We start from the raw sequence: 144179 nt of genomic DNA on the forward strand, positions 1-144179 counted from the left end.
TGGAGAAATGCTTGAGAGATCTGATTCTCTGTACTTCCTGCTCCTGGGCTGTTCTCTTTCCCATGGCCCAGTGTTTACCCAGGTAGAGACGCACTTCTGATTCATCGGTACTTACTCGGTACTTACCTAATGGAGATTGGCTGATAATAATATGTGACTTCAGTGTACGACTGCATGTAATTAGTTAGATGGAGGAGAGTGAGTGGGGGAAGGAATATGGGGGTGCAGGGGTTGGGGGTTCATTAGTGGCATCTCATTACTGTCCCACTGCCTCTAATCTGCTGTGACACTTACAGGAAAGCAATAATGAAATGGAACGGTCTCATTATCCTGTCATTGCTCAGTCTTGTTGCCATGGCAGCATTCCCTCCCACTAAGATGATTGACAGGCCCTGTGGTTTAATGGCTGCATCCTTTTATGTTTACCAGCGCTTGTTATTTCATTAAGCGTCACCACATGCATGTCAGCTCACGTTCCCTACAATAATATATATTATATATTTGCCCTGCTCCTGCTGAGCTTTCATATCTCTGAATCAATCACAGGCGTTTGCAGTCAGCAGTGGTGTAACTTTGTCTTTTTAGTGTGAATCTCAAATCCCTGCTGGAAAGCAAGGCACAAAGGAGGCACTTCGGGGGTTAATGTAGTGCTCTGAATCTGTTTCTACAGTGATGGCATTTCTGCTTTGCTCTTGTATGTTTGTCTGGGGCTAATTTAATGCTTAATCTATATAGTATGCTGTGATCTAACTGGCATGTTTGAGGTTAATGCAAGGCTCATTAGAAGTTTTCTGCAGTGATCTTACTGGCATGTTTGGGGTTAATGCAAGGCTCATTAAAAGTTTTCTGCAGTTATCTTTCTGGCATGTTTGGGGTTAATGCAAGGCTCATTAAAAGTTTTCTGCAGTTATCTTACTGGCATGTTTGGGGTTAAAGCAAGGCTCATTAAACATTTTCTGCAGTGATCTTACTGGCATGTTTGGGGTTAATGCAAGGATCATTAAGTTTTCTGCAGTGATCTTACTGGCATGTTTGGGGTTAATGCAAGGCTCATTAAAGGTTTTCTGCGGTGATCTTACTGGCATGTCTGGGGTTAAGGTAATACTCTGAAGTCACTTTCTGTAGTGTCCTTACAGGCATGACTGAGGTTGATTCTCATTAACAATTGTCTGCAGTGATCTTACTGGCATGTCCTTGGCTAACAATACAACTCTTTTCTGCAGTGATCTTACTGGCATGTTTGGGGTTAAAGCAATGCTCTGAATCCATTTTCTGCAGTGATTGGCACGTCCCTATTATTTGGCCCTTGATTGGTTGGATACGGGGCAGTGCCCCAATTCCTCAGAGAAGAGTCTGTAGTTACAATGAACACAAGGGAACACAGTATCAATACAGTTTATTGACCAGCAAGCAAAATATAAAGTTGTATGTGGGGTTAAGTGTTCCAGAAGCAAAAGAGCAGGAATCACATGACTATGCGAGTATTTACATCACCGTGTGTATACAAGCCCCTCCCACTCATGGGCTGTTTCATTGATTGTGATTGTGGATACTTGAAACCTGGACCCCCAATTCCCATACGGAACCTCTCGCTGTTAAATAAATCCAGTCTCCCCCACTATTTGCCCAAATACATTGATCTTATTGTACTTCCTACTTCTGGGCTGTTCTCTTTATCATGGCCAGGAAGCAACCACCCATTGGATAATTTAATCCAAACCCCTCCTCCCCTTTCTTCCCAGAAACTGAGACTTGAAACCTTTACACTCTCAACAGAAAATCAATATAATGGTAAAGTCCCACTCTGGCACCTCAGTTTCCCCCATGCTTAGCCATGGGAGGAGCACAGCCCACAAGCAGGAAGTACAGAGAATCCAAGCTCTGTATCTGGGTAAGTACTGGCCTGGGTCAATGAATTCATTGACCCAGGGGGAGGTTCCTGTCTGACCATGGGAAAGAGAACAGCCCAGGAGCAGGAAGTACAGAGAATCAGAGCTCTGTACCTGGGTAAGTACTGGGGGAGATTGGATTCACTTACCCAGGGGGAGGTTCCTGTCTGACCATGGGAAAGAGAACAGCCCAGGAGCAGGAAGTACAGAGAATCAGAGCTCTGTACCTGGGTAAGTACTGGGGGAGATTGGATTCACTTACCCAGGGGGAGGTTCCTGTCTGACCATGGGAAAGAGAACAGCCCAGGAGCAGGAAGTACAGAGAATCAGAGCTCTGTATCTGTGCAAGTACTGGGGGGACTGGATTCACTTACCCAGGGGGAGGTTCCTGTCTGACCATGGGAAAGAGAACAGCCCAGGAGCAGGAAGTAGAGAGAATCAGAGCACTGTACCTGGGTAAGTACTGGGGGAGATTGGATTCACTTACCCAGGGGGAGGTTCCTGTCTGACCATGGGAAAGAGAACAGCCCAGGAGCAGGAAGTAGAGAGAATCAGAGCTCTATACCTGGGTAAGTACTGGGGGAGATTGGATTCACTTACCATGGGGGAGGTTCCTGTCTGACCATGGGAAAGAGAACAGCCCAGGAGCAGGAAGTACAGAGAATCAGAGCTCTGTACCTGGGTAAGTACTGGGGGAGATTGGATTCACTTACCCAGGGGGAGGTTCCTGTCTGACCATGGGAAAGAGAACAGCCCAGGAGCAGGAAGTACAGAGAATCAGAGCTCTGTACCTGGGTAAGTACTGGGGGAGATTGGATTCACTTACCCAGGGGGAGGTTCCTGTCTGACCATGGGAAAGAGAACAGCCCAGGAGCAGGAAGTACAGAGAATCAGAGCTCTGTACCTGGGTAAGTACTGGGGGAGATTGGATTCACTTACCCAGGGGGAGGTTCCTGTCTGACCATGGGAAAGAGAACAGCCCAGGAGCAGGAAGTACAGAGAATCAGAGTTCTGTACCTGGGTAAGTACTGGGGGAGATTGGATTCACTTACCCAGGGGGAGGTTCCTGTCTGACCATGGGAAAGAGAACAGCCCAGGAGCAGGAAGTACAGAGAATCAGAGCTCTGTATTTGGGTAAGTACTGGGGGAGATTGGATTCACTTACACAGGGGGATCAATGTATCTAGGCAAATACTGGGGGGCACTTACCCCCTTAGAAGTGGGTTTGCATGCAATGCATGGTGGGTAAATGGTTCACACAAATAAGATCCAGATGAATGGAAACAAGGCAATAATAATAATAAAAATATACACTTATCCAACAGAAGTCACTGCTCCAGATTATGTATTTACAGAAGATACGTCCGTACAAAATACAATGCAGAGATATTGGGGGGTTAGTGTACAGCAGCCTTGCAAGGAGAACGGAATGATGAGCTTGAACTACAACTCCCAGCATCCTTCATGGCATCACTTGTGTTATGTGGCTGTACTTTCCATATAATGTAAACAGCGACACCCAGTGGCCAAAACCTGATGGTACAGAACATGCGCCTGGATTTGGGGAGACAGAGGTGAAGCCAATGCAAAGTACTGGGCACATCATAAGCTACTGAGAGCTCCCCCTGCTGGTGCCATTTTGCCTTAGCAGCTTTGTGAATGAGCACGTTCAACTAGTTCTCCCCCCTCTATCATCTCATACGGATTAACCCCAAAGAGCCTGCAGCTGGACGATGCAGAGAAGCACAAGCAGGGATGGAGGGTGGGAAGTGGAAAAGCTTTTTTTAAAAGAGAAAAAATATATATATAACTTAAAAATGTTACTTTTTAATTAAAAGGATAAATAAATAAGGAGGATGCGGGGCAGGAGGGACGCAGATTTGTGAGGCCTGAATCTAAACCGTATCCGTAGCGTTCCCTGCACCCGCGGATGGGAAATGAGCCGCCATATTGATTTCAGCTGCTGAGAGGTACAAATCAATCCCCAATTCAATGGAACACTGCGGCCGTATAAATTGTAGTGATACTGTGATTAGAAACGTCTTCTTATATCAAGGTTTGGAAAAAAAAACAAAAAAAAAAGTCATTCAATAAAAAAGTCTTTTTTTTAACCCTCTATCGGCCAGATCTGCCTGCTCCGGCCTTGTCAAGAGTGTGGAATAGTTGGATCGGTGCCAAACTCCGCCCCACTGACTGGACCAGTTCATTTGTAGCGGGTGCACCTCTGGGTCGCTGCCGCAGGCCACACTGGTGGGGAACAGGTCGTGACTAGTAATGGCCTCCCCCCTCTCACTGCTCCCGGAGTGTCTCGTAGAGCAGCGCGTCCGTCTCACGTCTGTAGTGGGGAGCCCGGTCCTGTCCCACTGCCGGATCTTTAACTTTTGGAGGATCCCTGGTCCACGTCTTTCAGCTCCTGAACACTCTCTGCTTCTTCTGGAATGTCCTGCATTCTCTGGAATTCTGCAAGGACCAAGAGTCAAGGGTTAATAAGGTTCAAGGAGTCTCCCCATTAACGTTCAGACCGAGGGACATCATCACAATGGGGCTGATAATGCTCAGAAGAGCTGACAATCTAGCCTTAGCCCTGTGCTTAGTCATGTTGGGCTTGCCGTTCTTCCATTAACCCACCTCGTGTGCTGGAGGGAGAAGCTGGGGGCCCCCCGCCCTCCTCCTCTGTCCATTCTGTGTCCGCCGGTAGTTTCTCAAGCTCCGTCAGATCACTGAAGTCGTCTTTAAGATCAGAGTCGTCGTGTAGAGTGATGATGGGGACGTGACCATCTAGAGCCAGAGGGACCCTTCTCTCCATGGGAATCTGAATGAGAGACACAGAGAAGGATTCTGGGTGAGAAACATGGCTCAGCAATGATACAGGTGTGGAAAGGAAAAGGATGGGTAATTACCTGGGGAGGAGTGAATGTCTGATAGAGGGCGTCTCCCGCTGGCAAGCTCCGCCTACGAGGATCCAACACTTTGGGGTTCCTGGTGAGCTCCACTCCTGCATCACTTCTCTCTCTCAGGAAGGACAGCTGCCTCTTTCCATCCTCTAAATCCCGCTCCAGCTTTGCCCTGTTCTGCTCGCTCTCCCTCAACCGAGTCTCCAGTAACCCCGCCTCCTGCGCCCTATCCTCGCACTGCCGCCGGCACCTGCGCAGCTCCTCCTGCAACAGCGTGTGCTGGCGCTGCAACAGAGTCAGCTCCGTCTGTTTGTCCGCCGTCTTGGATAAGGGCTCTACCAGAATTGGATCACGGGAGTTGCTCCGGCACAGACGTTCCTTTTTGTCGCCGACGTCCTGGAGTGGCGTGTCTTGTAGCGTGTCCTGTTGTATAACCAGCACCTGGGGAAGAGCCGTTATATAAACAACCAGGACTAGTCTAAAGTAGCCCTATAGTGGCCACTCTCCAACTACTCTTGCACATTCTCACCTGCAGCCCGTGTAGAAAACTGTAGATATTGACAATCCTCTGTAGGGCGTCCTAGGGAGAGACAGAGAGAGAGAGAGAGAGAGAGAGAGAGAGACAGGTTTCAGTGCAGGTAAAAAGAGAGACAAAGTGAACCAATCACCATTGATCCATGTTCTGTTATATTTTTATATCATCTGGTGGGAAGTGGAGCAGTGCACCCAAAAGCAGAGTGACTGAAATACTGAATACACCCAGGTAAATTGAGTATTGTTCAAGGGTCAGACTAACTGGGCTGTAATCACAATAACAATCCCAGTGTACAACTAGATTTTTTTAAAATTCACGACTCGTGTAAAATCGGAGTGTAAAAGGGTTGTGTGGAGTTCGAACGTAAAAAAAAAAGCCAACTTATACATAGGGATGAGTGTGCGCGGAGCAGGGCAATAAAGAAATTCTTACCTCACGAGGGCTTTTGTTTTGGAGCTGATTCCCATTCCGGTCCTACAAGAGAAAAGATTGCATCAGTAAGCAGCTACATAGTGCTATGGGGGATGGGTTTAGATGCTCAAGAAAGATGGTCAGTTCTATTGCTCGCCATGTCTTCTATGTAAGGGCAGGGACACACGGGCAGATTAGGGGAGATTAGTCGCCCCATCGACAAATCTCCTCTTCTTCGGGGCAACAATCTCCCCAAACTGCCTTCCCCCTGCTAAAATGAAAAATCGCCTGTGGCAATTCACTTGCGGCACCTCAATTTACAAAGTCGCCCAAAGTTTCCTCATGAGGCAACTTTGCACGAATTCGGAAATCGAAGCGCCGCGAGTGCCATTACACTGGCAGTTATAGCAGGCCCTAAGGCAGCAGCAGATAAACTCTCAGGGGTTCAGGATAATTGCTGCAGCTTTAAATCTTACTGTTACTAACTTATAAGTAGGGATGCATCCAATCCAGGATTCAGTTTGGGATTCAGCCAGGATTCGGTCGAATTCTTGTGCCTGGCCGAACTGAATCCGAATCCTAATCGGCATATGTAAATTAGGGGCATTAGGATCCAGAAGAGTTTTCAAGGGTTCAGATATCTTTCTTTGTAACCCGGGTCTCCTGTGTGTCTGTACTAGATCTAGATTGCTAGCTCTGAGGGTCCCTGCAAGGACACAAGTCCACTCATTTGCATTCAGTGAATTAAAAATAATTATTGGGTAGATTTCTCACCTTTGGATCATCATCTTTGCTGAGATCACAGGAGCCATTAATGGTGTGTGTGTCCCTGTCTGTAATTCAATGAAAAAGAGAGCGGTGAATGGGAATTCTGAGAGCGCAAAAAATGAAAAAAAAATACTGTCATTGGAATACATTTGTATTTGATTGTATTTTTTTTTATTATTAGCCTTAATAAAGATTTCATGGCGTTCACTGCAACTTTTTAAAAATATTTGGCCAATTCCCATAGCAACCAGTTAGATCAGGTCAACAACATCCACATACAGGTCTGCAATCTGTTATCCAGAATCCTTTTATCCAGAAAGCTCCGAATTACAGAAAGGCCGTCTCCCAATGACTTAATTTTAGTCAAATAATCCAGATTTTTTAAATGTATTTCCCTTTTCTGTGTAATAATAAAACAGTCGCTTGTACTTGATCCCAACTAAGATATAATTAATCCTTATTGGAAGCAAAACCAGCCTATTGGGTTTATTTAATGTTTATATGATTTTCTAGTAGACTTAAGGTATGAAGATCCACATTACAGAAAGATCCTTTATCCGGAAAACCCCAGGTCCTGTGCATTCTGGATAACAGGTCCCATACCTGTACCTTGTACTTGATCCCAACTAAGATATAATTAATCCTTATTGGAGGCAAAACCAGCCTATTGGCTTTATTTAATGTTTATATGATTTTCTAGTAGACTTTATATTAGGTATGGAGATCCAAATTACGGGAAGATCCGCTATCCAATATTTGTACATATTACAGCAGGCACATGAACCAATCAGGGGCTTCAGGGATAGACTTGACCAACATCTGCCGTCATCCTCTTCTCTACTAACTGTACCTTTATACGATGCCCTATGCCAGGAGTATATCGATACGAGTTTCCAGAAATGTTATTTTTTTCCCATGAAGCATTGTGTGCTATGAGACAATATGTGGGAGAGGTATAAGAGCCCCCTCGTGTGGCGCAATGGGCAGTACTCACGTGTGGAATCTCTGGATTGGCTGTTGGACCTGTCCAACGTGTGGTTCTGTTCCGCCCTTAGAAGAGGCTGTTCGGTCCCGGTCCCAAAGATCACGTCTTTCAGCGCTTCCACTAATGATGAATAATAAGAAATGCGTTCGAGTCAGCTGATTGGATAATTAAATAGGCTGGTGGGTAACACTCCTGACAAGTCTTTTCCGTTCCACCCCATAAACATCTCTCAAATCCCCACCATATTGTTTCCTTTCTAACCTGCCTGTTGCACTAACAGCTCCACCTCCCCAGGACCTTTACCTTCTCTGATGGCCTCGCTGATCAGCTTCTCCCCTCTGTAACTGTCCGTAGAGTCGGTTCGGAAGAGGCACCGAGTGCCGACACCCGTCAGTGGGGATTTTTCGCCTGCCTGCAGTTGCACCACTTTGGAAAAGAGGGTCACCTTCTCGTCCAGGAGTTCAGCCACTTCTCTGTCCTTCTCCTGGATGACCTCTGTAGGTGGACAGAAGACAAGCTGATGGCAACCCAATAAAAGCTAACGTTCCCCTGTGTGTTTCTACATGAAACCCTATATTCTGAATGTTTATATTCCTCAGCAACAAAGTAATGATGCCGATACCTCTCAGCTTCCTCAGTTTTGCCTCTACTTCTGTCTCGATCAAAGGAAATTCCTCACGTTTTGGGCACCTGAAAGAGAACAAGACATAGTGATATTCTGTACAGGAGGAGAAGAGACTTGTCCATTTTGGCACCAAACAGTGTGTGTGTCCCACTAATATGCTCCCCAATAACCATGTTACTATAAGAGAAAGTCTTACACTTTGACTGTTTGGCTGATGTGCTTCATCCATGTGTTGCGCTCCTCCCGGGAGGCGGCATGAACCTCATACATCTCAGGGGGCTTGGCGCTTATTAGGAACATGCCTTTCTCTTGGTTGGCAATGTCTCGCACAATCAGGTTTTGCAGACTGATGACAGGAGACTTATCCTAGGGGGGAGCAAACATGGAGCAGAATGAAGCCACAGACACAAGGGTAAGGGCATCACAAGAGGCACAACGTGACTTTTTGCCCCAGTCTTACCAGTGTTGGGAAATAATATTTCTGGTCTTTCTCTTGAAGGAGAATCATAGTGTCAGTCATTAGCAGCATGATGACATCTAGGGGAGAGAAGAGTTCGTTACTAGGGCGGAACTGGTGGAACGAGAGGTGGGGTGTGTCTAAATGTAGGGGGTCAGTGAAAGGAAAAGGACTTAAAGGGATTGGGTCATGATTTTTATGATGTTTTTTTTATTTCTAAATTACACTGCAAATAATTCACTGTACAATATAAAATGTCATTCCTGAAGCAGCAAGTGTATTTAGTTGTAATATTGGTGTGTAGGTGCATCTCAGGTCATTTTGCCTGGTCATGTGATTTCAGAAAGAGCCAGCACTTTAGGATGGAACTGCTTTCTGGCAGGCTGTTGTTTCTCCTACTCAATGTAACTGAATGTGTCTCAGTGGGACCTGGATTTTACTATTGAGTGTTGTTCTTAGATCTACCAGGCAGCTGTTATCTTGTGTTAGGGAGCTGCTATCTGGTTACCTTCCCATTGTTCTGTTTGGCTGCTGGGGGGGAAGGGAGGGGGTGATATCACTTTAACTTGCAGTACAGCAGTAAGGTCAGAGGCACACAGTCAGATTCGGGGAGATTAGTCACCTGGCGACAAATCTCTTCTTCGGGGTGACTAATCTCCCCAAACTGCCTTCCTGCCGGCTACAAAGTAAATCAACGGCGAGATGGCACCCGGATCACTTCATCTTCCGAAGTTGCCCGAAGTTGTCTCGTGAGTTCGATTTACATTCTAGCCGGCGGGAAGGTAGGGGAAGGCAGTTTGGGGAGATTAGCCGCCCCGAAGAAGAGGAGATTTGTCTCCCTGAATCTGACTGTGCGTCTCTGCCCTAAAGAGTGACTGAAGTTTATCAGAGCACAAGTCACATGACAGGGGGCAGCTGGGAAACTGACAATATGTCTAGCCCCATGATTTCAAAATTAAATATAAAAAAAATCTGTTTGCTCTTTTGAGAAATGGATTTCAGTGCAGAATTCTACTGGAGCAGCACTATTAACTGATGTGTTTTGAAAAAAACATTTTTTTCCCATGACAGTATCCCTTTAAATAAAACTTTAGGACAATGCGGGGAATATACAGCTTATGTTCTGCTGCCTGGCAGGCCTATTCTCCTCACTCCAGATGGTTTTATATTTCCTCCTTATTAACCATTTTCCCCAGGGTATTACCTTTGAAGCGCCCGGCAGCCGTTTTCCATAGCAACGATCCCTCGTGGATGAGTTTCCTTCGCAGCAGCTCCTCTTTGCTAAAGTTGTGGTCTCCGTCGACCAGAGCCACAGACTTGCTGTCGATCTTCTGGTAGATCTCCTGCAGGCGCAGGTTCTTTTCCAGGTTGTGCACCTCTTGGTCTATTGTTGAAATCAGTTCCTTCAACAGCCGCAGGGATTCTGCCAAGTCTTGGTGCTCCTCCTCATCACCTGACGGCAGAAACATCACAACAGGGTCTTAAACAGTAACACCAATGAATTAAAGTATTTTAAAGTAATGAAAATATCATGTACTGCTGCCCTGTACTGGTAAAACTGATCTGTTTCCTTCAGAAACACTACTATAGTTTATATAAACAAGCTGCTGTGTAGCCATGGGGGCAGCCATTCAAGCACAGGATACACAGTAGATAACAGATAAGTACTACTATAGTTTATATAAACAAGCTGCTGTGTAGCCATGGGGGCAGCCATTCAAGCACAGGATACACAGTAGATAACAGATAAGTACTACTATAGTTTATATAAACAAGCTGCTGTGTAGCCATGGGGGCAGCCATTCAAGCACAGGATACACAGTAGATAACAGATAAGTACTACTATAGTTTATATAAACAAGCTGCTGTGTAGCCATGGGGGCAGCCATTCAAGCACAGGATACACAGTAGATAACAGATAAGTACTACTATAGTTTATATAAACAAGCTGCTGTGTAGCCATGGGGGCAGCCATTCAAGCACAGGATACACAGTAGATAACAGATAAGTACTACTATAGTTTATATAAACAAGCTGCTGTGTAGCCATGGGGGCAGCCATTCAAGCACAGGATACACAGTAGATAAGAGATAAGTACTACTATAGTTTATATAAACAAGCTGCTAAGTAGCCATGGTGGAAATTGAAGAAAAGGCCATATGGCACAGGTTAAATAGTGGATAACAAATAACCTGAGCCTTTTCACCTTTGAATGGCTGCCTCCATTGCTACACAGCAGCTTATTTATATAAACAATAGTAGTGTTTCTGAAGTACAGGGCAAAACTGCATTATAATTTTATTTCTTTAAAAAATTTTTTTTTGATGTTACTGGTCCTTTAAAGGAGAAGGAAAGCTACCGAAACAATTTATTGCCAATAAATTAGCCAAAAAAGTACAAGCTATAACACTATTTATTCTGCAGAATGCTTAGCTCTCATAGCTCTGGGCTCAGATTACAGCAGGAGGGAGAGAGGAGCAAACTGAGCATGCTCAAGCCCTAGCCCTGGAGGTTTAAGCTGAAAACAGTTAGTCTGATACAGAAGCCCATGAGTACACAATAGAAGAAAAGAAATGTGCTGTTCCTTTTGACAGAGGAGTCAGAGCAGCATTACTTTGAGGGGTTACTGGTGTATTTATATAGACCTTTCTGATTACTTAATTTTAGCCTTTCCTTCTCCTTTAAGGAGGATGAAAAACATCAGATCTTTGACCCCATCTCCATTTTACAGCTAAGGGCACAACGGGGCGTCTCATATCCGTTGAGTCTTATTGAGCGGCAGCATAATTCGCTAGTGTGTAGAAAGCAGAGCCTTACCTTTAGAGTTCTGCAGAATGCGGTCAATGAGGACGGGGTACTTGGTGATCCTTTGCGTCACCAGCAGGATACACTCCTGGACCCCGTGTCTGCGCAGCAATGGGGAGCGGGTCATTTTCTGAGAACAAGAATAGTTCTTAATAAGGTAAAACAATGTTCTTGTCAAGTCAGTTATTAGATTAGGGACTCACCCGTATCATCTGCTGGAACTTCTTATCCCTAGAGAAGAGTTCCTTGTAGAGCTTCATGGCCTTATGATGTTGGCTTGCGAATTCAGTGTAGGTTTTCTTCATGCGCTCTGCATTGGGGCCTGAAAACTGAATCACACACACTTGTGTTACCATCGCTGGGATAAACGCCACAACTGTATCACAAAAGAGGACCTTCACATATCAGCCATGGCTTAAAGGAAAACTAAACCACAAAAATGAATATGGCTGCCATATTTTATACAGTGAACTTATTGCACGAGGCTAAAGTTTGAGCTTGTCAATAGCAGCAATGATCCAGGACTTCAAACTTGTCACAGGGGGTCACCATCTTGGAAAGTGTCTGTGACACTCACATGCTCAGTGGGCTCTGATTGGCTGTTGAGAAGCTAAGCTTAGGGCTCGTCACTAATTATCCAGCAGAAAATGAGCTTCCCTGGCTGTAATATAAGCTGATGCTACAGGTTTGCTGATTATTACATTCTGATGCTAATTGCACTGGTTTCTGTGCTGCCATGTAGTAATTATGTGTATTAATTACTAATCAGCCTTATATTGTGACATTTCTATTCTATGTGTACTGTATATTGTGAGTGGCTCCCTAAGCTCAGTAAGTGACAGCAGCACAGAGCATGTGAATCAGTGAATCAGCAGAAAAGAAGATGGGGAGCTACTGGGGCATCTTTGGAGACACAGATCTTTACTGCTAAAGGGCTGTGGTTGCCTTGGGCTGGTACAGAAGCACAAAACATCATGTACAACATTTCTACCTACTTCTTTAGTTTAACTTTCCTTTTCCTTTAAAGGGGTTGTTGACCTTTAAATTAACTGTTAGTATAATATAGAAAGTGATATTCTGAGACAATTTGCAATTGGTTTTCTTTTTTCATTATTTATGTTTTTTGAGTTATTTAGCTTTTATTCAGCAGCTCTCCAGTTTGTCATTTCAGCGGTCTGGTTGCTAGGGTCCAAATTCCCCTAGCAACCATGCACTGATTTGAATAAGAGACTGGAATATGAATAGGAGAGGCCTGAATAGAAAAGATGAGGAATAAAAAGTAGCAATAACAATACATGTGGAGCCGTACAGAGCATTTGCTTTTAAGATGGGGTCAGTGACCCCCCATTTGAAAGCTGGAAAGAGTCCGAAGGAAATGGCAAACAATTAAAAAACTATAAAGTGGCTTAGAATTGGCCATTGTATAACAGACTAAAAGGTAACATAAAGGTGAAGCAATGTGCAAGAATGTTTATGAAAGTGCTCATTCGTCCAGGTCATGGTATATCTATAGAAGTCCAGCAAGTCCTAAAGTTGATTTGACTTATTTCTATAGATAATGTGCAAGAATCCAAATGGAGGGAGGTCCATTTCCAAGTAAAGCAGTAGCTCAAGTCGTTGATAAGTTAAAAAGGCCTAACGCATTTCGTGCCTATGAATAAGTGCCACACAGGCATGGAGCCATTCACCAGTATTTGTGAGTTCAGTAAAGGTGAACCACAACCTTTTAATGCAGCCCTTGGCCAATGGGAAATGAAAGATATGTGAATAAAGCTTCCATACAATGGATGGTCAATAAAAGGTCAAATCAGCAGGCCCGTGTGGGCACCTAGTGATGGACATAAACCCACAGCAGTCCCAGGATTTCAGAGTTGAGAGAATCCAACTGACAACTGTTTGTGTCTATCTATATCCCACAGCCGTCGCCAGATTATATCCTCATATTTTCTCATCTACAATTCCAGGGACAGGTGGTCGGAACAGTTGTGCTTTTAGATGCAATGGATTCCGCGCATGAAACGCTCCCACCCTAAAGCCTGACCAGATATTGGGGTTACCTGGTTAATGAGGATATCCCCCAACTTGTTGATGACAAAGTTCTTGTTGCTGTCGGACGCCAGCGAGTCCTTGCGCCTCTCCAGGAGCTGAATGAGGAAGCGAATGTGAATGTCGCTAAGTTCATCCACGCAAGGGAACATCTTATTGACCAGCGCCGGGTCCATCTGCAGATCCTCCAGCATTCCCTTCTGGAATATGTTGGTCATGATCTTCAGGGTGCGCACGTGGTGGACCTCCGTCTGGATCAGCTCTGAGGAGACAACAAGGAGTAAGTATCAGCCCCTGTAGAGAAGAAGCCTCCTCTGTACAATCATAGCACGATGTTATGGTCACCTCTTCCTATATGATTTATATAGTCAATACAGTACCCCCTCTTGTAAATGATAAGGATAGTATAAGTTACTGAGGAGTTTCATGAAATCACTACTCACCGTTTATAACTGATGACATCATCATCATCATTTATTTATATAGCGCTGTCAAGATACGCATCAGAACTCACCGTTTATAAGGATATAATTTACAAGATCTTCCTGGCTTTTGTGTATTTTATATAGTGGATAATGTACCCCCTACTGTAATTTATAAAGATATTATGTCACCGAGGAGTTATGTGACCATATAAATGCACGAGGCCGCAGGCCTTCTGATATCTTTATAAATTTCAGTAGGGGTTACATTATAATCTACATTTTGTGTGAAATGTCGGGAGGGGAGTGTGGGGGGGGGCGGAGTCCAAATCTGGTCGTCAGCGTCCAATTTGGGTGCACCGGCATTCAATTCGAATGCGGCGGCGTCCAATTCGGACGCGCGGCGTCAAATTCGACGGCCGGGGACCCCTGTTATAAACGGCGCATTCGGACGTCAGAACGAGCTGTTTATATAGTGAATAAAGTACCCCCTCTTGTAAAATATAAGGATATTATAAGTTACCGAGGAGTTTCATGACCATATAAAAGTACGATGCCGAAGGCCGAGTGTTTTTATACTGGTCATGAGGTTACTTAGAATATCCTCATATTTTGCAACTTTATTTATTTATTATAATACACACGTTTCAGTGAGTCATGTGACAGAAATGACATCAGAACCCACCGTTTATAACTGATGACATCAGAACTCACCGTTTATAAGGATATAATTTACAGGATATTCATGGCTTTTGTGTATTATAAGGATATAATCTACAGTCTGGTCATTTCCCTCTGGGACCAGACTGTAAATTATATCCTCATAAACGGCTCGTTCCAATGTCAGAACGCGTCGTTTATAACAGGGGCCCCCAGGCCGCGAATTTGAGGCAGCACGTCGGAATTTGACGCCGCGCGCCCAAAACGGACACCGGCACACCCGAATTGGACGCCGGCGGCCAAAATTTTATGACGGCGACCAAAATTTTGACACCGACCCCTCCGACAAAACCCCCTCCCGACCCCCCCACAAAATGTAGATTATAATTCATAATGTAACCCCTACTAGAAATTTATAAAGATATCAGAAGTCACCTCGGAGTTATGTGGCCTGTGGCCTCGTGCTTTTATATGTCCACATAACTCCTCGGTGACTTAGAATATCTTTATAAGTTACAGTAGGGGGTACATTATCCACTATATATATAGTGAATAAAGTAGCCCCTCTTGTAAAATATAAGGATATTATAAGTTACCGAGGAGTTTCATGACCTTATAAAAACACGAGGCCGAAGGCCGAGTGTTTTTATACAGGTCATGGAACTCCGAGGTAACTTATAATATCCTCATATTTTACAACTGGGGGTACTTTATTTATTATAATACACAAATTTTAATGAGTCATGTGACAGAAATTACATCACTACTCACCGTTTATAACTGATGACATCACTACTCACCGTTTATAAGGATATAATTTACAAGATATTCATGGCTTTTGTGTATTATATATATATATAATACACAAAAGCCATGAATATCTTGTAAATTATATAAACGGTGAGTTCTGATGTCATCAGTTATAAACGGTGAGTTCTGATGTCATTTCTGTCACATGACTCACTGAAACTTGTGTATTATAATAAATAAAGTACCCCCAGTTGCAAAATATGAGGATATTAGAAGTTACCTCGGAGTTCCATGACCTGTATAAAAACACTCGGCCTTCGGTAACTTATAATATCCTTATAATTTACAAGAGGGGGTAAATAAATAGGCTGTGCAAAATAAAAAATGTTACTAATATAGTTAGTTAGGCAAAAATGTAATAAGTAAAGGCTGGAGTGACTGGATGTGTAACATAATAGCCAGAACACTACTTCCTGCTTTTCAGCTCTCTAACTCTGAGTTAGTGCGACTTTAAAGGGGAACTATCGCAAAAATGAAAATTTAATACAAGCTTCCTCATTCTGAAATAAGACACTTATAAATACAATTAAAAATTCTGAATTGTTCCTGAAATAATCAAGTTTATCTTCACTATTCCTCTCTCAGCATCTGTTTCTCTTCATTCTGTCTTCATGCAGCAGTTGGGTGTTAGATATTCACTGACAGTTAGATCCAATATATCTTATAGGGGGGCTCCTTTCCTAGCAGATGTATTAGAGCTAGATACATATTTTTCTATTGCACAACCTATTTACCCAGTTTTTATTTTTATACTGAACAAGTACTTTAAAGGATAAGGGCAAGTCCTCCCTCCAATTGCTGCCCTGATGATGAGGATCACAGATTATGGGCCTACCCAACAAGATTTATAACATGGGGGAGTAATATACTCAGTGTATGTTATTATTAAATCTCAATATACCGTATATAACGTCCTGCCGCTTCATGACGTCCTTCTTGTGCTGCTGGAGGTAGTTATTATCCACCGCCAGACTCCAGGAATCCGCCTCAAATTCCCTCTCCTCGGTGGCAAAGTCGCTCATAAGTTGGCTGTACACAACCTCGGCGCCTGGAAGGGAGGTCCAGTTATACACAAGTGTAATAGAGCTCACACCATATATACTCATCTGTATTATCCCTCAGCCCCTATACATTAGCCTGATAACTAAATCACCTGAATGCAGAAGGGTTTCAGAGGGTGATGGGAGTTGCAATTCTGCTAACTAAGACATAACTGGTTAAAAGGAGAACTAAAACCTATAAACGAATGTGGCTAAAAATGTCCTATTTTATATAGAGAACTTATTGCACGAGGCTAAAGTTTGAGCTTGTCAATAGCAGCAATGATCCAGGACTTCAAACTTGTCACAGGGGGTCACCATCTTGGAAAGTGTCTGTGACACTCACATGCTCAGTGGGCTCTGATTGGCTGTTGAGAAGCTAAGCTTAGGGCTCGTCACTAATTATCCAGCAGAAAATGAGCTTCCCTGGCTGTAATATAAGCTGATGCTACAGGTTTGTGATTATTCAATTCTGATGCTAATTGCACTGGTTTCTGTGCTGCCATGTAGTAATTATCTGTATTAATTACTTATCAGCCTTATATTGTGACATTTCTATTCTATGTGTACTGTATATTGTGAGTGGCTCCCTAAGCTCAGTAAGTGACAGCAGCACAGAGCATGTGCAGTGAATCAGCAGAAAAGAAGATGGGGAGCTACTGGGGCATCTTTGGAGACACAGATCTTTACTGCTAAAGGGCTGTGGTTGCCTTGGGCTGGTACAGAAACACAAAACATCATGTACAACATTTCTACCTACTTCTTTAGTTTAACTTTAGATCTCCTTTAAAGGGGTGGTTGACCTTTAAGATAACTTTGAGTATGCTATAGTTATCTGATAATTTTTCAGTCAGTCTACATTATTTTTTTATTAGTTATTAATTATTATTTGCCCTTTTCTTCAGACTCCTTCCAGTATTTAAGTGGGGGTCGCTGACCCCATCTAAAAAAAGGCTACAAATGTATTGTTATTGCTACTTTTTATTAATCATCTTTCAATTCAAGCCTCTCTCCTATTCATATTTCAGTCTCTTACTCAAATCAATGAATGGTCGCTAGGGGAATTTGGACCCTAGTAACCAGATAGCAGAAATTAGAAACTGGAGAGCTGCTGAATAAAAAGCTAAATAAGTCAAAAACCACAAATAATAAAAAATGAAAACCAATTGCAAATGGTCTCAGAATATCCCTCTCTACATCATACTAACAGGAAAAACCTGTTTAGGGCCCCCTTTGTCCCCCTGATTCCATATATATAACTAACCATACCTTCATCAATGAGCGACTCCACGGAGAGTGTCCTGTTCCGCATATTAAGCGAGTCAGTGGATTGGGAGAGGATTCTGCGGATTCCCAGCGGACTCTCATCATTGAGATTCCTGCAGGACAGCACACAGGTCAGAAGGATATGATTGGGTCAGACCCCAAAGTACTTTCCCTTTAAATATATTACCCCTATAATATCCAACCCAGGCAGAGTATAAAAGGCAGCGGCTCACCCTGCGATGTTGGTGGTGGAGACACTTTTAGACAGAGATAAAGAAGCTCGGCCCCTGCGGGAGCCCAGGATGGAGTGGCGAAGGCTGTCGGAGGGGTAAATGGCTGAATTGGGACGTTCTCGAAGTGTTGTGGCTGCAGGAGGAGATACAGAAGCATTATTATTATTCTACAGTCTGACCTGCTGCATAAACACTTATAATATATAGACTCAGTGGCTATTTAGCATTTTATTTTATGAACAACCCAGAAATAATGTTATTTACATCCCCCTATAAAACAATGCAGGGTGCAGTTCCTTATACGTCCTGCCGGTGGAGCTGCAGAGTAACAGACCCCATAGTTAACTCTCCCTCTGCAGTTTGTGTGGGATCAGCAGATTTAATGCTAATTGGTGCTAACGAGAAGCGCCCATCAAATGTCACTCACTTTTGTTTCGCAGGGAGACGTTCTGCAGGGCGGAATTGTTCTTCAGAAAAGCGGCTTTCTGTTGCTGGAGAGACACGGGAGGGTTAGATATAAATATTATGCACAAATACGATGGATTCACCGCAGCCCTAGTTTCATCCAGTGCATTTATCATTGAATTTGATGCTGCTACATTGTTTCAGGAGTCAGAAGCAGCAGTGCTTATTAATAATATCGGTATTAAATTGCATGGGTGATACAAGGTCGGTACTTACTTTCTGTTTGACCTTGGTGCAGCTGGGCAGCGCATCTTTGCAGCGGTTGTGGATGGTAACGCTACAGGCTGCGGGATAAACCGAAAACAGGATTAGTGCTCCGCCACCCTTTATATAAACACACACATCCTATTAAACAGTTTGATGATTCTCGTTGCCTAATCCAAACGCCATTACAGAAAAGGATGTATTTCAGCCCAGTGATGTCAGAGAATGACATCATAGGCCATGAATGATAAAAAAAAATCGGCATGGCCCCTAGTGATAACGTGGTGGATTCCTTATTCTCCATTAAAAATATTGGCTTGGGTTATTTAGCACAGTCAGTGCATATTTTTATCCAATCACATTGCTGGGAGCAGCCATGATTGCTCAGACGAGCTTAGCTCCACAGCACCCTCTGGTGGTCGGAAAAAATATTAACATATTGGTTGACAGCCTGTGGGGTGGTGGTGGCCATGGCCAAGAGTGTGAGCCCCCTATCACCCCTGCCAGAGTCCATGTTTTTTTTTTGCGGGGGGCTAATTATCTTTAAACCACAGCTGGGAACAAAGAGGACGGTCTGCAGACACATATATATACACACACACACACACACACACACACACACACACACACACACACACACACACACACACACACACACACACACACACACACACACACACACACACACACACACACACACACACACACAGGGTGGAAAAGGAATGCTGGGTCAACTTGTTTTTGCATTGAAATCAGGTTGCTATGGTCCTCCTTACCTTAGCAACCAGGTGCTGTGAATAACAGAAATGGATATTTTAAACATGAATCTGCTTTATTGGTGCCAATAACATTTCGTTATAAAGTCCCCTATTAGCAGGGTCCCCATTAAGGGTCAGGGCACACAGGCAGTATCTGCAAATTCATATACAATAGACACTTACCTACACATTTTCCTACCTGAGTGTGACTTTCCCTTTAATGCAAAAACCCCTAGTCTCACAGAGAGGCACCAGCTCAGACACTGAATGCAGCACGATGGGGCAAGTGAGTCAGATACAGTCATAGGGTGAATGGGAGTGGGGTTGTTAGGTTGGCTGGGAGTTGCGAGACAGTCTCGGTTGTATAAGATGGGGGTGGCTGGAAACAAAGTCCTTGCTGTTCAGTATGGCACCTCCCACCCACAGGTACCATTACATGCAGTTTGGCTTCTAAGAGTAAGGACTCAGTTCACTCGGGCCCCCGAGCACCAGTGAGACAGACACGAGACATCCCACAAGAGACTCATTGTGTTGCATCTGGCAGACGCTCTCAAGTCTCAGAGTCACGGGTTCTCAGAAGCAACTCCATAGGGTTCAGAAGACACAGCACATGGACCCCAATGTATTAACCCCTAATCTCTGGTTACAACTCCCAGCGTCCACTGACAGCTAGGGGTAATTACTATTAATAAACTGCCCTAATAACAGTTGTGTCTAGTACACTTTGGGCCTAGGAGGTACCGACCCATAAACATGTCACTGCCGTTAGTAAAATTTGGGCCTAGTATTTGGAAGTGGCAGTTGGTACTGGGTAGATGTTACATGGCTGGTGCCCATCTACCTGTAATTACTAGGGATGCACTAAATCCACTATTTTGGATTTGGCCGAATCCCGAACCGAATCCTAATTTGCATATGCTGGAATTAAAGGAAATTAACAAATTAGGGGTGGGAAAACATTTTTTACTTCCCAAAAAGTCACGCATTTCCCTCCCCGCCACTAATTTGCATCTGCAAATTAGGATTTTGGCTCTGCCGGGCAGAAGGATTTGGCTGTATCCGAATCCTGCTGAAAAAGTCAGAATTCTGGCCAAATCCTGAACCAAATCCTGAATTTTGGCGTTATAAACCGTTGGTGACGAAGAGGTTAAGGGAGCACGTCCCCACCGCCCAGCAGAGGAGGCAAAACTGGTGATCCCTGCAGACCCGTCTCTGGTTGCTGTAATTTAATCTGTCGTTTTTGCTCGTTGTATGAGCAGTAACAAAGGAAACGGGGAGAGGAAAGTGGGGCGACTGCTGCAAGGGATGTATAACATGGGGGAACACTGATGCTCATACTAAGAACAGGCACTAGGGGCGCTTCAAATACCAGGACAGAAAGTCGCTAATCAAACATGAGTACACGTGGACGGAGGCCATCCCTTCAGTGTGTTACACGTGTGTGTGAGCCGGTGTGTAAGGGAGGGGCAGTGCCACTAACAGCTGTTGTTGCCGCTGATGTGGAGTCAGTAACACAAGGATCCCCCCCCCCCGTGCAGCTGTCCGACCCTGATACACAATACAGGTGGGAACAGCTGGGAAAGAGGATCCGCCAGTTAGGGGCCCACTCATAGCCACAGCATCGCTCCCAGGGAGACACAATGTAACTGCAAAGCTTACACTATACACAGCGAGTGCCAACCAACAATCCATTTCACTGGCCCAAGTACTGCCCCAATAGCCAGGCCAAAGCTTGTGGGTTCAAATCTGGGGATCAGGTCTGTAGAATTGAACCCAGAGCTCTAGGTGAGACCTTACCAGGGATCTATAAAGTGGTATCACTGTCTCTGTCCCCTGAGGATCGGGTCTGTAGAACTGAACCCAGAGCTCTAGATGAGACCTTACCAGGGATCTATAAATTGGTATCACTGTCTCTCGCTTTCCCCTGGGGATCGGGTCTGTAGAACTGAACCCAGAGCTCTAGGTGAGACCTTACCAGGGATCTATAAAGTGGTATCACTGTCTCTCTCTGTCCCCTGGGGATCGGGTCTGTAGAACTGAACCCAGAGCTCTAGGTGAGACCTTACCAGGGATCTATAAAGTGGTATCACTGTCTCTCTCTGTCCCCTGGGGATCGGGTCTGTAGAACTGAACCCAGAGCTCTAGGTGAGACCTTATCAGGGATCTATAAAGTGGTATCACTGTCTCTGTCTGTCCCCTGGGGATCGGGTCTGTAGAACTGAACCCAAAGCTCTAGGTGAGACCTTACCAGGGATCTATAAAGTGGTATCACTGTCTCTCTCTGTCCCCTGGGGATCGGGTCTGTAGTACTGAACCCAGAGCTCTAGGTGAGACCTTACCAGGGATCTATAAAGTGGTATCACTGTCTCTCTCTGTCCCCTGGGGATCGGGTCTGTAGAACTGAACCCAGAGCTCTAGGTGAGACTTTACCAGGGATCTATAAAGTGGTATCACTGTCTCTCTCTGTCCCCTGGGGATCGGGTCTGTAGAACTGAACCCAGAGCTCTAGGTGAGACCTTACCAGGGATCTATAAAGTGGTATCACTGTCTCTCTCTGTCCCCTGGGGATCGGGTCTGTAGAACTGAACCCAGAGCTCTAGGTGAGACCTTACCAGGGATCTATAAAGTGGTATCACTGTCTCTCTCTGTCCCCTGGGGATCGGGTCTGTAGAACTGAACCCAGAGCTCTAGGTGAGACCTTATCAGGGATCTATAAAGTGGTATCACTGTCTCTGTCTGTCCCCTGGGGATCGGGTCTGTAGAACTGAACCCAAAGCTCTAGGTGAGACCTTACCAGGGATCTATAAAGTGGTATCACTGTCTCTCTCTGTCCCCTGGGGATCGGGTCTGTAGAACTGAACCCAGAGCTCTAGATGAGACCTTACCAGGGATCTATAAAGTGGTATCACTGTCTCTCTCTGTCCCCTGGGGATCGGGTCTGTAGAACTGAACCCAAAGCTCTAGGTGAGACCTTACCAGGGATCTATAAAGTGGTATCACTGTCTCTGTCTGTCCCCTGGGGATCGGGTCTGTAGAACTGAACCCAGAGCTCTAGGTGAGACCTTACCAGGGATCTATAAAGTGGTATCACTGTCTCTCTCTGTCCCCTGGGGATCGGGTCTGTAGAACTGAACCCAGAGCTCTAGATGAGACCTTACCAGGGATCTATAAAGTGGTATCACTGTCTCTGTCTGTCCCCTGGGGATCGGGTCTGTAGAACTGAACCCAGAGCTCTAGGTGAGACCTTACCAGGGATCTATAAAGTGGTATCACTGTCTCTGTCCCCTGGGGATCGGGTCTGTAGTACTGAACCCAGAGCTCTAGGTGAGACCTTACCAGGGATCTATAAAGTGGTATAATGTGATCTCCTGAACTGAATGTGTAATTCTTTATATGTAGGAAGTAGCCATATATAAAATACTAGTTAGAATGCCAGCCATATGCCCACATAATACATTACGAATGCAGAGCTCATAGGGAGGGGTACTAGGCATATTGGGAACTGTTCATATGGCACAGAACAATATGTTCCAAAACTGATAGTACAAAGAGCACTTTTCAGCTTGAAAGTGCCAACTAGAGCATTTTTGGCTCACTTGTTTTCTAGTCAATAGCCATACAGTACAGTTTAAAAGCTAAAAAAAAGTGTTGTGTGTGCCATTAGCCCATCATCAGCGGGCCACTGCTTGTGATTAGTTTCAAGATCTCAGGTTTCTGATAGGTCTACACCAATTGACAGGAGATAAAAAATAACATGCCCATAAGATTGTGTTTTTCTAGTAGGATCAACTGGTAATTAAATTTTGGCTCCTCTATGGGTGTCACTTATTGTGCCATCTGCCCAACTATATAGAGGTTGTGCAGTTAAGCATGGCCAAGTTGCACCGAGATCAGTATTGTGCAGTGTCCAATAAAGCCTGTATTGATTGCTCAAAATGTCAGACTCACAGGCTTGCAGTTACCAAACCTCTCCTGGTACTGCTCTGCAATAACATGCTATGTGGTTAATAATAACAGGAAGATATTCCCATGCTATAACAATGGTTAGGTAGGAGCCCGACAGCCACAGAGTACAGTGTATGAGGATAAAAAAAAAAAAATCGGACTTACTGGGGCAAATCAGCGCCTCTTTAGCAGTTATACTCTTGTTACACACAAAACACATAGTGGTCCCAGACACGGTGATGGTGGTGAACAAGTGTCCATTGGTGTAGCGGGGGTCCTTCTCCTTGGAATCCTTCATCTTCTCTTTCTCTTTATTCTGTTAAGAAAGAGAAAAAAAAGGATCAGACGATTTCCAGAACCCTTTGCAGTTTTTAGGGGGTCTTTCCAGAGTGCTACAGCCTGCCTCACTCAACCCCATAGAACTGGATATTTTTGCTCCGGTGCAGAACCATCTCCCCGCAGTTGATATTTTACATTATCAAAGTTGACCCACCTGTCCTGCAGGGACCCGCTCGATCGGCCGCCTGCCCTTCCAGCTCATGGTCTGCAGCCTGCGAGGGGCCACATCAGGCCGTGCAGGGCCGTGGATCGAGGTGTTACGGGGACCACTCTGTTGCTGCATCTTCCTTATAACCGCATTATCCGCAAACACAGCAGATTCCAGGAATGTGTCTGTATCCCCACTACTTCTCTACAGATAACCATGACAACCATCAAACTCTCCTTATCTCCCAACTGCACTGCAGATGAGACTGGAGAGGTGTATTTTTATCTAATTTTTCTATGCAACGCTCCCGGGTTAACCTTTCCCTCCTCTGCAGGGCTTGGGGTGGCTTTCCAAGCTGGAATCTCAGGGTCTAACAGGTTTAGGATGTAGCAGAACTATTTGACTCTAGGTTATAGCAAATTCTAGGTTATTACTGAAATATTACTCTCTCCCCCAAAATGAAGACCAGTACCCCAGAACCCCAGTCATCTAACTTCATGCAAAATTAGAGAAGAGGGTGGAAGAGGTTGCACCCACCAACCTCATAGTGATCAGGCCCCATGGTTTCAAAAAGAGAGAAAGAGGTTTAGGTTTGGGTGGGTGGCACAACCTCTTGACTACTAGTGATGTCTCCATGCCAATCCCACCTATTTGTGGCACCATTAGAGCACATTGGATAGGGATTAACAATATTGGGAAGGACTTTAGGGACAAGCAACATACTCGGGTCAAGTGGGAGTTGGACCTTTTCCAACCGGACCATCACTTGTTATGGTTCAAGGAAGCAGCTCTGTCATGAGAACATAAAGGCTGCCATACATTGGCTGATTCTCTTGAGCTTTTGGCCTACTCATCGTCAGTATCCATACTCTACACAGCAATGTTCCCCAACCGGTGGCTTGATAACACCATGTTCCTCACCGACCCCTTGGATGTTGCTCCCGGTGGCCACAAAGCAGGTGCTTATGTTTGAATTCCAGGCTTGGAGGCAATTTTTGGTTGTATAAAACCATATGTATTGCTTTTGGGCTATCGGTTACAATATTCATCCTTTTGACCTGGAAAGGGTGGCCGACAGCCCAAACACTGTCTGGGGGTAATATTTGACTCCTCTCACTTTCTCTGATCATATTAACATCACTGTCAAAACCGGTCACTTTTTCATAAGCAATGTTGTCAAAATCTGTCCCTTTATTTCACCTAATACAGCCAAGGCTCTCATCCTATCCCGACTAGATTACTGTAACCTTCTACTAACTGACCTCCCTAACTCCCATCTCTCCCTTCTACAGTCTGTATTAAACACTGCTGCCAGAATTATCCTCCTCTCATCCAAAAGGGTACAGACCCCTCCCCTGCTCAAGTCCTTATCATGGCTTCCTATAAAACAAAGAATAACTTATAAACTCCTCCTCATAACCTTCAAAGCTCTTCATTCCTCTGCACCTGACTACATCTCATCTCTTGTCTCTCTATATGTTCCTGGCCAAATCCTCCTCTGAGAGCAACAACTTGGTTGTACCCCCCACTACTACTGCTGTTTCTCACGTCAAACCCTTGTGTCTTGCTGCTCCTTATATTTGGAACGCCATTCCTGAATCTCTCCAAAGAGAATCCTCCCTCAATGTCTTCAGAACTAAACTCAAAGACTCCCTCTTGGATCACTCACATAACCCCTGAACTGAGAACTGGCACTTATATGGCAGTTTCACCCACTGTGATCTACAGCACTTGAATACCCCACCGCCCTATTTGTGTCTGTAAGTTACCCTCCCATTTAGATTGTAAGCTCTACGGGGCATGGACCTCCATCCTTTTGGTTCTTTGACATTGAGTACTTAATCTTTAGTGTAACTATACTCTATATTTATATGTGTTGTATTTTTATACTTATTTGTATTTATTATTGCAATGACCCCTTGTTTATTACTACTAATGTATTGTTCTGCTGTACAGTGCTTTACCCTCAAGGAGCGCTATACAAATAAAAATATAGATCAGAGGAGAAGGAAACAAAGAAGAGCTGTGGATCATCTGTCCAACATACACGTACCAGAAACTGGCTGTAATATAATTCCCTATGACTTTATTGTACGGTCAGCATAAGCCTCTGGGAGCACTAAAGCAATTCAGAACCTAAGGACAGTCCAGCAACAAGAATATTGAGCAGCTGACCCTGTGGCTGCATTTGATAGGCCAGGGAGCATTGGCAGCCATTTTGGTGACACGTGATATGTATATACCAAAAAAACCCGTGAAAAAAGGAAAACATTTCTGGTCAAAGATGCCGTCATTTTATAGTCTCAGCTCCCCCCGCACCAGTTACCGTTCTGCTAATGACTGTGTGTTAATGAAGGAATTTCCTACCTTATTATAACCCAAACACATTCCCCTCTGCAGGGGCTGAGCTTTCCCTCCCCCAGGCCCCGTCATCTCTGGGGGCCGATTATAAAGACACAGTGGAAGGTGCTGAATAAATAAATACATGATGCTTCAGCTCCTTTCCATACGTTACAGGCAATTTTATTTTTTCCTTACACCCACACACTGAGCTGCCTCCCCACACCCCCACTTGTGGTGCATTCTCTCTGCCGTCATCATCTTCACTCCCTGAGAAGGAACATATTCACCCCCATCGAAGGCAAAATGTTAAAGGATTACGCCCAAAGGGCAACTGAACATTTCTCATCGGGTGACTGCCACCCCACAACTCTCAGAATTTTCAGCCAGCCGACAGTTTTGGCCTCTTGCATAAAGCTCCTGGATATTTCAGTTTGGAGATGTGTTACTTTAAAGGAAGGCAAGGGTAAAGTGGAAGGGTTAAGTGCTGTTGGGCAACAACTCATAAGTTACTATGGTTTCCTGGTAAAAAAGGAAGTGGGGCTCTTGCATTTCCTATTAATGGTTCTTGAATAATGATGTCCCTCATGTAGGAGTTGGTCACAACAAAAGATCTACATGCACCTGGGCCAGCAGGCAGGACTAGTTATGAAATACAAAATGTAATGTCTCCATTTTCTATGGGCTACAGATTGCTCTTGTGAGAGAACCTTGCCACCACCACCCCAATCATAAATGAATGGGCTACTCCAGACTACATGTGCTATAGAGTGTTTCCCAAGGCCTTTATAAAGGGGGACTTGACAGCATGCCTTGTAAATTTAATGTTTGCTGTTTGACTTTAGGGACAGAAGAAATGGAGAACCATGGTTAGATTCTGGTATGATGCTCATGGACAACTGAGGTGCATCATATATAGAAAGAACAACCTGGAGATGTACAAAAGCCACGTAGATGTTGGAGAAAGCCCAAGTCTGAAGCTGAAAGGCCAAACAGCCACTAGAATTGGCAAGCAGAAAGAGGTGGGGTATTTCAGCTGGTGTTGCCTCAATACAATGTATAGGTGATGGCCCGAGATGGAAGAAGGTCAAATGATGAGGGTCAAGTAGGGAAGCAGAAAATATCAAATGAATAGAGTCTGTGCTTGGGAGGAAGAGGACGATATCATTCCGTGGAAGGCCTTTTGGCAATTAAGGTGGGTGGCAGTCAGCTTCTTTGGAGGGGGGTGTATTTTGTTCCTCTACATCAGCATGTAGAACATTTTGGAATACAGCATAAATAGGAACATTATGGGCACACGGGCCCAGGGGAAGGGCAGGAGGAAACAGGCCGGGGCTTGTGCCATTGGAGCAGAATTACGGCAGGATGTTGAACTAAGAGCCATCTTCCTGTTGGTTGTCCGGCTTATTGTCTCACAGCAGACGGGGACTATTTTTAGGCCTGCAAGTGGGGTGAGTGACATTTTACCACCAAGGTGCTATTGACGGGAAAGTACCGACCTCTCTGCATAAAAGTCTGTACTCTCTGCCAGTCAGCTGGTTGCCACGTGGTTGCCATGTGGCATTTAAATCAGAGTTAGGTGGCATCTCCTATAAGCAGGGCACTGTATGTCTAGGGCTGCATCAACACTTCTGTGCAACTCATTTCCCCTGACAGTCACGCATTCTACACAGTGACTCATAGTTATCTGCATATTTATATTTATTACCATGTGTGGGAGCTGCCATATTTAATATTATATATATGGGCATCAAGGTCACAACACCACCCACTGGTCAAGGTTATCTTAAAAAAAATAGCTTCAAAAATCTCTCATGACTGGTCAATTATAATGCCACTTATTTGCCTTTTTCTGTGTATTTCACTTGGGAACATTATTCATTAGCGCCTCTGTGCTGCTTGCTCTTGGGCAGACAGTAATTTTGTCTGATTTCCCAATAAAACCTGTGCCTGGGACATTAGGAACCAGGAGCCCTGCTCTGTGTCACAGTGATTACATTAATAAGACAAGGAATTATACAGAGGCTAGCAACGTCTGGAGAGCTACTCAGTGGAACATCAAATAGATCCAACTGTCCCACCCAAGCCGACGTTCCTTATAACGATGCTTCCCAAACTGAGGACCTGGCTCTACTAAGAGAGGTCAAAGCAGTGGATAAAGTGCTCAGTCTGAAGGCCAAGTAGAACTGAGAGCTTAGGTTGAATGCTTAGATATTGCCTTGGATATATATTCAGCTCTAGGAAAGAAGCCATGTTTTCATCCCAAATGTTGGACCGCATTGGAGACCATAGTCTAAAGGCCTCTGCCCTAAGGTGGACCTACACAGGGTGATAACACAAAGTTAGCAGCCTATTGACCCGTGTATGGGGCCTTTCGGATAGTCTGACCAATAAATATCAGATGATGACCACATCAGTGCGTCGATTTGGTCCTCCTACTTCTCGTGCAGTATAATCCAGGAGAAAGAGTTAAAACTGGGCAAAGGTCCACTTGTTTAGTGCCCTCATCTATGGCTCTTCTCGTGTGTCCTGAGCTTTACAGCATTGCATTTGTCATGGACCAGTGACTGCCCAGGTATAATGGGTTCACTCAAGCGACACTGCTCTATTCTGGAGCCAAAGGGGTGAAATGAAGCAGTTGAGGCAGAGAAGCAGGAGGTATGCATAACAGCTGGAGAACATCAGCTTCACAAGAAACTTCAGAGAAACTGGCTTATCTGCTGTGAAATGAACCAAATCCCTCAGTACCAGGTACTGACTGCAGCCTGTGTGTATATATAATTACTTGTGCCCTCCCTCATATACAGCACCCCCTGAGCTGGCACAGAAGAATGGCACGGGAACAGAACCACCTGAAATAAATAAATAAATAAATAAATATAGGGACTGCACACTCAGAATTTAAAAAGGCCAAAGTTTATTACATTTACAAAAAATTACACTCACATGTTCAGCTATGGCCCAGTATTGGCCCTAACGCGTTTCGACCACAAAAGTGGTCTTCATCAGGAGAAAAATCCATAAGATATTACGAAAAGGATAAAAAGGCATAAAATACTGAGCCATAGCTGAACATGTGAGTGTAATTTTTTGTAACTGTAATAAACTTTGGCCTTTTTAAATTCTGAGTGCGCAGTCCCTATATTTATTTTTTGTTTGATTTTTTGGAGACTCTATATGGGCGGTCTTCATGGGACAAGCACCTCACTATGAAATTGAAATTGGGTGTGCGCCTTCCAAAAATCAAATTTGTTATATAGCAGAACCACCCGAAGTCACACACAGGACCTGGGCTGCTCTTAATTCCTGAGGATTTTAAATGAAAACCAAAGCTACAATATCTATGCGCTGGTTCTCTTCCTGAGCACCTGCTGTAGCGGATCAACACTGCAATGAATCAGATAATATCTCTTATATCCATCAGTACCAGCTTCTCTCTCAGCACTCACAGTCTAGCACAACTTCTCTCCCTCGTCACCGTCTACAATAAGTCACCAAAGCTTCTCTCCCTCAGCACCTCAACCCAATGGATCAGTGAAACTCTACTTCATCAGAACTCCAGTAGAATGGATCAGCACATCCTCGATCCAATGGTATTATTAAACCCACCTGATCCACATCTGGCCAACTTTCGGACAGATATTGATTGGGGAAGCCTGTTTGAGGGCCCCATACACTGGCCAATAAGCTGTGACTTAATCTGTCGACATGTTGTATCTGCTAGTGTATGGGGTTGTTCACATTTAAACTAACTTTTAAGGTGGCCATACACGGAGAGATCCGCTCGTTTGGCGGTCACCAAACTAGTGGATCTCTCTCTCACCTTGAGGTGGGCAATATCAGGCTGATCCGATCGTGGGCCCAACGAATACGAATGGGGGTCGGATCAAGGGACCGCATCAACGAACAGATGCGGCCGCGATCCGCCGGGATCTTTTGTCCCATCTGATCAAGATCTGGCCGACTTTCGGCCAGATCACCATCGGGGAAGCCTGTCGGGGGGCCCCATACACGGGCCAATAAGCTGCCGACTTGGTCTGTCTGCAGCTTTTATCGGCCCGTGTATGGCCACCTTTAGTTAGAGAGGGATATTCTGAGACAATTTGCTATTGGTTTTCATTTTTGGTTATCATAGCAAAGAGTACAATACATTCTGAGTCACGTCCTGAACAGTAATATGGACTGTAAACCAACCATGTACTTTAACCTCTTTACCACCAGCTCCAGTGTATCAGACCGTGTCACTGCAGACTGATTTCCCAGAAGGGGTGGTGGACTCAGGGACCGGCCCTTCCAGCACAGAGGCTAGGGAATGAGATTCACATAAAAGTGTGGTTTGTGTAGGCATAACAGATCTATTGTTTGTTTTGTTACGCAGTAATAATGTGTGAATTATTTTAGTTTTTGGACTTTTTGGTTTAAGGGGCCCCTTAGCTCATAACAAGGTTACAGATATATAGAAACATTGGGGTGTCACCCTGCTATAGTTCCAGGGGTACCCAGGGCACAAATAAACACTCACCCCAAATCTCCCCCTAACTGACCTTCATATTGGGCCCCCTTAGCTCATAACAAGGTTACAGATATATAGAAACATTGGGGTGTCACCCTGCTATAGTTCCAGGGGTACCCAGGGTACAAATAAACACTCACCCCAAATCTCCCACTAACTGACCTTCAGACTGGGCCCCCTTAGCTCATAACAAGGTTACAGATATATAGAAACATTGGGGTGTCACCCTGCTATAGTTCCAGGGGTACCCAGGGTACAAATAATCACTCACCCCAAATCTCCCCCTAACTGACCTTCAGACTGGGCCCCCTTAGCTCATAACAAGGTTACAGATATATAGAAACATTGGGGTGTCACCCTGCTATAGTTCCAGGGGTACCCAGGGTACAAATAAACACTCACCCCAAATCTCCCCCTAACTGACCTTCAGACTGGGCCCCCTTAGCTCATAACAAGGTTACAGATATATAGAAACATTGGGGTGTCACCCTGCTATAGTTCCAGGGGTACCCAGGGCACAAATAAACACTCACCATAAATATCCCCTTAACTGGCTGTTATGTTTTGGGTAGCCGAGGATGAGTAGAGTAGAACAGTGCTTTATTAGCAGAGTCATGCAGGCATTACACAACAGTAACTTTCACGACACCAGGAAGTATGCACAGTACAAGCAGGAGCACAGTGACATCTACAGGCCATTTGCATGAACACCACACTGGCCTTGCCTGATTTTGGGCAAGGGTGAATTTGGGGTGAGTTCCCATGTAACAATGAACTGTATTCCTCTGGCTGTAGGTGACTATGAATAGGAGGGCAGTAAAGAAATTTGTATTAAGGAACAAGGCCCTCGGATGTATTTGGATGGATTGTGTTCCTGCTTCTCCAACTGAGACATAAAGAAGCAATAATAATAATAATAATAATACTAATGTAAAGAAGCAGCATTATATACTAACTGATTACACTGTAAAGGTTCAGGTCCCGGGCCCTCAGTGTAGCTGCTCATTTCTGGTTCCTCACTCAACAGAAATTCATTTAATAATAATTATCCTGTTCCTGTAGTTCAGGAAGATGAAGGGAACAGTCTACAAACAAAAATAAACTTGTCTTAACATTTTGGCTCCCTTTTATGGACTGGCACTGCCACAGGCGCCCATGATATCAGGACAAGTCTGTATAGGGCCAGGTCTGCTAAACGACTGTGCAGCTCAGGGAACTGAGCCCCAGCACAGAGTAACCATACACACATCTGTAACGAATATCAATTATTTTGCCTTTAATTTTCTAGACATAAAACATTCACACTGGCTGAGCTAAAAGCATCCCGACCCTTTCCATGTAAGCGGCCATCAGGGTGTTCTAGTCCAGCCCATTGCTCCATGCCCCTCCCCCTATTAGGTGCCACTGACATGTTTTAGTCTGCTCTACTTTTGGAGTCATTGGAGTCTCACTGTACAGGTACAGGTCAGTTTACATCAAAGTGTTCTAGTCCCACCCCCTGCTTGAGTCACTGACTCGCTGTTTCACTCCCCATATAAAATGTCATCAGAATGCACTAGTCCCACCCACTGCTTGAGTCACAGACTTTCTTTTCCTCTCCTCCTATATGTCATCAGAATGTCCTAATACCACCCCCCTGCTTGAGTCACATACTCGCTGTTTCACTCCACCTATAAAATGTCATCACAATGCACTAGTCCCACCCACTGCTTGAGTCACAGACTCGCTGTTCCTCTCCCCCCTATAAAAATGCATCAGAATGTCCTAATACGACCCACTGCTTGAGTCACAGGCTCCCTGTTGCTCCCCCAATAAAATGGCATCAGAGTGCACTAGTCCCACCTACTCCTTGAGTCACAGACTTCCTGCTTCTCTCCCAGTAAATGGAAAACAGACTGTTCTAAGGGAGCTATTCCCAGCATCCTCAGTCACCCACCAACATCAGCTTATGGACAGTGTCTTTGAGTGTAGGAATTTCAAGGCCAAATAAGGACAATCTGCATTTGGTGCCCTTACAAACCCAGAGCAAGTCAGTGGGCACCAGACACATGAACGCAGCACAAAGATGCCACTTTAGCTATTTGAGTCTCTGGGCTGTGAGCTGCTCAAGGCTGAGATAATGACTCTTATCAGCTCATTTCCCATGGGAGAGTCACTCCATACCAGCCTCCTCCTCACCCACACACTCAGCCTGGCACTTAACTCTCTCCATACCAACGCCTGCATCTGTGCAACTGCATCTGTGCAACTGCATCTGTGCAACTGCATCTGTGCAACTGCATCTGTGCAACTGCATCTGTGCATCTAGACAGGGCCCCATGAGTGGGTTCCCATCCCTGGCTGGGGTTCCGGTTTCACTAGTGAGCACAAGCAGATCACATCGGCAGATCACAAGAGAAAGTGGGGGGTGAGGAAGGAAAGGGCAGGTACAACCACAAAGATGAATTCATTGCCCCCATGTCCTATTCTACAGCTCTGTATTCAGCCACATTCTGCAGCGTCTCTCTAACGGGCTGTTCCTGCTAAACTGTATGGAATATATATATATATATGTACTGGAATAGTTTTATAGTACTTCTCACACACCAGCAAACCTACAGGACTCGTCATAAAATTACCTTTGCTGGAATATTTGCTGTGGGGGTGCAAAAGAAGTAAACAATGGGATATGTTGTGCAAGGCTGAAGCTGCGAGTTGTGTTGGGGTCCAACTATTTGCCCCAAAGGACAACACCCCCCACCAAAAGAAGCTACAGAAATGGATCTGGCGCCCTCCTAGTGTATTTGATTCATTTACTGGAAATCATTAAAATCACTGAAAGCCCCTGTTACTGTGTTTCCTCCTCTTCCTCATCCCGTCTGGGAATAACCAACCGGATATTCAGCCGAATCCTCTACACACAGAGCAGGTGCCATTAGTCCAAATTATTCTGTTATACTAATTAATAATAATCAGTCACATCCTCTGCTGCTTCTCTAATAATCACTGCTACAGTCAGGCCCAAACTCATTCTAATTTCCTTGTACCCCTGGAACTATAGCAGGGTGACACCCCAATGTTTCTATATATCTGTAACCTTGTTATGAGCTAAGGGGGCCCAGTCTGAAGGTCAGTTAGGGGGAGATTTGGGGTGAGTGTTTATTTGTACCCTGGGTACCCCTGGAACTATAGCAGGGTGACACCCCAATGTTTCTATATATCTGTAACCTTGTTATGAGCTAAGGGGGCCCAGTCTGAAGGTCAGTTAGGGGGAGATTTGGGGTGAGTGTTTATTTGTACCCTGGGTACCCCTGGAACTATAGCAGGGTGACACCCCAATGTTTCTATTTATCTGTAACCTTGTTATGAGCTAAGGGGGCCCAGTCTGAAGGTCAGTTAGGGGGAGATTTGGGGTGAGTGCTTATTTGTACCCTGGGTACCCCTGGAACTATAGCAGGGTGACACCCCAATGTTTCTATATATCTGTAACCTTGTTATGAGCTAAGGGGCCCAGTCTGAAGGTCAGTTAGGGGGAGATTTGGGGTGAGTGCTTATTTGTACCCTGGGTACCCCTGGAACTATAGCAGGGTGACACCCCAATGTTTCTATATATCTGTAACCTTGTTATGAGCTAAGGGGGCCCAGTCTGAAGGTCAGTTAGGGGGAGATTTGGGGTGAGTGCTTATTTGTACCCTGGGTACCCCTGGAACTATAGCAGGGTGACACCCCAATGTTTCTATATATCTGTAACCTTGTTATGAGCTAAGGGGGCCCAGTCTGAAGGCCAGTTAGGGGGAGATTTGGGGCGAGTGTTTATTTGTGCCCTGGGTACCCCTGGAACTATAGCAGGGTGACACCCCAATGTTTCTATATATCTGTAACCTTGTTATGAGCTAAGGGGGCCCAGTCTGAAGGTCAGTTAGGGGGAGATTTGGGGTGAGTGTTTATTTGTACCCTGGGTACCCCTGGAACTATAGCAGGGTGACACCCCAATGTTTCTATATATCTGTAACCTTGTTATGAGCTAAGGGGGCCCAGTCTGAAGGCCAGTTAGGAGGAGATTTGGGGTGAGTGCTTATTTGTACCCTGGGTACCCCTGGAACTATAGCAGGGTGACTGTTACCCCAATGTTTCTATATATCTGTAACCTTGTTATGAGCTAAGGGGGCCCAGTCTGAAGGTCAGTTAGGGGGAGATTTGGGGTGAGTGCTTATTTGTACCCTGGGTACCCCTGGAACTATAGCAGGGTGACACCCCAATGTTTCTATATATCTGTAACCTTGTTATGAGCTAAGGGGGCCCAGTCTGAAGGTCAGTTAGGTGGAGATTTGGGGTGAGTGCTTATTTGTACCCTGGGTACCCCTGGAACTATAGCAGGGTGACACCCCAATGTTTCTATATATCTGTAACCTTGTTATGAGCTAAGCGGGCCCAGTCTGAAGGCCAGTTAGGGGGAGATTTGGGGTGAGTGCTTATTTGTACCCTGGGTACCCCTGGAACTATAGCAGGGTGACACCCCAATGTTTCTATATATCTGTAACCTTGTTATGAGCTAAGGGGGCCCAGTCTGAAGGCCAGTTAGGAGGAGATTTGGGGTGAGTGCTTATTTGTACCCTGGGTACCCCTGGAACTATAGCAGGGTGACTGTTACCCCAATGTTTCTATATATCTGTAACCTTGTTATGAGCTAAGGGGGCCCAGTCTGAAGGTCAGTTAGGGGGAGATTTGGGGTGAGTGCTTATTTGTACCCTGGGTACCCCTGGAACTATAGCAGGGTGACACCCCAATGTTTCTATATATCTGTAACCTTGTTATGAGCTAAGGGGGCCCAGTCTGAAGGTCAGTTAGGGGGAGATTTGGGGTGAGTGCTTATTTGTACCCTGGGTACCCCTGGAACTATAGCAGGGTGACACCCCAATGTTTCTATATATCTGTAACCTTGTTATGAGCTAAGGGGGCCCAGTCTGAAGGTCAGTTAGGGGGAGATTTGGGGTGAGTGCTTATTTGTACCCTGGGTACCCCTGGAACTATAGCAGGGTGACACCCCAATGTTTCTATATATCTGTAACCTTGTTATGAGCTAAGGGGGCCCAGTCTGAAGGCCAGTTAGGGGGAGATTTGGGGCGAGTGTTTATTTGTGCCCTGGGTACCCCTGGAACTATAGCAGGGTGACACCCCAATGTTTCTATATATCTGTAACCTTGTTATGAGCTAAGGGGGCCCAGTCTGAAGGTCAGTTAGGGGGAGATTTGGGGTGAGTGTTTATTTGTACCCTGGGTACCCCTGGAACTATAGCAGGGTGACACCCCAATGTTTCTATATATCTGTAACCTTGTTATGAGCTAAGGGGGCCCAGTCTGAAGGCCAGTTAGGAGGAGATTTGGGGTGAGTGCTTATTTGTACCCTGGGTACCCCTGGAACTATAGCAGGGTGACTGTTACCCCAATGTTTCTATATATCTGTAACCTTGTTATGAGCTAAGGGGGCCCAGTCTGAAGGTCAGTTAGGGGGAGATTTGGGGTGAGTGCTTATTTGTACCCTGGGTACCCCTGGAACTATAGCAGGGTGACACCCCAATGTTTCTATATATCTGTAACCTTGTTATGAGCTAAGGGGGCCCAGTCTGAAGGTCAGTTAGGTGGAGATTTGGGGTGAGTGCTTATTTGTACCCTGGGTACCCCTGGAACTATAGCAGGGTGACACCCCAATGTTTCTATATATCTGTAACCTTGTTATGAGCTAAGGGGGCCCAGTCTGAAGGCCAGTTAGGGGGAGATTTGGGGTGAGTGCTTATTTGTACCCTGGGTACCCCTGGAACTATAGCAGGGTGACACCCCAATGTTTCTATATATCTGTAACCTTGTTATGAGCTAAGGGGGCCCAGTCTGAAGGCCAGTTAGGAGGAGATTTGGGGTGAGTGCTTATTTGTACCCTGGGTACCCCTGGAACTATAGCAGGGTGACTGTTACCCCAATGTTTCTATATATCTGTAACCTTGTTATGAGCTAAGGGGGCCCAGTCTGAAGGTCAGTTAGGGGGAGATTTGGGGTGAGTGCTTATTTGTACCCTGGGTACCCCTGGAACTATAGCAGGGTGACACCCCAATGTTTCTATATATCTGTAACCTTGTTATGAGCTAAGGGGGCCCAGTCTGAAGGTCAGTTAGGGGAGATTTGGGGTGAGTGCTTATTTGTACCCTGGGTACCCCTGGAACTATAGCAGGGTGACACCCCAATGTTTCTATATATCTGTAACCTTGTTATGAGCTAAGGGGGCCCAGTCTGAAGGTCAGTTAGGGGGAGATTTGGGGTGAGTGCTTATTTGTACCCTGGGTACCCCTGGAATTATAGCAGGGTGACACCCCAATGTTTATTTATATCAGTGAGTGCTTATTTGTGTCCTGGGAGGAGAACTTTATAAATTCTTGGTTCAAAGCCTAAAAGCATTAGCCAAAACGTTGTCGATACAGTCAGTGCATCACTGTGGAACAGCAGAGATATGAGACATAATGTGGGACACTCAGACACTAATTAGCCACATCCTCGTGGGGATATTTATGAGATGCAAAGAAGCCGATGTGGGGGGGCTGTATGATTAATGATGAGGGGGAGGTTCTGTTGGTCTCTGGGTTTGTACCTGAAACTGAGTCTCACATATAAATATATATAACGACATTGTACTGAGTGTACTTTCTGTTATTGGTTCCGTTTATGAGACACGTGAGTGGGACACGGACTCTTGGGATGTGTCTGTGGATTTTGCCCCCGACATTACATGGAGAGGAATCTCCCGGGCAAAGGAATTGCTGTACAAACATCAGTATCTCTGGACAAACAGACTCACATTACAGTCACACATTGTACAGATAATGGGAAAAGTCTTTTTTTCTGCCAGTGCCAGATATTTTCAGGCCAATCCCATTGAAAAATAAAAGGGCTGATTTTGAGCCTTTGTCTGACTCTCTGGGAGCTAAAATATGTTCATAACTGCACTGTGTGCCATAAGCCTTGCCCATAAAGCTGACACTTCCCTGAGCATATGCCATATGTTGCCCCGACATTGTTACTCCACATGCTGGGGGATCTCAGGCCTTCCCAGGAAAGATCTCATTATACGGTAACTTAGGTTGAAAAAGGACACAGCCATCAAGTTCAACCTTTACCCATTATACATGGAGCAAGGCCATATGCAGGGCCCCCCTTTATTACACTATTCTTGGGGTACGGTCTCTTATTACGCTACTACAGTGTAAGTGGCTTAGAGAGAAGTCTCTAAATTGTAAGATTCCTAGAGCAGAGCCTCCATTATACCACTAGACTGTAAGCTCCTTGGGATAAAGTCTCCCATTAACCACTAGACTGTAAGCTCCTTGGGATAGAGTCTCCCATTTAACCACTAGACTGTAAGCTCCTTGGGATAGAGTCTCCCATTTAACCACCAGACTGTTAGCTCCTTGGGATAGAGTCTCCCATTACACCACTAGACTGTAAGCTCCTTGGGATAGAGTCTCCCATTTAACCACCAGACTGTAAGCTCCATGGGACAGAGTCTCCCATTAAACTACTAGACTGTAAGCTCCTTGGGACAGAGTCTCCCATTAAACCACTAGACTGTAAGCTCCTTGGGACAGAGTCTCCCATTAAACCACTAGACTGTAAGCTGCTTCAGACAGAGTCTCCCATTATTTCACTAGAGTGTAAGCTTCTTGGGACAGAGTCTCCCATATCACTAGATTGTAAATTCCTACGCAGTGTAAGCTTGACACAGGGTCTACTATTTTACCACTAGACTGTGAGCTCCTTTAGATAGAGTCTCTCATTATACCACTAGATTGTAAGTTCCTTGGGGCAGAATGTCCCATTATACTAAGTGTAAGCCCTTGAGACAGGGTCTAACATTATACCACTAGATTGTAAGCTCCTTGGGACCTGGTCTCCCATTAGAACACTCCACTGTAAGTCCCTTGCGGTAAGGGCCTCCTATTATTAGCACTAGAGTGTTAGCTCCCTAGGGCAGGGTCTCGTATTATACCACTAGAATATAAGCTTTTTGGGCTAAGGACTCCCATTATTGAAGTAGAGTGTAAGCTCATGAAGCAGTCTCCTATTACACCTCCAGACTGCAAGTTCCTTGAATAAAGGTCCCCCAATACACCATTAGTCTGTTCAACACCACCAGAGTGTTAGCTCCTTGGGGCAGGGCCGCTCATTACAATCTAGTAATCCCTCGGAGGGAGACGGGGCCACACTCTAGAAGGCCTCTCCAAACTGTCAGCAGCTAAGGGCCGCTCTCATCCCACCACACAGATGGGGGGGGGGGAGTTGAAGTGGCGGCTGGGAATGTACAGTGTGATATACACATGCCGTGTGTCTACTTCCTATCTCCACTGTACAGACAGACGGACACCCCTCCCCCAGCACAGGTTGGTGGGACAAAGGACCAGTCCCAATGCTTCTCCTTTCATGTCACAACACAATGAGTGTACAGTCATCCAAGGGTTACTTCTCTGGGAGCCAAAGAGATGAGCTCTTAACCCTCTGTCGCCCATAGCACCAGCTGTAACCTATATACTATACTATATATATATTCTGGATTATTGCCATTAGCCTGGTCTGGAAATCATTGCTGTGCGAGTCTCCTGTGCCAGACGTTTGGGCGGAGGTGGGAACACTAATGGCTTATGAAGGTCTAGACTAAACGAGTGCCTTATTAGCCCCTCTCCAGTGCCCCAGGAGCGGCTGACTACACACATCTCTTTCTTCTGCAGATCCCGACCAACCAGATGCCAATGTGCAAAGCAAGGAAAAACGATTTTATTCGCTCCCCGCACTCTCATGTATCACAGCGTGGAAAGTGCTGACAATGAGTTACATAAACAGTGATCACCACCTGAATGTGCTCACTTACAGCCCTGTTGTACAACGTAACACAAGCAGTCCTGTTCCGCTACATTGTTTCAGGAGTCAGGACCAGCAGTGCATGAAATGTAAGCCGACAGATACTGCTCTGCAGATGCTGCTACTCTCAGGGGATGCTGGGACATGTAGTTCCTGAGCTGCACAGACTCTCACCTGGGAGTGCCCTATTGCCTCTGGCTGAGGATCATGGGAGTTTTAGGAAGTTCATTCAAACCGTCCTTTATTCCAAATGTCACTGTTTACTCCCAAACACGGAGACACACAATTGTGACACCCACAACCTCCAGACGGTAATTATCCAAACTGGTTAATGATTATCCAATCCACAAAACATACACATTAAGGGCTAGTCCACACGGGGAGATAGCGACGCGTTTGCGGTCGCGGCGACAAAGCGCCGCGACAGTCACCGCGACCGGCGCAGGCGACAGTTTTGTATGGGCGCCTATGTAAAAACGCCTGTGCTAACCACACGAGGCGATGCGCTTTTCAACAGTCGCCTGAAAATGCCTCGCCAGGCTTTTTCAGGCGACTGTTGAAAAGCGCATCGCCTCGTGTGGTTAGCACAGGCGTTTTTACATAGGCGCCCATACAAAACTGGCGCCTGCGCCGGTCGCGGCGACTGTCGCGGCGCTTTGTCGCCGCGACCGCAAACGCGTCGCTATCTCCCCGTGTGGAATAGCCCTTAGGGCAGAGAAATGCGCTCAGATTTGGGGAGATTAGTCGCCCAGTGACAAATCTCTTCTTTTTCGGGGAGACTAATCTGCCCGAAACTACGGGCGACTTCGGAAAACGAAGCGCACCGATTGCCATCCCACCATCGATTTACATTCTAGCCGGCGGGAGGCAGTTCGGGGAGATTAGTCGCCCTGAGGAAGAGGCAATTTATCGTTGGGCTACTAATCTGAGCGTGTGTCTTGCTACATTTCCCACCCTGCCTGCCCACAGCCCTCAGGGTCAAGATGAGCCTCAGATACGGCTTCTTCTGGGCGGCCTGGCCATGCATGCACTACCTCACAAGTATTTTGGGAGCTTAATCTGTACCTTATACTGAAAACGGACATCCAGTGGGCCTGGGGATTATACCAAGTGAAACCCCTTTTCAATAACCACAAGCTTTCTGCGTGCTGTGCTTACTGCTACCTTATGTCACTTAGATTGTAAGCTCTGTGGGGCAGGTCCTCCTTCCACCTGCAAATTGTCCTAAACCTTTATAACTTAAAGTGGCCATACACTATTAGATCCGATCGTTATGGGTGAATCCCAATCCCTGGGGCCAAACGATTGGATTACAATGCCGCAAATGGGCACCGACGGGGGTCACAGGAAAGCATCACCACACATGGGCAGATAAATTGCCAAAACGGCCTAAAGGACTGATATCGGTAGCTTTAATCTGCCCGTGTATGGCCACCGTTAGATCCATGGCAAGGGAGGCTCTCTCCTAATCCCTGGGGCCCCCTGCAGAGGGCTGAGATGGGCTTTCACAGCTGCCTTTTGATCGCTTTGTGTGTTTTGGAAAGGGGGTCAAGTGCCCTCCCCCCAGCACCCGTTTTACTATTTAACTGTCAGTTTATTGCTATACATGTGACTCGCAGCTTCCTGGGCCTGTGAATGAGAATGCTACAAATAACAGGAAGAGCAGGTAGTAACATATAGACTTCACTGATACAAGTGTACAGACATCAGGGTCCAATTTACAAAACCAGCCCAAAAGTAGCCCAGAAATAGCGCAATACGTGGAGTTAAAAAAGTCTAAAAAAATAAATGAATATACGAGAAAATATGCCTTTTTCAAATGTTCACGGTTTCCCATATTTTTCCATGAAGCAAAATGGGGCAGATTTGCCGGTCACCAGGGGGGTAACTACAGAGGGGGCCCCAGGAGGTATAGGGGCCCCATAAATAAATATTGGTGAAACAGGTTAACCGCTAGACATTTTGGCAGATTTTTGACCCCAAATTGTTTGAAATTGCAGAAAGTCAATGGAAAATGCGAGAATGCTTAAGAGTAACGAGAGACTGGGGAACAGCGCCCAAAATCTGGTAACTTCTACACAAGTTAAGGTGGCCATACATGGAGAGATCCGCTCGTTTGGCGATGTCGCCAAACGAGCGGATCTCCCTCCGATATCCTCCGATATGGGCAATATCGGGCTGATCCGATCGTGGGCCCTAGGGCCCAACGATCGGATCCTTACGATGCCCAAACGGGCGGTCGAATCACGGGACCGCATCAACGAATAGATGCGGCCGCGATCCGACGGGATTTTTAATCCCATCCGATCGAGATCTGGCCGACTTTCGGCCAGATCTCAATCGGGGAAGCCCGTCGGGGGCCCCCATACACGGGCCAATAAGCTGCCGACTCGGTCTGTCGGCAGCTTTTATCGGCCCGTGTATGGCCACCTTTAGTCCCAGAGCATGCTGGGTATTGTAGTCTTACATTCAACTTTGCAGTTGGCTAATTGTTAAAGGACCAGCAACATCAATTGTTTTTAAAAAAAAAATTGTTAGTCTATTATGAAAAAAACAACACCAAAAACTTATCAAACTTTAAAATCGCACAGCCCTTATTAAGAAATAACTGACCGAAACTCCGCTTGCGCTCCTCTTCAGAAAAGGGGATCCGCGATCCATCGTGCGACGCTCGATTTCTCCTCCCTGCCTTCCGTATAGGAGATAGCCAGGGAGGAGAAATCAAGCGCCGCACGATGGATCATCGCCGTGTCGCCTTTTCTGTGCAAGCGGAGTTTTGGTAAGTTATTTCTTAATAAAGGCTATGCGTTTTTAAAGTTTAATTTGTCTTCGTGGTTTTTTTTTCGTGGTATACTAACGAAAAATTTGATGTTACCCAACGACATTACCCAACATGCACTGGGAGAAGCAGGCTTAGCACGAAAAAAAACTTTGGCTGGTTTCCAAAGCACAAACCAGTCAAAGGCCCAAAAAGTAGCCCAAATCATTACTTTGGCTAGTTTGTATTTTCAAAACCCGCCTGGGCTTTAAATGAGTAGCCCAATTGGGCTGGAAAACCGCCAACCTGGCAACCCTGAGAGACTTGGAACTGCACTGGGATTTCTCCTTATTCACATGATGGGGGAGCAGGAAGTGAGCAGCGTGCTGGAAATTCACTTCCTCTGGTGCTATAATAAAGTAACGACTAACCCCAAAAGTCTGTATAATCCATAACACAAAGCTCCCAGGCTCCGGTTTTTTTTTCAATCAGCAGATGAAAGTAAAGCTATATGGCAGCCCCACCCATGTTAATGGCTAGAGATAATTACAGTATATAATAAGCTATGCTGGAATCTTTCTCCATCCCTCAATATACAATGATGCGGGGGGGAATAACAGGAAGGTGACGCAGGATGTCAGCACGAGGAAGTGACTTGATCTAACGCATTGTATGGGCCAGTAATTTGCTTAAATCACCCCCCTACCCAGTGCCAGACCTGGTTGATAGTGTAATAAGTGAAAATACCCCTTTGCTCACAAATGTTACAACAGAAAGGGTTAAAAGGGTTGTTCACCTTTAAATTAACTCTTAAGGTGGCCATAGATGTAGAGATCCGCTCGTTTGGCGATCTCTCCCCGATATGCCTACATTGAGTTGGGTGATATCAGGCTGATCCGATTGTGAGCCCTAGGGCCCAACGATCAGATCATAATGCACCCAAAACAGGTGCTCGCATAGACGCGGCCGCAATCAGACGGGATTTTTAACCTGCCCGATTGAGATCTGGCCAACTTTCAGCCAGATATTGATTGGGGAAGCCCGTCGGATGGCCCCACACACGGGCCAATCAACTGCCGACTCGGTCTGTCGGTCTTATTTGAATAAGAATAGGAGAGAGACTGAATAAAAAATATGAGTAATAAAAAGTAGCAATAACAATACATTTGTAGCCTTACAGAGCATTTGGTTTTTTTACATGGGGTCAGTGACCCCTATCTGAAAGCTGGAAAGAGTCAGAAGATGAAGGCAAATAATTAAAAAAATAAAAAATAAAAATAATGAAGGCCAACCGAAAAGTTGCTTAGAATTGGTCATTCTGTAACGTACCAAAAAGGTGAAGCACCCCTTTAAAAAGGATAATGCACACGCCACACATGATCCGAAAATCGTACGAATCCTCGATTCGTACGATAGGATCTGTGTGTCTATGGCCACCTTTAGATCCAATATATCTTATAGGGGGGCTCCTTTCCTAGCAGATGAATTAGGACTCACTCAAATAACTGATTCCAGTACAAACAAAATAACTGCCTTTTGCACAAATTCTGCATGTAGAGAGACATGATGTCTGGTGAGTTTAATAGAGTGAGCTCTAATACATCTTCTAGGCAAAAGGAGCCCCCCTATAAGATATATTGGATCTAACTGTCAGTGAATATCTGACACCCAACTGCTGCATGAAGACAGAATGAAGAGAAACAGATGCTGAGAGAGGAATAGTGACGATAAACTGGATTATTTCAGAAACACTACAGAATATTTAATTGATTGTATTTAGAAAACTTCTTATTTCAGTATGCTGAAGCTTATATTAAATTTTCATTTTCGCAATAGTTCCCCTTTAATCCTTTGGCCCAATTTGACAGTTACTGAACTACAACCTCATCATTACAAGGGATGCCGGGAATTGATGAGATGGAGGGATGCCGGGAGTTGTTGAGATGGAGGGATGCCGGGAGTTGTTGCGATGGAGGGATGCCGGGAGTTGTTGAGATGGAGGGATGCCGGGAGTTGTTGAGATGGAGGGATGCCGGGAGTTGTTGAGATGGAGGGATGCCGGGAGTTGTTGAGATGGAGGGATGCCGGGAGTTGTTGAGATGGAGGGATGCCGGGAGTTGTGGAGGGATGCCGGGAGTTGTTGAGATGGAGGGATGCCGGGAGTTGTAGAGTAGGAATGATGCCGGAAGTTGTTGGGAAGGAGGGATGCCGGGAGTTGTTGAGATGGAGGGATGCCGGGAGTTGTTGAGATGGAGGGATGCCGGGAGTTGTAGAGATGGAGGGATGCCGGGAGTTGTAGAGATGGAATGATGCCGGAAGTTGTTGGGAAGGAGGGATGCCGGGAGTTGTTGAGATGGAGGGATGCCGGGAGTTGTAGAGATGGAATGATGCCGGAAGTTGTTGGGAAGGAGGGATGCTGGGAGTTGTTGAGATGGAGGGATGCCGGGAGTTGTAGAGATGGAATAATGCCGGAAGTTGTTGGGAAGGAGGGATGCCGGGAGTTGTTGAGATGGAGGGATGCCGGAAGTTGTTGAGATGGAGGGCAGCAGATGGGCCATTGACATAGGTAAAGGTGGCCATAGATGTAGAGATCCGCTCGTTTGGTGAAATGAGCGGATCTCTCCCTGATATATGGCCACATTGAAGTAGGCGATAACAGGCTGATCATAATGTATCCGATACGGGCGGTCAGATCACAGATGCGCCAGACTTTCGGCCAGATATCGATGGGGGAAGCCCGTCGGATGGCCCCACACATGAGCCAATAACTGCCGACTCGGTCTGTCTGCAGCTTTTATCAGCCCATGTATGGGGGCCTTAAGGTTTCATCCTACAGGGGATTTATTTGACAGTGAAACAGCTGAGGAAGTGGTTGCAGATACAGTAGATCGCTTCAAGGAAGGGTCGGATGCTTTTTTTTTATTAAAGGGTTACTGATATGAATCCAACCTCAACTACTATGTCTTATGTGTATGTATGTCTGTCTGTATGTAATGTATGTCTGTATGTTGTCTGTCTGTCTGTCTGTATATATGTCTTTCTATATGTCTGTCTGTCTGTCTGTATGCAGTATAAGGGTCTGTGTGTGTCTCATACACAGCTTGTTTCACAGCCAATCAACATGTTTTATGACTGCCTATTCCCGATCATTAATAGAATTCACATAACACTATTTCCCCCTGAATTTAACCCCCCCAGCACCGGAGTCACAAGACAAGGATATCCCATGATGCATCTGTACCGGCAGCGGATATCACAGTGTCTGTCGTACTCACGCACGATGGGGCTGAAAATGATCATTTCAATTTATTTATGAGCCCCCTTATGTTAATAGTTATAAAGATGAGGCTATTGGTGATTTCTACGAGGTGGGAGGGTAAACAAAGCAGCCATGCAGCTGTTGGAGAGACAGAGGTTGAGTAATGTGGGACCCTCCAGCCACATGGCTACGGCATGGGAGTAGTAGAGAAATGGCACGGCGCAAGGTGAGAGGCAGAGTTTCATTTAAAGGGGATATAAACCCAAACGTTATCTGTTTAAATGTAACTGCTTTCCAAACAATGAGGCAGAAATCAGTTCCCCCCATTAACCCCACTGCTACATTGTTTCAATAGTCAGAATCACAAGGAACAGAGAACTGAGCATTTGTATAAGAGCAGAGAAGGAGGGAATGAGTTAACCCTGTGTTATCTTTCCGCTTGTGACTCAAACACTCGCCCTTAACCCTTTCATGGACAGAGGGGCTTTTAGTTGGTATGACAGATGGTAGTCCTGGGCTAGTCGCATGGCTGAACAATAGACCCACCGGAGGGGCATCTCTCATGGCAAAGGAGGGCTGCCATTCTCCGCTCCAGTCGCTGTTATTGTTAAAGGGGAACTACCATTTAGGAGGGTGACAGTTTGAATGAAACAAAAAGACAAAAAGGACTGACCTTGAGGGGTAGCTCCTTGGTGCGCTCCACTCGTGCTTTAGAAAAGGACTCAATCCGAGACATATTCTCCTGGGTGAAGATCGATAGTGTGGTCCCTCTCGCCGACCCCCTCCGGGCCTTTCAGTTACTTATGTTTTTATATCCAGTTTGAGGGAGGCAAGAGATAGAGAGCTATTCCCGGGGAGATGGAGCTTACAGGCTGCTAACTGCCAGTTACTGTTTATTCACAGGAAGTCACAGCCTCAGTGCAGCTGAAATTATTCAAACCCCAACCCCTCCACCTCCCCCCTCTCTAGGCTTCCAAACCTCAGCAGTCTCATCCCTCCACCAGCAGAGGGGGTGGGGGGAGCCCAATCCATGAACTCTGGTGCCTCTCACTCTGCAGCTGCTGCTCCTTCTGTTTTAACCCCCGACACATTACAAAGTGACAGAGGGAGAGGTCACCCCCCCCCAATCATCTGCTCCTCTCCTTCCCCAGGTACAGTCTGGATCCTGCAGCACCGACCTCTAGTGCCAGAGACACAACAGCACAGACATCTGCCCTCACCATTGCAGCACAACAGCGACACAACAGAAACACACGTGGAGATTCAGGGATGGCACTCGGAGCGCTTTGTTTTCCAAAGTCGCCCGAAGTTTAACCTTTAGGCGACTTCGGAAAACGAACCGTTCCGAGTAAGTCATGTAACTAGGTGGGGACGGGCCCAGGTGTGGGCTGTGCAGCCGGGACCCCCTCCGTACCAATTTTCTTTGCGGCTGCAGCCGACTACAGCAAGGCACAGTCTACGGGGATCTGTGGGGAGTGCGGACCCTGGTCCAATTGCACCCCCTGCACCCCCAGTAGTTACGCCACTGCGACAAATCTCCTTTTCTTCGGGGCGACTAATCTCCCCAAACTGCCTTCTCACCGGCTACAATCTAAGGCAGAGACACACAGGCAAATTCAGGGAGATTAAGTCGCCCAGTGACAAATCTCCTCTTCTTCAGGGTGACTAATCTACCAAACTGCCTTCCCGCTGGCTAGAATGTAAATAGCGCTTCGTTTTCTGAGGTCGGCCCAAGTTTTCTCGTGAAGCACCTTAAGATGGCTTCGGAAAACGAATCTCTCCTAGTGCCATCCTGCCAACGATTTACATTCTAGCCGGCAGGAAGGCAGTTCAGGAGATTAGTCGCCCCGAAGAAGAGGAAATTTGTCGCCAAGCGACTTAATCTCCCCGAATCTGCCTGTGTCTCTGACTTAGATTCTAGCCGGCGGAAGTCAGTTCGGGGTGATTAGTCGCCTGAAGAAGAGACGATTTGTCGCCGGGCGACTAAATCTACCCGAATCTCCACGTGTGTCTCTGCCCTAAAGGGATGGTTAAATAAATTTTTAGTGTGTTATAGAATAGCCAATTCTAAGCATACTTTCAATTGGTCTTAATTATTATTTTTTTTTTTATAGATTTTAATCATTTGCCTCCTTCTTCTGACTCTTTACAACTTTCAAATGGGGGTCACTGACTCTGATCTAAAAAACAAATGCTCTGTAAAGGCCGCCATACACGGGCCGATAAAAGCGGCAGACAGACCAAGTCGGCAGCTTATTGGCCCGTGCGTGGGGCCATCGACGGGCTTCGAAAGTCAGACAGATCTCGAATGGGCAGGTTAGAAAATCCCACCAGATCGCAGCCGCATCTGTGCGTATGATCCGACCACCCGTTTCAGATGCATTATTTTCCGATCACTGGGCCCGTCCGATATCGCCCACTACAATGTGGTTATATAGTGGAGAGATCCGTTCATTTGACGACACTTCCAAACGAGCAGATCTCTACGTCTGTGGCCACATTCAGGCTACACATTTATTGTTGCTACTTATTCCTCCTCTTTCTATTCAGTCCCTCTCCTATTCATATTCCAGTCTCTTATTCAAATCAATGCATGGTTGCTAGGGGAATTTGGACCCTAGCAACCAGATGGCCGAAACTACAAACTGGAGAGCTGCTGAATAAAAAGCTAAATAACCCAAACACCACAAATAATAAAAAATGAAGACCAATTGCAAATTATCTCAGAATATCCCTCTCTACATCATACTAACAGTTAATTAAAAGGTGAACAACCCCTTTCATATATTTTAGCGGCATTTGCGATTTTAGAGGAAAAATCCCAAAGCTGCAAGATAAAGGGCCACGGTTAAATACAGGGATCCCCTAGCAGATTGCGCCCATGCGACGGTGCAAACGACTGGCACTAATGTAGTTATTGATGACATGCGATGCGCCCAACAGGGGCTGTTCACGAAAAGCGTTCACCCAAGTTTCTCTCTCCTGCACCCACATCTGACTGACGACCCCTGCAGCAAAGCAAGAAGTGCAGGCGGCATTTTCTCGCACCTGCGACTGCCATGGGACTGCGCCGACAGTTTCTGTTTCTAAAGCCCGTGACATATGTCTTTGTGCCGGAGCCTTTATGTTTTCCCGAAGCGTGTTGTTTTAACTGACAGCTTTAGTAAACTGTTTGGTTTCTGTTTGTTTTGTTTCTTGTTTTTATGAAATGTGCCAATTTAACATTTTTTTTTTTTTAAGTCTGAGTGTTTAGAATTAACTTCAGAGCCTTGTAGCGTGAGACACTGTGAGGCGTGAGAGGCCGCTAGCAAATATTCTACGGGGGGGAAATATGCCCAGAAGAGACATAAGCTCTAACAGCTAATTAAAGTGTTTATTTATTCATCATAAAATGAGGAAACCAAAGCTCTTGGCTCCTGAGGAATTCAGTACTTTAATAAGTGTTTGTCTCTCTCTATCCCGGCCTCTCTCCAAAGTGTAACATACATCCAGTTGCTAGGGTCTGTAGCCTATGAAACACAGACATTTTTACATTTACACATTTAAATAAAATGCCATTTGGTCTGACTCAAAGTTTAGACTAATGACTTAAAGTTCATTATAAGGTTAACTTCCCCTTGAAATGTCTGCAGTGAATTATTTCGAAACATACAGCCGGTTAGTGCAAGCTGGTGTCACACAAACAAATCGGTTTCTTCCTCTTCTAGTGCCCAGATGATACTTTAGTTAGGACATAGGTTTTCAGATTTGGGTAGAGGCAATATTCATTAACACTGTGTTTATCCCACCATGTGTTCTGGGGTATTATACATGGAATTGGCCTGTATTTATCTGCTGTGGGTTCTGGGGTATTATACATGGAATTGGCCCTGTATTTATCTGCTGTGTGTTCTGGGGTATTATACATGGAATTGGTCCTGTATTTATCTGCTGTGGGTTCTGGGGTATTATACATGGAATTGGTCCTGTATTTATCTGCTGTGTGTTCTGGGTATTATACATGGAATTGGCCCTGTATTTATCTGCTGTGGGTTCTGGGGTATTATACATGGAATTGGCCCTGTATTTATCTGCTGTGGGTTCTGGGGTATTATACATGGAATTGGCCCTGTATTTATCCTGCTGTGGGTTCTGGGGTATTATACATGGAATTGGCCCTGTATTTATCTGCTGTGGGTTCTGGGGTATTATACATGGAATTGGCTCTGTATTTATCCTGCTGTGGGTTCTGGGGTATTATACATGGAATTGGCTCTGTATTTATCTGCTGTGGATTCTGGGGTATTATACATGGAATTGGCCCTGTATTTATCCTGCTGTGAGTTCTGGGGTATTATACATGGAATTGGCCCTGTATTTATCTGCTGTGGGTTCTGGGTATTATACATGGAATTGGCTCTGTATTTATCTGCTGTGGATTCTGGGGTATTATACATGGAATTGGCCCTGTATTTATGTGCTGTGGGTTCTGGGGTATTATACATGGAATTGGACCTGTATTTATCTGCTGTGGGTTCTGGGGTATTATACATGGAATTGGACCTGTATTTATCTGCTGTGGGTTCTGGGGTATTATACATGGAATTGGCCCTGTATTTATCTGCTGTGGGTTCTGGGGTATTATACATGGAATTGGACCTGTATTTATCTGCTGTGGGTTCTGGGGTATTATACATGGAATTGGCCCTGTATTTATCTGCTGTGGGTTCTGGGGTATTATACATGGAATTGGACCTGTATTTATCTGCTGTGGGTTCTGGGTATTATACATGGAATTGGCCCTGTATTTATCTGCTGTGGGTTCTGGGGTATTATACATGGAATTGGACCTGTATTTATCTGCTGTGGGTTCTGGGGTATTATACATGGAATTGGCCCTGTATTTATCCTGCTGTGGGTTCTGGGGTATTATACATGGAATTGGCCCTGTATTTATCCTGCTGTGGGTTCTGGGGTATTATACATGGAATTGGCCCTGTATTTATCCTGCTGTGAGTTCTGGGGTATTATACATGGAATTGGCACTGTATTTATCTGCTGTGTGTTCTGGGTATTATACATGGAATTGACCCTGTATTTATCTGCTGTGGGTTCTGGGGTATTATACATGGAATTGGCCCTGTATTTATCCTGCTGTGGGTTCTGGGGTATTATACATGGAATTGGCCCTGTATTTATCCTGCTGTGGGTTCTGGGGTATTATACATGGAATTGGCCCTGTATTTATCCTGCTGTGAGTTCTGGGGTATTATACATGGAATTGGCCCTGTATTTATCTGCTGTGGGTTCTGGGGTATTATACATGGAATTGGCCCTGTATTTATCTGCTGTGGGTTCTGGGTATTATACATGGAATTGGCCCTGTATTTATCCTGCTGTGAGTTCTGGGGTATTATACATGGAATTGGCCCTGTATTTATCTGCTGTGGGTTCTGGGTATTATACATGGAATTGGCTCTGTATTTATCTGCTGTGGATTCTGGGGTATTATACATGGAATTGGCCCTGTATTTATGTGCTGTGGGTTCTGGGGTATTATACATGGAATTGGACCTGTATTTATCTGCTGTGGGTTCTGGGGTATTATACATGGAATTGGCCCTGTATTTATCCTGCTGTGGGTTCTGGGGTATTATACATGGAATTGGCCCTGTATTTATCCTGCTGTGAGTTCTGGGGTATTATACATGGAATTGGCCCTGTATTTATCTGCTGTGGGTTCTGGGGTATTATACATGGAATTGGCACTGTATTTATCTGCTGTGTGTTCTGGGGTATTATACATGGAATTGGCACTGTATTTATCTGCTGTGGGTTCTGGGGTATTATACATGGAATTGGCACTGTATTTATCTGCTGTGGGTTCTGGGTATTATACATGGAATTGGCCCTGTATTTATCTGCTGTGGGTTCTGGGGTATTATACATGGAATTGGCCCTGTATTTATCTGCTGTGAGTTCTGGGGTATTATACATGGAATTGGCACTGTATTTATCTGCTGTGGATTCTGGGGTATTATACATGGAATTGGCACTGTATTTATCTGCTGTGGATTCTGGGGTATTATACATGGAATTGGCCCTGTATTTATCCTGCTGTGAGTTCTGGGGTATTATACATGGAATTGGCCCTGTATTTATCTGCTGTGGGTTCTGGGTATTATACATGGAATTGGCTCTGTATTTATCTGCTGTGGATTCTGGGGTATTATACATGGAATTGGCCCTGTATTTATGTGCTGTGGGTTCTGGGGTATTATACATGGAATTGGACCTGTATTTATCTGCTGTGGGTTCTGGGGTATTATACATGGAATTGGCACTGTATTTATCTGCTGTGTGTTCTGGGGTATTATACATGGAATTGGCACTGTATTTATCTGCTGTGGGTTCTGGGGTATTATACATGGAATTGGCACTGTATTTATCTGCTGTGGGTTCTGGGTATTATACATGGAATTGGCCCTGTATTTATCTGCTGTGGGTTCTGGGGTATTATACATGGAATTGGCCCTGTATTTATCTGCTGTGAGTTCTGGGGTATTATACATGGAATTGGCACTGTATTTATCTGCTGTGGATTCTGGGGTATTATACATGGAATTGGCCCTGTATTTATCCTGCTGTGAGTTCTGGGGTATTATACATGGAATTGGCCCTGTATTTATCCTGCTGTGAGTTCTGGGGTATTATACATGGAATTGGCCCTGTATTTATCTGCTGTGGGTTCTGGGGTATTATACATGGAATTGGCCCTGTATTTATCTGCTGTGGGTTCTGGGTATTATACATGGAATTGGCCCTGTATTTATCTGCTGTGGGTTCTGGGGTATTATACATGGAATTGGCCCTGTATTTATCTGCTGTGGGTTCTGGGTATTATACATGGAATTGGCCCTGTATTTATCTGCTGTGGGTTCTGGGGTATTATACATGGAATTGGCCCTGTATTTATCCTGCTGTGAGTTCTGGGGTATTATACATGGAATTGGCACTGTATTTATCTGCTGTGGGTTCTGGGGTATTATACATGGAATTGGCCCTGTATTTATCTGCTGTGAGTTCTGGGGTATTATACATGGAATTGTCCCTGTATTTATCCTGCTGTGTGTTCTGGGTTTTATACATGGAATTGGCCCTGTATTTATCTGCTGTGGGTTCTGGGGTATTATACATGGAATTGGCCCTGTATTTATCCTGCTGTGAGTTCTGGGGTATTATACATGGAATTGGCCCTGTATTTATCCTGCTGTGAGTTCTGGGGTATTATACATGGAATTGTCCCTGTATTTATCCTGCTGTGTGTTCTGGGGTATTATACATGGAATTGGCACTGTATTTATCTGCTGTGTGTTCTGGGTATTATACATGGAATTGGCCCTGTATTTATCTGCTGTGTGTTCTGGGGTATTATACATGGAATTGGCACTGTATTTATCTGCTGTGGGTTCTGGGGTATTATACATGGAATTGGCCCTGTATTTATCTGCTGTGTGTTCTGGGGTATTATACATGGAATTGTCCCTGTATTTATCCTGCTGTGTGTTCTGGGGTATTATACATGGAATTGGTCCTGTATTTATCCTGCTGTGGGTTCTGGGGTATTATACATGGAATTGGCCCTGTATTTATCTGCTGTGTGTTCTGGGGTATTATACATGGAATTGGCCCTGTATTTATCTGCTGTGTATACATGGAATTGGTCCTGTATTTATCTGCTGTGGGTTCTGGGGTATTATACATGGAATTGGCCCTGTATTTATCCTGCTGTGGGTTCTGGGGTATTATACATGGAATTGGCACTGTATTTATCTGCTGTGTGTTCTGGGTATTATACATGGAATTGGCCCTGTATTTATCTGCTGTGGGTTCTGGGGTATTATACTGTACATGAAAATAATACTGTATTGATGGGCCCTGTTTTCAACTGACAACTGCCTAATAATATTGGCCTTAGTGCTGTCAGACAATTGGCAAGAAGTCAATGGGAGCAATTTGGCACATGCCTTTAGGCTACTTAAAAAATTAATGTGTGCCCATTACAGGCAGGGCCGGATTACCCACTAGGCGCCCTAGGCGGCTGCCTAGGGCCCGCCTAGCTCTAGGGGGCCCGGGCCGGGAAAAAAATACCTCTAAAAACTTCCGGGTCCGGGCCCCCCACAGTTGTGCTGTTGTCAGTCACCTGTCAGTCTGTCGCCGCTGATCTCGGCGTGCGCGCTGCCGTCACGGCGCGCCTGCGCCCAGACGTCACGGCGCGCCTGCGCGCTGAAGTCACGGCGCGCCTGCGCGCTGACGTCACGGCGCGCCTGCGCGCTGACATCATGGCGCACATTATAAAAGCTCGGTTGTGCGCAGTGAGCGTTCAGTTGGCGCCTAAAAGTTTAGACTGGAGGAGCTCTCTTACACACTGTGTGACTGATTTGCCACAAATCCTTGCAGGTTGCGGCCTAACTAATTGTTTATCTGCTGGTCCGTCTGCCTGTGCAGCAAACAGTGCCTGCTGGCTGCCTGCAGCCCGAATTGTTTTTTTTAAATTGCGGCTTGCCTAATATATTTTTGAAGACTACTGGTCTGGGACTGTCCGACTGTCTGCTGGCTTGGCTTGTGAGGGAGGGAGGGAAGAGGAAGGGGGCAGTTACTAGGCCAGGCTGGCAGGCTGTTTTCTAATTTCTAGCCATTTGAACGTGATCTTGGGCTGGGCATCTGGCTTCTGGCGCTAGGGGGGAAATTGAAAGTGGAACTGTTCAACTGATTCTGCAGTGAGTGAGGGGGCAGAGACAGAACTGAGAAAAAAAACCTAGAAAAAAACAAAAAAAAATAAAAACTACAAAAAAACACCAAAAAAAACTACAAAACAAAAATACAAAAAAAAATTTGGGGGCAAAATAATTTGTAAAGGGGCTGTGACTGGCTTGTGAGGGGGAGGAGGGGGCAGGCTGTGCTGCAGCAATTTGAAACTAACAGTGTGACTGTGATCTGGGGGTCAAAATATTTCAAAAGTGTCTGTGGGGCAGTGGAACTGTTCAACTGATTCTGCAGTGAGTGAGGGGGCAGACAGAACTGAGAAAAAAAAACTAGAAAAAAACTAAAAAAAAATAAAAACTACAAAAAAACACCAAAAAAACTACAAAACAAAAATACAAAAAAAAATTGGGGGGCAAAATAATTTGTAAAGAGTCTGTGGGAGTGGGGCTGTGACTGGCTTGTGGGGTGGAGGAGGGGCAGGCTGTGCTGCAGCCATTTGGAAGTAACAGTGTGATCTGGGGGTAAAAATAATTCAAAAGGGTCTGTGGGGCAGTGGTGGAACTGTTCAACTGATTCTGCAGTGAGTGAGGGGGCAATCAGAACTGAGAAAAAAAACCTAGAAAAAAACTAAAAACTACAGAAAAAAACGAAATTTTTTTTTAAAAAACAAAAATACAAAATATCGGTGTGTAAAATAATTTGAGAAGGGTCTCTGAAAGTGGGACTGTCTGACTGGCTCTGAAAGGAGTGAGGGAGGGGACCCGGCAGCCATGCAGGTTGCAAGACCAACCAAAGCTACAACTGAGCTGAGTGCAAATTAATAATTCTATTCTGGTATAAAATCATCTAGTCTCCTCATCTAGCTCCAAGACAGTTATAATATTCTAGTCTTCTCATTTGGTTGCAAAACGGGTAGAATATTCTAGTCTCATCTGGCTGCAAAACAGTTCTAATACCATAGTCTGGTTGCAAAACAGTTCTAATATTCTAGCCTAATCTGGCTGGTGGCTGCAAAACAGTTCTAATACCCTAGTTTCCTTGTCTGGTTGCAAAACAGTTCTAATATTCTAGTCTCATCTGGCTACAAAACAGTTCTAATATTCTAGTTCTAGCCTAATCTGGCTGGTGGCTGCAAAACAGTTCTAATACCCTAGTTTTCTTGTCTGGTTGCAAAACAGTTCTAATATTCTAGTCTCATCTGGCTGCAAAACAGTTCTAATACCATAGTCTGGTTGCAAAACAGTTCTAATATTCTAGCCTAATCTGGCTGGTGGCTGCAAAACAGTTCTAATACCCTAGTTTCCTTGTCTGGTTGCAAAACAGTTCTAATATTCTAGTCTCATCTGGCTACAAAACAGTTCTAATATTCTAGTTCTAGCCTAATCTGGCTGGTGGCTGCAAAACAGTTCTAATACCCTAGTTTTCTTGTCTGGTTGCAAAACAGTTCTAATATTCTAGTCTCATCTGGCTGCAAAACAGTTCTAATATTCTAGCCTAATCTGGCTGGTTGCTGCAAAACAGTTCTAATAACCTAGTCTTCTCGTCTGGTTGCAAAACAGTTTTAATATTCTAGCCTCGTCTGGCTGAAAAACAGTTCTAGTCTTCTCGTCTGGTTGCAAAACAGTTCTAATATTCTAGTCTAATCTGGTTGGTGGCTGCAAAATAGTTCTAATACTCATCTCATCTGGCTGCAGAAGAATTCTAAGGGTTGTCTAGGGTTTCCAGTTATAAACAGGGTTGTAAAAAGACAATAGAAGGTATGTCGAAGAATCTGTATAGGCATGCCTCAGGGGCTGCTAAAAGGAGAAAGAAAAATAAAGAGCAAAAAGAGACAGTAAAACAAAAGACGTATATGCAATCTTTTTTAGTACCAAAGCATCAGCTTGTTCAGCCTGATGGTGATGAACAAGGAACAAGTTTCACCACAAGTATAGATAGTACTGCAGCGCATCCTAATGCTACAAATACATATGCTGTCTCTATCTCCAATTTGGAGCAAGGAGTAATTCCTTCTGCTCATCATAAATCCAGCAAAAGCCGTGTAGATTCTAATACACCTCAGCCTGATGAACAAGGAACAAGTTGCTCCATAAGTCAAGTTGCTGACACTGATCAAACTATAGTAAGCCGTGCATTACATCCTAATGATGATGATGAAGTCGTCATCCAGTCATGCTGTTTGTACTATAATCACCAAAAGCACTAGAGATACAGAAGTAGCTACTATGGTGCAAAGCCCATTGACCATGGACTATGAAGAAACTGGAGATTATGCCCCAGTTTCCCAATCCCAGCAGTCCATATCTGCTATACCAGAAATTACAACAACTTCAAATGCTATCAAAAATATCATTAAGAGTTACTCTAATGATCCTGCTGAGTGGGGAAGTAACATTTCTGAAGATTTGCGTGAATATTTTTCTAAGAATCAAATTCAAAATAAGTATGTGGACTACTCTGCATCTAAAAGAACATATACTGATATTACAAGGTATCTGACTAAAGAACTATTCATACGGAAAAGAAATAATGCTGAATGTATTACTCGTGATTGGATGATCTACTCACCCTCAACAGGAACTATATTCTGTGTGCCGTGTAAACTTTATAGTAGTTTGTCTCATGCCCTTGCAACATCGGGCTTTAATGACTGGAAAAATGCTGCTGCAAGATTAAGGGAGCATGAGAATTCACCTGATCATCGCAAGTGTGTTTTCATATTCACAGACAGGGCAAACCCTGAATGCCGAATAGACCGCGCTCTTATTGAACAAGAAGTTCATGAACAGAAGTACTGGCGGGAAGTTTTAAGAAGGGTTGTCGATGTTGTAAAGTTCCTTGGTGAACGTGGCTTACCATTCAGGGGAACTGATGAGCTATTTGGATCCCCACAGAATGGGGCATTTCTGGGAATACTAGAGCTTATTGCTAAATATGACCCATTTCTTGAGCAGCATATAAAGAAGTATGGTGGGTCAGGCAGAGGGGTAAGCAACTACATGTCATCTACCATAGTAGAGGAGTTCATCGAGTTAATGGGAAATAAAGTTGCTCAAGTAATAGTGCAAGAGCTATACACTGCCAAATATTTTTCTTTAATTGTAGATTCCACACCAGATCTCAGTCATGTTGATCAGCTAGCAATTGTACTACGTTATGTTAACAAAGATGGGCCTGTGGAACGGTTACTGGGGTTTGTTCCAATCTATTCTCATACAGGAGAACATCTTGAAAATACTGTGTTGTCATTCCTGGCTGTATTGAAAATTAATATTCAGGATTGCAGAGGCCAAAGCTACGATAACGCTAGCAATATGTCTGGCAGATACAATGGATTGCAAGCTAGAATTCGTGCAATCAATCAGTTGGCATATTATGTGCCTTGTTCTGCACATTCACTGAATTTGGTTGGAACATGTGCTGCAGAATCCTGTCTTAAAGCAGCTACATTTTTTAATCTATTGGAGTGCATCTATGTTTTTTTTTCTTCATCCACTCATCGATGGAACATTCTTAAAAATGAGCTTTGCAAAGCTCCTGGAAATCTTTCTGTAAAAGGTCTGTCTGGCACAAGATGGGCTGCTCGTTCTGATGCTACTAAAGCACTGAGAATCGGTTTTCAGTATGTGAAAAATGCTCTCAGAGAATTAGAGTCGTCTGATCACCAAGTAAGAGTCCAACATGAGGCAAAGTCCTTATTGGGAAAACTCAACCACTTTGAAACCGCCATTCTTCTTGTGGTGTGGGGAAACATCTTAGAAAGGCTAAATGCGACTAGTAAAACTTTACAAAACACCAAAATCTGTCTTTCAGAAGTAGTCATACTTTATAACTCATTGATTGCATATGTGCAAATAATTAGGGATTCATTTGACACATATGAACTAGAAGCTAAAAAGCTAACTAGAGACCATACATATGCAGGAGAAGGAAAACGGCTTAAAAAACGCAAAACATTTGCTGATGAATCACCATTTGATGATGTTAACCAACATATGTCAGCAAGAAACAAATTTATCACTGAAACATTCTATGTATTAACAGATTCTCTTATTGCAGAGCTTAAAAGAAGGAATCAGTGCTATGAATGCTTGAATAACCGTTTTGATATTTTTAATACAAACTTGCCAATATCAGATTTACGCAGCTCTGCAGACAAATTGCAAAAAAACTACCCAGAGGATCTCGAAGACTGTTTTACAGAAGAATTTTTACAATTTTCTGCATTGATACCCCAGGAATCCATGGTGTGCCCAATGGCAATGAGGCAATATATAATTGCCAGGGACTTGCAAAAAACATTTCCAAATACTGAAACCTTGCTACGTATGTTTTTATGCATGTCTGTAACCAATGCCAGTGGAGAAAGATCATTTTCCTGTTTGAAAAGGATAAAAAATGAAAGAAGAACTACCATGGGCCAAGAAAGGTTATCAGCCCTTTCTTTGCTAGCTGTGGAATCCGCTTTAGTCAGACAACTTGACTTTGATGACATTGTGGATTCTTTTGCTAAGCAAAAAGTACGTAAAGTTAATTTGTAATTGTTAGCTGCTCAGCAAACAGTACAAGGCTTGGTACACAAGTCATGAAATCCCTTCACCAGCTTCTTTATTTCTAAATGTTGAAATTCTAATTCATTGTCTCATATGGCTGCAAAATATTTCTAAAACCCTACTCACCTGATATGGCTGCAAAAAAATGTACCCTAGTCTACTCATCTGGCTGTAAGAATTATTTTAAATCATTAAAAGCTACATCATAATTTGTTATTATATTGGGGAGACTTACCCTGTTTTAAAATGTGTGTGAATATTGTTTTACAAATCTAGTTCAAAATATGTATTTGTATGTAAAACAATCATATACTGATATTACAAGTTATATGACTAAAGAACTAAGGAAAATAAATAATGATGAATAGACCATGCTCTTTTTTGAACAACCAGTTCATGAAAAGAAATCTGTCTGCAAAACAATTCTAATATTCTCGTCTTCTCATCTGACTGCAAAACAATTCTAATATTCTCGTCTTCTCATCTGACTGCAAAACAATTCTAATATTCTCATCTTTTCATCTGGCTGCAAAAGACTTCTAATACTAATACTCTAGTCTTCCCAATTAGCTGCAACATTTCTAATAGTCTAGTTGTCTCATCTGGCTGCAGATTAATTTTTATGCAAATTTGGAACAAGTCTTTAATGCAACTGATTCCCAATTCCTGACATAATTCTTAGAGTTCATTAATCTAAGTGCACAAAGTCTAATTCTAATACCCTAATCTTTTCATCTCGCTACAAAAGAAATATTTTACCCTAGTCTTCTCACCTGACTGCAAAACCATGCTCTTCTTTGAACAACTAGCTCATGAAAAGAAATCTGCTTGGATTGTCAGTGTTGTAAAGTTCCTTAGGCTACCATTCAGGGGAACTGATAAGCTATTTGGATCACCACAGAATGGGAGATTTCAGTGAGTACCAGAGCTTCATGCTAAAAATGATCCATTTCTTGAGCAGCATATAAAAGACGTATGGTGAGTAAGACTGAGGGGTAAGCAACTACGTCATCTTCCATAGTAGAGGAGTTCATAGAGCTAATGAAAATGATTCTAAAACTCTAATCATCTCATCTGGCTGCAAAATAATTCTTATACTCAAGTCTTCTCATCTGACTGCAAAAGAAGTCTAATACTCTAGTCTTCTTATCTGGCTGCAGAAAAATTCTAATACCCTAGTGTCTCATCTAGCTGCAAAACAATTCTAATATTCTACTCTTCTCATCCGACTGCAGAATAATTCTAATATCCTAGTCTCATCTGACTGCAAAACAATTCTAATATCCTAATCTTCTCATCTAGCTACAAAAGAATTATTTTACCCTAGTCTTCTCATCTGGCTGCAAAACAATTCTAATATTCTCATCTCTTCATCTGGCTGCAAAACACTTCTAATACTAATACTCTAGTCTTCCCAATTAGCTGCAACATTTCTAATAGTCTAGTTGTCTCATCTGGCTGCAGATTAATTTTTATGCAAATGTGGAACAAGTCTTTAATGCAACTGATTCCCAATTCCTGACATAATTCTTGTTAGAATTCATTAATCTAAGTTCACAAAGTCATTAAAAGCTAACTAATAATTTATTATTGGTTATTATATTTGGGAAGCTTACCCTGTTTTACAATGTTTCTTATTATCTGTGGCTCAAGTGTTTTTGTAACTGTGGCTATATTTTCATCATATTGCTGCTATTTCTGCAATAATAATGGCAGTATTTCATATTTATTTTATGGGCATACTTTTTGTGTTCAGTACTGGACATGCTGCTTTTTGTTAGCTAATTAAATTTATAAATTAACCCTTGGTCTGACTTTGAGTATGAAGAAGTAAATGCTGTGTAGGTTTGTCTATTACAACCTTATTATTTTATTTGAGTAGCACTCTATTAAAGAATAGGAATGGATAAACAACAATCAATTGATGTCTTTTCTGAAGAAATAGGTTAATGCAGAGTGTATTCTTAAGACAATGAACAGAAGGAATACCTTCTGTCAGATTGCCAACAGTGTTACTACTGAACTTTTAAAAGAACTGTCATAATAAAGGTGCGCTAGTATAGCAGTGCTTCTTTTGTAACTGTAACTTTAGGTGGTTCGAGATGGGGGGGCCCCAGAAGCACTACCTTGCCTAGGGCCCTGTTTAGTCTTAATCCGGCTCTGATTACAGGCAGTATCTTTAGTTGTTAATCTCAATCTATTGCCAGGGCATTAACAGTGACCCTGAAAATCTTTAAGGTTGCTATATGTCCTATACAATAAAATGAGGGTTTTTTGTTTATTTTCCATAGGATATTGTGCATGGGAATGTGCAGCAGATACTGGGGGCCAAGATACATTCTCCGTTCTGCATTCAACTATCAGACAAAAGGCCCGACGTGTTATAGGCTGGGGCGGGGACATTATAATGAATCAGGCCGCGTAATAAAAAGACTTTGTTTACAGCGTCATTAGCTCATTGACATGCAGAGGGTCCCGGGGGCATTTCTTCTTTACCCTTTTGTTGGACTGGAGGGGGGTGTGTGACACAGTTATTATTTGTCCCTAAAGGAATTGTAACGTTACAATGGCCATTCACAAGTCTGGGGATGTTAAACCAATGGCTCATGATGAAGGCTGAACATCCCTGACTTTATATAAAGGCTGAAGATTTGGGTGGGCTTGTTGGTCAGATAATAAACTCCTATTTACAAAGCAACATTGCAAATTTGAGAATGTTATACCCCAGACAGATTGACGGTGATTGGCTGCTCGCAAACTGAATTGAAGGAAAGCCACAGCTTTCAACAATGTAACTGGAACATTTAGCCAGTCAGGTTCCCATATTAACACCCATTTGTCTCTGGCACCCTTGGGAGCCATTCACCCAGGTGACTCTGAATCCTCCCAACTACATAAACAAATAAATCAGGGTTCCTGGGGTATTATACATGGAATTGGCCCTGTATTTATCTGCTGTGTATTCTGGGGTATTATACATGGAATTGGTCCTGTATTTATCTGCTGTGTGTTCTGGGGTATTATACATGGAATTGGCACTGTATTTATCTGCTGTGTGTTCTGGGGTATTATACATGGAATTGGTCCTGTATTTATCCTGCTGTGGGTTCTGGGTATTATACATGGAATTGGCCCTGTATTTATCTGCTGTGGGTTCTGGGGTATTATACATGGAATTGGTCCTGTATTCATCCTGCTGTGGGTTCTGGGGTATTATGCATGGAATTGGCTCTGTATTTATCTGCTGTGTGTTCTGGGGTATTATACATGGAATTGGCCCTGTATTTATCTGCTGTGGGTTCTGGGGTATTATACATGGAATTGGCACTGTATTTATCTGCTGTGGGTTCTGGGGTATTATACATGGAATTGGCCCTGTATTTATCCTGCTGTGGGTTCTGGGGTATTATACATGGAATTGGCCCTGTATTTATCCTGCTGTGGGTTCTGGGGTATTATACATGGAATTGGCACTGTATTTATCTGCTGTGGGTTCTGGGGTATTATACATGGAATTGGCCCTGTATTTATCCTGCTGTGGGTTCTGGGGTATTATACATGGAATTGGCCCTGTATTTATCCTGCTGTGGGTTCTGGGGTATTATACATGGAATTGGCCCTGTATTTATCCTGCTGTGGGTTCTGGGGTATTATACATGTAATTGGCCCTGTATTTATCTGCTGTGTGTTCTGGGTATTATACATGGAATTGGCCCTGTATTTATCTGCTGTGGGTTCTGGGGTATTATAAATGGAATTGGCCCTGTATTTATCCTGCTGTGTGTTCTGGGGTATTATACATGGAATTGGTCCTGTATTTATCTGCTGTGTGTTCTGGGGTATTATACATGGAATTGGTCCTGTATTTATCTGCTGTGTGTTCTGGGGTATTATACATGGAATTGGCACTGTATTTATCCCGCTGTGGGTTCTGGGTATTATACATGGAATTGGCCCTGTATTTATCCTGCTGTGGGTTCTGTGGTATTATACATGGAATTTACCCTGTATTTATCCTGCTGTGGGTTCTGGGGTATTATACATGGAATTGGTCCTGTATTTATCTGCTGTGGGTTCTGGGGTATTATACATGGAATTGGTCCTGTATTTATCTGCTGTGAGTTCTGGGGTATTATAAATGGAATTGGCCCTGTATTTATCTGCTGTGGGTTCTGGGGTATTATACATGGAATTGGTCCTGTATTTATCTGCTGTGAGTTCTGGGGTATTATACATGGAATTGGTCCTGTATTTATCTGCTGTGGGTTCTGGGGTATTATACATGGAATTGGTCCTGTATTTATCTGCTGTGAGTTCTGGGGTATTATACATGGAATTGGCCCTGTATTTATCTGCTGTGGGTTCTGGGGTATTATACATGGAATTGGCCCTGTATTTATCTGCTGTGGGTTCTGGGTATTATACATGGAATTGGCCCTGTATTTATCTGCTGTGAGTTCTGGGGTATTATACATGGAATTGGCCCTGTATTTATCTGCTGTGTGTTCTGGGGTATTATACATGGAATTGGCCCTGTATTTATCTGCTGTGGGTTCTGGGTATTATACATGGAATTGGCACTGTATTTATCTGCTGTGGGTTCTGGGGTATTATACATGGAATTGGCACTGTATTTATCTGCTGTGGGTTCTGGGGTATTATACATGGAATTGGCACTGTATTTATCCTGCTGTGGGTTCTGGGGTATTATACATGGAATTGACCCTTTATTTATCCTGCTGTGGGTTCTGGGGTATTATACATGGAATTGGCCCTGTATTTATCCTACTGTGGGTTCTGGGGTATTATACATGGAATTGGCCCTGTATTTATGGACCCTGTTTTACCCCAGACAGATTCACAGGGATTGGCTGCTCGCAAACTGAATTGAAGGAAAGCTGCAGCTCTTAAAGGATAAGTTAACCTTTAAAATGTAAATTTTGAATCTAAAAGTGAATGTAAAATTGATGAGGGGGCTATTCTATGCACTTTTGTTATTTACATTCATTATTTATTTATTTTTAATTGCAAGATATTAATGGATACGGGTACTGTTAATATGAATGAATTTTGTTACAACAGCGCCACCTGCTGGTCAGTTTCCCACCAGTCTGACCACCAAGTAGTCAAGGAAGTTGTCAGGAGAAAGAAAGAGGCTGCTCTGATGTTCTTCTGCTTAGGAATAAAATTAGAAACCTTTCGCATGGAGAGATCCTCGTCCTGCTTTTTCGGGTCTTCTCGCAGTTGCACATGTGCAGCAGACAGTAGAGTGGAAAACTGGATTTTAACGAAAAAGCCAGCTATTTCGGGAAATTTGAAAACCGATGAAGCAGGAAGAGGATCTCTCCATGGTGATCGCTAGAAGAACCGCGGGCCAGTGCAGTTTTCTGCTGATAGGAGCGCCGGCCAGGGATGGCAGGTAAGTAAAAATAGTCACTTGGGGGTGCCTGACTTTTGGCACCCCGATTGTAAAATGCTATTCCTTCTCCTTTAAAGTGATACTGACACTAAAAAATGAATTTTAGCATATGAATGTACATTGGATGTTACCTATAGGTCATGTTGATCATTTTTTGCTGAGAGGTTTGTTTTTGTATATAATTGTTAGTTGAAGTTCCTAAGCCTGACTCTCTGACTTTGCCAACCTGACTGTCCCATCTCAGCCTGTTAGTTACAGTTTCTAATGCTAACGGACTCCTGCTGCACAAATATGGCAGCCCCCTCATACAGGAACATGGGGGATCAGACAGGTAATGTAAAAGCATCATGCAAATACTTTATGGCAAAGTCAGAAGTAGCTTGCAAAGCCAATATTATAATAGATGTAAAAAAAAGTTTAGTTTCGGGTGTCATTATCTCTTTAACAATGTAACTGGAACATTCAGCCAGGCAGGTTCCCATATTAACACCCAATTCTTGGAGACTGATGTCTCCAAACTACATACACAAATAAATGAGGTTCCCATTGGGCCCAATGGCGTAACTACAGAGGAAGCAGACCCTGCGGCTGCAGGGGGCCCAGGAACTAATTCATATACGATTTCAATAAATATTACTAAAATAGGTTAATCCCTAGACATTTTGGGGGCCTGAATAATAATTTGATGATGGACCCAATAATTTCTAATTACGCCACTGACTGGGCCTCTCTACTTCTATTTTGGCTTATATGGCTGCCCTCGAGGCTGCACGGCAGGATCACTGGACATTATTTTTAAATGCAATCAAAATACTGCTGCTTTAAAGGAATTGTTCAGTGTAAAAATAAAAACTGGGTAAATAGATAGGCTGTGCAAAATAAAAAATGTTTCTAATATAGTTAGTTAGCCAAAAATGTAATGTATAAAGGCTGGAGTGACTGGATGTGTAATATAACAGCTACAACACTACTTCCTGCTTTTCAGCTCTCTTGGTTTACACTGACTGGTTACCCTGGTTACCAAGCAGTAACCAATCAGAGACTTGAGGGGGGGCCACATGGGTCATATCTGTTGCTTTTGAATCTGAGCTGAATGCTGAGGGTCAATTACAAACTCACTGAACAGAAATGTACCATGTGGCCCCCCTTATAGTCACTGACTAACTCAGAGTTAGAGAGCTGAAAAGCAGGAAGTTGGATTCTGGCTGTTTTATTAGACATCTGTTCACTCCAAACTTTATACATTACATTTTAGGCTAACTAACTATATTAGATACATTTTTTAATTTGCACAGCCTGTCTATTTACACAGTTTTTATTTTCACACTGAACTGTTCCTTTAAAGGGATGCTGTCATTTTTCAAAATGAATCAGTTAATAGTGCTGCTCCAGCAGAATTCTGCACTGAAATCCATTTCTCAAAAGAGCAAACATATTTTTTTATATTCAATTTTAAAATCTGACATGGGGCTAGACATATTGTCAATTTCCCAGCTGCCCCTGGTCATGTGACTTGTGCCTGCACTTTAGGAGAGAAATGCTTTCTGGCAGGCTGCTGTTTTTCCTTCTCAATGTAACTGAATGTGTCTCAGTGGGACCTGGATTTTACTATTGAGTGTTGTTCTTAGATCTACCAGGCAGCTGTTATCTTGTGTTAGGGAGCTGTATCTGGTTACCTTCCCATTGTTCTGTTGTTAGGCTGCTGAGGGGGGAAAGGGAGGGGGTGATATCACTTTAACTTGCAGTACAGCAGTAAAGAGTGATTGAAGTTTATCAGAGCACAAGTCACAAGACAAAATGTCTAGCCCCATGTCAGATTTCAAAATTGAATATAAAAAAATCTGTTTGCTCTTTTGAGAAATGGATTTCAGAGCAGAATTCTGCTGGAGCAGCACTATTAACTGATTCATTTTGAAAAAAATTTTTTTTCCCATGACAGTATCCCTTTAAGTTAGAAGTGTGACAGGTTCAGAGCAGAGACTGCGAGTAACAGTTACATATACAGAAGGAAGAGAGGGAAGTTTAAAGGGAGTCTGTCATGATTTTTATGGTGTAGTTTTTATTTCTAAATTACACTGCAAATAATTCCCTGTACAATATAAAATATCATTCCTGAACCAGCAAGTGTATTTAGTTGTAATATTGGTGTGTAGGTGCATCTCAGGTCATTTTGCCTGGTCATGTGATTTCAGAAAGAGCCAGCACTTTAGGATGGAACTGCTTTCTGGCAGGCTGTTGTTTCTCCTACTCAATGTAACTGAATGTGTCTCAGTGGGATCTGGATTTTACTATTGAGTGCTGTTCTTAGATCTACCAGGCAGCTGTAATCTTGTGTTAGGGAGCTGCTATCTGGTTACCTTCCCATTGTTCTGTTGTTAGGCTGCGGGGGGGGGGGGTGATATCAGTCCAACTTGCAGTACAGCAGTGACTGAAGTTTATCACAGCACAAGTCACATGGCTAAGGGCACCTTGGAAACTGGCAAAATGTCTAGCCCCATGTCAGATTTCAAAATTACATATAAAAAAAATCTATTTGCTCTTTTGAAAAACAGATTTTAGTGCAGAATTCTGCTAGTTAACTGCACTATTAACTGATGCGTTTTTAAAAAAAACATGTTTTCCCTTTAAGAAATGGCCTCACGGCAGATGACGACACAATGGAGTTCAGCAAGGCCATGCAGGCTCTGGGCAACACCCCGGCACAGATCACGTCTTGGAATGCTGAGTCGTAGCGTAAACTCCTCTCGTGAACGCACAGGTGGAAAATTGCTTGAAAACACAAACCTGCCGATTGCCATAGAAACAGACACATATCCACCCGCTGGAAAGCTCATGGGGCATTTTAAGTGCTGTGTATACTGACAGGTTAATGATCCCTTTCCCCGGCATCAGAAAAAGTCAAGCAGTGCCCAAACCCCCGCAGCGGACAGGTGTAAACAGGGTACAGATCGCAAGCTCAGTGGCCCAGAACATTCAAAAAGATTTTTTTCTGTCTGTTTAGTAAAATTGCCCAAGTTGATTTATTAAGGTTCAAAGTGAAAATGTAAATTTTTTTTGGTCAAATCTCTCAAATTCGAATTATCCAAACTCGATTTGAGTTTTAATTAGAATTTCGAGATTTATCATACTCTGGCCCTTTAAGAACTCGAATTTGACTATTCGCCACCTTAAACCTGCCAAATTGCTGTATAAGCCAATGGCGAGTATTTTTAATTCGATTCAAGTTTTTCCTAATTCGAAACAAATTCGATTCGAGTTTTCCTACTTAGAAAAACTCGAATTGGATTCGTTTCAAATACGAACGAATTCGATTCGAGTTTCTCTAATTCGATTCGATTTTTTTGATTCGTCTGAGCTGAGAAAATTTGATTTTATTAATTCATTTTGAGTTTATGGGAGTTTTAAAATCTGACATGAATTCGAAATTCGACCCTTGATAAATGTGCCCCTAAATGTGCACAGTAGCAGCTGCTCCCTGGTTAAAGCATCATAGGGACCCCTGGGATTCCTCCTCCTCTTCTTTCTCCGACACTGAAGCGGATTACATACAATTGACAGCCATTTGGATTAATACAGAGGATTTGCCAAAGGACAATTTATAAAAGAGCTTCCCCTGCTCCATTAGCCTAAGCTCACGTATCAGAGGTAGTAGCTACAGGTACTGGTGTCCCTGCTGTGGTGGCGCAGACTGAAGGAGGGAAATTAAAGTACTTGTGAAACCCCCCAGGCTCTCTCATGGGTATAAAGATTTTACAAGGAATCAGACAAAAGCCTTTTGTATGTTGTGTTACATTCTGCGGTTTCAGCCTTGTGTAACGTGGTCTCTCCCCTCATTAGCGCTGGCAGGGGCTTCTATAGGCAGCGGCATCTTAAACTGTCACAATCCCAACATGAGAAACTGCCGCCTCTCAGCAAACACTGGTCTCTTTATAACTGGGGCCTAATTTCATATATAAATATATATAGGGGTCTGACGCATACACACAGGGGGCCTGAGTTAGACAAACAAAACAACCAATGCAAACTGCATACAGAGCATGTACACTGAAGTAGATTCGATTGCCAGCTCTTCAGGCAAAACATCTACTTGTATAGAAGTCACTGAGGGGTTGTTCTGTAACAATATAAAGGCACAAGGCTGCAGGCTGAGTTATACAGGGAACTCTGAGTATCACTCATGTATTATAAGGGATAATGTACCCCCTACTGTAAATGATAAGGATATTAGAAGTCACTGAGGGGTTGTTCTGTGACCATATAAAGGCACAAGGCTGCAGGCTGAGTTATACAGGGAACTCTGAGTATCACTCATGTATTATAAGGGATAATGTACCCCCTACTGTAAATGATAAGGATATTAGAAGTCACTGAGGGGTTGTTCTGTGACCATATAAAGGCACAAGGCTGCAGGCTGAGTTATACAGGGAACTCTGAGTATCACTCATGTATTATAAGGGATAATGTACCCCCTACTGTAAATGATAAGGATATTAGAAGTCACTGAGGGGTTGTTCTGTGACCATATAAAGACACAAGGCTGCAGGCTGAGTTATACAGGGAACTCTGAGTATCACTCATGTATTATAAGGGATAATGTACCCCCTACTGTAAATGATAAGGATATTAGAAGTCACTGAGGGGTTGTTCTGTGACCATATAAAGGCACAAGGCTGCAGGCTGAGTTATACAGGGAACTCTGAGTATCACTCATGTATTATAAGGGATAATGTACCCCCTACTGTAAATGATAAGGATATTAGAAGTCACTGAGGGGTTGTTCTGTGACCATATAAAGGCACAAGGCTGCAGGCTGAGTTATACAGGGAACTCTGAGTATCACTCATGTAGCATGAGGAATGACTTACCCCCTACTGTAAATGATAAGGATGTCCGAGTCTGGGTCATGTGATGCAAGTGGAATCTAAAAGCAATGATGTCACTAAGCATTGAATACGAGGATATAATTGATAGGATTTTTGTGTCTTGTTTATTTTAATACAATTATAGTTTTATTCCAGGACATTTAGGAAGCCCTAGTGGGGCCACATTTGGTTGCTGGGTCTGTGCCTTCCATACACTAATACACTCAGACTGTCATTTGTGTGACTGTCAGATGTTAATGCCAGTAGTTAGGGGTTACACTTGATGGGTCACGGAATGTGTATTTAATCCGACCCCTCCAGCCTGAGCTGCCAATGAAATCTCACTTGATCCCCGACATTGTCTCGCCTGTAGTAGTGTTTGCACAGCCGGTATGACTGGTGGGGTTGGACAGAATTGACTCAGCAAAATGGAGAAAGGTCCGGCTAATTGTGCACATTATGGGGACAGAGGTCGGGAGTGGGAAGGGTTTGTTACAGACACACACAGATCAGTGAGAAATGTGTGTTATACACAAACCATAACTTTACTATTTATACAAACACTGCAGACTCTGGAAATAGTTGTCTGGAAGCTCACGTTACTGAGTGTTGTATCATTAGATTGCTAATTATAGAGCATTAACGAACAATCCCCCACCCAGGCAGTATAACAACATCAATCAGGAGCAACTTCCTGACCCGCACAGCTTGCAATCTAACAGAATACTAACGTACATTGCATTTTCTGGAAAGCATGGGCGGAATTGTGGGGGGGAGGGAGAATGTAGGGGTGCTCCCATGCCAGTTGCCCCTCAGTAAATCAGCCCCATAAACTATTGAACACAGACAATACCTGCCTAGAATTAGGGGTGCACCAAATCCAGGATTCAGTTCAGGATTCGGCCTTTTTCAGCGGGATTCAGATTCGGCCGAATCCTTCTGCTCGGCCAAACCGATCCGAATCCTAATTTGCATATGCAAATGAGGGGCGGGGAGGGCAATCTCGTGACTTTTTGTCACAAAACAAGGAAGTAAAAAATGTTTTCCCCTTCCCACACTTAATTTTCATATACAAATTAGGATTCGGTTCAGTATTCGGCCGAATCTTTCACAAAGGATTCGGGGGTTCGGCCGAATCGGAAAAAAAAAGTGGATTCAGTGCATCCCTACCTACAATGAACTGGTGTAATGAGTAAGGCAAGGTGAACAGCTACACGCCGACATCTACTGGCTGAGGCTGGTACTGCAACATTTCCCTTGATTATTATTAAACACCCTGTTTAATAATAATAGTAATATGGCCTGGGGTAAAAATCCCAGATTCTTTCAACAGCCCCAGATAACTGCCCCGGGCACTTTAAGCCTTGCACCCATTTATAAACCATCCTTAGTGGAGGAGTAAGTGAAAAGGGAACATCCAGGGAGGATTTGTTTTCCTATTTCTGTGTCCCGCAGTGGAAGCGCCATTAATAGTAGTGCTGTTTGTATCCCAACTGAATGTATCTACAGCCCTGTGGGTCCACGTGCAGGCCACAAGTCATATACAGACGTGGGACGTTTTGTCAAGTCCCTGAGATTGGATGCTTCAACCATAATGCAGGGTGGAGACATGGAACTGCATCCCAGCAGAGGTGGTAAGTCCATATAACGGCTTTATTTAGGTGTAATGAGACTGTGGGGAGCCAGCAGTGAGGCCTATCAATAGAGAGACAGTCTGTGCAGTTCCCACACTCACTGTGTCTCCTTTCCTCCCACTCACAAAACTGTCACACTCACAAGAAAAATGCAGTCACTGTCATAGCAACGGGATTATGTGGGAACAGGTACAGGGAGAAAGAGAGGAATTGGGAAGAAAGGGAAAGAGACATATTGGGGGGCCCAAATAGGGTGAATGTAATATGTGGAGGTTCCTGCATGGTCAAATCTGAAACTAGGGATGCACCGAATCCAGCATTCGGTTCGGGATCCGCTCAGGATTCTGCCTTTTTCAGCAGGATTCGGCAGAATACTGGTTCCTGGCCGAACTGAACCCGAATCCTAATTTGCATATGTAAATTGTGGACAGGGCGGGATTTCACGTGACTTTTCGTCACATAACAAGGAAGTAAAACATTTTTTCCCACTTTTTCCTTTTACCCCTCATTTGCATATGCAAATTAGCATTTGGATTCGGTTCGGTATTCGGCCGAATTTTCCACTGTGGAGTCGGCCGAATCTTCCACGATGGATTCGGCCGAATCTTCCACGATGGATTCGGCCGAATCTTCCATGATGGATTCTGCCGAATCCAAAATAGTGGATTCGGTGCATCCCTTTCTGGAATTTAAGGACCTGCACCTATGGGTGGCAAAGCCGGGTGCAAAGGGCACAATCATGGTGATTTGCATCTGCACATGTGACACTTGTTTCACGCAGAGACAAGCCACCAGCCTAGGGAACGTAAATGGAAATAGAATTCAGAAAGTTGATGCTCAGGCTCCTGACAGGACACGAGTCATTGTGGGACCCCGCGAGCATCGCCCCGATAAATGGATAACGGAGCAGGAAGTGGCCGACCGTCTCTCGTATCAAACAGAAAATAAGGGAAAGCGTTTCCTGTATGGCAGGAAGTTGGTCACATCCTGTATCCCGCGGGACGGCTTACGACTGTTTACTGGAGATAGCAATGCTGGGAATTAGAGGAGGAACCGCCGGACGCTGCTGCTCAGACTGATAATTATTATTATTATATATTATTTATAAAGCACCAACATATTCCACAGCGTAGGGTACATATGACAAACAAACACTGACCAACAGAGAAGGTATAGAGGGGCCTGCTCCACAGAGCTTACAATCTAAAACCCTTCTGGTAGTTTAAATGGAATCTCCTTGTTGCTAGGGCGATTAAAGTGTGGTTACGAAATCCATGGAGCTGACAATCTACGGGTAGTTTTATCATTACCTAATGAACTGGGTTTTTGGAGACTAGAGTAGAGTCCTGCATCTGGTTGGGTCCTAGGGTTGCCAACCTTTCTGAAAAAAAATACCGGCCTTCTTATATATTTATCTTTTTTCCCTATTAATAACATTGGGATCAACCATCATTTTTACCGGCCAGGCCTGTAAAATACCAGCCACATGGCCACCCTATTGGTACCCGTGGAAAGTGGTCGGGTTTTAGGCAAAAAATCCCCAATTCCTTGGCCGTGCGGATAACCTGGCTGGGTACACAAAAAAGGTGTGGGCTTGATCCCTCCCACCCTTGTGGTTCTTTCAGATTTTACAGTTTTTTTAGGAAGATTCGGCACCGGAATGACATCACTTCTGACCAAATGTGATGTCACTTCCAATTTCATGTCCCCCGGGTCGGAAGGTTAGTTGGCCTATTGCGGGTGGGGCAGAGGGAACATTACAGGTTTCAAAAACAAGGATCCGTGCAGGACTCTAGACCAGAGTACCCAAAGGGAACCCCCGCAGACATGGGGAGAAAATACAGGGGCTTTGCAGACAGTGCCCTGACTGGAATCGAACCCAGGATTTCACAGGATCCCTCTTGCAAGAGCTCCTGATTCTGGGGGAAGCCCATGGTGATCCAAGCTCTGCAGCACCCGGAGCACAAAGTCTGGTTAGGGAGGGAGGCAGGAAATTCCACAAGTCTGAGAACAGAGGCTGATGCAAGAAGCCGGCAATCGCTCCGTGCAAAGAACAGACGTAAGGGGGGGGAGGACTCGCCAGATCCACAGCTCCAACCGTCTAGTCTGGGAAAGTTCCTCCTGCAAGTGGCTCCCTTATTACTGAGCCATTAATCAAGTGCATCAGACAGGCAGGTGCATCTGAACTTCCTCCTGACCTATTGAAAAACCAGTTATCTGTCTGCACTGCTGGTTCTGATTCCTGAAACAATGTAGCAGCATCCAGCTGATTAACAGATGTACAGGAGAACTGACTTTTGCTACAGAACTTAAGTAAATGTACATGATGTTTTGTGCTTCTGTACCAGCCCAAGGCAACCACAGCCCTTTAGCAGTAAAGATCTGTGTCTCCAAAGATGCCCCAGTAGCTCCCCATCTTCTTTTCTGCTGATTCACTGCACATGCTCGGTGCTGCTGTCACTTACTGAGCTTAGGGAGCCACTCACAATATACAGTACACATAGAATAGAAATGTCACAATATAAGGCTGATTAGTAATTAATACACATAATTACTACATGGCAGCACAGAAACCAGTGCAATTAGCATCAGAATTGAATAATCAGCAAACCTGTAGCATCAGCTTATATTACAGCCAGGGAAGCTCATTTTCTGCTGGATAATTAGTGACGAGCCCTAAGCTTAGCTTCTCAACAGCCAATCAGAGCCCACTGAGCATGTGAGTGTCACAGACACTTTCCAAGATGGTGACCCCCTGTGACAAGTCTGAAGTCCTGGATCATTGCTGCTATTGACAAGCTCAAACTTTAGCCTCGTGCAATAAGTTCACTATATAAAATATGCAATTTTTAGCCACATTTAGTTTTAGGGTTTAGTTCTCCTTTAAATACGGGTGAAGCCTTGCTGCACCCACCCCAAGTAAAATTTGTCCCAATGCTTTGCATCTTCTACAAAGGACTGGGTAGAGCAAACTGTTTACTGGTTGCTATAGGTTACAGGACAAGCCCTCATGCTTTCCTGACTCAACTACTGTAACCTCCTGTCCTCTCTGCCCTTATCACTTTCCTGCACCGGTAATTCTTCACATTCCCTCTCTCTGGTGAGGTTTTTATATCTCTCCTCTAACAAGAGCCCTTTCGCTCCCCCCAGCCTTGCCTCACGTCTCTGGAATTTACTTTCCACCAGCCGTCGAGCACCTTTTCTAGAGCCCTTGAAGGGAGTCAAACAATGATACTCCACATAAATGCCTCCCTGTCTCTCTCAATATATATATATATATATATATATATATATATATATATATATATATATATATATATATATATATATATATATATCTATATATATCTATATATATATATCTATATATATATATATATATATATATCTATATAAATCTATCTATCTATCTATATCTATATATATATATATAAATAAATAAATACACAAAAGCCATGAATATCTTGTAAATGATATCCTTATAAACGGTGAGTTCTGATGTCATAAGTTATAGACGGTGAGTAGTGATGTCATTTCTGTCACATGACTCACTAAAACGTGTGTATAATAATTAAAGTTCCCCTTGTTGTAAAATATGAGGATATTAGAAGTCACCTTGGAGTTCCATGACCTTCAGCCTCGTGTTTTTATATGGTCATGAAACTCATCTGTGACTTAATAATATCCTTATATTTTACAATAAGGGTACATATATATACTGTATATATGTAGCATATAAATAGTTGTAACTACAGAGGAAGCAGACCCTGAGGCTGCCAGGAGGTATAGGGGTCCCCACGTGTCCTAAATAAAGTGCATACAGTCGCCTTCTTACTGGATATTGTACATTTTGCCAGTGTTCAGTAGTGACTCTCGCTGGTGCACACTCGTGAATAGTAATGATTTTGGAGAAACACAAGTAATCAGTGACATCACAAGACAAACCTTGACTGGTTTCACTTCCCAGTAGCGCCAGAGAAAATGAAAATGCCTTATATGGACTCACAATGAATTCTGTGCAGTTTCCATTTCTATATTTCTAATCCCTTTACTCTCATTTTGTAGGGCATTTGGATGAAAGGCACGTATATATGTCTATAGGTATGTTCCACGAAACACCACCGGCTTTCAGAAGAGAGAAAAGAAGACCAACGTTTGAGTCCTACCTTGGATTTCCCACCAGCCATTTTTCGGATGAAGCTCAGAGTCCTCCCTAGAGTAGAATCTTCCTTTTCTCTGTTCTCCTTCTCATCCGTCTCCAGAGCATCAAAATCTCCGCAGCTCAAGGCACTGGATAGAGAGAAGGCACAAGAGAAGTAATGAAAGAGTTAAGCCATGCTGGTGGCCTCAGTGTGGGGACCGTTTAGTGATAGGGAAAGGGGTCTGGCTTGTGACTAGGGGAGCTGGCAGAAAGGGTGGGTGGCCAAACTGTTAATTGAGATGGCAATTAGAACTGACAGTTTAGGATACGAACCAATAATGTGCTTGGTGATCAAATCTCTGTGCCACCCACTTGGGCGTGCCCTGGGTCTGTCTAAATTTGGATAAGGACTACAGATGTCCAGGGGCTTTAGCCTAGGGGCCCAGAGTGATTAGAGGCCCAGCTAGATTTTTCAATTATTATTTGTATTCAATGATTATTTTTATCGGTGCTGTTGGGTCTGGGTCCGGTTGGGACAGTTGCATGGTCAGGCACCTGCTGGGAGAAGAGTAGGCAGCCAGAGAAGGCGCTGAACTTGAGCTCGGAATAGGGTTGCCACCTTTTCTGGAAAAAAATACCGGCCTTCCTATATATTTATCTTTTTCCCTATTAATAACATTGGGATCAGCCACCATTTTTACCGGCCAGACTGGTAAAATACTGGCCAAGTGGCAACCCTAGCTCGGAAACATGCGCCTTGCCCAGTATGGCTGCCTAATCTGCTCCCTGCAGGTACTGACTATGTACCCCCGTCCTGACCAGACCCAGGCCCAGCAGCGTTGATATATTATATATGTTAATATTAATTGAATAAAGCCAGATCATGGGCCCCTTGTGTCTCCAGTTGCTCTCGTGACTCGGATTAATTGTTGTATATTTCTAAACTTTTGGGAGAAGGAGTCGCCTAGAAGGGAGGCCTGTGGAAAGTAGAGTCTATGGGCCTCACATCTCATTATTAATCCGCCGCTGATGTTTCATTATCACTGTCATTAGGAAATCTCATAAATACACAGGGCTTGTGTTCCCCATTAACAACTAACTCTAGAATGTGACAGTGGATATTTAATCCTTCATACAAGAGGGGGAGCAGGAGCTGATGTTTTCCGTACAGCAAAGTGGGCGCCCCGCTGGGTAGCACAGGATTATGGCAACGTTCCAGCAGATCCCCCAGGGATAAAGACTTAGCTGCTCCATAGTTCTAGCCTGTTGCTTTAATTACTAGCCCTCCCCATGATCACAGCAGATCTCTCAGGTGCTTAAAAGGAATTTCCACTTACCCGTTGGACAGGTTCCTCCCTTGGGAATAGAGGGTCACATCTGCAAGTCAACAAGATGGAGAATTATTTAGGGATTTTAGTGGCATCTGAGGCCAGACATTATATAGGTCAAATCTGCCTTCTGTTAATTCCCCTTTGTCTACACAGGGCTAGTGTACAGCACACAGTGACAGGCAATGTATACACAACTTACACACAACTTACACACAACTTTTGCCATTTTTCAACCCACACAATCTTATTAGGCAAGTCGGGCAGGTCAAAACTATTCAATAGTCAATTGGATCATTATTTGATAATTCAGAGCAAATGCCCAATCACTGATCTTGTACAAGTCCAATGCCAAATGGGCAACTGAAGAGAGTGAGCAAGATGGTGTGAACAATGGAAGTAGGGTTACTAGGGACAAGTGAGTGAGATGGTATATTATTGGGTGGGTGAGTTAGCAAATTAATGAGTTAGTGATGGAGGAAGAAAAAAAGATATAATTCGGGGAGAGTTAGTAGGTGGGTCAGATAGTGAGCAAGATTTTATATTTTGTGGGGAGATATGAGGTGAATGGGTTGAAGGATGAGGGGCTGACATAATCGGTGATCAGGTAAATGAGTTGGTGGGTGAGTGGATGAGTGAGCTAGTATATTTAAGGGTGAGTGATCAGGTGAAAGAGTTGGTGGGTGGGTGACTTGGTTTATTTAATGGTGATTGATCAGGTGAATGAGTAGGAGGGTGGGTGAGTGAGCTGGTATGTTTTTGGGTAAGTGATCAGGTGAATGAGTTAGTGGGTGGGTGAGTGAGTTAGTATAATTAATGGTGATGGATCAGGTGAATGAGTAGGAGGGTGGGTCAGTGAGCTGGTATGTTTTTGGGTAAGTGATCAGATGAATGAGTTAGTGGGTGGGTGAGTGAGTGAGTAGGTGAGCTGGTATATTTGTGGTAAGTGATCAGGTGAATGAGTTAGTGGGTGAGTGAGTGAGTTGATATATTTAAGGGTGAGTGATCAGGTAAATGAGTTAGTGGGTGGGTGAGTGAGTGAGTTGATATATTTAATGGTGAGTGATCAAGTGAATGAGTAGGAAGGTGGGCGAGTGAGTGAGCTGGTATAATTTTGAGTGACTGAACAGGCGAATGAGTTGGAGGGTGGGTGAGTGGGTATATTTTTGGGTGTGTTTGCAGGTGATTGAGTTGGGGTGTGAAACTCCCCATCATCACCCAAGTGGTGGGCTAAACCTGGATGATCCATCTCTTTTAAATGAGGCCAACAATCAGGCCACATAGGGGAGGGACTGAGAGACCTGTCACAGAGCCACAGTCTGATAAGGTCCTTGGTTTACAGCCAGTCCAATAAGTATGTGTTCAAGGCAAAGCCCTTATCTGATTAGCAAGGCCATTGTATTGGGCACTTAACCAATCCAACAGGCTACAGCCAGTGTGTGCCAGTGAAAAGCAGCCGGAGTAAGTGGGCTGGTGGGTAAACGACTGAGGAAAGAAGGAATTAAAGTGATGCCATACAAGTGGCTGTTTAGTTGATAAGTACACACAGCTGGGAGAAGAGTTACCTGCTACCGATACACACAGTGTGGGAAAGGTCGGCTCTCACGACACACATACCTTTCCTTTGTTTTGTATCAGCCTGGAATAAAAGCCTGTGCCTGTTGTGTGGCTGTAGCCTAGGGTACAATTATACTATACACAGTGTATATACTCACACTATGATCTTAGCACTCCCCCTAGTGGCGACAGTTGTATTACATCAGATACAACCGCATTAACACCTTCCCTGTACAGCACTGCTGAGCGATGTTCCTATATATATAAATATATACATACATATATATATATATATATATATATATATATATATAGTTACTCACCATCGGGGTAGCAGAACGTGTGGTCGATGCCCGACATTGAGACAGATTTGGAGAGAGGGTTGTACAAATAGTGCTGGGAGGAGAGATACGCCTGAAGCCTCTTTGCGTGTTCCTAAAATGAAGGGGGACAAAATAAAAGGAGTTACCACAAAGTGAAACAAGTCCCTAAGGGAGTTTCCATAACTTGTGCAAGCCACGAGTAAACAAACGTTATATAGACTACACGGTACATAGAACCCTGTATTTATTATACAACTAGAGTGTAAGCTCCTTGGGACAGGATCTCCACATATACCACTAGCAGATCCCTGGGAGAGGAACTCATATTATACAACTAGATATTAACAGGGTCTCCTGTTTTACTACCAATCAGTAATAACTTTGGGACAGGGTCTTCCATCTTACTATGAGACTAAAAGCTCCTTGGGGCAGGATCTCTGATTATACAACTAGAGTGTAAGCTCCTTAGGGCTTTATCTTACCTTTAACAATATATTTTTAGATATGAAATATATCTGTACTTTTTTTGTTGCATAACCTTGTCTATTACATAACTGTGCAATGATTATGTTCTATACCAATCAAACAATGTAGGTCTCTATAAAAAGATATTGCATGAACCGGCTCATATGTAAAACTCTGCTTCATGTAAATAAATCATTTTCATAATAATATACTTTTTAGTAGTATGTGTCGTTGGGTAATCATAAATAGAAAATTTCAGTTTTAAAAAATAAGGGCCGCCCGCTAGGATTCACGGTGCACACAAACAAACCATACATGTTAGGTCACATGAGCCAATTAACAGACAGAGTTGTGTCTTTTGCTTCCTCACTTCTTCCTGTTACAGTATTTCTGGTCAGGTGATCTCTTCTTATTACAGTTAGAGGTGTAGTATTTCTGGTCAGGTGATCTCTTCTTGTTACAGTTAGAGGTGTAGTATTTCTGGTCAGGTGATCTCTTCCTGTTACAGTTAGAGCTGCAGTATTTCTGGTCAGGTGATCTCTTCCTGTTACAGTTAGAGTTGTAGTATTTCTGGTCAGGTGATCTCTTCCTGTTACAGTTAGAGCTGCAGTATTTCTGGTCAGGTGATCTCTTCCTGTTACAGTTAGAGCTGTAGTATTTCTGGTCAGGTGATCTCTTCCTGTTACAGTTAGAGCTGTAGTATTTCTGGTCAGGTGATCTCTTCCTGTTACAGTTAGAGCTGCAGTATTTCTGGTCAGGTGATCTCTTCCTGTTACAGTTAGAGTTGTAGTATTTCTGGTCAGGTGATCTCTTCCTGTTACAGTTAGAGCTGCAGTATTTCTGGTCAGGTGATCTCTTCCTGTTACAGTTAGAGCTGCAGTATTTCTGGTCAGGTGATCTCTTCCTGTCACAGTTAGAGCTGCAGTATTTCTGGTCAGGTGATCTCTTCCTGTCACAGTTAGAGCTGCAGTATTTCTGGTCAGGTGATCTCTTCCTGTTACAGTTAGAGCTGCAGTATTTCTGGTCAGGTGATCTCTTCCTGTTACAGTTAGAGCTGCAGTATTTCTGGTCAGGTGATCTCTTCCTGTTACAGTTAGAGCTGCAGTATTTCTGGTCAGTTGATCTCTTCCTGTTACAGTTAGAGCTGCAGTATTTCTGGTTATGTGATCTCTTCCTGTTACAGTTAGAGCTGCAGTATTTCTGGTCAGGTGATCTCTTCCTGTTACAGTTAGAGCTGCAGTATTTCTGATCATGTGATCTCTTCCTGTTACAGTTAGAGCTGCAGTATTTCTGGTCAGGTGATCTCTTCCTGTTACAGTTAGAGCTGCAGTATTTCTGGTCAGGTGATCTCACAGCACACAGACCATCACGAAATTGTGGTTCAAGGCGATGTAAAAGGGCAATTTTTACTTAATTCAATTGTTTGTCGCGTGGTCCCTCACTCCAAAGGCATCAAGGCTCTATCAAACAGAGTCAGTGGCACCGTCCAAGCCACGCAATATCCAAGGTATAAGCAAAGTTCACTCTGGAGAGCCAAATTAAAGTACACTGAATCTAATTTGGCTCTCCAGAGTGAACAATTTTTACTTAAATATATTCCAGTTTGATAAGATTTTTTAATATGTCACTTAATTTGATATAAACCATCTGTTGCTCAAGTATTCATTTTGGGGGTATAGTTTTCCTTAAAATGATCTTGTGTTAGTCTTCAGTACTTTAATTCCTTCAGATTTAAACACAGAATCATCTAAATACCCTGACCTGCAGAGCTAACAAACTAAATGGACGGAAATAGACATGCAAAAGTCACAGTGCTGAAATATGGGAGAGTCCCCATGTGGTAATCGTACTATAAGTAGGAATGAAAGTGAAACATTCAGGATAATGTGACACCAGCAATTTGTAATGTGACCATAACATGATGCCTGTGTTGTCTCACCTTCTCCAATCACACAGTCATGTCACCAGCAACAGCTACTGTTTGTACCCTGGGTACCCCTGGAACTATAGCAGGGTGACACCCCAATGTTTCTATATATCTGTAACCTTGTTATGAGCTAAGGGGGCCCAGCCTGAAGGCCAGTTAGGGGGAGATTTGGGGTGAGTGCTTATTTGTACCCTGGGTACCCCTGGAACTATAGCAGGGTGACACCCCAATGTTTCTATATATCTGTAACCTTGTTTTGAGCTAAGGGGGCCCAATCTGAAGGTCAGTTAGGGGGAGATTTGGGGTGAGTGATTATTTGTACCCTGGGTACCCCTGGAACTATAGCAGGGTGACACCCCAATATTTCTATATATCTGTAACCTTGTTATGAGCTAAGGGGCCCAATCTGAAGGTCAGTTAGGGGGAGATTTGGGGTGAGTGCTTATTTGTGCCCTGGGTACCCCTGGAACTATAGCAGGGCGACACCCCAATATTTCTATATATCTGTAACCTTGTTATGAGCTAAGGGGGCCCAGTCTGAGGGCCAGTTAGGGGGAGATTTGGGGTGAGTGCTTATTTGTACCCTGGGTACCCCTGGAACTATAGCAGGGTGACACCCCAATGTTTCTATATATCTGTAACCTTGTTATGAGCTAAGGGGGACCAGTCTGAAGGTCAGTTAGGGGGAGATTTGGGGTGAGTGCTTATTTGTACCCTGGGTACCCCTGGAACTATAGCAGGGTGACACCCCAATGTTTCTATATATCTGTAACCTTGTTATGAGCTAAGGGGGCCCAGTCTGAAGGTCAGTTAGGGGGAGATTTGGGGTGAGTGATTATTTGTACCCTGGGTACCCCTGGAACTATAGCAGGGTGACACCCCAATGTTTCTATATATCTGTAACCTTGTTATGAGCTAAGGGGGCCCAGTCTGAAGGTCAGTTAGGGGGAGATTTGGGGTGAGTGTTTATTTGTACCCTGGGTACCCCTGGAACGTACTGTAACTGAGTTAAGTATTCATTTTGGGGGTATAGTTTTCCTTTAATGAGCAGTAAAGTGCAAGGGGACTGAAGGCCAGTTAAGGGGAGATATGGGGTGAGTGTTTATTTGTACCCTGGGTACCCCTGGAACTATAGCAGGGTGACACCCCAATGTTTCTATATATCTGTAACCTTGTTATGAGCTAAGGGGGCCCAATCTGAAGGTCAGTTAGGGGGAGATTTGGGGTGAGTGCTTATTTGTGCCCTGGGTACCCCTGGAACTATAGCAGGGCGACACCCCAATATTTCTATATATCTGTAACCTTGTTATGAGCTAAGGGGGCCCAGTCTGAGGGCCAGTTAGGGGGAGATTTGGGGTGAGTGCTTATTTGTACCCTGGGTACCCCTGGAACTATACCAGGGTGACACCCCAATGTTTCTATATATCTGTAACCTTGTTATGAGCTAAGGGGGACCAGTCTGAAGGTCAGTTAGGGGGAGATTTGGGGTGAGTGCTTATTTGTACCCTGGGTACCCCTGGAACTATAGCAGGGTGACACCCCAATGTTTCTATATATCTGTAACCTTGTTATGAGCTAAGGGGGACCAGTCTGAAGGTCAGTTAGGGGGAGATTTGGGGTGAGTGTTTATTTGTACCCTGGGTACCCCTGGAACTATAGCAGGGTGACTGTTACCCCAATGTTTCTATATATCTGTAACCTTGTTATGAGCAATGGGGGCCCTGTCTGAAGGTCAGTTAGGGGGAGATTTGGGGTGAGTGTTTATTTGTACCCTAGGTACCCCTGGAACTATAGCAGGGTGACACCCCAATGTTTCTATATATCTGTAACCTTGTTATGAGCTAAGGGGCCCCAGTCTGAAGGTCAGTTAGGGGGAGATTTGGGGTGAGTGTTTATTTGTACCCTGGGTACCCCTGGAACTATAGCAGAGTGACACCCCAATGTTTCTATATATCTGTAACCTTGTTATGAGCTAAGGGGGCCCAGTCTGAAGGTCAGTTAGGGGGAGATTTGGGGTGAGTGTTTATTTGTACCCTGGGTACCCCTGAGTAGCACAGACATTGCTTGATTAAAAAATGAGCCGAGGCCTGTGGCTACCTGTACAATACATGCAGTGTGCAACGTGCAAAAGAATGGGCAATTGGAGCCTTTTTCTTGCACTGTGTTGCGCTGTGTAAATGATCCCTAATGTTTTCAGAAACTTTAAAGCTTGTTGTAACCCAAAGAGGAATATAACCAAATAAGTCCAAATGCCACTGATGTATAAGAAGCGTGGGACATTATTATTAGTATTATGATTTCTCACCTCCTGTGTGACTTCCAGATCCTCCCCTCGTGTAGAAAGCCAAGACTCCAGCTCGTCCGTACTGCTGATAATTGGAGTGCGACGGGGGTCTCTCCTGTTGCCCATATTCCCCTCTATCTCCTCGGGGTTCAGACCCTTTAAACTCTGACTGCAAAAGAGTGAGAAACAGGAGCCACTGAGCACAGTTTTATCATGGGGTTAGGGTGCAGGTACTGATTCCAGAGGATATTAAACTCCATGTCTGAAGCTGGCTGATATCTCCCGCACTGACCGGCAACCAGTGTGTGTCTGAGTATTTGCTGCACTCCTGGCTAGATACAGAGTGCAGTTGGGCTGATGAGAATTAGTTAGTTTCTCACAGTCACACATACTATGGTTATTTCCAACAACGAGACAAAAAGACACCCAGACTTATTGTCATTTTCTTTCAGTGTCTCAGTGGTTTACAAACCACCAGCTTCCTCTCAGGAGGAACAGAATGACAGAGTATTATGAGCCTGTAAAGAGCCTGCACCCCCATTGTGAATACCCCGCACCCTGAGCCACAAGGCTAACATACCAGCCTTTGTATTGGGTGTGCAGATCTGTGGCCGACGCAGACAAGCCCCAGCGCTGGAGACGATGGGCGCCTTCCATTGCCGTTTCCTGCAGCTACACCGAATGCAGAAGTGGGCGAAGCGAGAAGCACACGGAAGAAACAACTGTCTGCGTGTTACGTCAGGAGGGTCATAACCTGTTATATGTCTGTATATATGCGTGTGATACTTCCCATATACTAGCACCCCACTATGTGTGTCAACAGGTCCGACCATCACAGAGGAGAACTACTTAAAGGGATACTGTCATGTTTTTTTCAAAACACATCAGTTAATAGTGCTGCAGAATTCTGCACTGAAATCCATTTCTCAAAAGAGCAAAAAGATTTTTTTATATTCAATTTTGAAATCTGACATGGGGCTAGACATATTGTCAGTTTCCCAGCTGCCCCAAGTCATGTGACTTGTGCTCTGATAAACTTCAGTCACTCTTTACTGCTGTACTGCAAGTTGGAGTGATATCACCCCCTCCCTTTCCCCCCAGCAGCCTAACAGAACAATGGGAAGGTAACCAGATAGCAGCTCCCTAACACAAGATAACAGCTGCCTGGTAGATCTAAGTACAGCACTTAATAGTAAAATCCAGGTCCCACTGAGACACATTCAGTTACATTGAGTAGGAGAAACAACAGCCTGCCAGAAAACAGTTCCATCCTAAAGTGCTGGCTCTTTCTGAAATCACATTACCAGGCAAAATGACCTGAGATGCACCTACACACCAATATTACAACTAAATACACTTGCTGGTTCAGGAATTACATTTTATATTGTACAGTGAATTATTTGCAGTGTAATTTAGAAATAGAAACGACACCATAAGAATCGTGACAGAATCCCTTGAATACGCAGGGATCATACTGCCTTCTAGAAATAGTCCATTTGATATATTAACAGCACTGAAAAAAGATAAATATATAGAAAGGCCGGTATTTTTTTCTAGAAAAGGTGGCAACCCTAGTTGCGGGAGAAAAAAAATGGTGTCCTCCCCACAGTGATTGACATTCTCCTATTTCTTTAATGCTTTTTCATATACTCCATTAAAGCATTAGCAAACACATATATGGAAGTCAGAATAAATCCAGACTGACTGGTTATCATTCCCTTTTAATGGGGATGCGCATAGTACCTGAGTTCCTCATAGTCTGCCTCCATTTCTTGCAGTCTCTTCCCTGGCTCCCAGCTGTGCCTGCGGAATGCGTCCATGGTGTGCATGGATGATCGAAGGCGGCAGGACCTCCGCAATGGGACTGCAATGAACCCATCCAGCTCCTCGCTGTGCAAATCCTCCTCACTGGGTATTCGTGGGTCCAAGGCAGAAAGGCAGCGCTGTTTGGGAACCCTCGCCACGAAGGGCCCTGCTTCCCCGCCAGTCACAAACACTTCTGCATTATTCATTCTGGAGCCCGTAAGAACATCCAAGCTGTGGCATGAAAACAATAATCATGGGTAAGAAAAACAGTAATACTTTTGGAGATATGTATCCATGAAGGAGAGACCTGTGAGGATTGGGGAGCTCTGTGCCCATGAAGTAGAGACCTGTGAGGGTTGGGGAGCTCTGTGCCCATGAAGGAGAGACATGTGAGGTTTGGGGAGCTCTGTGCCCATGAAGGAGAGACCTGTGAGGGTTGGGAAGCTCTGTGCCCATGAAGGAGAGACATGTGAGGGTTGGGGGTTCTGTACCCATGAAGGAGAGACCTGTGAGGGTTGGGGGGCTCTGTGCTCACAAAGGAGACATCTGTGAGGGTTGGGGAGATCTGTGCCCATGAAGGAGAGACATGTGAGGGTTGGGGAGATCTGTGCCCATGAAGGAGAGACATGTGAGGGTTGGGGAGATCTGTGCCCATGAAGGAGAGACATGTGAGGGTTGGGGGGTTCTGCACCCATGAAGGAGAGACATGTGAGGGTTGGGGAGCTCTGTGCCCATGAAGGAGAGACCTGTGAGGGTTGGGTAGCTCTGTTTCCATGAAGGAGAGACATGTGAGGGTCGGGGACCTCCGTACCCATGAAGAAGAGACTTGTGAGGGTGGGGGAGCTCTGTACCCATGAAGGAAAGACATGTGAGGGTTAGGGAGCTCTGTGCCCATGAAGGAGAGACATATGAGGGTCGGGGAGCTCTGTGCCCATGAAGGAGAGACCTGTGAGGGCTGGGGAGCTCTGTTCCCATGAAAGAGAGACATTTGAGGGTTGGGGACCTCCGTACCCATGAAGAAGAGACTTGTGAGGGTTGGAGAGTTCTGTGCCCATGAAGGAGAGACCTGTGAGGGTAGGAGAGCTCTGTGCCCATGAAGGAAAGACATGTGAGGGTTGGGGAGCTTTGTAAACATGAAGGAGAGACCGATGTGGTTAGGGGGAGTTCTATATCCATAAAGGAAAGAGTTACACGTATTTATTCAGCTAAGGATACTTACCTACCTCCCAACAGGGTGTTGGATTAGGACCTGCATTGTCCAAAATGCAGACACTGTGATGCTCTGTGTTCAGCGCAAACTGGAGATTCTACCATTTGTCTCATTCCCTTTCCTGCAAACAGAAGAGGAAGACTCAATATAATCTAGTAGCAAGGCCACTGCTGTGCATCTGATACGTAAGGCTTATAAGTGCCCTTCTCCCACCCTCATTAACATCTCCACAAACACCTTTTTCCCTTTTTTGGCTTTATATTGACAAAATTAGTGTTAGATTATACAATAATAGTTTTCACCAAAGCAGTTACCCTCCACCAACTATATACCCCTTTATAACTTTGAAGGCGGCCAGATACAGTATGGGCCAATAAAATCTGCCAACTCAGGACCTTGTATGGGGCCTTTCCAACCAATATCCATCTGGGACTTGGGCAGATTGGTCACTCATGTAGGTTAAAAGATCCTGTCGATCCATGACCACAATGTGGCAGTTCTTTTCCATCAGGATCATCCCAAATGACCCAGCATGACCCACCACATCAGATAAAGCATGTGTCCTACTATAACTTCTAGAATGACAAAAGGCAATTTTATTTGGGACTTTTATATACAGTTAGCATTGCTGACTTGTAACATTGGGGGTACTGAGGTTCAATGACCCCAGTTAAGCTTATATAGTTCCCCCTTTTTATTTGCCCCAGGTGTCATGGCCCAAACAACACATACTGGTAGGTGCCTTATGATATTTGCCCCTGGTTGTTGGACAACTGGATTATAAAGTCCACTGGGCAGAGATATGAATGATGAATATGTCACTCCAGTGAGTACGACTCAGGAGGGGCAGATAATGAAATGGTGTGTCTCATGGAGGGACTAGTTTAAAGGGATACTGTCATGGGAAATGTGTTTTTTTAATGCATCAGTTAATAGTGCTGCTCCAGCAGAATTCTGCACTGAAATCCATTTCTTAAAAGAGTAAACAGATTTTTTTATATTTAATTTTGAAATCTGACATAGGGCTAGACATATTGTCAGTTTCCCAGCTGCCCCCAGTCATGTGACTTGTGCTCTGATAAACTTCAGTCACTCTTTACTGCTGTACTGCAAGTTGGAGTGATATCACCCCCTCCCTTCCCCCCCCCCAGCAGCCTAACAACAGAACAATGGGAAGGTAACCAAGATAACAGCTGCCTGGTAGATCTAAGAACAACACTCAATAGTAAAATCCAGGTCCCACTGAGACACATTCAGTTACATTAAGTAGGAGAAACAACAGGCTGCCAGAAAGCAGTTCCATCCTAAAGTGCTGGCTCTTTCTGAAATCACATGACCAGGCAAAATGACCTGAGATGCACCTACACACCAATATTACAACTAAATACACTTGCTGTTCAGGAACTACATTTTATATTTGCAGTGTAAGTGTAATTTAGAAATAAAAACAACAACAGAATCCCTTTAATATATCTGTGGGTAAGGCAGATCCCCCAGCTTTGGACTGGTTTGTCTATTGAGCCTCTTCCCAGTAACCCAAACCCCTGTGTGACGTCAGGGAAAAACTATCACTGGGAGACACTTAGTGAAGCATGACACAACTGATTACTGGAGAATAAAGGACCAGTGACTCACTGAAGCCTACAGGCACTGATAATTAACCTGCACAACCTCCTCCGGAGATTAACCTGCCCATAAAAGTCTGGTCGGCAGGTGATTATTAACCCAGAGGACTGTGTGACTGAGGGGGGGATGGTAGATCTGACATGGGAATCCCACTGTCCTGGTATAAAATACTAATATTATTAGATTTATATTATATTTACATATTTCTTAAAGATTATACATCCTTTCTTCAATGGAGCTTACAAGTGAAGGTTCACACACACTATGATCAGTTTTGTGCCTGTAATTAAATGACAGCACCAGGACACACCCAGACACAGGGAGAACAACCCCTCAGTGACTTCTAATATCCTTATCATTTACAGAAGGGGGTACATTATCCCTTATAATACATGAGTGATACTCAGAGTTCCCTGTATAACTCAGCCTGCAGCCTTGTGCCTTTATATGGTCACAGAACAACCCCTCAGTGACTTCTTATATCCTTATCATTACAGTAGGGGGTACATTATCCCTTATAATACATGAGTGATACTCTGAGTTCCCTGTATAACTCAGCCTGCAGCCTTGTGCCTTTATATGGTCACAGAACAACCCCTCAGTGACTTCTTATATCCTTATCATTTACAGTAGGGGGTACATTATCCCTTATAATACATGAGTGATACTCAGAGTTCCCTGTATAACTCAGCCTGCAGCCTTGTGTCTTTATATGGTCACAGAACAACCCCTCAGTGACTTCTAATATCCTTATCATTTACAGTAGGGGGTACATTATCCCTTATAATACATGAGTGATACTCAGAGTTCCCTGTATAACTCAGCCTGCAGCCTTGTGCCTTTATATGGTCTCAGAACAACCCCTCAGTGACTTCTAATATCCTTATCATTTACAGTAGGGGGTACATTATCCCTTATAATACATGAGTGATACTCAGAGTTCCCTGTATAACTCAGCCTGCAGCCTTGTGCCTTTATATGGTCACAGAACAACCCCTCAGTGACTTCGAATATCCTTATCATTTACAGTAGGGGGTACATAATCCCTTATAATACATGTGTGATACTCAGAGTTCCCTGTATAACTCAGCCTGCAGCCTTGTGCCTTTATATGGTCACAGAACAACCCCTCAGTGACTTCTAATATCCTTATCATTTACAGTAGGGGGTACATTATCCCTTATAATACATGAGTGATACTCAGAGTTCCCTGTATTACTCAGCCTGCAGCCTTGTGCCTTTATATGGTCACAGAACAACCCCTCAGTGACTTCTAATATCCTTATCATTTACAGTAGGGGGTACATTATCCCTTATAATACATGAGTGATACTCAGAGTTCCCTGTATAAGTCAGATATTTAGAGAGCACCGTGTGTATGGCTGTTGGTGACACACTACAGTACATATGATACTGGGGGTTAAAGACGTATCAGTAGCTTGTGCCCTTCCTGTAAACTTGTTGCTCGTTCCTGATCAGCGCCTCGAATCACTTTTGTGCTATATCTACACTCTCATCTAAAGACTGCTTCATGGATCACACTGCAGAAATTCGGGATGCAGCGAATCCGAATACACTATTTTGGATTCAGCCGAACCCTTAGTGAAAGATTCGGCTGAATACCAAACCGAATCCTAATTTGCATATGCAAATTAAGATTTGGTTTGGCCGGGCAAAAGGATTCGGCCGAATCCTGCTGAAAAAGGCCGAATCTTGAGTTTGGTGCATCCGTAGCAGAAATTGCGAGTGTTTTCTAAAGAAATGTTTCTCTGCATCTGTACCCAAGTACTTTTCTCCCTGTACCCCCAGATTCACACATTATTACACCCCTGTAGCAAATTCTCGTGTCCTGGAATCACAGACTGCGTGACGCCTGCGCTTTACTAAAAGAGGCCGCATTGTACAGATATAGTCACGCGCATGACAAATATGTGAAGATCGTTTGTTTGTTAGTAGGGCCATTTCAGCATCAGGGATTAAGGGACAGATGATACAGATTCTGCGCAGGTGGAGAATACACTGCCGGCTGCTCACCAGACACACAGGTTTTCGGGGCAAATTGCAAAATCTCACGATTCTGTGCTGAAATCTGTGCTGGAGCAACACAAGGATTCCAGACAGGAGCACAGAAGAGGAATCTGCTGGTGTCTGGGGCTGATATCAACCTGTGGATTTCAGCAGAGGATTTCTGCCCCGTCTGACCCTACAATAAGCACTGCGGGGATATTAATTATAACTGGGTGCCTAACCTGCTGAGGTGGCACTTAAAGGAGAAGCAAAGCTACGGAGGCAGTTTATTGCCAATAGATTAGCTGTAATAGTGCAAGCTAGAGCTATATTTATTCTGCAGAATGCTTTACCATACCTGATTTAAAAGCTCTAGAAACTCTTTGTTTGTTAAGGATAGCAGCTGCCATATTAGCTTGGTGTGACATCACTTCCTGCCTGATTCTCTCCCTGCTCACTCATATCTCTGGGCTCAGATTACAGCAGGGAGGAGGAGGAGCAAACTGAGCATGCTCAAGCCCTAGCCCTGGAGGTTTAAGCTGAAAACAGGAAGTCTGATACAGAAGCCCATGAGTACACAATAGAAGGAAAGAAATGTGCTGTTTCTTTTGACAGAGGACAAATATATAGGAAGGCCGGTATTTTTTCCAGAAAAGGTGGCAACACTAACTGCAGCTCTTACTTACAACATTGGTCAGCCACCCCCTTCCCCATATTGCGACTCTGATGGGCCCTAAGGAAGTGTGGGCCCCCCTCTGCACCCCAATTAGTTGCATCACTGAATAAATAACCCCCTTCCCCAGAGTTAGATCTATATAAATACACCAGTAACCCCTCAAAGTAATGCTGCTCTATCTTTATTCCCTATTAATAACATTGGGATCACTGACCTCCCTATATATTTATCTTTATTCCCTATTAATAACATTGGGATCACTGACCTCCCTATATATTTATCTTTATTCCCTATTAATAACATTGAGATCACTGACCTTCCTATATATTTATCTTTATTCCCTATTAATAACATTGGGATCACTGACCTTCCTATATATTTATCTTTATTCCCTATTAATAACATTGGGATCACTGACCTTCCTATATATTTATCTTTATTCCCTATTAATAACATTGAGATCACTGACCTTCCTATATATTTATCTTTATTCCCTATTAATAACATGGGATCACTGACCTTCCTATATATTTATCTTTATTCCCTATTAATAACATTGGGATCACTGACCTTCCTATATATTTATCTTTATTCCCTATTAATAACATTGGGATCACTGACCTTCCTATATATTTATCTTTATTCCCTATTAATAACATTGGGATCACTGACCTTCCTATATATTTATCTTTATTCCCTATTAATAACATTGGGATCACTGACCTTTCCTATATATTTATCTTTATTCCCTATTAATAACATTGGGATCACTGACCTTCCTATATATTTATCTTTATTCCCTATTAATAACATTGGGATCACTGACCTTCCTATATATTTATCTTTATTCCTATTAATAACATTGGGATCACTGACCTTCCTATATATTTATCTTTATTCCTATTAATAACATTGGGATCACTGGACCTTCCTATATATTTATCTTTATTCCTATTAATAACATTGGGATCACTGACCTTCCTATATATTTATCTTTATTCCCTATTAATAACATTGGGATCACTGACCTTCCTATATATTTATCTTTATTCCCTATTAATAACATTTGGGATCACTGACCTTCCTATATATTTATCTTTATTCCCTATTAATAACATTGAGATCACTGACCTTCCTATATATTTTATCTTATATTCCCTATTTAATAACATTGGGATCACTGACCTTCCTATATATTTATCTTTATTCCCTATTAATAACATTGGGATCACTGACCTTCCTATATATTTATCTTTATTCCCCTAATTAATAACATTGGGATCACTGACCTTCCTATATATTTATCTTTATTCCCTATTAATAACATTTGGATCACTGACCTTCCTATTTATTTATCTTTATTCCCTATTAATAACATTGGGATCACTGACCTTCCTATATATTTATCTTTATTCCCTATTAATAACATTGGGATCACTGACCTTCCTATATATTTTATCTTTATTCCCTATTAATACATTGGGATCACTGATCTTCCTATATATTTATCTTTATTCCCTATTAATAACATTGGGATCACTGACCTTCCTATATATTTATCTTTATTCCCTATTAAAGGTTCACCATTTAGTAACATTTTATTATGGTGTACAAAGTGATATTCCAAGACAATTTGCAATCGATTTACAGGCTTTATTATTTGTGGTTTATGAGTTATTTAGCTTTTTATTCAGCAGCTCTCCAGTTTGCAGTTTCAGCAGTCTGGTTGCCAGGGTCCCCATTCCCCTAGCAACTATGCATTGGTTTATATAAGAGACTGGAATATGAATAGGAAAGGCCTGAATAGAAAGATGAGTAATAAAAAGTAGCAATAACAATACATTTGTAGCTTTACAGAGCATTTGTTTTGTATATTGGGTCAGTGACCCCCTTTGAAAACTGGAAAAGGTTAGAAGAAAAAAAGCAAATAACGCAAATTAAGACCAATTTGAACACAAAGACCATTTACTGATAATGCCAATCTAATCTCTGCTCCATAATAAAGTGCCCAATAGAGTGCAGTTGCCAGAGTAACATAGACGCAATGAAACAAAGAGGAGTGAGAGGCCTGCTTGGGAGCATGAGGTACAATTATCCGCAACCCTCCAACTATCAAGCGGGTACAGAGAGTTGCAGTTTAACAACTGGACGAGTGAACATCCCAGGCTCGTGTACTGTTATTTTGTATCACTGCTCTCTCTGTTCATCTTCACTGACACAAAGCTTGGTTGCTGGGGTAAGCGAACACCCTAGCAACCAGATAACTGTTTACATTTCAGACTGAACAAATGCACAAACTTTTTTCTTACTCCCAACTCCAGACTACCAGTCCCAGCAGCCTGCTCAAAGAATCTTTAGATAGAAAACGCTTTTCTAAGCAAAAAAAACAAAAAAAACAAGACTTTCATTGGCTTTAAAGTGATTTCTGCACTGCTGGTTCAGACTCCCACAGGTATTTTAGTACAGGTTTGAGACCTGTTATCCAGAATGCTCGGGACCTGAGGTTTTCCGGATAACAGATCTTTCTGTAATTTGGATCTTCATACCTTAAGTCTACTGAAAAATCATGTAAATATTAAATAAACCCAATAGGCTGGTTTTGCTTCCAATAAGGATTAATTATATCTTAGTTGGGATCAAGTACAAGCGACTGTTTTATTATTACTAGGGATACATCAAATCCACTATTTTGGATTCAGCCGAACCCCTGAATCCTTTGTGAAAGATTTGTCCTAATACCAACCCTAATTTGCATATGCAAATCAGTGAGGCTAAAAATGGTTTACTTCTTTGTTTTGTGACAAAAAGTCACCTGATTTAAAGGATTCGGATTAGTTTCTGAAAATGGCTGAATATCTAACCGAATCCTGGATTTGTTGCATCCCTAATTGTAACAGAGAAAAAGGAAATCATTTTTAAAAATGTGGATTATTTTGATAAAATAGAGTCTATGGGAGACGGCGTTTCTGTAATTCGGAGCTTTCTGGATAACGGGTTTCTTTCTGTAGAATGGGTCCCTAGGCTGTGTTTGCACAGAATCTAGCGCAAGACATATATGTGCCCACTATTTGCCCTTTGCACCCACATTTCACAAATGAAGCCCTGGAGCAGATTTACTCTCCCTGCCATCCAAGACTCCATCATCCACAGTGCTTTGCATGCTTCTTCACACGTCTGTTATCAGTCATGTGCTACATCATTTCAATAGTCAGAACCAACAGTGCAGAGAATGGCCGACAGATTCTGCTTTAAATACCAATCACATTTACAAAAGCAATTCCAATTACGGTACTCAGAATGACATTTTTCTTTCATGAGGCAAAATTCAAATTTTGCCATTGCTCTCCTTTAAATGGGTTGTTTACCTTTAAATTAACTGTTAGTATGATGTAGAGAGGGATATTCTGAGATAATTTGCAATTGGTTTTCATTTTTTATTATTTGTGGTTTTTGTTATTTAGCTTTTTATTCAGCAGCTCTCCAGTTTGCAATATTAGCAATTTGGTTGCTATGGTCCAAATTCCCCTAGCAACCATGCATTGATTTGAATAAGAGACTGGAATATGAATAGGAGAGGCCTGAATAGAAAGAGGAGGAATAAAAAGTAGCAATTACAATACATTTGTAGCCTTACAGAGCATTTGTTTCTTTTAGATGGGGTCAGTGACCCCCATTTGGAAGCTGGAAAGAGAAAGAAAAGGTAGGAAGAAGAAGAAAAAGGTAAATCTGAAAACTCTAAAAAAGAAATAATGAAGACCAATTGTAAAGTTGATGAGAATTAGCCATTGTATAAGATACTAAAAGTGAACATAAAGATGAACCACCCCTCAGGGGATACAATTGTTGGGAGGCAGAAAGCACACGGTTCTGAATGAAGAAATTGTCCACAATATAAAGTTACAATGTATCATACAAACAATATAACACAGGCCCATAGTAGAGACCCCCAACATACACACGGACCAGCCCAACTTACACTTATAGGGGGGTTTGCTCTCCCTCTCACCTTCAGCAATAAGATCCCTTACCTTGCCGTGCTGCACACCTGGGACAATACACCTATAAGCCCCGCCTCCAGGATCCCACTCCCTGTCTGGTTGGTTGCCAATACCAAGCAGCAGCTGAGCTGAGCCAATCCGTGCCAAGCAGGAACTCCACCTGTAAACTTATCCTACAGCATTTAAATGGCCTGGAGATTTAAAGGGGCCAAGGCTCCTGCACAGCATTTCTCATTACTCAGATTCATTTAGTTTATTATTAATTACTTACAAGCATAAAAGGCTGATAAAGTAAAGGAGAATAATGGATGACTACATGGTGATAAAACAAAGGTCAGGATGGATTATATCCAGCCTAGGAACATATCGGGAGGAAGTAGTTGGTGCAATAAGGAAATGATTCTCCAGCCCTATAAATGTACCCTGAGCCAACTGACAGCTGCAAAGTCAACAGGTACAGCTGCCAACGTGTATAGGGAGGACAGTGGGTTAAAGGATAAGTAAACCTTGAAAATAAGTGAATGTAAAACTGATCAGGGTGCGATTCTAATGTACATTCATTATTTATTTTCTTTTAATTCCAAGATATTAAGGGATACATGTGCTGTTAATATGAATGAATTTTGTTACAACAGCGCCACCTGCTGGTCATTTCCCCACCAGTCTGACCAGCAAGTAGTCAAGGAAGTTGTCAGGAGAAAGAAAGAGGCTGATGTTCTTCTGCTTAGGAATAAAATTAGAAACCTTTCTCACATCTTTCCTAAGCAGAAGAAAGCTGCCCATAGACGCAAAGATTTCATCGTACGAATCGTGGATTCGTACGATTTTCAGAATGTCTGTGGAGAGTCCTGACATTTTTCGTCCAGCGGATTTCTGTCGGCTGCCGATAATATCTCTGTGTGTATTGCCGATCGTATGATTTTCAGTGGGAGACTGTCATCCGCTTTGTCTATCGTTCAATTGCTGTCGGGGGCGGAACATCGGCTGATCTGTTCTTTAACTACTTTATTTGGTCGGAATGATAAGACTTTGATCTGAATAGTAAGTGGCGGGTCGGGAGATGGGAAAGTCCAATCGTACAATGATTCCTACGATCGGATCTTTGCGTCTGTGGCCAACTTTAGTAAATCTGCCCCTACATGTATCCCTTAAAGGAACAGTTCAGTGTAAAAATAAAAACTGGGTAAATAGATAGTCTGTGCAAAATAAAAAATGTATCTAATATAGTTAGTTAGGCAAAAATGTAATGTATAAAGGCTGGAGTGACTGGATGTGTAACATAATAGCCAGAACACTACTTCCTGCTTTTCAGCTCTCTAACTCTGAGTTAGTCAGTGACTATAAGGGGAGCCACCTGGGACATAACTGTTCAGTGAGTTTGAAATTGCTCCTCAGTATTCAGCTCAGATTCAAAAGCAACAGATATGACCATGTCTCTGATTGGTTACTGCCTGGTAACCAATAAGTGGAAAGCAAGAGAGCTGAAAAGCAGGAAGTAGTGTTCTGGCTATTATGTTACACATCCAGTCACTCCAGCCTTTATATATTACATTTTTGCCTAAATAACTATATTAGATACATTTTATATTTTACTGTTTACCCAGTTTTTATTTTTACTCTGAATAATTCCTTTAATATCTTGGCATTAAAAACAAATAAATAATGAATGTACATTGCAAAAGTGATTAGAATAGCCCTCTAATCAATTTTATATTCACTTATTTTTAAGGTTTACTTATACTTTAAATAAAAATTGCTTCCCCGACCTGAACCTGCACAACCCACTGGTTTTGGGCCAGCACCAGTGTAAGGCACTGCCTTATGCCTTAAAGGGATGGTTCACCTTTGAAGTAACTTTTAGTATGTTATAGAATGCCCACTTCTAAGCAACTTTTCAATTGGTCTTAATTATTTATATTTTTTTTATAGTTTTTTAGTTATTTGCCTTTTTCTTTGGATTCTTCTCAGCTTTCAAATGGGGGTCACTGACCCCCATCTAAAAACAAATGCTCTGTAAAGCTATACATTTATTGTTATTGTTCATTTTTATTACTCTTATCTTTTTATTCAGGCCTCTCCTATTCATATTCCAGTCTCTTATTTAAATCAGGCCATGGTTGCTAGGCTAATTTGGACCCTAGCAACCAGATGGCTGAAACGGCAAACTGGAGAGCTGCTGAATAAAAAGCTAAATAACTCGAAAACCACAAATAATAAAAAATGATGCAAATGCAAATTGTCTCAGAATATCCCTCTCTACATCATACTAACAGTTAATTTAAAGGTGAACAACCCCTATAATTGCTTGAATTAAAGCTATGTATTACAACTGAAGGTTCGGCTTTTTGTTCATACATTATGCAGAAGGCCTTGGAAAGAAGGGGTTGGCCCAAGAAAGCAACAGAAGTAAAAAGGTTTTGGATGGGCCAAGGAGCTGTCCCTGTTAATCAAATAAACACACAGAGAGAAGAACACAATGGCGGCCAGTTTTGTGAGAGCATTTTTTAAATACCACAAGTCTATTTTTATACATTTATTTAATGCCATAAAATGTATTTGTAGTGTAAATATGTAACTGTGATGCCACTGTATTAATAATAACACACATTTGTGCATCACTGCTCACTATCCCAGGGAATAATAATAATAGCTATTATTGGTGATATTCATAGAACATATATAGGGGCCGATTCACTAACTTCGAGTGAAGGATTCGAAGTAAAAAAACTCCGAATTTCGAAGTGTTTTTTGGGCTACTTCGACCATCGAATGGGCTACTACGACCTTCGAATCGAACTATTCGAACTAAAAATCGTTCGACCATTCCATAGTCAAAGTACTGTCTCTTTAAGAAAAAACTTCGACCCCCTAGTTCGCCATCTAAAAGCTACCGAACCCAATGTTAGCCTATGGGGAAGGTCCCCATAGGCTTAGCTAACTTTTTTTGATCGAAGGATATTCCTTCGATCGTTGGATTACAATCCTTCGAATCGTTCGATTCGAAGGATTTTATCGTTCGATCGAAGGAATAATCCTTCGATCGCACTATTTGCGCTAAAATCCTTCGACTTTGATATTGGAAGTCGAAGGATTTTAATTCCCAGTCGAATATCGACCCTCGATATCCGAACCTTTGTGAATCGGCCCCCTAGTGTACAGTAGTGCAAATCACAAGCAGGAAAAGGACAGCTGTCCCAAAGAGCTAACAATCAAATGTATATATACACGCTGAAGCAGAAAATGGTTACCGTTTGCCTTCTATTCTCTTCCAGTTTGGGACAGGGTCTGGCCAGGAGGGTCCCTAAGTCAGCAGCAGGGGTGGATTTGATGGCCAGTGCTCACTACAAGTATCTGTTTGTGGAAATCTGGAGTCTTTGGGAGAAGTTGCCGAGATCTCGCGAGAGCAGTGACCGGCCAGGAGACACTACATGCCTGGGTGAGCTCCGCCATAACCGCTTCTTTACATTTGCCGACTTCCAGGGTTAATCCTGCAGCCCCAAGCTGGTGTTAAACTACACCTCTCAAAATCCTTAGAGAGGCAAAGGCATTGTCTGAGCATAATAAAAGTTAAAAGGGGAAATTGAAGCTACTCCATGTTTGGTCCTTGCACTGAAGATCCGGGCAAGGAATGGGTTAAGTAGCCTTCTCACGCACAAAAATGACCCTCTGCCTACGGTCGGCAGGCTGGATTTCGGGCTTCAGCACCCCTAGGCCGCTGCGTGGTAGCAGAGCAGATCCATTTCCCAGGTTGGGCCAGTAGATACCCTTGTGACCTCCAGTAGGAGCTGGCAGGCAAGTGTGCAATAAATATTAACTGTGGCACGGCATAGACCTTGCTAATCAAATATTAGCCATGGTATGGGCCAAATCTTGGGACTCCAATGTGAATTCTAACATTATAATACACAGGCCGGGATTGGAGGGAAGGACAAAAAGTCACGTGCCTAAGGGTGCCATGATTTTAGGGGCAGCATGAGATTTGATTTTTTTATTCTCCTGTGCACCAATCCCTACTTCTCTGGACCCAACCGGGAAAATCTGCACACGGGAAGGGGTGAAAAGTGGTGACAGGGCCTAGTGGTGGCCATTATATAAATCCAGGTCTGATAATACACAAGCTCAGAGAATCCCATGACACAAATGACATCACTAAGCACCATTTACACTGGTATAATTGACAGGATATTTGTGACTCTTATACAGATATCAGCTTGGAACAAAGCACTGACAGTGAGTGGGTATAGTGAGTAAGGAAAACTACACCATACAGAAATTGTTAGAATTTCATCTGGAAGGACCCGTTGCTCCAACTCAACGCATTAAGCTGGCCGGGCACTACTGGGTTTAAGGCTGATCCCCTCCCAGAATTCCAAACTGTGCCACTCTGACTCCAAACAGATATTTTGTTACATTTATTTTCCTTTTGGAGACTGATCGCAGGCCCATGTCTACCTACTATGCAACTGCCCTCTGAGCTCCAGCCCCACTGTGATCCTTCACTGTAACTGGCAGCTGTAGGGTTGTTTGTACAGGAGCAATTCCTCTCTGATGAAGTCTTTGTGTAATCTCTTGTCTGCCCTGAGTGCTCTCCACCTGGAATGTAAAGTGCCCAATGTCTGGCACAGCCTAACTAGCCCTTGTGTGTCTTCTGCAATATCACCCACATACATCTGTGTGCCACCAAGTCTACACCCTGCCTGTTAATACTACTAATTCATACATATACCCAATGTGTAGCAAGAGCTCTACTCCTTGTATATCCCTACTATGCACATTACTCTAATCCCTGAGTTCATACTGTGTACCAACAGACTAATCCTTGTCTACATACTACTAATGATCCTTGTATATACCTACTCTACATTCTACTACTAATCCTTGTATATACCTACTCTACATTCTACTACTAATCCTTGTATATACCAACAGTACATACCAATACTAATCCTTTCATATACCTACTGTCAGGACTGCCATTAGAAATCGCAGGGCCATACGACGAAATTTCCTGGGCCCCCTGGGCTGCACCCACCGCAAGCCCCACCTACAGGTCCGCCCCCCACCACGCAGTAAAAAAACAAAAAAATATTGGTGGCTAGGGTTCCCACATGTTAATAAAAAGATATTGGTGGTCAGGGCCCCCCATAGAAAAACATTTGTGTCCAGGGTCCCCCCATTAAAAAATATTGGTGGCTAGGACCCCACATGAGAAAAAAAAATTGGTGGCCAAAGTTAGTGGCCAGGCCCCCCCACATTATGAGAAAATTGGTGGCCAGGGCCCCTTAAATGTCCATGCCTTCCTGAAGTCAGTCAGAAGTGTGGCGTGGCCGGGCCCCCCTTACCCTCGGGGCCCCCTTCAACTCTCCCCCCTGTCCCCCCCTGATGGCTGCCCTGCCTACTGTACATACCAATACTAATCATTGTGTGTATTTACTGTGTACCAAAAGGATTTATCTCTGTGTATACCTACTGTACTGAGTAAAACTAACTGGAGGATGTTTACTACACACCCCCATACTAACTCTTGTATATGCCTAATGTATGTAACAATGCCAATCCTATTGTGTGTGTCACCAATTCTATCCCCAGAGTAGACCCTGGTTCACTTTTCCACCTATAGTAGTTGAAGAGCCCCGGTCTCTCAGTAAATGTGGTAGCCAGAGGACATAGAATCTGTAGCTTGGCTATAACAATCCAAACTATAGCTGAGGAAATGTGCAGTGAGTGTAAAAAACTGCCACTCAGGAGGTATTTTATTTTGGAAGCTCGAGGGTGCTCATGTCACACAGTGTACACACACAAGTGCAAGGGTGTAATTGGACTTAGCTTTAAAAAAAGTCAAAGACCAAAAAAAACCTCAATTTATCCAGCCAAAAGGCACAAGGGTAAAAAGAATGTTCAGAACCACTTTGGCTGAAGGTTAAGGTGGAAACCTTTATCCCCATACCCTACAAAAGGTGGGGGGCAAGGGTCTTCAGATCCCCTTTGCCGCAAGGCTGGAGGGACCCCTTTCTCTAGTCCCCGAATAGAAAGGACACCAATTACCTCCGAAATAGTCCAGAGTCATTGCGCCTACTTGGGCCGGGTTCAGGGGGAGAAGGAGCCTAATTGCCCATCATCTCCCCCTTAGACTAGCACAAACCCATAGAAATAGACAAGCTGTGCAAAATAAAAAATGTATCTAATATAGTTAGTTAGGCAAAAATGTAAGGTATAAAGGCTGGAGTGACTGGATGTGTAAGGGTTAGTTCACACGAGGAGATTCGGGGAGATTTTGTCACCTGGCGACTAATCGCCTCTTCTTCTGGGCGACAATCTCCCTGAACTTCATCCGCGTGTCTTCCCGTCCGCTATAATGAAAAGACGCCTGCGCTAAAGCACAAGCGGCGCTGCGTTTTCAGAAGTCTCCCAAAGTTGCCTCACGAGGAAACTTCGGAAAACACCGCGTGTGCTTTAGCGCATGTGACTTTTCATTATAGCGGATGGGAAGACACGCGGATGAAGTTCGGGGAGATTGTCGCCCAGAAGAAGAGGCGATTAGACGCCGGGCGACAAAATCTCCTCAAATCTCCTTGTGTGAACTAACCCTAACATGATAGCCAGAACACTACTTCCTGCTTTTCAGCTCTCTAACTCTGAGTTAGTCAGTGACTATAAGGGGGGCCACATGGGACATAACTGTTGCTTTTGAATCTGAGCTGAATGCTGAGGATCAATTACAAACTCATTGAACAGTTATGTCCCATGTGGCCCCCCTTATAGTCACTGACTAACTCAGAGTTAGAGAGCTGAAAAGCAGGAAGTAGTGATCTGGCTATTATGTTACACATCCACTCACTCCAGCCTTTATACATTACATTTTTGCCTAACTAACTATATTAGATACATTTTTTATTTTGCACATACAATCTATTTACCCAGTTTTTATTTTTACACTGAACTGTTCCTTTAATGTCTCTTAGTAGAGGTGGTAGTAAGTATAAGGAATAGCCTCTGGGCGGAGGTGGCAGCACAGGAATTCTTGGAGTCACCGGACAGGTTGTCTGTGCAAATGGGAGAGGGATGGGCATGAATATGAGCAGCTGGGTTCATGGACACAAGGATTTATGAGTAGAAGCCGCTTACAGTCCTTTCGGAGGGTGTTGTGGAGTCAGTTGCTATTGGTAACAGGGGCCATACTGTAACCCCCCACAACCCTCCCCAAACACACACAGAGCAAATGCCGCTGGTGTATGACAAAGCGGCAGTTAGTGTAACTGAGCTAATAGGAATCTTGGGTGGGGCAGGAGATTAACGTCATCCACTTGGTCAGGCTTCCAAATAATGCAAACACTAGCCTTTCCACAGTCACCGCTTGGGGCCCCGTGTCATGGGATTGGGTTAACCCTGTCCTCACTTCCAGCTGGAATAAAGCACCAATAAAATCATTTATTATATAAAGCAGGGACAGTGAAACCTCAATTTTACATCCCTGATTTTAAGCTTTCCCTCGTTTCACATTGTTGTTTTGGGGTCCCACCTATATATTAGGCATAATATTGATTTTACACTTTCCTGGATTTCACACCATTTTTTTGTGGACCCCTGAAAAATGTAAAATGGGGGTTCTACTGGATATATTTACCTAGGGGTTATGGGATTGCTGTTATATTGTTGCTGTATCATTTAGTAAGAATTCAAATCTCCCTCTGAACCCTCTGCCTGTAATTACTGGTATACAACATATTGGGACTTAAAGGGGGTTGTTCACCTTTAAATTAACTGTTAGTATGATGTAGAGAGGGATATTCTGAGACAATTTGCAATTGGTTTTCATTTTTTATTTATTTAGCTTGTTATTTAGCAGCTCTTTAGTTTGCAATTTAAGCATTCTGGTTGCTAGGGTCCAAATTCCCCTAGCAACCATGCATTGATCTGAATAAGAGACTGGAATATAAATAATAGAGGGACTGGATACAAACATGAGTATTAAACAGCAGCAATAACAATACATGTGTAGCCTTACAGAGCGTTTGTTTTTTAGATGGGGTCAGTGACCCCCCCATTTGAGAGCTGGAAAGAGTCAGACGAAGAAGGCAAAGCATTAAAAAATCTATAAAAATTAGGGATGCACCGAATCCACTTTTTTGGATTCGGCCGAACCCCCCGAATCCTTCGTGAAAGATTTGTCCGAATCCGAATCCGAAACCTGATTTGCATATGCAAATTAAGGGTGGGAAGGGGAAAATTTTTTTTACTTCCTTGTTTTGTGACAAAAAGTCACACAATTTCCCTCCTGCCCATAATTTGCATATGCAAATTAGGATTTGGATTCGGTTCGGCCGGGCAGTAGGATTCGGCCGAATCCTGAGCCAAATCCTGGAGTCGGTGCATCCCTAATAAAAATAAATAAATAATAAAGACCAATTGAAATGTTGCTTAGAACAGGTCTAAAAGGTGATTAAACACTAAAGTTGTGGCTAACAGCCCCCAGTAGATGAAGCCACACAAGCGTCAGTTCAGGTAATTGCTATGCACCTTTTAGGAGTAAAAATATGGGTTAAACTACTATTTCGGGCCTGATCACCCTCCACCCACAGACAGCATTGGACCAAGTCTATGTATGATTGTTACATCACCTGTTGCGTGTCTGTTTCTTTTCAAGAAAAATGGGATACTAGAGCTGCCAAGAGCCAGAAAATAATACAGGTATGGGACCTGTTATCCAGAATGCTCAGCACCTGGGGTTTTCCAGATAATGGATCTTTCCATAATTTGGATTTCATACCTTAAGTCTACTAGAAAATCATGTAAACATTAAACGGGAACTATTACGAAAATGAACATTTAAGATAAGCTTCAGCATACTGAAATAAACTCACCAGACATCATGTCTCTCTACATGCCGGATTTGTGCAAAAGGCAGTTATTTTGTTTGTACTGGAATCAGTTATTTGAGTGAGCTCTAATACATCTTCTAGGCAAAAGCAGCAGTTAGAACCAATATATCTTATAGAGGGGCTGCTTTTGCCTAGCAGATGTATTAGAGATCACTCAAATAACTGATTCCAGTACAAACTAGCTAACAAAATAACTGCCTTTTGCACAAATCCTGCATGTAGAGAGACATGATGTCTGGTGAGTTTAATAGTGACCTCTAATACATCTTCTAGGCAAAAGGAGCCCCGCTATAAGATATATTGGATGTAACTGTCAATGAATATCTGACACCCAACTGCCGCATGAAGACAGAATGAAGAGAAACAGATGCTGAGAGAGGAATAGTGAACATAAACTTGATTATTTCAGAAACGATACAGAATATTTAATTGATTGTATTTAAACAGTTTCTTATTTCAGTATGATGAAACTTATATGACATTTTCATGTTCACAATAGTTCCCTGTTAAATAAAGCCGATAGGCTGGTTTTGCTTCCAATAAGGATTAATTATATCTTAGTTGGGATCAAGTACAAGCGACTGTTTTATTATTACACAGAAAAAGGGAATTGGATTATTTGGATAAAATAGAGTCTATGGGAGACGGCCTTTCTGAATGTATAGAGCACAATGCTGTACGTATAACAGATCCCATATGTGTATAAGAGAATGGAACATGAAGAATTCATGGGCTCACACATTGCAGGATCTCACCTTACTAATAGAGTCACAGCATCCCTGATATTATCTATCAGCTCCGGCTTCATTCCCCATCTGTTATCATCTCAGGTACCACCCTGATACCTTCTCAGTACTAACTGCATCTTCATCCCAGGGCACAGGTTCTTAACTACGGATCTGGGGTCCAACCCATAAGAAACGCTATTCGGGTTTTCCAGCACCATCCACACTCCTAACATAGGCTTAAAAAAAAGGCATGAACCCAACTACGCCCCCCATTGATTTATCCACTATATTATTAAAGGGGTGCTGCACTTTAAGATAACTTTTAGGGGCGTATTTATCAAGGGTCAAATTGAAAAAAACCTCGAAATGCGAATTCAAAAAGACCAACTGAAATGAAGTCGAAGTTTTTTTATGGTCAAATAGGTCCGTTTTACGATCGAATAGGTCGGAATTCGAATCATACGAATCAAAGGAATAGCGCATCCGATCGAATTCGATTCAAAGTTTTTCCCAAAAAGTCCACCAATTGATTCCAAATAGGTTCAAGGCTAAAGCAGCAATTCGGCAGGTTTTAGATGGCGAATGATCAAAGTCGAATTTTTCAAGAGACCGTAAGGGGCATATTTATCAAGGGTCGAAGTTTGAAGTTCAAAAAACTTTGAATTCAAAAAGACCAAACAAATAGAGGTCGAAGGTTTTTGGGGTGGGAAGTGGTCCGTATTCGAATCGTACGATCTACTCCGATTCAAAGTTTTTCCCCACAAAAAACTTTGATCTCTCAAACTCCACCAATTGCCTCCATACAGGTTCTAGGAGGTCCCCCATAGGCTAAAATGGAAAATTCACTTCGACCTTTGATAAATCTGACCCTAAATGATAAATTTGGAAATTCAAATTTTTTTCTAATTAGAATCGAATTTGGGCTATTCCCTAGTCAAATTTTTTTCATTCTAAAACTCACCTCGACCTTTGATAAATCTGCCGCTTAATATGTTGTAGAATTCTAAGCAACTTTTCAATTGGTCTTCATTTTTTTTATATAGTTTTTTTTTTAATTATTTGCCTTTTTCTTCTGATTCTTTCCAGCTGTCAAATGGTGGTCACTGACCCCATCTAAAAATCAAATGCTCTGTAAGGCACCAAATGTATTATTACTGCTGCTTTTTATTACTCCTCTTTCTATTCGTCTCCTCTCTTGTTCATATTTCAGTCTCTTAATCAAAGTAATGTATGGTTGCTAGGGTAACTTGAACCCTAGCAACCAGACTGCTGAAACTGCAGAGCTGCTATATAAAAAGCTAAATAACTCAAAAACCACAAATAATAAAAACCAATTACAAATTGTCTCAGAATATCCCTCTCTACCTCATACTAACAGTTAATTTAAAGGTGAACAACCCTGCTGGGTCGGCTTCAAAGCAAAGCAACATGAGTCCTCTCCTCCATACACACCTGCTGCACCTGGACAATGTCTCGTGTGCTTTAATATCAGCCGTCTGAGAGATTCCCAATGAAATCAGATATTATATAAGATAAGGATGAAAGGGAGGATTTAATGAAAATGCCCCAAAAATACATCAAATATAATGAGAAAGTATATCGGTCACTCAAGCCACTAGCACTTTCTAATATAGAGGTTCATACAAACACCAAGGGGCATATTTATCAAGGGTCGAATTTTGAATTGAAAAAACTTCGAAATTCAAGAAGACCAACCGAAATTAAGTCAAAGGTTTTTTTTTTGGTTGAATAGGTCCATTTTCAATCGAATAGGTCCGTATTCAGCTGAATTCGAATCGTACCAATCTTAGTAATAGCGCATCGGATTCAAAGTTTTACCCCAAAAAACGTTGATTTTTCAAAGTCCACCAATTGACTCCAAATAGTTTCTAGGAGGTCCCCCATAGGCTAAATCAGCAATTCGGCTGATTTTAGATGGCGAATGGTCGAAGTTGAATTTTTAAAGTGACGGTACATGATAAATTTCGATATTCGAATTTGGACTATTCCCTAGTTGAAGTACACAAAAAATAGCTTGAAATTCGATATTTTTTCATTCGAAAATTCACCTCGACCTTTGATAAATCTGCCCCTTAGTTAATATCTGAGGGTGGATAATCACAGGCTGCTAGATAAACCCATGATCAAACTATCATTAGGCAAATAAATCAGAATTCATAGACAGATACATGGGCTGAGGCTAGCGGTATGGCAGCTCCTACACGCCATGCCATTGATGCAGCTGCTGTTATGTACACTTGCCTCTGGTAACCACGGCAATGCACGCTCCCACCCTGTTCCTTATCAGCTCCGGGCCAGCTTCCAAACAATTCTTCCCTCTCTAACCTCCCTTCCCATCGGAATTCCTATCTGCAAGAGCATCGGGGGGGGGGAGGGGTATCCCATTAGAATGAATGGGTGCTATATCCCATATTTTGCCTTTTCCATGGTCAGGATCACTTTTCCCTACAGATATCCTCTTTTCCATAAAATAACTGGGCCACATAAAGTGACACTAACACTTTTCTGTTCCTTTTTAATTGGAAATTGACCATGCCGCTTTAAAAAACATCCCCTACCATACGTTTTGGTCCGATCCTCCTCATCTATTAATTACCAGTATCTGAGAAAGCTCCATTTCCAATGTAGGGGGTTTCTCGTAAAGCCATTTATCATTAGCAGCGTTGTTAGACTGTAAGCTCCAAAGAATAGGGCCCTTCTTGCTCACTGTATTAGTATTTGCACAGAATCTGTACGTTTGCTGTTTACACCCTTTTATTGTACAGGGGCCTGTTATCCAGAATGCTCAGGACCTGGGGTTTCCAGATTCTGTAATTTGAATCTTCATACTTTAAAGGATCAGTAACATCCAAAAAAAAAATTGAAAAATTCGTTAGTATACCACGAAAAAAAACCTACCAAGACAAATTAAACTTTTAAATCGCACAGCCTTTATTAAGAAATAACTGACCGAAACTCCGCTTGTGCTCCTCTTCAGAAAAGGGGATCCAGTGATCCATCGTGCGGCGCTCGATTTCTCCTCCCTGCCTTCCTTATAGGAGATAGCCAGGGAGGAGAAATCCAGCGCCGCACGATGGATCGTGGCCTTTTCTGAAGAGGAGCGCAAGCAGAGTTTCGGGAAATTATTTCTTAATAGAGGCGGTGCGATTTTAACGTTTCATTTGTCTTGGTGTTTTTTTTTATGGTATACTAACAATCTTTTTTTTAACGTTTTTTCATGTTACTGGTCCTTTAAGTCTACTAGAAAATCATGTAAGTATTAAATAAACCCAATAAACTGGGTTTGCTTCAAATAAGGATTAATTATATCTTAGTGGGGATCAAGTACAAGCGACTGTTTTATTATTACACAGAAAAAGGAAGTCGTAAAAAAATTTGGATCATTTTGGATAAAATTGAGTCTATGGGAGACGGCCTTTCCATAATTCTGAGCTTTCTGGATAATGGGTTTCCGAGTAACGGATCCCAGACCTGTACAGTGTTGTGCTTTATAAATACCTGTTAATAATGATGATAATAATACAGGTACGGGATCCATTATCTGGAAACCTGTTATCCAAAAAGCTCTGAATTACTGAAAGGCCGTCTCCCATTGAGTCCATTTTATCCAAATTCTTAAAAAATTAAAAAAACTGGATTATTTTGGATAAAATTGTGTCTATGGTCAGGTACAGGATCCATTATCTGGAAACCTCTTATCTAGAAAGCTCTGAATTACTGAAAGGTCGTCTCCCATAGACTCCATTTTATCCAAAAAAATTTTGAAATGATTTCATTTTTCTGTGTAGTAATAAAACAGTAACTTAACTAAGATATAATTAATCCTTATTGGAAGCCTATTGGGTTTATTTCATGTTTCTATGATTTTTTAGTACACTTAAGGTATGAAGATCCAAATTACATAAGATCCCTTATTTGGAAAACTCCAGGTCCTGAGTATTCTGGATAATAGGTCCCATACCTGTATATTATAATGGTTGCTACACTAATAGGCACACAAATACATTTCGGGCAGATTCGTAAGTGTTTCTAGCTCAGGGGTCGGCAGCAGAACTCCGGATATTGCCCTCCATTGCCTCTCCCCTGCAGGTGCATTTGTGGGTCGGTGATTTTTGCATTGAGATGAAGTTAAAGTTAAGCAGGGGTAAGATGGTGGGAGCAGTCCTGTGTAATTGCCCCAGGACAGAGAATGAAGGGGAAATAACCCTGTTCCCATGATGAGGAGCTAAATATAAGAGAGTGTTTATCTGGAGCAAACAGACACTAAGCGCTGATATATCCCATCAGATAACTACACGGTGCTCGTCTATATACAGAATAGGAGCAGAGAGAGGTCACTACACCTGGCTGAACCCAAACAGGAAACATTGTGTTTGTTTAGAAAGAATATTTCCTCTTATTCTCGCCCGGAAACAGAAGGATGAGCTCATGGAAGACAGGTGGTGGGGGGGGATAGGAGTGACATAATATCCCGAGTGATGAGTAGAACTGGCTCTGCCCCAACCAGGGATACTAAATACTGCTTATTATACTGATTTGGCTGCTGTGACTTATTGACATTCCCAGTTGATTGAACTGAATTGGCAGCTCCATGTGGATCAGATTCTCCCTATTGCGTAAAATGCACTGCTCCTCATACCAACAAACTATTCCTGGCTTATTAGGAGCTATGTTATATTAATTGCCTGTAATTGTATCCCACTAGGGTTTAAGCTTCTTCAGAGTCTCCCATTATACCACTAGAATGTAAGCTCATTGGGGCAAGGTATCCCATTATATCACTAGATTGTAAGCTCCTTGGGACAAGGTGTCCCATTAGATCACTAGGTGTAAGCTCCTTGGGACAGAGTCTCCCATTATATCAGTAGATTGTAAGCTCCTTGGAGCAGTACCTGCCATTATACTACTAGTGTGTAAGCTCCCTGGGGCAGAGTCTCCCATTATATCACTATACTGTAAGCTCCTTGGGACAGGGTCTCCCATTATACCACCAGAGTATAAGCTCCTTGAGACAGGGTCTCCTATTATATCAGTAGATTGTAAGCTCCTTGGGGCAGGACCTGCCATTATACCACGAGTGTGTAAGCTTCTTGGGGCAGGGTGTTTCTTTATACCACTAGAGTGTAAGCTCAGTGGGACAGAGTCTCGCATTATATCACTAGATTGTAAGCTCCTTGGGGCAGGGTCTGCCATTCTTCCACTAGAGTGTAAGCTCCTTAGGACAGAGTTTCCCATTATATCACTAAATTGTAAGCTCCTTGGGGCAGGGTCTGCCATTCTACCACTAGAGTGTAAGCTCCCTGGGCAGAGTCTCAAATTATATGACTAGACTGTAAGCTCCTTGGGGCAGGGTCTGCCATTATACCGCTAGATTCTAAGCTTCTTGGGACAGGGTCTCCCACTATACCACTAGAGTGTAAGCTCCTTGGGACAAGGTCTCCAATTATACCGCTAGATTGTAAGCTTCTTGGGGCAGGGTCTCCCACTATACCACTAGAGTGTAAGCTCCTTGGGACAGGGTCTCCCATTATACCACTAGATTGTAAGCTTCTTGGTGCAGGGTCTCCAACTATACCACTAGAGTGTAAGCTCCTTCCAACAGGGCGTCCCTTTACCCCACAAGAATATAAGGGTGCCATGCAAAACAATGTGGAAAGTTAGCTACAGGGATAGTCACCTAAAGTAACAGCACGTAGCATTTCCGATTTACCTGTCTGAAAGCAGACATCCTATTGGTCGCCTTCTTATTAGCACACCTGGACACATTTTGTACCTTTCTTTCCATATGGGGGTAATATTTTATGCTCAGGAGATATCCCAAGATATTGTAGGCTCCTTGGGGTAGGGTCTCCATATTCGACTAGACTTTGTGAGGCTGGGTCTCCTATCATATCACTAGATTGCAAGCTTCTTGACACATGGTTTTTCGTTATCCCCCTAGACTGTAGTTTCTTGGGTAGGGCATTGCAATATAGCACTAGAGTGTAAGCTCCTTGACACAGGTTTGATGCTCTCTCTGGGAGGGTTTCCATTACCCACATTAGACAGTAAACCCCACGGGACAGTCCTCTCATTGTCTCACCTATTGCTGAGGGCTTGCAGTGCTCATGTCTAAGCCCACATAAAGGGATCATTTAGGAAAGCAGCAGAGAAGCTATGGGAACAGCCTGCGGCCGTAAAAGCCACAAGCCTTTGATCAAGCCCTTCCCAGATCCATTAACTCTCGACCTGCACAATCACTGCACAATAAAGCTCATTAGTTTGGGAATTTTATGAGTGAGGATATTGGCCGGAGGTTTATGGCTCGCTGTTACCTGGCTACCTGTTTTATAGGAGTTTTATAGGATTTCTTTCTTTCTTCTTCACCACCTATAGTTGGGAGGTGCAAGTGCCCAGCAACGGGAACCTTGGGAAATAATTGAACTGCCCTTTAAATGGGGTTATCACTCATCCATACACATGGAAGTCCTTGATGTCATAATGGAAATTGGCCCCTATAAAGAGGATGGCATGGCAACTAATGATTCTTCTTTATTCTCAAATGCTACTGGCTATATGTAGCACCCAACACTGATAATTCAAACTCAGCGACTCCCTGCCCCCCGGAGCTTACAGTGTAAGTTGCTTGGGCCTAGGACTTGTGGTTTTGTAAATTACAGACATATAGGTACAACGTATAACCAAGAGGAAAGGGTCAGAACATTCCTGTACTGGGGTACCATAAAGAGATGAAACACTACTAGAACACTATTCAGCAGTCGACTCAGTCAATGGTTCCAGCAGTATAAAGGTTCTGTGCTCCGACCCACAAGGTCTCCGCTCCTCCCATGTAAAAGTGTCCCTGGAATTCTGTGGTTAATCCATTGCAACAATACAACAAAAGCAACGTGGGTGTGATCCGAAATTTCTACAGCCTTCTTATGTCCCATATCAAAGAGTGAAACAAAGGTATTTTGTGCCCGGGTTTGTGTCGCCTTCACTGATGACATCATGTTTGAGAAATGGCCACCCGCTTACTGGCACCCCCACATAAAGTGCCACAGGATAAAGCCCCGGACAACCCAGTCCAACACTGTCCTGACTTCTATGTTACAGTTTTGCCTAAGCCTCTACCTGCACAGGTATTCACTGTACTAAGCACAATTCAGCAGGAAAATCCCCATTTCATTATGTAAACATGGCAGCAACAGGGCAATCACTTCTTCCCAGTACAGTAGGTACAGTAGGTATGTGGGTAGGTAGTTTGTGTACAGGTGGGAGGGATACACAGTCCCAGTACAGTAGGTACAGTAGGTATGTGGGTAGGTAGTTTGTGTGCAGGTGGGAGAGGGGAGGGATACACAGTCCCAGTACAGTAGGTACAGTAGGTATGTGGGTAGGTAGTTTGTGTGCAGGTGGGAGAGGGGAGGGATACACAGTCCCAGTCCAGTAGGTACAGTAGGTATGTGGGTAGGTAGTTTCTGTGCAGGTGGGAGAGGGGAGGGATACACAGTCCCAGTACAGTAGGTACAGTAGGTATGTGGGTAGGTAGTTTCTGTACAGGTGGGAGAGGGGAGGGATACACAGTCCCAGTACAGTAGGTACAGTAGGTATGTGGGTAGGTAGTTTGTGTACAGGTGGGAGAGGGGAGGGATACACAGTCCCAGTACAGTAGGTACAGTAGGTATGTGGGTATATGAGGAGATACAATGCAACTTTAGACCAAAAGATCACACTTGCCCAGGTCTCTGTGATACAACTGACTTTACAACCGCAGATAATAATTGATTTCCGAGTATCCACAGAAATAATGAACGGCCCTGCCTTACAGCAAGATTACCGACTCGCACGGAATCTGACATTTATGTGTTAAAGTTCCTGTATCTGCACATTGACAAAGGTGACTTTTTTTTTTAAAATACATTTTGTGGCAACCCATGAATTTTCAGCTAAACTGAATGAATCACGATTTTTATTTGGACAGAGGAAGAGACTTCGAGGTATTAATTACAGTCTGAATTAGTTGGTGACTTTGCTGTAAGACGGGCGGGGGCAGGTTTTTTTTCATAGCTACGGGGAGATTAATGGATTTATTATGTGTTGTTGAAAATCCGGTTCTCTGGCAGTGACATCAGTGGGTGCAAACACACACACACACTCACATATACACACACATATACACACACACACGATACTGGCACGAAGGAAACGAGGAAAGGACGTTTTCAAACTCTCTGTGCAAAAAAAGGGAACAACGATAAAAGATTTCAATACCGTGTATGGCTTTATGTATGGTATTCATCCATTCAGCCCAGGGGCCGGATGCTCAGATTCCATAAAGTATCAGCGTCCCTTTAAAGGAGAAGGAAAGGCTAAAGTAAGTAAGCTTTATCAGAAAGGTCTATATAAAAACACGAGTAACCCCTCAAAGTAATGCTGCTCTGAGTCCTCTGTCAAAAGAAACCTCACATTTCTTTCCTTCTATTGTGTCCTCATGGGCTTCTGTATCAGACTTCCTGTTTTCAGCTTAAACCTCCAGGGCTAGGGCTTGAGCATGCTCAGTTTGCAGGGAGGGACTCAAACAGGAAGTGACGTCACACCAAATATGGCAGCTGCTATCCTAAACAAACAGAGAGAGATTCTAGAGCTGGTTACTCAGGTATGGTAAAGCATTCTGCAGAATAAATATAGTGTTTTAGCTTGCAATATTGTGGCTAATCTATTAGCATTAAACTTCTTCAGTAGCTTTCCTTCTCCTTTAAGGGCAATGGCACATGCACCATTTAATGCCAAGGAAACAAAGCCAAGAACTGTAACAAAATCTCTAGGGATACATCACATGCAGATTGTGATACACAGTGCTGATTATAATGAGAAGACACTCACGCCCCTTTCATTATATTCGTCACGTGTCTGCCGGCAATGCTCTAAAATAGCTTTATTACAATAATGTCCCACTGGAGACCTTCCCCACTGAGAAAGCTGCCCAGCATTTCTGTTAGAAGCTGCACCTGCAGGATGTAGAAACATGGAGGAGCTGAGAAAACGCTGATACTCTTCTAGATTGTCCAACAACTTCATGAAGCTTTTTTCCAGTCAAATTGATTATTAGTCCTAGTGTGAGCAAACAATGACCACCATTAGCTCCATAGAGGTCTACCTGTTCCATAGTGACCGTCTGAGCGTTTGTGAAGTCATACTCTGTTCAACCAACCAACCAGCCACACAAGCAACAAAGTAAAACACCATGAAAGGCACCAAAGGAGATCTTTACCAGCAGAAACAGTCTTCAGGAAAGTCTAGAAAAAGTGTAGAAAACCAAAGAGTTCTTGAGAAGATCATGGCCAACGTAAGCCTATTTAACTTGCTTTTGGAGAACCTTTTGGGACAATTATGGCCTATTCCACTTCCTCACTAGCTGAAGTCATCTCATGTATGGAGATGGAGCTAATGGGCCAAAGTGATTTGCAAGTTGTGTACAACAACAAGAGATATTGAAGCACAGCTGTCCAAGGCTGTTCTTCCAGACAATTAAAGAGCTCAAAAATATCTATCCACTATCTGGAAACAGTTGGGTAGCATTGCCTTAGAGCACCAGAGGTTAAAAAATAAAAATACCCAATGCTAAATAGCTATGTAACGCTTGGCTCATTAGACAGCCAAACGCTGTTCTCGGCTAGTACTGTTATGAACTGACCACAAACATGGTTATATGGTTAGTTGATTTCATTATAAACACCCACATCTCAATGCAGTATCATATGATGCCTCAGAAGAGAATGGCCTAACTTAATAACGGTTGTTCAGCTGTAGAAGACTAGATGGGCGGGTAGATTACAGATATGAGATTTCTTTGTTTCCAGAGCAGCACAAGTGACTGATGGATCTTATCTTATCTCCACTCTTGCCTCAAAGCCTGGCCTTCCCACTGCTTGAATGGAGTAACTTCCTCCAACTCCCCCATATCTCTGCCTTGGAAAATGATCTACAAACTCAAGAGGATCTACCACTTGCCAACTTCTCTCGTCGTTCCCAGCTCTTTCTAATAAATGCATGGCACCGTGCTTATCAGCCAACACACACCCAAAACTCAAACCACGTATAGGTACTTGCCAAACATCCATTGTACTCTTAATGAGTAAAACTCTACCCACATCCAACAATTAGTCACCAATTAGTCACCAAACTTGGTCTCATGAAATTATTTGTCAAGTGACAGCAAAGTTACAGATTCTCTGTGTAGCTGATTTGCCACACAAAGAGGTGCCCAAAGTACCATTTTGCATCATCATATTGTTCTACTCTTCTTATCTTGACCTAGTGTCTCCATATTAACCTATTTCCTTCATCTGGGCTGCCCTACTGTTTTCATCTTGGCTGCCCTACTGTCTCTGTCAATGTCTCCATCTTAGCTGCCCTACTATCTCTGTTGTTCCATGTTTCCAGCTAGGCTTACTGTCTCCATCATGGCCTACTATCTACTTCTTGGCCTACTGTCTCCATCATGGCCTACTGTCTCCATCATGGCCTACTGTCACTATCTTGGCCTACTGTCTCCATCTTGGCTGCACTACTGTCTCTGTCAATGTTTCCAGCTAGGCCTACTTTCTCCATTTTGGCACACTGTCTCCATCTTGCCCTACTGTCTTCATCATTACTACTGTCTCCAGCATGGCCTTATGTCTGCATCATGGCCTACTGTCACATATTTCTGTGGATATACCATAAGAACTTGAAAATTGATATGTTTAGAAGCTACTCCCCACTGCCTTGCCTGTGGGGTTGCCTGCAGCTGTCCTCCCTATAGTTGTTCTTCTTCCAGGTGCACAATCGGTTTGACATGCACATTTTCTTCAGTGTACAGGTGAATTCATTGCAACTGGCACACAAATTTAAATATTTAAAGGGGCCACACCCAATTGTTCCTTGCCCAGCATAGGTTGCTTTCTGATGCAATTCTAGTCTGTTTCTCTGTTCTTGACCCCTGGCTATTCCTGACTACTCCTATGTTGCTGTCTGAACTGACCGTTGCTTGTATTTGACTATTAATCTGGATCCTGACTTTGTACTGCATTTACTGATCTTGTGTTGTTGACTACGATTTTGGTACCCGATTCTGTACTGCACTTGTCTAACTGGTTATTATCCCGGCCTGTTCTACGATTGCTTTGCTTTAACCCCATTCCTCCTGTTGCTCGTTACAGTTCCCTTGCCTGCCCAGAACTCTCACTTTAAGACCTAGCAGCATCCGAATAGCAGAGGGCTCCACCCGAAACGAAATGCAACTGTTATAGGCGGAAGCGTGAGCCGTGAGCAGAACCTTGTCTGTTCTGGGTTTGGGAGAACATACATGACACTTCCAAGCTCATTGCTCAAGTAAAACTAAACAATCTTCAGTCACTAATTTAGCAGCACCCCTTAAGTTCACAGTAAATGGGGCTCTTGCTATTGTTGCTTAAAAAAACTGAGGCAAGCGATACAGCAGCCCCTGTTCATGTTGTCAATTCAATAAAGAGGCAACATTCTGGGTAAAAAGGAAAAATAAAGTCATGTTTTACTAGATAAGAAACAAAATACTTTTTTTCCCAAGCCTGGATTAATCTTGTAAGGTTTTTCTCTGAAAATAACAGAATACATTTAGGATCAGCTGAAAGCTGTACTGGAAGCCTAAACGAGCCGCAGGCAGATCCGAGGGTTGGATCCAAAGATCCCGACAATTAACCTGATTTTCACAAATGACGCCGGTCACAACTGAATCTGACTTCTCTGTTAATTCCTTCTTATCTGCTCAGTGGCTGATCAGCTGTAAAAGCCTCAAACATCAAGGCTTCTTGGCCTCCCCACAACAGGGCTGAGCAGTTCACTAAAGATTAACCAAAACCATCTGAACCGTTCAATCAACACCCCTCTACCATTCAGATCCCTGACTACAAGGCAGGCTAAGGGTTAACCGTACAATAAGCTTTCACTTCATTTCATTATTGTGAGTAGGTAAATATTTCTGGAATGCTTTTAATTCATTTTTTTGTTCTGAACATCTTTAGTTTGGGATTTAAGTAGCTCACTTGTTGCTAGGGTCGATGACCCTGGTAACTAGAGGTGAGTGTGAATGAAAGAGCAAAGGACGAATAGGAGTGTGCTGAAATAGAAACATATGTAATATTAATAATAAAAAAATGACATCTCGCTCAACATGAGCCTGTTTTCGGGTTGCTAGGGTCACCGTTCTTAACAACTGGGTGTTATTTTGCATTTGAGGGAGAAAAAAAGGCAGCATTTTATCTGAAAATAGAGTCCAGAGGCAAAGCTGCTTAAATTACTTTCTTCTGAAAACCAGCTTTCCCTATCATCTAAATGTTCCGGAAGTCCCATTATTTATTAAAAAAAAAGCCAGGGGTGTAAAGCTGCACCCAGTAAAGTATATATTTCTGGGCCCCAGACCTGCATGTACAATTGGGCAGGGTGTGTGGCCAGAGAGTAGGATTATGGGAAATATTGTACTTAACCCATCTGGCAGCCACAGGGCTCGTTAGCAAATGTTAATGACTTTGATACAGAGCCTAAACAAAGGGCTGCACAGGCTTTAATATAAAGGTGCCCTAATGAAAATAAGGGATGCACCGACATCATTTGTGGATTTTTACCAAATTACCCAAAATGAAGGCCCCTAATACCCCCTGAGTGGCTAATTAACCATTTCACATCCAGATCAGGAGATTTATAAGCTGCTCTATTTGTCTTTCCCAGGTTCCTTATCTGTGCCAAGACATATTGTCCCTGTAGTTACAAGGCTACTGAGACATAAATATGTCACTGCCTGAGAATACTCGCTGTACACTGCCTGTAATAGCACTATGGGCAGGTGTGTCACACACACTCACACAGTATTTACTAAGCAAATGCACAAAAGCTTTTCCACTGTGTTGACGTGGAGATGCTGGAAATATCCTGTACCATGGGATTTATTGAGAAAAATGTAAAAAAAAAGTTTTTTAGCACAGGTGAATTTTTGGTTTTCCCTAGCTATGCAGGTGGGAGAGGGGAGGGATACACAGTCCCAGTACAGTAGGTACAGTAGGTATGTGGGTAGGTAGTTTGTGTGCAGGTGGGAGAGGGGAGGGATACACAGTCCCGGTACAGTAGGTACAGTAGGTATGTGGGTAGGTAGTTTGTGTGCAGGTGGGAGAGGGGTGGGATACACAGTCCCAGTACAGTAGGTACAGTAGGTATGTGGGTAGGTAGTTTGTGTGCAGGTGGGAGAGGGGAGGGATACACAGTCCCGGTACAGTAGGTACAGTAGGTATGTGGGTAGGTAGTTTGTGTGCAGGTGGGAGAGGGGTGGGATACACAGTCCCAGTACAGTAGGTACAGTAGGTATGTGGGTAGGTAGTTTGTGTGCAGGTGGGAGAGGGGAGGGATACACAGTCCCGGTACAGTAGGTATGTGGGTAGGTAGTTTGTGTGCAGGTGGGAGAGGGGAGGGATACACAGTCCCAGTACAGTAGGTACAGTAGGTATGTGGGTAGGTAGTTTGTGTGCAGGTGGGAGAGGGGAGGGATACACAGTCCCAGTACAGTAGGTACAGTAGGTATGTGGGTAGGTAGTTTGTGTGCAGGTGGGAGAGGGGAGGGATACACAGTCCCAGTACAGTAGGTACAGTAGGTATGTGGGTAGGTAGTTTGTGTACAGGTGGGAGAGGGGAGGGATACACAGTCCCAGTACAGTAGGTACAGTAGGTATGTGGGTAGGTGCACAAATAACTGATGTCATGAGCCAATTAGACTCCATTAGTATGACACTGCAGTTGTGCGTGGGAAATGCTGATTTGTTAATTCTTCTGAGGCAGATTGTAGAACCAGAGAATAATGTCCCCCAGAAGGCATATATTTTCCCTTTCCATAACGTGAAACATTACAATACATTTTATTGTGTTAAGTTATCCTTAGAAGTATCACTTGCCAATGCCAGATGAAGATATCGGGGGGTGGGTGCAGAGAATGACTCCCAGCAAGTACTCCCAGCAGAACTTCCAGCAAGTACTCCCAGCAGAACTCCCAGCAAGTACTCCCAGCAGAACTCCCAGCAAGTACTCCCAGCAGAACTTCCAGCAAGTACTCCCAGCAAGCAGAGACAAGATTCCCCCAGCTGGGTAAAACCTAAAAGCAGTGGAACAATGAGCTGCGGGTCAATAAATGCCTTTAACAGGGGGAAGAGGGAGAGACAAGAGGCCGACAAACAATGGATAACACTGAGTGTGTGAGTTTGTATCAGCCATGTATTGATTCTGCCTTACTTGAGAATAAAGGGGAACTCCACCCCAAAAACAATTATTTCACAAATACTGAGCAGTAATAAATCCGTCCCTGAATATGAAATCATTAAGACTCACATTATTCCATCAGGTCACTGTGAGACCACTTCCTACATCACTTAAGAATTTGTTGTCTTTCAGTGGCTTCTGGAGCCGGAACCAGCAGTGCAGAGAATATAAAGATACTACCTGATACAGCTTTCAGTAATATCAGTGTGTTCTGGTGAGGACAGGGCTTGCATAACCCCTAGTGAGGTAGTTGGTGCCATTCCTCATGTACAGGCAGAGGTGCTGAGCCAGGAGCCTGACGTGAGCAGTAATACGAGATAAGATATAGGGGCGGGTGAGGGATTTAAAAAACTTGCCATTGTACTGAGTTTCAGGGCTTTATAGCAGGGCTGTAACAAAGGGGTCACTACAGTAACCTGCCCTGTTCTTGTCATTGACGTAACCATCTGCTTTATGGCTGCGTCACTATTTGCATTTCATTTGCAGTTCCCCAAACATGAGCTTGGCCTTTAATCATATATATATATATTAACAATCATAAATCATATATTCCTATCCCTCTAATTGCTGTCATGGGCTAGTCTAGCAAGCCAGATAAAAAGGGTTTCACAGACGAGATGGAGGAAAATCCAACTGCAAAGTCTTGATTATAGGTGTATTTAATGTGATAAATGTTAGTTTTGAGTTTAATTTGCCCTTTAACCCAGCCCACGGACACTTTGTCTCTCTTTTTCGGGAATGACCTCTCGCTTTCCTGTAACAATTGCCTTTTGCAAAACGAGAGCTGCAGCGAGCCATGATCTGTACATGTCTCAAGTAACCCCAAGAGCTTACATTCATAAGTAAAGTGCAATGTAGCAGTTGAATGATTAAATCTACCTCCCATGTTTCATAGAGAGAAATAATGTTACAAGTAGAAATATCCAATTTTTTTTGTTTAAATTCCAAGAAATGTGGCACTCGCCCCATCTCTACAAGGACTAGTAACAGTACCCCCCTCCCAGTCCAAGCAAAGCTTATCTGTGCAGCAATAATCCTTAATTAGATGAGTCAGTCTAACAGATACAGGGTTAATGAGCTGGCACCCAAATGATTAACCCCTTGCGCACCACTTGAGGATGTTACCCACCTGTAATAGTGTGTGTAGGAGAATCAGGCAGTGAATCCCGGTGACAGTTTAATTCACACCCTGCTGAGTGCAGATCCTGGATCCTTCCTGGTGACTAAATCCCAAAGTCTGTGCAGCACTCGCCCCGACTCATTGTCCTGTTCACCAGCACCTCTTGTCCATATTCCAAAATATTATCAAATTCTTTTTAATTTCCCAGCTGTGATTTCCTCTGTTCACTTTCCCTTTCTCCCAGCTATATCCAGCAATGTCTGTGTCCTGAGCCAAACTGATCCTTCCCCTCTTCTCTATCCCTCCCTCGTTGACTAATCTGCCCCGTCTCTCCTCCTCCTCCTCCTCTTCCTCCTCCCCCAGCTCAGGTTGGATTCTTGACAAGTCAACTAATCTCTCTTGATTCAAACTTTGCTCTTCCTTGAATAATGTAGTAAAGAGGCAGGGGAACCTGAGATGTACAAATCTACCCCATTATCTGCGCACTATTTAATGTTTGATTGTAAGCTCTTGCGTGCCCTCGTTCATCTCATGTATTGGTTTGTTTGTATGGCAGTTGCTACATAGCACTATGTACAGCGCTCTGGAATATGTTGGAGTTTTAGGGCAGAGACACATGCTGCGATTCGGGGAGATTAGTCGCCCGTAGGGTTGCCACTTTAAAAATACTGGCCTTCCTATATATTTATCTTTATTCCCTATTAATAACATTGTGATCACTGGCCTTCCTATATATTTATCTTTATTCCCTATTAATAACATTGGGATCACTGGCCTTCCTATATATTTATCTTTATTCCCTATTAATAACATTGGGATCATATCACTGACCTTCCTATATATTTATCTTTATTCCCTATTAATAACATTGGGATCATATCACTGACCTTCCTATATATTTCTCTTTATTCCCTATTAATAACATTGGGATCACTGACCTTCCTATATATTTCTCTTTATTCCCTATTAATAACATCGGGATCACTGACCTTCCTATATATTTCTCTTTATTCCCTATTAATAACATTGGGATCACTGACCTTCCTATATATTTCTCTTTATTCCCTATTAATAACATTGGGATCACTGACCTTCCTATATATTTCTCTTTATTCCCTATTAATAACATTGGGATCATTGACCTTCCTATATATTTATCTTTATTCCCTATTAATAACATTGGGATCACTGACCTTCCTATCTATTTATCTTTATTCCCTATTAATAACATTGGGATCACTGACCTTCCTATATATTTATCTTTATTCCCTATTAATAACATTGGGATCACTGACCTTCCTATCTATTTATCTTTATTCCCTATTAATAACATTGGGATCACTGACCTTCCTATCTATTTATCTTTATTCCCTATTAATAACATTGGGATCACTGACCTTCCTATATATTTATCTTTATTCCCTATTAATAACATTGGGATCACTGACCTTCCTATATATTTATCTTTATTCCCTATTAATAACATTGGGATCACTGACCTTCCTATCTATTTATCTTTATTCCCTATTAATAACATTGGGATCATTGACCTTCCTATATATTTATCTTTATTCCCTATTAATAACATTGGGATCACTGACGTTCCTATATATTTATCTTTATTCCCTATTAATAACATTGGATCACTGACCTTCCTATATTTTCTTATCCCTATTAAACTGGGGATCACTGACCTTCCTATATATTATTTTATTCCCTATTAATAACATTGGGATCACTGACCTTCCTATATATTTATCTTTATTCCCTATTAATAACATTGGGATCACTGACCTTCCTATATATTTATCTTTATTCCCTATTAATAACATTGGGATCACTGACCTTCCTATATATTTATCTTTATTCCCTATTAATAACATTGGGATCACTGACCTTCCTATATATTTATCTTTATTCCCTATTAATAACATTGGGATCACTGACCTTCCTATATATTTATCTTTATTCCCTATTAATAACATTGGGATCACTGACCTTCCTATATATTTATCTTTATTCCCTATTAATAACATTGGGATCACTGACCTTCCTATCTATTTATCTTTATTCCCTATTAATAACATTGGGATCATTGACCTTCCTATATATTTATCTTTATTCCCTATTAATAACATTGGGATCACTGACGTTCCTATATATTTATCTTTATTCCCTATTAATAACATTGGGATCACTGACCTTCCTATATATTTATCTTTATTCCCTATTAATAACATTGGGATCACTGACCTTCCTATATATTTATCTTTATTCCCTATTAATAACATTGGGATCACTGACCTTCCTATATATTTATCTTTATTCCCTATTAATAACATTGGGATCACTGACCTTCCTATATATTTATCTTTATTCCCTATTAATAACATTGGGATCACTGACCTTCCTATATATTTATCTTTATTCCCTATTAATAACATTGGGATCACTGACCTTCCTATATATTTATCTTTATTCCCTATTAATAACATTGGGATCATATCACTGACCTTCCTATATATTTATCTTTATTCCCTATTAATAACATTGGGATCACTGGCCTTCCTATATATTTATCTTTTATTCCCTATTAATAACATTGGGATCACTGACCTTCCTATATATTTATCTTTATTCCCTATTAATAACATTGGGATCACTGGCCTTCCTATATATTTATCTTTATTCCCTATTAATAACATTGGGATCACTGACCTTCCTATATATTTATCTTTATTCCCTATTAATAACATTGGGATCACTGACCTTCCTATCTATTTCTCTTTATTCCCTATTAATAACATTGGGATCATTGACCTTCCTATATATTTATCTTTATTCCCTATTAATAACATTGGGATCACTGACCTTCCTATATATTTATCTTTATTCCCTATTAATAACATTGGGATCACTGACCTTCCTATATATTTATCTTTATTCCCTATTAATAACATTGGGATCACCGACCTTCCTATATATTTATCTTTATTCCCTATTAATAACATTGGGATCACTGACCTTCCTATATATTTATCTTTATTCCCTATTAATAACATTGGGATCACTGACCTTCCTATATATTTATCTTTATTCCCTATTAATAACATTGGGATCACTGATCTTCCTATATATTTATCTTTTCTCCCTATTAATTAGGATCAACCATAAGTTTTACCGGCCAGGTGGCAACCCTAGTTGCCCGGCGACAAATCCTCTCTTCTTCGGGGAGACTAATCTCCCCGAACTTTTCCCGCTGGCAATTTATATTGTAACGAGGCGACTTCGAAAAATGAAGTGCCCCGAATGCCATCCGACGATTTACATTCTAGCTGGCGGGAAGGCAGTTTGGGGAGATTAGTCACCTGAAGAAGAGGAGGTTTGTCGCCGACCGACTAATCTGCCCGAATCGCATTGTGTGTCTCTGCCCTTATAAAAGCTAATATATAATAATATTCTTACTAACATTGTAGTGCCAAAGTACACGAAACAGGCTACATCAATAGCCATGGGGCTGTTTACATGATTGACTGGGGCAATAGTTGCAGGCTGTTATACATTCCACTCAGTAGCATAATTAGAATATATCAGCCTCACAGCATAAACAGTAAAGGACCAGTAAAGAGATATTCCATGGGCGTGCCATCCAACAAATATAACAGATAACCTTGGACCCCGGGCCGGTGCTAATTAACGAAGAATAGTGCTGAAAGCTAATTTAAACGCTACCAAAGTGTAGTACGTCCAATAGCACAGACATCAGCGCCAATAAAGGTAACCCCCCTCACACACAAGTTATAAAAAGCTATTGATGGTCAGGGCCCCCTTATAAGTTGAAAAAAAAATTGGGGGCCCCAGAGAATATTTTTAAAAAAAAAAACATTGGTGGCAGGGGTCTAAAGAATATTAAAATAATACATTGGTGGCCAGGGGATTAAACAAAATAAAAAAAACACAAATTGGTGTTCAGTAGAATTGAACTCATGGCTTCAGGACTTCAACTTCGCCTCCTTTCGGGTCTTTTCGCCACTTCAGGATTTAAATCTCAGCTGTTTTCGTGATTTCGGGTCTTTCCGCCACTTCAGGACTTCAGTTTCAGGTGTTTTCATGATTTCGAGTCTTTTCACCACTTCAGGACTTCAATTTCAGCTGTTTTCGTGATTTCGGGTATTTTCGCCGCTTCAGGACTTCAACTTCGCCTCTTTTCGTGACTTCGGGTCTTTTTGCTGCTTCAGGACTTCAATTTCGGATGTTTTCATTATTTCGGGTCTTTTTGCCTCTTCGGGATTCGGCTTTGGCTATTTTCGAGGCTCAGGGTCTTTTTGCCGTTTCGGGAATCGCCGGTTCAGGACTTCAGAAGGGAGGCACAGCTTTGGCGTTTTTAAGGGGGGCCGGGTTCTTTTGAAAAGTACAGAACTGCTGGGCCCCCATTCAGGCCTGGACCTGGTACACTTGTACCCCCCTGATGGGCCCCCATTCATAATTTCGGGTCTTTTTGCCTCTTCGGGATTCGGCTTTGGCTATTTTTGAGGCTCAGGGTCTTTTTGCCGTTTCGGGAATCAGCGGTTCAGGACTTCAGAAGGGAGGCACAGCTTTGACGTTTTTAAGGGGGGCCCGGTTCTTTTGCAAAGTACAGAACTGCTAGGCCCCCTGGTACACTTGTACCCCCCTGATGGCGGCCCTGATTGTGACAAATCAAACTGCGCATCTCAACTAATCACAACTGTGAAAACATATTGGCAATTCACCTAATTACATACAGCGGCTGGTGCTTCTGTCTGATGAAAAGTGTACCCGCCTGGGGGCTGCTATTCCTGCACCGCCATTATTTCTTGATGCCCCAAAGATCCTCAGCACTGTCCCAATAGTGCATATGTGCATTAGAGTAAAACTTGGCCTTTAAAGTTGAAATCACAGCCTTTACTCTAATGTGCATATGAGGTGTCCAGGAAATAGTACTTTTATTGGTATAATCTTTATTTATAACATTTTCAGGGATAGGGGTACAGAAAAAAATAAATAATTTGGGGCGGGGGAGTCTCATGCACTTTTCAGTAGACAGGAGCGCTTGCCCAGACTCTAAGGTGATTATATTCACTGGGTGGTGCCTAACACCATTTTGTCTAACGGCTGAACGAAAGAAAGCGCAACGTAGGGGAGCGCAGAAAAGAGCCCTAAAGCTGCTGCTGATTTAATGGGGCAATTTCACTTTTCCACTGCAAGTTTGATCCTGCATTTAACATAACCACAAATAATATAATTATATTTAAAAACACTCTCATTCTAATTACCAAGCGTTATTTTTCTTGCTAGGGGTGGGCCGGAGCTGCCTACATGTAAGTACAGGTCTCTCGAATCTGCATGTCCAGCCACAGACTCATTCACAACTTAGGGGTAATGGCAAAGATTTTTAGTGTTTTGTTCTTTCCTGGACAGGGGAAAGAGAGGCCTTCCGTTCATTAGAATTGATAGCACCGGGTACAGTTCTGGGGATTATTGCTCAAAACCACTGGGTGCCCATTGGGCAAGGATGATAGTGGAGAGATTTCTCTGCTGTTAGTATTCATGGCATGCTCCCCCTAGTGGCATTGTGCAGAATCTACTAATAAATATTATTAATTAGGTTAAATTGATAGACATCAAACAGCAAATTAATAAAACAGTACAGAGCAAACAATCAATGGGAAAAAAAACCCAAATTAATAAGGGCTCATTTACTAACGTAAGGTGCTTCCAAATGCTAATTACATAGGTACTTGTGTCTAGGGATGCGCCAAAACCACTATTTGGGATGCGGCCGAATCCCTGAATCCTTTGTGAAAGATTTGGCCGAATACTGAACCAAATCCGAATCCTTTTCGGAAAAAGTGGGGACATTTTCTTTTACTTCCTTGTTTTGTGACAAAAAGTCACTTGATTTCCCTTAAATTAAATTAGGATTTGCCCAAATCAGAATCCTGCTGAAAAAGGCTGAATCCCAAAATGAATCCTGGATTGGGTGCATCCCTACTTGTGTCCATACTCCTTGCTCTATATTTGTGTCTTGCAACAAAGTGCAGGAACCACATGGGACCCCTGTAATATATATATATATATATATATATATATATATATATATATATATATATATATATATATATATATATATATATGTGTGTGTGTCTGTGGGTGTGATTTGCATCTGATGAATCGCACAGTAACGCAGGTTTTGGCTCTGAAAACTTTGTTTTGCCAGAAATCATGATTTTCATGCCCAAACAGAAGCAAATAAAGGTAATTTACCACTTTTGCTGTATATAATAACATAGTAATATAGTACTTGGCCCACGTCGGAGCATACAAAAGTTTGTGAGAATCCGCAATTAATATGTCATGGGTGAAAAAAACATGGAGGATTGTTGCACCTTGCACTTGCTTCATGAGCCCTAGGGTTCTGTTACATTGTACCTGAGGCTTTCGGCTTCATTACATCCTGTTCCAAACTTCACTTCCTGGAACAACAAAAAACACAGCAGCAAATTACAGGCCTTATATAAGTACAAAGGACACATTATATTGTGTAAGAACATATTATCCAGATAAACATCAGGGATGTCCTTTGTGCAGCCTAACTGTAACCCCCAGTATCTAGGAAGCGGTTAGTGGGATGCAGGGAGTGGTAGTTGAACAGCTAGATGGCTGCAGGTTGGATATCTTGTTAGTTGAGGCCTCCTGCCTTTCTCCTCTGCAACCCCAGGGCCGTATATCTGCAGAACTGTATATCTGTCTGTATAATGAGAATGTGATCCTGCCCTTATCACAGGAGGCAACACAAGGCTGAAAACAAGGGGACACTGGGAGGATAAATGACTCCGGATTTCCCGGAAGTCTCCAGATAAATAAGAAGCTGTCGCCTTGGTTCCAGGATGGAATGGGCTTGCGTCACGGATACGATTGTATTACTACCAGCAGTGATGGGAATTTCTATGGACACTAAACTGCAGGTCATGGGGAACGCTGTGATAAAAAGGAAGCACTGGGAGATAGTGATATGGGGAGAGGAAGACTCAGATAAATGAGGTATTTACAGTGGGAAACAGAACACTAGAGAAGTGATCCCCAACCAGTAGCTCGTGAGTAACATGTTGCTCTCTTACCCCTTGGATGTTGCTCCCAATGGCCTCAAAGCAGGTGCTTATTTTTGAATTTTTGGTTTAAAGGCAAGGTTTAATTTCTTAAAAATCATGTGTATTGTCAAACAGAGCCTCCTGTTGGCTGCAAGTCCACATAGAAACTACCAATAACCAATCACAGCACTTATTTGGAAGCCCCAGGAACTTTTTGCATGCTTATGTTGCTCTCCAACTTTATTTTACACTTGAATGTGGCTCATGGGTAAAAAAAAAAAAAATTGGGGACCCCTGCACTAGAATCTGCACAGGGTCAGCCTGCTGGGTGTAGACTGTCCATTCATTAATGGCACCCAATGTAGCAAAGCAATTTACCAACACATCAAGCAATTTTCTCAATCCCAGGGACAAAAGGAAGGTTTGTGCAGTCCTTACACAGGCACTTGCTACAGGGCCCCAGTGGATTCTGGGAGTGGACTTCCTGGACAAACTGTGTGCTAGCCAAGTGTCATTGCCTCATTAGATGGCACAGATACCACAGGCGACATCACCCTGGCACCATAGGACAACATATTTGTGCCAAGTGAATTTTGTGCACCAGCATTAGATGGGAAACTCCTCATCCTCATAATTGTTCTACATGGGCGTCATTTACATGGGGGTACTTTTTTTATTCACAATATATATATATATATAGGTATGCACCGAATCCACTATTTTTGGGATTCTGGCGAATACCGAACCAAATCCTAATTTGCATATGCAAATTAGGGGCGGGAAGGGGAAAACATTTTTTACTTCCGTGTTTTGTTACAAAAAGTCATGCGATTTCCCTCCCAGACCCCAATTTGCATATGCAAAGGGATGCACCAAATCCAGGATTCAGTTCAGGATTCAGCAGGATTCCGATTTGGCTGAATGCTTCTGCCCAGCCGAATCGAATTCTAATTTGCATATGCAAATTATGGGGCAGGAAGGGAAATCGCATGACTTTTTTTCACAAAACATTTTTGGATATTTGGATTTGGATATGCAAATTAGGATTCGGTATTCAGCCAAATCTTTCGTGAAGGATGCGGCAGAATCCGAAATAGTGGATTCAGTGCATCCCTAACATATATTTCCTTGATAAAGGTCCCAAAGAGGACTGAAACGTACTTGGAGTGGCTAAATGTGTGTATAAATAAAAACACTGAAATCACGAAGGGAAGTGCTGATCAAGGAATCGTTTTTTCTGGATGAGTATATATATATATATATATATATATATATATATATATTTATATATAGTACATATATATAGTATATTGCTAAATCTGTTAATATTTCCCAGTGATATTTACCCAAGGGCAGAGGCGTTAGGCAAATGCCATGTTCATTTCTGCTGATACAGACAGACGATGGAATGGGGAAAAGGGACAGGGCGAGGGTTTCTGTGGAACAAAACCAGTTCAGTTCAGCCTTGATGTGGGCACACATATCTCATTGTTTCGTTTTCTAGTTGAGAGCGGCAGTTTTTTCACCTACCATCAGATTCTTTCTAGCCCCCAGCGACACCACATCAGGATATAACTCACAATCACAGCTACAGACTCACACGGCAGGTTCATTTACCCTTTGTCTGGCTTATTAACACTGCCAAAGAGTCGTGCAATTGTAACAGTAAAGTTTGGAGTTGGGAGGGCTCCCCCTGCTGTACCAATGTCTGGCCCAGAGGGTACAATGATCGGCAACTCTATCTGGCTATTTATCTCTGCCATGCACCAAAATGTGATCTGACAAGGGGATAAAAAACAGGTCTGGCCTGAGAATCAAAATAGGCCCTGGTATTTCAGGTACACAGAGGCCTAAACAGCCTCCCAGCAGCCCAATTAATAGTGACTGTCTATGGCTACTTACAGCATTCCTTCTAGCATTTGCCAGAATCCACAGACTGCCAGTCCGGGCCTGATGAAAACTCCTACATTAATCAGAGTAAAAATAATTGCAGTAGAAAGCAGTGTTTAATAATCCCTTTCTGTTCTCTGGTTCTGACTTTTGAAACAACGCATCACATAATTTATCTTCTAGGTCTGTTTATCAGCTGGTTTTGATACAATGGGGCAGATTTACTAAAGGGCGAAGTGGCCGTCACTAGGGAAAATTCGCCTAAATGATAATTCGAAGGGACATCGACATTTTGCGAAAAGCTGTAGAGGACAATTCGTTAGTGAAAGAGCTCAGCGCTAACGAAGTTTTGCACCCTTTCGCCAGGTGAATTTTCGCCCAGTCGAACGATCGCAAATTCATCAAAGTGCGAAGTTTCCATTACGTTACCCTTTTCTCCAGAGTCTGCTTTGCCAGGCTCTACCTGGTGAACTGATAAGATGAAGCTACAATCCTCCTCAGTGACATCATATCCTGTATGCCGAAAAGTCATAAAAAAAAGACAAAATGCTGCGTTTTTTCATATTTTAAAGTGGGATTATGTTTAAAAGTAGTAACTGTTAAATATAGTTTTAAACAATTTTTTTAAAATTATTTGAGATACATGCCACATTTGTTTTAGGGTGGGCTCATGTCTAGGCCATTAGAGGATCTATTTTATCTATTTTGCTTCCATGGAGATTTGTAATAATAAGTGGCCACTTCAAGCATTTGCACCATCATCTCTAATAAAGACATATATATGACCTATATGTACCCGCCCTATCCAGATTGACCTAAGTGTAAGAACACTAACGAAGTTTTATTAGGAAGATATTAATGTTAGTGAAATTTCACTGCCAACGTTCATCTGCCGAGACGTAACTTTGCATTTTGATAAATAAGCGTATGCTCTGAGAATTGACGCAGTTGCACAGTGTGGCGGAGACTTCCGAGGTGAAAACTCGCCCAATTTGACCCATTGTTTCAGGAGTCGGAGGCAGCAGTGCCAGGAATGAAGTAATTCAGGAGTCTGAGCCAGCAGTGCAGTGCCAGGAATTAAGTAATTCAGGAGTCAGAGGCAGCAGTGCAGTGCCAGGAATAAAGTGATTCAGGAGTCTGAGCCAGCAGTGCAGTGCCAGGAATGAAGCATTAATTAGGCCTGTGAGTGAGCAGGATTTCAGGATTAAAGGGGAAGTTCATCTTAGAACTAAGCTTGAGACCAGGGTTGCCAGGTTTAATGTTCAAAATCAGACAAAGTCAGCGACGAAAGCAGCCAAAAACTAGCCAAGAAGCACTTCAAAACTAGCCCAAAATATAGCACAATATGCGCAGTGAATAAGTAGCCCAAATCTGAACCTTGGCTCGTTTGTCCTTTCAAAAACCTGCCTGGACTAGTAGCCCAATTTGGCTGGAAATCCTCCAACCTGGCAACCCTGCAGATCAAAGCTGAACTTCTCTGCACTTATGTTATGCACTGCTGGATGTGGAATATGTTTATTTCTTGAAAAAATAGACTTTATTTGTACATAAAAGATATACAAAAAAAAAACAAGACAGTCCCACATGGGCAATAACACACCAATGCACAGGCACATATACTGTGATAAACACACTCACAAAATGACACAACACACACATAGGAACATCGACACATTCTGACAGACACACTGTACCTCAAGCTTTGCCTCCGGTATCACGTGATCACCCAGACTCCCTTGCGCTCACAAGGAGTAGCCAATCAGCGCTCGCTCTCTTTAGCCTTGGGCGTCCGCAGAAGATTTTCCTGGGGGGGGCAGGGAAGAAATCATATTACACAAATTACTTGTACCCATATTTTGGTTTCCACACAAACCTAACAACAGCTTTTCTATAAATATATAAAGTAGTATAAAGTATTGCCAGTCTATTAGTGACACAAACTACTTGTTTGTCAGGACAGCACTTGGTATTTTCTATTTCTTAGCACAATTACTAGCCAGCAGTTTGTACAATGTTATTCCCTCTAGAGTTCTACTTACAGCTGCATATACACAGTGACACCTCCATTCTACATACCCTCATTTTACGTTCTTCCATGTGTTATACCATTTTTGTGGCCCCAATATATATATATTGCATAATGAATTTCCCTGATGTTACACCATTCTGGTTCCCTGAAAAATGTAAAATGCGGGTTCTGCTGTACATAAAGTCTGTGCACAACAAAATGTCACTAGTAATCTATGTTTCTACATTCTTTTTCAGTCTAGGGAATAGCTGATTTGTTGCCAGAGTGGCAGAAGGGTTAAAAGATAAGAGTCATCCAAAAAGAGACAATGAGGTGAATACAGGAGAGGAGAGGGGGGTGAGGTGTAATTAATAGGTGTAATAAGATATTTTATCTATACAAATACTGTATATAGAGTGAGACAGAGAGTTATTAGAGACAGAGAGGTGAGTGTGGGGTAACTCAGCAGAAGGGAAAGGGTAAAAGAGGAGAGTGAATAGAGTGAGACAGAGAGTTATTAGAAGCAGAGAGGTGAGAGTGGGGTAACTCAGCAGAATGAGAAGGGAAAGGGTAAAAGAGGAGAGTGAATAGAGTAAGGCAGAGTTATTAGAGGCAGAGAGGTGAGTGTGGGGGTAACTCAGCGGAATGAGAAGGGAAAGGGTAAGAGAGGAGACTGAATAGAGTGAGACAGAGAGTTATTAGAGACAGAGAGTTATTAGAGACAGAGAGTTATTAGAGACAGAGAGTTATTAGAGACAGAGAGCACAAAACAAAAACGGTGGTACTGTGTTAGCCAGTAGCAAAAATAAATAAAAAAACAAACAAATACAAAAAGTAGTGTAGAAGTGATACGTATATTGGCTAACAATAAAATAAATAGATTGCAAGCTTTCGGAGCACCAAGGCCCCTTTCGTCAGGCAAATAGAAATGAAAGCTGAAAGGCACAGCATATATTCTGTTAGATCAGTGAAAGGGATTCATGGGCAATAAATTAGGAGGTTACAGATAGAGATCAAATGTAGAGATAATACAATGAATTGGGGTTGTAAATAGTCCAGGAGTCTGGATTCAGTCAGGTTCAGCCCTGTCTTTATTTAACACATTAAGACACAGTCTACCTCTCCGGCTTATTACAGAATACAGTGAATATTGTTTCGCTGGTGTAAAGACTTCAGGTATTACTATGTGAGGGAAGCCCGCCTGTTATTTCATGTAGTGTTTAGTGGAGCCTCCAAATGCCACTGCTAGGCCGCCATGTAACTACTTCTTTATCTTGACAGCCATCAGCCCCCCCCCCCTTCTAGCAGTACAATTGGCTGTCATCCTCTCTCATCCCTACGGATAGCACAGGGGGCGGGCGCTAGGCTGCTCTTCTAGCAGCACAATTGGCTGTCATTCTGAGTGACTACTCTCTCATCCCAACAGATCAGGGGGCGGGCGCTAGGTGGCTCTTCTAGCAGCACAATTGGCTGTCATTCTGAGTGACTACTCTCTCGTCCCTACAGATAGCACAGGGGGCGGGCGCTAGGCTGCTAATCTAGCAGCACAATTGGCTGGCTATCATTAGTGCTTGGCTCCGCCCCCGGACGGCTCGCCTTTTCCCTCAGTCTTCCACCCCGTCTCTCTCATCCTCAGTGAAGGGACGTGCGATGTCCTGGCATTTTCGGGATTCTGACTCTCTCAGTAGCTGGACGATCTGCATGGCTTGCCGGCATCTCCTTCTGGTAGTTTGCGCTTTGGACCTTTCCTCCTCTGCAAGTGCTGCTGAGCCCTCCTTCTCACATAGTCATCAGATAATTTCCTAAATGAGTTCAGTCACTTCACAACCTTCTATTGACACTCATGGCCAAGGCGCATGCGTAGCCGCGGTACTTCTTTATGTTTCCCGCCTTCGTCACACGCTTTTCTGCCCTCACATCAAACAACCAATCAGCGTCACCCGTGCCTTCTGCCCTCGCATCAAACAGCCAATCAGCGTCACTCCGCCTAGCCTATGAGCGTCCGCTTTCTATAGGAGGTCACCTGCTTGCCGTGACTGTAGTTGGTAAACTGTGTGTCAGACATTTGAGGTAGTTCTACTGTAAAGGAAACAGCCGAGCGGGGCCTAACTATGTTATGTGACACTCCATTAGAATAAAGTCAATCCCCTGGGCTGTTCCTGCTCGTTTAATGCAGAAATTCAGACAGTTTCCCTCAGGCAAAACTGCTTTTTATGTAATAACTACAGAGACATTGTTATGTGGGGGAAAAGAATGCTCACAGTTTCTATTTGGCCCAGTATTAATCTGCTTCTGGGCTGGACACACAGAGAGAGATATAGGAGTGACCAATGACCATAGCGCTGGCTCGAATGTGAATCACCGACAGGATCGCACTCGGATCGCGTCGTTTTCTGAAGTCGTTTGAAGTTTCCTTGTGAGGCGATTTCGGAAAACGAAGCGCTCCGAGTGCCATCCTGTCAGTGATTCACATTCTAGTCGGTGGAAAGGCAGTTCGGGGAGATTAGTCAGACGAAGAAGAGGCGATTAGTTGCCAGGCGACTAAATCTCCCCAAATCTGAGTGTCTGCCTCTGCCCTTAAAGGTAATGTTAAAGCTGTTGTTCACCTTTAAATTAACTGTTAGTATGATGTAGAGAGGGATATTCTGAGACAATTTGCAATTGATTTTCATTTTTTATTATTTGTGGTTTTTGACTTATTTACCTTTTTATTCAGCAGCTCTCCAGTTTGTAATTTCAGCCATCTGGTTGCTAGGGTAGAAATTCCCCTAGCAACCCTGCACTGATTTGAATAAGAGACTGGGATATGAATAGGAGAGGCCTGAATAGAAAGAGGAGTAATACAAAATAACAATACAGTTGTAGCTTTACAGAACATTTTTTTTTTTTTAAATCTTTTTATTTGGGAAGTTTACACAAGAATAAACATTCATATGGCATGACAATGTTTGGATTTTTGCTTTGATAGAGGTTACAAATATATATGTGACTTACAAACGACATACTCCTTAAAGGGATACTGTCATGGGAAAATCAGTTAATAGTGCTGCTCCAGCAGAATTCTGCACTGAAATCCATTTCTCAAAACAGATTTTTTTATATTCAATTTTGAATTCTGACATGGGGCTAGACATATTGTCAATTTCCCAGCTGCCCCCAGTCATGTGACTTGTGCTCTGATAAACTTCAATCACTCTTTACTGCTGTACTGCAAGTTGGAGTGATATCACCCCCTCCCTTTTCCCCCCAGCAGCCAAACAGAACAATGGGAAGGTAACCAGATAGCAGCTCCCTAACACAAGATAACAGCTGCCTGGTAGATCTAAGAACAACACTCAATAGTAAAATCCAGGTCCCACTGAGACACATTCAGTTACATTGAGTAGGAGAAACAACAGCCTGCCAGAAAGCATTTCTCTCCTAAAGTGCAGGCACAAGTCACATGACTGGGGGCAGCTGGGAAATTGACAAAATGTCTAGCCCCATGTCAGATTTCAAAATTGAATATAAAAAAAATCTATTTGCTCTTTTGAGAAATGAATTTCAGTGCAGAATTCTGCGGGAGCAGCACTATTAACTGATGAATTTTGAAAAAAAAAAAATTTTCCCATGACAGTATCCCTTTAATGATAATTATTTTGAGTTTAATGTGGTCTATCTTGTCTTATTGTTAATTTAATTTTTTTGATTTGAAAATAAATAAAAATCCTACCTTTAAAAAAAAAAAAAAAAAAAGCTTTTCAAGAGTAGCTCGATTACCGGGAGAGGTAATCACATTTTACCTTTTTAAAAGTTCCAGAGCAATTGTTTTTTTAGATTGGGGTCAGTGACCACCATTTGAAAGCTGGAAAGAGTCAGAAGAAGAAGGCAAGTAATTCAACAAAAACTATTAAAAGGAAGACCAATTGAAAAGTTGCTTAGAATCAGCCATTCTATAACATACTATAAAAGTTAACTGAAAGGGGTGGTTCACCTTTGTTAACTTTTAGTATGTTATAGAATGGCTGATTCTAAGCAACTTTTAAATTGGTCTTCATTATTTATTTTGTTTAGGTTTTTAAATGATTTGCCTTTTCCTCCTGACCCTTTTCAGCTGTCAAATGGGGGTCACTGACCCTCATCTTAAAACAAATACTCTGTAAGGCTACAAATTTATATTTATTGCTACTTTTTATTACTCCTCTTTCTATTCAGACCTGCTCATATTCCAGTCTCTTATTCAAATCAATGCATGGTTGCTAGGGTAACTTGGACCCTAGCAACCAGATTGTTAAACTAGCAGACTGGCGAACTGCAAAATAAAAAGATGAATATCTCAAAAACCACACATAATAAAAAATGTAAACCAATTTCAAATTGTCTCAGAATATAACTCTCTACATCAGGGATCCCCAACCTTATGAACTCGTGAGCAACATTCAGAAGTAAAACGAGTTGGGGAGCAACACAAGCATGAAAAATGTCCTTGGGGCGCCAGATAAGGGCTGTGATTGGCCATTTGGTAGCCCTTTTGTAGATTGTCAGCCTACATTGAGGCTCTATTTGGCATTGTACCTGGTTTTTATACAACCAAAACTTGCCTCCAAGCCAGGAATGAGGCCACTGGGAGCAACATCCAAGGGGTTGGAGAGTAACATGTTGCTCATAAGCTCCTGGTTGGGGATCACTGCTCTACATCATACTAAAAGTTAACTCAAATTTACCGCAAATCCTACGATCGATCGAAGAAAAAATCGTTGGATCGAACGAAAAATCGTTGGATCGGACGATGAAATCCTTCCAATCAATTCAAAGGATTTAAATCGATCGATCGAAGGATTTTTCTTCGATCAAAAAAAACCTTAGAAAACTAATGGGGCTAACATTGTACCTCGGTAGGTTTAAACTGCCGAAGTATGTAGTCAGTTTTTTTTTTTAAAGAGACAGTACTTCGACTATCGAATGGTCGAACGATTTTAAGTTCGAATCGTAGTCGAAGGTCGTAGTAGCCTATTCGATGGTCAAAGTACCCAAAAAAGTACTTTGAAATTCTAAGTTTTTTTTACTTTGAATCCTTCACTCGAGCTTAGTAAATGTGCCCCTAAGTGATATTATAAAAAGGTTGGTCTTATTTATTTATTTATTTATTTTGTGGCTTTCAAGTCCTTTAGCTTTTTGTTCAGCAGCTCTGCAGACGGGATTTCAGTAGGCATCTAGTTTCTAGGTCCAGTTTACCCTAGCAACCAGGCAATGGCATGAATGAGAGACAGGGAGATGGATACAGGAAATGGATAGAAGTAAATAAAGATAAATAAAAGTAACAATAAAATTGTAGCCTCACACAGGTTTTCGGCTGCTAGGGTAAGTGAGCTCCATTCAAAAGATGGAAAGGTTAATAATAAAAAAATAATATATAAATAATGAAGACCAATTGACATTCTATTATGTACTAAAAGTTAATGTAAAGTAGAGTCCTGTGTGGAACCAATTTCTAAGACCCGGACCCGCAGACTGCAACCTGAACCGTAACCCACATATTTACCCCCTTTGATCCGCTACGCGGACCCGCAACTGCCTTATCCGCAACCCGACCTGCAGCCCGCTGACAACCATCAAACCGGAAGTGATGGTGCTGAAAACCAGAAGAAGTGATGGTGACCTGCAGACCCCCGGGTTTACCCGCACCTGAAAATCCTCCCCTCATTGCGCAGGGTGCCCCATTTTTTTGCAGGTACCCGACCCGCTGCAGGACTCTACCCCAGGGTATTTGCCACAGGGCTATATGCAACATACATTTAATAACTTGCCTTTAATAGGCATTTCCTTAAAATCACGTAAGTGAACATTTCACCAAAAACTAACATGTAAATGTAATTACAAATGAAAGTCATTCGGTCTGTTAAGCTGCTGGCTTTTGCTGCATTGATGCAATAGTCAGACCTAGAGAATAGAAAGAGACAGACACCAATCTCAATTAGCAAAATTACTATAAAAACTGGGTAAATAGATGGGCTCTGCAAAATGAAAAATATTTCTAATATAGTTAGTTAGGCAAAAATGTATAAAGACTGGAGTGAGTGGATGTGTAACATAATAGCCAGAACACTACTTCCTGCTTTTCAGCTCTCTCGGTTTACACTGACTGGTTACCAGAAAGTAACCAATTAGAGACTTGAGGGGGGGCACATGGGTCATATCTGTTGCTTTTGAGCTGAATGCTGAGGATCAATTACAAACTCACTGAACAGTTAAGTCCCATGTGGCCCCCTTATAGTCACTGACTAACTCAGAGTTAGAGAGCTGAAAAGCAGGAAGTAGTGTTCTGGCTGTTATATTAGACATCTGTTCACTCCAGCCTTTATATATTACAATAACTATATTAGATATTTTTTTTATTTTGCACAGCCTATCTATTTATCCAGTTTTTATTTTCACACTGAACTGTTCCTTTAACAATGTTTTATCCTGTATTTCTCCTCTTTGCACTTTCATGCTTCCTAAAAAAAAAATGTGCCACCTCCTCCAAATTTCAGCCTCTCTACTTCCCTCTCCACACATGAAGTATATATAAGATCTCTGTTTTGCTTTTACAGGTAACTCCTTTTCTTCATACAGACTGAGGATGATTTCCTATTTCCGTCTGGTGCCAAGTCTGCACTAGACCTGTATGTTATTGGGGTGCAAGAAGGCTGCCCCTACAGGCAAGAATGGGAATCCCCTCTGCAGCGGACACTGGGTCATCATTATGTCTTGCTCCACTCAGCAGCTCATGGTTTCCTGTACCTGTTGCTGTTTCTCAGACGAGATCTCGTGTGGTTCTGCTCCGAGGTTGAATGTGCAACTGTCACCACCAGATTCTTCCCAATGATCAAGACTAAATGGGCTCTGGCTGCTTCGTTTACATTCTTTGGAACTTCTTTCTTATTCATCAACACCCACTTTGTGGCAGGAGATTCCAAAGTGAAGAAAAGGATCCAGAACTACCAGAAGATCATTAAAGACCTGTAATTCCCTTAAAACGTTTCCAACACAAACCCAAATTACTCTGATCCGGACGACGTGACCAGTCGATTTGTCAAAGTCTTCTGGTTTGGGGACTTCAATTTCCTGCTTGAGCAAGAGTCTGAGTGAAGTGGAGTCCATCCTAGAGAACATTCCAGACAACGACATGAGGTCCCTCCTGCAGCTCGACCAGCTGTCAGCAGAGGTGTTTAAAGGTTCTCTATTCAAAGGAATTAAGGAAGGCTAAATCCATTTCCGGCCCACATATAAATTTAACATCGGATCTGAGTGATGTACAAGAGCCTGCATAAGGACGACATCCATGTTATGAGACAATCGGACCAGAAAGATAGATAGTGAGAGATAGATAGTGAGATAGATAGATAGATATAGAGAGAGAGAGAGAGAGATAGATAGATAGATAAATAGATAGTGAGATAGATAAATAGATGATAGATAGTGAGAGAGAGATAGTGAGATAAATGATAGATAGATATTTAGCACAGCCTGTGCAAATATGTGCAGACAAGAGGTGTTTTACAGGAGCAGGCTTCAGAGAGAAAAGGGTCAGCTTGGCAGTGGAATCGGAACATCAGCAGTGCAAAGAAGAGAACCCTGGTGGTAAGAGCAAACAAGCAATATACAGTAGTAGACTGCAAAAAAATCTAACTTACAAACAGCCAGTTTTACTGCAGGCTTTCCCATGTCCAGCCCTCACACTTTCTCTCTCTCTCTGCCTCTGCACTTCTGCCCTCCATGGTGGCTGCCTGCCAGAGCCGAGGAGCTATTTGTTAATTTATGGCCCACCCATCCAATGGGATGTTGTTTCATTTGGGGCTCTGTAATGATTGGACAGAGTGGCGTGGAAAAAAAAAGGCTCTGCTCCATTCCAGTATTATTAATCTTTGCATCCTGGACACAGGGATGGAAACTAGCCATTTTAAAAAAGTAACTGGATACCACCCCGCTGCATCCCGCCCCAATACACAAGCACTGGTAACATTCCAATATATTTATTTGTATATAAAGGCATTTCACTTTTTTGGTGGTATTGGCACAGTTACATTGTTGAAAACCCAGCACAATGATTGAGCATTTCCCTTATTACACATGCAGTGAATACACCATGTAATATCTCCTTAACCCGTCACTTTAAGGTAACGATGCCCAGTCAGTGAATAAACCGTATTCCAAGAAGATAGCCCAGTTGGAAGGAGAAGCAGAACAGGCCAAGTCAAAGCTGACTGAAGCACAAAGGCAACTGCAGGAGCCGGAGAACAAAGAACTAAGAGACTTGGTGCACAAAGCTAAACTGCAGAGGGATTTTCGCAAGAAAACGGAAGAAGCAAAATTAAAAATGTAGGTATGGTTGATGTATGTTCTGTGCAACTGCCCTGGGCTGCTCTACATTTGTAGGTAGGATAAAGTGTCCACAAAGCTCAGTGAGGCCAAACAACTGTGCACCTGTAGTAGTGGGTTTTATATCACAATAGTTTTTAGTGACTGGGCATGGCTGAGACTTAGCTGGGTTGGTAGGGGATGAGGACATGGCTGACAATCTTCTGAAAAGGACAAAAAAATTGGTTAATGTTTATGTATATAGAGCCCTTACCCTTGTGTGCCGATTCCATATAAACCCCATTCTCCTACTGTATTTTAGCTCATGCCTGGTAGTATTGTGCTGCACTGAGTCATATATATGTAGGTATCCACAGGATACGCTCAAAAGTATTTGTATTTTGGGTTAAAAAGCCTGATTTCCAGCCTTCTGAGAGGTCCATGGGTTTTTGCCCCCCTAGTAAGGTATGGGCTCAGGCAAACCAAATTGATCTGCCTCTAGCGGGATTTTACTTCAGAGTTATAGTGACTCCTATATACTCCTAATGTATTTTGGCTTATGCCTGGTAGTATTGTGCTGCACTTCAGTCATATATCTGTAGATACCACAGGATACTTTCAAAAATATTTTGGGTTCCAAAGCCTGGTTTCCAGCCTTCTGAGATGTCCATGGGCTTGGCCACTCAAATAAGGTATGTGTCCAAGCAACCCTCTTTAGTGACTTCACTTTAGCATTAGCAACATCACTTGTGTTCCAGGAAACCCCTCTCAGGGTTGGGGAGCAGGTTTAGGCCACATGCAGGTCAGTGGATCTCATTTGAGATACAGGTCTGCCTGAGCAGATCCACACAGGTCTCTACCTGATAGAACATTTATTGCAGGATAGCAAATACATATTTTAGCATCCTATTAATATACAAATTAAAGGTTAACTGTACTGCTGAAATGGGATTTTAATACCACACATCACCAACTCTAGTGCCTCAATGTCTATTTCACCTGATCAGGCAGTGCAAACAAAACAGCAGGACACCACGAAGCTCGTCTTGCTCTTTGTTAAGAAAGAAAAGCGAGTGAGAGAACTAGAACAGAATGTGGAGCAGATGCGGCAACAACAAGGCAAACTCCAGCGGAAGCTCAAAGCCGAAACTGACATGAAACACAAATTAGAGTGCACAATCCAAAAGGAACAAGAACATAGAGTATGATTAAAGACCAATTCACTTTCACTACTACAGGAAGAATTTAGAGGACAGTATCCCTGCAGCTTATTTGTATATATAAATATTTATTTGTTTTTTACATTGTGTTTATTATTATTTACATGTTCACATAGCAAATAAAAATCTGTTTCTACTGGTACAATTGTCTAGTGGTTTTATCATGATAAACTATAAGGCCTGATTGGCCAGTGAAGTAATTAGGTAGGGGGTGGGGTAAAGGGAGGGAAGGGAGATCAGGAGGTGTAACATGTTGTCCCTGGATAATCGTATATCCATAATTTTTCAAATTTGGGGAGGATATTGTTGAGTAGTGCTTTAAGTTTCTCTATCTCTATTGTCCACTGTAATTTATTGGTATCTGGTTGTTGGGGTAATCCTTTCCACTTTTTAGCTATCGGATATCTGGTGGTCAAGCAAATATGTATGTGTGGCTTATTTATATGTGAATTCATTCTTAGACAGATGGACCAGCACATCGTTGTATTTCAATGTGGATAATGTTTTTCGAATTATCACAGTATGTCCAACGTTTCGGCCCACGTTGGGGTCCTTATCAAGGATAAAAGTGCTTGTGATTGTGTTGCATATTATATACCCTCATCTCCCCTCCAAAAGGTGCCAAAATGACGATATCGCAAGCTAATCCCAACAATGAGGTCATGCTTCCATGTAATAACTTGAGAAAAGTTTCTTTTTTTCACTTGCCACTAGGTGTCGCCGCTTCAAGTTCAAGTAAATCAAGTTCTTTACAAACGTAAGTTCACCCCCATAATCCTGTAAACCCCAAGCTTTGGAGTTAAGAAATGCTGTGCACTGCGCTTCAGATATTTAATGACAAGTGGTCAGAAGGGCTTCGAATTTCTTTGAAATCTCTCCCTCTCTTATAGCCAAATTTAGACATCTTTAGAGAGAGATTCATTAGTGGCCACAATCTCCCAATGTTTCATTACACTTTGCATAACAAATGCTGTGTTTGCCCTAAATTGCACAACATAGTAGATATCTTGACCAGTAGCAACATGTTTGGTAGCCCCCCTCTCTCTTCTTGCTCCAGCAAAACCCCCTTATAATTAAGTGTGAGTAAGGGATGGGCAAATTTATTTGCCTTCTGTTGCTGTGGAAATGACACCCATAGACTTATATGGTGTGGCGCGTTACTTTAATGGGCGTCGGTGACATTCCACAGGCAGCGAATTTTCTGCAAAAATAAACTGGTCAAATTCGCCCAAGCCTAGTGAGGGTCCATTCCTTAGTGTCTGATGTAAGTTTCCAGTGTCAGACTGCGGGGTCTGAGCCCACTGGGGCTGCCACATCACCGGCCCCTGACCCTTCCTCTGCCACCCTCACAGGCGTCCGCCACAGGTCTCCCCGAGCGCTGAGCCTTCTGTCCCCCACTGAATCCCTTTGAGCAAAGTTTTTAAACCCTGGGTCCCAGGCTGCCTCCCCCACCTCTACCCTCCCCCCCAAGTTGTCCATTCCTTAACCCCGTGTCTTTAAGCATCAGCAACGTCTCCCACACTGTGGTTCTCAGGCCGCTGAAAGCCGCATACTTTAACTTCACCTCGGCCACAATCACCTACCTGACTCAGGAAGAAGGACAAGTAGTGATAAGTGGTCACTCCTGATACTCCGCTGTAAAGTCTTTGGTTGATGGAAGTTGAGCTGGCAGGTTATATGTAGATATTCAGTCAACTGCAGAAAGCCTCCTCTGATTGGACTGAATCCAATCTTCCACCAGTATATGCCCAGATACATAATTGTGGTTCTCTAAACAGACTGCTCTCTTTCCCATGGTCAGACAGGAACCTCCCCCTGCTTAACCATAGAAAAGAGGACAGCCCAGGAGCAGGAATATAGTGAACTGCAGCTCTTTACCTGGGTAAATGGGGTGGGGGGTATTCAGGCTTATATAGATGCTCAGGAGAGGTGGTTAGGAGATAAAAATAGGATCAGACAGCTAGAGTTTCTTTGGAAACCAGCAATTCTATCTCTTCATTGGCTGTTAGGGTGTGTTTAGTAAGCTGAGAAGAACTGAGCATGCTCATAAGCCAACAGCCAAAGCAAATTCCTGAGGGAGGGGGCCGAGTGGGTTAGAGGAGTAGAAGGATTTCTAAGTGATTAAGGGAATACTGCAGCCTTACTGTTTTCCTTTTAACAACCAGAATGCCAGTTATCTAAAGATTATGGGGGGCAAGGTTACGTGGTCTAAATTCTAAATATGTCTCCTTTTTCCAGACCAGACTGGCAATCTGTGGGTTCAGGCAAATGGCAGAGGGGCTGTTGTAAGATGCCATAGGTACTCCATATTTATTGGGGCTGTTTGGGCCTTTGCACTTGTAGTGCCTGGGCCTATTTTAAAGGAGAACTAATTCCTAAATGAATATGGCTAAAATTACCATATTTTATATAGTGAACTTATTGCACGAGGCTAAAGTTTCAGCTTGTCAATAGCAGCAATGATCCAGGACTTCAAACTTGTCACAGGGGGTCACCATCTTGGAAAGTGTCTGTGACACTCACATGCTCAGTGGGCTCTGATTGGCTGTTGAGAAGCTAAGCTTAGGGCTCGTCACTAATTATCCAGCAGAAAATGAGCTTCCCTGGCTGTAATATAAGCTGATGCTACAGGTTTGCTGATTATTAAATTCTGATGCTAATTGCACTGGTTTCTGTGCTGTCATGTAGTAATAATCTAAATTATTTGCTAATCCGCTTTATATTGTGACCTTTATATGAATTAAATATAATGTGTGTCATTCCCTAACAGCAGCACTGAGCATGTGCAGTGAATCAGCAGAAAAGCAGTTGGGGGGCTACTGGGGCATCTTTGGAGACACTAATAGTTGACTTGGGCTGGTCTTGAAGCCAATTACACAAAAGGCAAATGACCAATTGAAAAGTTGCTCAGACTAGGCCATTCTATAAGATACTACAAGTTAAATTAAAGGTGAGCCACCCCTCCAACAAATCGTATTACTTCTTTTGGGTGGAGGAGGGGCTTCCCTTCCCTCACAGTCACAGTCACACTCCTGTCACCCAGAAGCGCATATTTGTATAAAAAGTGTAACAGGAAGTAGAGGGCTGTGTGAAGGTCATTTCTATAGAGATTTCCTCTCCACTTCCGGAGCGCCAAGAACCGCGTCATCTTGCCCCGACGCATCATGGGAGCTGAATCCACAGGCTCCTGAATCGGCTGACAGGTCATGTGACAAGGCGGAAGTACTGTCAGGGAAAATAGAAGCGGCAGCCGGTGGAATGGGTTGTACGCGGGGCTGGCGGCTGCTCTTGCTGCTCGGCCTTGTGTGTGTGGGGGCGCTGCAGGGCCGGGGGCAGGAGGAGAGCCGGGAGGTGAGTGATGTGCGGGGCATTATTAGACTTTGTATCGCACACACCAGCGTTATCCTGCATCTATATATGTGTGTGTGTAATGTATGTGCCATAGAACTGCCTGGAGCAGCGTTTTTGGTGTGTCCCGCTGTAGCTGAGAAATTGCACAAAATGCCTTATAATACCCTGTAATGTCCACTAATATCCTGTAATGTCCTTTTATACCCCAGTAATGCCCATTAATACCCTGTAATGCCCTTTAATTCCCCTGTAATACCCCGAGTAATGCCCAGTATTACCCCAGTAATGCCCTGCAATACACCAGTAATGCCCTGTAGTATCCTGCAATGCCCAGTAATGCTCTGGAATATCCCTAATAATGCCCAATAATGCCCTTTAATACCCTGTTATATCCTGTAATGCCTTTAATACCCCAGTAATGCCCAGTAAAGCTCTGTAATGCATTTTAATACCCCAGTAATGCCCTGCAATACACATGTAATGCCCTTTAATACCCTGTAATACACTGTAATGCCCTATAATACCCATGAATTGTGTTGGTCCCTGTCAGACTCCCAGGACTATTATTACTGATAGCAACACGTCTTTCTGTTGTGCCCCCCAGGTCTCCCTGCAGTACAACCCCGGCTCTTCTGACACGTCAGTGAATGTGGTGCACGTGCGAGCGGTGGGGAACGGGAGCACTATTCACTATGTCTGGAGCACCATCGGCACCCCCACTGTCCTACTTATATTCACCCACAGTGAGACGAGCCAACTGCAAGTCAACTGGACCAAACTATTATCTCCGGCACCCCAGGGGGCCCTCCGTATAGAGCCAGCGGAGAGTGTGAGCTATGCCACCGCCCTCCTGTTCACCAGGGTAAGATATTATGGGAGATATTATAGACTGTGTAAGATATTATGGGGGATATTCTAGCTTGTGTAAGATATTATGGGGGATAGTCTAGACTGTGTAAGATGTTATGGGGGATAGTCTAGACTGTGTAAGATATTATGGGGGATATTCTAGACTGTGTAAGATATTATGGGGGATATTCTAGACTGTGTAAGATATTAGGGGGATAGTCTAGACTGTGTAAGATATTAGGGGGATAGTCTAGACTGTGTAAGATATTAGGGGGATAGTCTAGACTGTGTAAGATATTATGTGAATTTTCTAGACTGTATAAGATATTAAGGGGATATTCTAGACTGTGTAAGATATTAGGGGGATAGTCTAGA

General features: G+C 43.1%; 3 protein-coding genes across 6 annotated transcripts in view; 2 read left to right on the plus strand and 1 right to left on the minus strand.

The window, feature by feature from the left end:
- Nucleotides 1-3217: 3217 nt before the first annotated feature.
- On the minus strand, nucleotides 3218-119336 carry arhgef2.L (Rho/Rac guanine nucleotide exchange factor 2 L homeolog). Of its 4 annotated transcripts, XM_041573738.1 has the most exons (28): nucleotides 119068-119336; nucleotides 85719-85826; nucleotides 84433-84726; nucleotides 82711-82858; nucleotides 78014-78125; nucleotides 76143-76182; nucleotides 74831-74954; nucleotides 23384-23534; nucleotides 18528-18595; nucleotides 18274-18337; nucleotides 17847-17979; nucleotides 17617-17726; nucleotides 16209-16355; nucleotides 13427-13677; nucleotides 11573-11698; nucleotides 11382-11499; nucleotides 9769-10017; nucleotides 8568-8644; nucleotides 8304-8473; nucleotides 8105-8172; nucleotides 7786-7977; nucleotides 7492-7602; nucleotides 6504-6562; nucleotides 5751-5792; nucleotides 5313-5363; nucleotides 4790-5224; nucleotides 4518-4701; nucleotides 3218-4349 (listed from the first exon to the last, which is right to left on the minus strand). In XM_041573738.1, exons 2-28 carry the CDS (start codon nucleotides 85748-85750, stop codon nucleotides 4264-4266), a joined length of 3642 nt encoding a protein of 1213 aa, XP_041429672.1. In that variant the 5' UTR covers nucleotides 85751-85826; nucleotides 119068-119336; the 3' UTR covers nucleotides 3218-4263. The 4 variants fall into 4 exon arrangements, with proteins under 4 accessions (XP_041429672.1, XP_041429673.1, XP_018087182.1 ...); XM_041573739.1 differs by lacking the exon at nucleotides 119068-119336 and having other exon boundaries at nucleotides 85715-85832; XM_018231693.2 differs by lacking the exons at nucleotides 74831-74954; nucleotides 76143-76182; nucleotides 78014-78125; ... (2 more) ...; nucleotides 85719-85826; nucleotides 119068-119336 and adding an exon at nucleotides 46125-46413.
- An 18134-nt stretch (nucleotides 119337-137470) lies between these two features.
- On the plus strand, nucleotides 137471-139494 carry LOC121397257 (kinesin-like protein KIF27). The gene is made up of 3 exons (XM_041573741.1): nucleotides 137471-137667; nucleotides 138204-138405; nucleotides 139392-139494. Exons 1-3 carry the CDS (start codon nucleotides 137529-137531, stop codon nucleotides 139459-139461), a joined length of 411 nt encoding a protein of 136 aa, XP_041429675.1. The 5' UTR covers nucleotides 137471-137528; the 3' UTR covers nucleotides 139462-139494.
- Nucleotides 139495-142703: 3209 nt separating this feature from the next.
- glmp.L (glycosylated lysosomal membrane protein L homeolog) overlaps nucleotides 142704-144179 on the plus strand; it is a 6146-nt gene continuing 4670 nt past the window's right edge. Inside the window, exons 1-2 of the mRNA XM_018231022.2 lie at nucleotides 142704-142955; nucleotides 143560-143817. Coding sequence (XP_018086511.2) covers nucleotides 142863-142955; nucleotides 143560-143817 — 351 coding nt within the window. The 5' untranslated portion in view covers nucleotides 142704-142862. The remainder of the gene's footprint in view (nucleotides 142956-143559; nucleotides 143818-144179) is intronic.

The sequence above is a fragment of the Xenopus laevis genome, chromosome 8L (genome assembly GCF_017654675.1).
Source record: "Xenopus laevis strain J_2021 chromosome 8L, Xenopus_laevis_v10.1, whole genome shotgun sequence".
NCBI classification, from domain to species: Eukaryota; Metazoa; Chordata; class Amphibia; order Anura; family Pipidae; genus Xenopus; species Xenopus laevis.

Excerpts from the sequence above, each read along its gene's own strand:
- arhgef2.L (XM_041573738.1), bottom strand. The coding sequence starts at position 85,750 with ATGCAGGTCCTAATCCAACACCCTGTTGGGAG. Across the intron at positions 17,727-17,846 it reads TCCACCACCAACATCGCAGG|GAATCTCAATGATGAGAGTC; the intron begins GTGAGCCGCTGC and ends GCTGTCCTGCAG. Across the intron at positions 5,793-6,503 it reads GCAAAGATGATGATCCAAAG|GACCGGAATGGGAATCAGCT; the intron begins GTGAGAAATCTA and ends TTTCTCTTGTAG.
- LOC121397257 (XM_041573741.1), top strand. The coding sequence starts at position 137,529 with ATGATAGATAGATATTTAGCACAGCCTGTGCAAATATGTGCAGACAAG. Across the intron at positions 137,668-138,203 it reads CAAAGAAGAGAACCCTGGTG|GTAACGATGCCCAGTCAGTG; the intron begins GTAAGAGCAAAC and ends CGTCACTTTAAG. Across the intron at positions 138,406-139,391 it reads GAAGAAGCAAAATTAAAAAT|GCAGTGCAAACAAAACAGCA; the intron begins GTAGGTATGGTT and ends TCACCTGATCAG.